A 104,263-nucleotide genomic window follows, 5' to 3' on the forward strand; every position below is an offset into this window, starting at 1 on the left:
CTAAATTTCAAAACCAACATGACTAGATCGAATGATGTTAAATGTACATACATATAATCAGATCGTGGTAACTATGCATCCCTAAATTATATAGGTTAGTGCATATTTTAACTCGTACATTCATACATCGACAAGTACGAGGCTTATGTGCATAATTGTTAGAAGGTAAGGCAACCCTTCTCTCCCAAATCACAGCCCTTCCATTACTTGAGCCCAAAACATGCATATCTCTTATAACATCTCTTAATACAGGGAAAATCTACTTCTTGATTCCAATTAAATATATGAAAGTCACAATATTATGATTTTGTAGTTTGGAAAGAGTTTACATATTTGTTGAACAATTTAAGTCACGTTTCTAGTTTCACCACCTGTGAGAAACCAATTTTCTGAATTGCTGCAGAAGAATGCTGAGAGAGAGAGAGAGAGAGAGAGAGAGAGATTATTTAAATTGCTGCAGAAGAATGCTTAGGCTGATAAGAACTGGTGACAAAAGAAGAGAATACTCTTAGGACAAAATAGAAACAGAACAACAAAAAAAGGAAAAACAGAGAGAAAATCTACTGCCAAAACTTGAAGCCCGTCATTGAAAATCGAAGAAGAAGATCCATATATAAACATGATATATATAATCTACACATGAAGCTCACAAACGTTACACAAACAGATTACATAACTAAACGAAGTAGTAAGACTAGATTAATTATAACAAAACTAATCACACCTAAAAACACATCATAATTAGCATTATTCAGTACTTTCTCATACTGTTGTTACAAGGGACACAAGTCTAGTTAGGCCACAGGAAGGCTCCTATGGCAAACTTCCTCTTCTGTTCAACGTCCCCAGCAATCGGTAGACCATACTCTTTAAGCAAACAGTCGAGCTTCCACTCCGGCATGGTCTCGTAGTCGGATTGAGTGTACCTTGGATAGTGCAGGGGCATCTGAAAGTCGCCACAGCGCTCTCTCTTCTGCTGTCCATTGGCTGCACCACTGCCGTTTGATCGCGGCCTGGCTACGGATTCCATGCCTCCTCCACTCATATTCTCAGTTTGCTTTGTGTGTTTATGTAGTGGTATTTATAGAGACTGTGAAGGCCAGAGGAAGGAATAATAATAATGTTGTGATGTGCAAGGCATTGTCGAGGCTGTAAATATATGATATAATATAGCTGAGAAAACAAAGCTGGGATACAAATTGGACAGTTAAAACCGAGTTTGATTAGGAATAGTGAGAGAGGTGTCACCACTCACAGGATATTGGTAATTTTTTTTTTTTTTTCTTTAGGGAAAGAGACACGAGATATATCATCATTTGGGTTTGAAGAGGCAGAGCAGTGTCATCAAAGAAAACAAGGAATTGCAATTTACTAATTTTTACTTTGTTTTATTGGGAGAACATTCTTGATAGGAACAAGGTTTTGTTATCTTAGAGCAAAAGAAAGTCCGGAAATGAATAAATATTACATATTAACCTCACAACATGCGCTTTGAATTCATTACAAACTTTATTAATCGGAACTCAAAATATTTTTTAATAAGGTAGAGACTGAATAGTCATTGACATATGAAAAGAAATTATAGGTGCCAGAAAGTGTTAGTGGTACAAAATAGTTACCTCACATCACACTCAAATTCCCCCTCACTTTCTCATGTAGCCTGCTTTTTGTTCCAAAAGAAAGTCATTTACTAAGTCGTTTTTGTATTCTCCTATGAAAGTCCAGTCCAAATTCGTTACGTTTTCTGGGATTAGTTTCTTCCACAAATAAAGCTTTATGTTTTGGGTAACTTTTGTGTTTTCCACAACCCACAAACTCAAAGTGGAAGGCCTGCCTTACCTGCACTCTCCTTTCCACTCATTAATGATTAATTCATAACATGGCAAAAAAGGCTCACAGTGAATTTATGCTTAGGCATTATTTTTAACCCGAGTGGTCCATTCTTTATAAATATAAACACACTCGAATTTACTTGATACGTATGAATATACATATGTAACACTTGCATTTATCTTGTATCTTTTTTTTCAGAGAAGGCTAAGCAACCAAACAAATGATGGCAACAGGTACCCAGTTATTGACGCTAAACAAGGAAAGATTTTTATGGTATAATAACTCTCCCAACTAAACCGCCCATACATTGTTATGGTATTATTACTTCTACCAAACAAACCTAAATAATTTCCAACCTACTTTCTCTCTATCTCATGGAGTAGGGCCCTCTAGATCTATAATTATGAATCTGCTTGACTTTGAAATTTGAGTATCGGAATTGCTAGAAAATGTTGGTGAAGGTAAAAGGTTTATGAGTTTATTAACTAACTTTTGGTTTAGTGGTATTTGTCTCAATTTGATTGAAGGAGGTTTCAGATTCGATTCACATGGATAGAGATAACGATATACTTTTATAATTAGTTTGATACATAGTTATAGTTGTCATTAGTCTTATTGTGGTGGTATAGCCTCCCGTTATAAAATCTTGTAATACTCTAACGTTAGTAAAAATAAAATAAAAATGATGAGCTTACGTCAATTGATTAAAATCAGGTCTTATTAAAGTTGATGGCAATGACTCATTACCACTAGGCTATGCATATTCAATGCAAAGCATTAATATGTGTTTATTTGTTATTGTCCAATGTCCACACATTCTCTGTGTGGAGTTTGAGACATGGCTAGCAAGCAACTGGCCATCAACAGAGTGATCTGAGACTGATAGCATTCAATACATAAATGCAACTGTACAATGTATAATTAGCTATAGCTATACATCCCACTATCAACATTACCCATAAATAAAAACCATTCAAGAAACAAAGACACTTGTGTAATAAGCAAGAAATATAGGCCACGGATGGTGCCATGACACTCACATAATTCTTGTCGGTGGGTGGAATCGGATGCAGATACCAGTGACACGATACTTCTTATTTTCTGATAGCTTGAAATTTTAGGCTAATGGTTGTCTTGACATGATGTTAGAGCTTTTTTTACAAGGAATCATGAGTTTGATTTTCTTTACCTGCTTCTTTGTTGGTTTGCAAAGTACAGAGCGGTGCTGCACCCCTATATGTTTATCTCTCTTGCCGTTTCGGTATGCCCCTTCAAGGTAGTTTGATGTACATTGTTGGCTCATTCCTCGATAGCTTAAGCTTTTGAGGTCAATGACCAGTGACCAGATAAGTCCAAACCAAAATTATTAAGGTCGGATTCTATCGATTCTTGTTGTCTAGGGTTCAATTACTATGTACACTGAATGCAATCAACTCTCAAACTAAACAACTTCTGCAATATTACTAGAGAAGTATACTCATAATTAATCTTCTTAAAACCCTTAAGTACCTCTATAAGTTTCACATGATTAAGTTAGTAACCACAACCATTACCACCACATGACTAAATTCAACACCACAGTACCATTGGCCTCACAACAACAGGTCAAAACCAACCACATTTACCACCAAGTTTTCCTTCAACATACAGAAACCATAAATGCTGAGTCACATATCACATTCATTCACATGGTTCCTGTATGGTCCTGAGATGAATGTGTATGAAGCTCATACGAGGTCAACAAATGGGGCACTAAGTCACATTTTCAACATACAAAATCATCTGAGATGCAGAAATATTCAACAGGTCTTGATTTTCCTTTCAATGTGAACTTGACAAAGAATTGTTAACTTTAAATAAAGATGAAATCATGGATCTGTTTGTTTGGTCACCCAGAAACTTCAACAAGACTCTCTGGATCTGATTTTATGGTAAATTGAATGCCAGATTTGCAAGTAGGTTACAGTGGCCTGGGTTCAAACCCCAGTATGGTCTTGAGAAGGCACATAATTTCCAGTACTCTAAGAAGGCACATAACTTAATTCCATTTTCATGCATTGCCCAAATGTTTTTAAGGAAATTGGTTAATGATGGTAGTTGGAATGACAGGTGGACCACAGGTAAGATAGAGAAAGGCATCATATAATGCAGAAGAGGCCAATTTCAGAGAGATGGAGACTTAGCTGCAATGTTGCCACTGATGTGGACACCACCTAAAAAAGACAACACCAATACAGCAGCACAATTTACAAATAAGGAATGACATTTAATCCCAAACGCCATATTACCATATGAATTAGCTGTTCACAATCACTATTACAGAAGACAGCTAGGGTTCACTATTTCGTAATTCAAAGTAACCAAGTGCACGGTTGAAAGCAAAATAGCCGAAACATATGCCCAAAACGACACTATTTTTAGGATATAAAATTTATTGTCTAGGGGCAAAGGACCTACTGATGTAGTGATTTGGAGCAATTGCTCTTCTAGAAAAGGTCATGGGTTGTCATAAGTACAATATCAGTACATAAAATATAAATAAAAGAGCCAAATTCATCCAAATTATAAGATTTAGATCACTATAAACTAATAATTACAATCTAGCAATGGTAACTTAATTAGTAACTGAATTAGTGTAAGTGAAAAGGAAGGTAATGGTGAAATTTGTTTTATTAATAAATTAATGGAAAGACAATAATGTAAAAGCAAAAACAAAAAGGCGGGTATGAGTATTAAAATTCGGTTAGAACGGTTAAGGCATTTTCTAAATTGAGAGTGGGAGACATCGAAGTTGGCGGGAACACTTGGAAGGAGAACCGCACAGAAACAAACCAGTGTCATCACCCAAGACATGTAAACTCCCAAATCCAACACTTTCTAACAAAAAAGATAATTAAATAAATAAAAACAGTGCCAAGAAAACTTTTTCCAGGAAGATCACATCGCATACTCATCTGCTCTGCTGGTTTTAGTTTTCGCTCTGGAGCACTTTTTTTCTGTCATTCTTTTTTCCTTTTTTCATTCATTAGACTATAAAACTTGCCTGGTGCTCTAAGCTAACTGAATTTGGCTGGGAAAACTTAGATGGGTATGTTTGATTCTGCTGTTTTATTGTCGGGTTTCGAGAGAATTTGGAAAAAAACCCAATTCGTCTCCATGATCCTAATCTCCATTTTTGTTTCTTGAAGAAGCTAAATTTGTTGGTCTTTCTTGCTCTACAAGAAAGGACAATTTGCACGTTTGGTGGTTGCCATTTCCATTCTCCACCGACCATTGTCTGTGGTTAGGCCTTATCTTTCTGCAGTAATGAATTTCTTTCAGAAACTTCATTGTTAAGAGTACTTTAATTTAGTTTTGATTTCCATTTTCAGATTTTTGTGGTCGAGTCTTAAAATGGAGCAATTTCGAAAGATTGGGGAGGATTTGGGAAGTTTAAAGGCCTTGATGGTGTTCCAAGACAACATCCAAATCAATCAGCGGCAGTGTTTTTTGCTGCTTGATATCTTCAGCTCAGCATATGAATCAATAGCAGAGGAGATGAAATATAATCTGAGATTTGAAGAGAAGCACGCTAAATGGAGGGTTCTCGAGCAGCCGTTGAGAGAGCTCCACCGGATATTCAAAGAAGGAGAAGCCTACATCAGGCACTGCTTGGAAACAAAGGATTGGTGGGCTAAAGCCATTACTCTCTATCAGAACTCCGATTGCATTGAGTTTCACATCCATAACTTACTTTCCTGCATGCCGATTGTCATTGAAGCAATTGACATTGCTGGAGAAATATCAGGGTGGGGTCAGGATGAGATACAAAGGAAGAAAACCGTGTTCGCGGATAAGTACAAAGATGACTATAGAGATTGGAAACTTTTCAAGTGGAGATTTGGGAAGCAGTATTTGATTACTCAAGATTTCTGCAATAGGTTTGACACAACATGGAAAGAAGATAGATGGACTCTTCTCCATAAAATCAGAGAAAAGAAACTCTCGGGTTCGACAAAGTACGGGAAACGCCTCATAGATCTTCTTTTCAAAAGCTTAGATGGGTCAGAGTCACAGCCTTTGAATGGAAAACTCTTACCTAGTTCAATCCTGGTGGGGTCTAAGGACTACCAGGTGAGGCGACGGCTAGGGGGTGGAAGTCAGTATAAAGAGATCCTATGGCTGGGTGAAAGCTTTGCCTCAAGACACTTCTTCGGGGATATTGAACCCCTGCTGCCAGAGATTTCTTCATTGTTATCTCTGTCCCACCCCAACATAGTGCACTTCCTTTGCGGGTTTACGGATGAGGAAAAGAAAGAGTGTTTTCTCATTATGGAACTGATGAGCAGAGACCTCTGCAGCCACATCAAAGAGATTTGTGGCCCACGAAAACGACTTCCATTTTCTCTTCCTGTTGCAGTTGATCTGATGCTTCAAATTGCAAGAGGAATGGAATATCTCCACTCGAAGAAAATCTACCACGGAGAATTGAATCCTTGTAACATACTTGTTAAAGCAAGAGGCATCTCCACAGATGGGTACTTGCAAGCCAAGGTTTCAGGTTTTGGTTTAACTTCTGCGAAAAGCCCCAGCCAAAAAAACCTTTCAAATCAAAATGGAAGCCTACCTTTCATCTGGTATGCTCCGGAAGTTCTGGAAGAGCACGAACAGACAAAAAGTAGTGAGAAAAAGTACACAGAAAAGTCTGATGTGTATAGCTTTGGCATGGTTTGCTTTGAGCTTCTGACAGGGAAAGTGCCTTTTGAGGATAGTCATCTTCAAGGGGAGAAGATGAGCCGAAACATAAGGGCAGGAGAGAGGCCGTTGTTCCCATTCTATTCTCTGAGATATGTGACCAACCTCACAAAGAAATGTTGGCACAGTGACCCTAATCTACGGCCAAGCTTCTCATCCATCTGTCGGATTCTAAGATATATTAAAAGGTTCCTTGCAATGAATCCTGATTATAACAGCCAGCTAGACCCACCAGTGCCTATGGTAGATTACTGTGAGATTGAGTCAGGGATTCTGAGAAAGATTCCTTCTTGGAAGAGTTGTGAGCAACCACCAGTATCACAAATCCCATTTCAGATGTTTGTTTATAGAATTGCGGAGAGAGAAAGAACAACTTTGAAAGATACTTCAGAATCAGGAAGCGATGGAGCTTCAATCTGCGGAGATGAAATGGTGACCACTCCAGACGAACCATTCCCGCCCGCGCCTGAGAGGAAGTGTTTAACATCGCCTGATAGCATGAAAAAGAAACTTCCATTCTTGAAGAAATCTTCAGATGTGAAAGCCAACAGACTACCAGGTTTCCCTAATCACACAACTCATTTATGCCTGATTATTTCCTGAGAAACATATATCTCAGTTAGAACCGCTAACATGTTAATACCTAAAACAGCAGAAACTAGATCTTACTGAAAAAACATTCAAACATAGAGGAAGACTAGAAGTATATTAGTACTTTGCATATAGCATACACATGTTGTGATTGATTGCACCAAGTAATATGGTATCAAAAGTTATTAATATGATTCTCCCTTCTGCCTGTTTCACTATCCTTGCACCTGTTACACATTTTCTAGCAGAGAATCGTATGCATTGGCAATGAACTCACTCTATTATTATAGCATGAAACTTCCCCTTTACTTTTATGCACAATTAGAAAAGGAGAGTAATGTGATTTTTAGACATTAGAAAACAGGATTATTTCTTTTATGCCCCGGTGCACTGACGTCTTCAGGCTTTGGTTACACAGGAACACCAAGAGGACGGTCTGTCAGACCTCCACAGATGAGCCCTTGTGGCCGTAGTATTAGTCTGAGAATGAGTTCAGAAAGCCAGCTAATGGCGATGACTCCAAGAATACGGAGAACATCATCTGGACATGCCTCAGATTCTGAGCTCTCCTAGACCTTGATACGTCATACACTGTGTCAACAAATGACTTAGCTTCACTCTAACTTTCATGCAATATGTGGATTGCTCAATCAAACATCAAGAGAAAGCACAGTTCAAGATAGGAACAGTTTAGCTTGCTCTGATGACTACATGCATCTGTATCAACAGTAGATTGTGTTTAAGAGCCACGGTTAAAATGTTTGAAGGACAGAATTCTTTGTCAACGAAAGCTCAAATGTACAGAAGGAATCTATACCAGGAGAAAGATGGAGGAAGAAAAAGGTAAGTGGGGGACAAAAGTTGCAAGACCATTGGAATTTCTTTTCAGAATCAGAACAAGATATCATGGGCAGAAACTCAGAGCAATCCTTTAGTGAGTAACTTTACAACGAGTCAGCTACAAACTTACAAGGTTGAGTCATAAAGAGCTTAACATTTGTATACAATATATAATTATGTGGCAAAACCTTCCATACCTTTAAAGTTTGTCCTCTGCGGAGGAACGATTTATTCAAGGAATCCGTTGAGCTTAACACAGGCAAGACTTCAACAGTGATGATCTCTGACAAGATATAACAACTTAAGGGCAAGAAAAAGACAACCTCAATTCATCTCAACCAGGGGCAAAAGATGAGATTGTATATCTGAGAATAATATCGTCTTATTGGGTATATGAGTCATGATAAAAAATTCCATTATTAGTTTAATACTGAGATGATCAGAAAGTGTAAAGCATTCAGAAGTGGCACAACTTTGATCAAGCCGTGCAAATAATGAATCAAAATTTACATCTTATGTTTTTTCTTTTTTCTGCATCAATAACTTCAGCAATACGCAAATAAGTTCGAATTTGGAACTTGGTATAAAAATCCCAACAGCATCACAGTGAAGTCATAAATTTCTCTTCAAATTTAGAGTTCCGAGCATTTAGATTCCTATACTAGTATCTGTTCCTAGATGTATACTTTCTTGTATAAGATATATATTCCTTGAGAAATTCTTGAAAACACAAATTGATTTCTTCATGAAGTTCACTTGCCATAATCAGCCTTTAATCGATTTCTTTTATCCGCATAATCGTAAATACATCCGGGACACATAGGGCTGGCTCTGTTAAATTTCTGCTATAATGTAGTCTTCAACCTGACTAGTTTATGCTTCAAATCATATTTTTCATTCCAAGAAGAAGAAAAAGTAAATCCAGGACAGGCAAGCTAATAAAAAATGTTTTCGGGAAAGAACAGATTCCTTGGATTATCTAGGGAACAAGCTTATACTCACACCATCTGCAATAATTTCAAAGTTCCAGTTGAGTTGGCAGCAACAACTATGTTAGACTTTTTTCTCCAACAGACACTCGAGACAAACTGCCCACTATAATCACCAACCTCACTTCCAGAAACAGGATCAATTGATCCAAATTTGTGTGAAGTGATTGGCATGGGTAGACTTCTGTAATAACTATAAACCTGAAATGGGAAAAGGAGAGAGAGAGAGAGAGAGAGAGAGAGAGAGAGGAAAAATTATAGTTAGTTAAAATCTCAATCCATATAGTCCATAATGAAATATTGGTTTAAAATAACATAGAAACTTGAGGAAGGGTTGGAAGATGTCTCATTTGTTACTCTTGAAGGAGCAAATCTTTTGAAAAGAAAGCCCATACATTAAGTAGACCCTTCACCATCACATGCCCATTTTAATACAACATGAGATGGTTAAAGGTATGACTAAAGGGTGCTTCAAAAACGAACTCAGTATTGAAAAATAATAATCATAACCGGAGGGAGAAATCTAAGGATAACAAATTTGTACCTCGTTAGTTTCTGAGCCGCATGCTATGTATCCATCCGAAACGGATAAACCAACAAAATTCTGAGCAACCAGGGCATGAAGAGTTAGAACTATTAAAACATGATAAATTCTGAGAGTCTTATATCAAGAGCAGAGGAGCCAACCTTCTGATTAGTATGACCACTAAAAGTTAAGCTGCAGGCATTGGAGGACAACCCAGTTGAGATTGCTTGGTTAAGATCCCAAAGCTTCAGAGTGTTGTCCGTGGATGCAGAAACAAGGGTTTCAGCATCTACAAATTTTACATAGCTAACAGCTTTTCCATGACCAGGTAAAGTGCACCAAGGGATTCTAGTATGGCGAAGATCATAGCCGTAGATCTTGTAATCGGCAGATCCAAAAACCAAGAGATTGGAAGAGAATGCAGAGAACTGAACGCAACAGACATTAGCAGGGCTCCAGATTGTGCCTATTGATTTTTTCTGCACAAACACCATTCAAAAACATTTCTCATAATTTTATAGTTTGGAAATTTTCATAAAGGTAAACTCCTGAACTTACAAACTATAGCTCAAGTTCAAAAAATAGTACCAGCAAGGATAAGTTGAGATCAAGAAGATAATATCTTGCATGCTAATGCCATTTTAAAACCATGTAAGAGAGCAATACCTCATTGATGCTCCACAGTTTCACAGAAAAGTCATCACTCCCACTGGAAAACTTTTTTGGGTCAGCTTGAGAAAAGTCGACAGACCAAGCCCTCCTTTGGTGCTCTACGTACTGAGAAAATCCTTGACCAGTAGATGCATCCCACATCTGAACTTCATACATGAAGATGGTATTTATAATTGGTAAAGAAACAGATTTCTGACATTATTAATAGCCTCAAATGAAAGCACTAACTTAAACCTTGCACAGGCATGCACAATTTACATGTAGTCTGGATTTACGTATTTGATTGTAGGAAACACACCTGTACAACCCCATCATAATCTGTTGATGCTAGATAGTTCTTAAAGTAGTTGTTCCAGCAAACACAGCTCAACTTAGATTTGTTTGGCATCTCAACTACAGGATAATGGATATCCAAAGAATTGTCTACAAGCGAAGCAAAATCAAAGATCTTGATTTTCTTTGATACTCCAGCTGTAGCAATATACTCCTCATCANCAGTCGAAACTTAAACAGCAAATCACATTGCTAGAGTTGAGAAGATCTCCATTTCTTAATGTCCCACGTACTTCAAACTTGCTACGGCGAGCCAACTTGCTAACACCATCAAAAAAGACTCCAAGCCGATCACCTGATTTCTGATTGAGGCTTGAATCCTGAGTATGATTTCGCACATGACACCACCTGTATCGATTGTTTAACACCTCCTTATCAGAGCATGCTACAGGAGCAATTTCTGTTTTCCCCATTTGGGATCTCATGGAGGCGTAAGCATCCTCTAGTTGACTGATATTCTTCATCAAGAGCGTCTCATTCATGTTTGACGCTGCAATTAATCGAGAAGAAACACCTGAACTTACAGGGTCTTCAAGACAGAAACCCTGTTCTCTTTCACTAGGAAATTCCCCTGATAAATGCCTCCTCCCGAACTTGTTTATATCTTCTTCTAGGCATCTTATAACTTCCACCAACTTAGAGGCATGCCCTTGCTTCTTGTCTTTTAATGGGATAAGAAAACTAAGTAATAGCTCTGATTCAGCATCAACATTATCAGCAGAATTCGAAAAATCATCACAGCAAGCCGATTCTTGGTATCCATCTATCAGTTTAGACTGCAAGATTTCTCTGATGCACGCCAGAAAATAAAAACTTCAGAATGTGGCCAGTTTAGACATACTTCATTGGATAACAAATAAAGGATATACCTTCACATCAACATGCACTAGAGCTATTGATTGTGCACATTTACATGGTAATGGAACAACAAGCTTGCAGGTTGACAATTGTCAGTGCAACATAGATAATTGAGTTTAGCGACAACAATGCTGAAAAGTGAGAAGTTTAAGGCTTTAAGTTGGATTTGGATAGGTTAACCAAGTAAAGGATGGAAGTGTAGGAACTCATAATTGGTAGCATTACAATATAGATCATATGGTACCATTGCCTTGATTTTTCATACTCCTGATGACAAGGTTAATAAATATAGCAGAAGGCAGTAAATTGAAGAAATGCAGATGGTGGTACCTTGTTGTTGGACGAGCCAAAGGTTCAGGATGGAGAAGCCAAAAACAAAAGCCAGCTTCCAGCGGATTTTGTGAAAGAAACTTTGGTGGCAGAATTCGATGGTGCAAATCCAACATCACCGCGCAATGCACCTCCCATGATTCACAACGGCACAGCAACTGACATAAACGAGCTAAACAAGTCAAATGTATAGATTTTCTACTCCAACCCCAAGGATAGAACTTTAGAACTCAAAATAAAATAAAATAAAGACAAACGAAGATTGATTACAAGGATAAAGAGCCATTCAGTGGCACTACTGAGTCCCTGTTATTTTTCCAGTTTTGAGAGCAAACTATTTCTTACATTAATTTGATAGCAGAACTTAGCACAAGGAATGTTACCTATTCATCATTTCAGAATTAACTTACAGTGTCATAACAAGCGAACAACAAGTCTTAAGTTATGTTAGTTCAAACAAAATTATATAATAAAATCATCTGCCAAGATGTACAAGTTGTTCAAGTTAACTTTCAAATAATAAGAACTTGTGGAAACACTTCAAAATAACTTCTCACCTCGAAAAGAAGAACCCCAAGGCAATAGACATTTGATGGAAGTGTGGAACCACTCTCATTGAGCTCCTCTGGACTGGTATACCACTTCTCTTCCAGCTGAACAATTACAGAAATGGATCTTTGCTGTACGGCAATCAATGCATTTTGGTAGCTCGAATTCATTTGAAACTGGAGTTCACCATAGCCAGAATTCTGTGGACCAGCTATGCAAAACTTTTCCTCATTACCCTCGCTCAGTTTTAGCTGTTTTCCACCTAAAATACGTTCAGCACATGCATCCTGCTCTAATGGCCTTTTGATAATCAAATCTCGGTTCATAAGACTATTTGATTCTCGGATGGCTGATGAACCTGTGTATTTAACCTTATTCGATGGAAATAAAATGAAGCGCGATGGTCGTAAGTCTTGCAAGACGAAACCTTGAGAGTGTGCAAAATCCACTAACTCCACGATCTGTCTAAATATGAGCAGGCTTTCAACTATATCTACTTTGTGACCCCCAGGTTTAAGCCACTCCCTCAAGCAAATCCCATTACCGGTAGATTTTGGGCCAGACCTATGAAGCACATGTGAAGAAATCTGATCACTGTTAACAATTGATTTCAACTGTGCATCACAAGCTACCTCAGAACCATAACCCAGGTTTTCTTCATTCTGGTCCGTAGCTGAACTACCAAAGCCACTGCAAGGTTCTTGAAATTTACTGGCACTCTTTCCCTTCAAGGTTTCCTTTACAAGTAATTGAGAATGGCTATTAGTAGATTGGGTCTTCAGTTGCTTTTTGGCGATACTTAGCATATTGTTTGACATGATCTTGCTGTCCTCAACCCCTAAATATGCAGACAGTTTGTCTGGTTCCTGCTCTGAATGATTGCTTAACAAAGGCTTCAGACTTCGTATGCGAGAAGGCATTTCTAAAAGCTGACCTCTTACTCTCAACTGTGTCTGATCATTGTCCTGTGACATAGTATCACCATGAAAATTTTTACTTCTAAATGCACTTGCCACCGGATCAGGATCTTGCCAGCATTCCTGACTAGGACTAAGTAAAGCCGAATTTGGTTTCCTATGATGTTTCAATGTCATATCCTCAACCACAAGCCCGGTTCCATTTATGGAACCGGAGCTCTTACAGGGTGGCTCAAATACAGATGAGGAAGTTACGCATCGACTCAAATCCTTTCCCTCCATTGTAACACTGCAATTCCTAGGCGAGCTCTCGGGCCAATTGCTCCTTCCCATTCCCAATGTGCACACTGGTGACTCCAACAAATTTGGACCCTCCAGTTTAAGAAAAGGATCACAATCCTTTTGCTTAAGTTTTTCATTCCTCACCACACCCTTTGCAGCCTTCTTATCTACCAAACTCTCAAAACCATCCATTTGCACTTCACTCAATGGATATAAATAACTTCTGGTGAAGTGGCCTGCTCATGTCAAAATGAAAAAGAATCGCTAATAAGGAAGACAGAAGAATTCATAATCAATGAGTTGGAAAATTAATTAAATCTAAAAGTATCAAAATCAGCATCAAGCAACACCAACTTCTGGTTTCGAAGACTCATCTTTTACATCAACAGAACATAAACCACATTTCCATTTACGTAAATTCGGAAAAATAAATGGAACAACTAAGTCTAGAGAAACAAAGATTACCATCTAGGAAACCCCATCCACTCAAATGTAGAAATGTAATCCAACAGGGGGGAAAAAAAAAAAAAAAAAAAAAAAGGTGAAAGTAAACAAGCACAGACAAAAGAAAAAGAAAGAAACTAGTTATCCAACATCATCATTTTCTTGCAACAGTACAACACAAATGCATCATTCTTAACAATCTACAAAATCCAATCATCATCGGAGAGCAACAAGTTATTATATCACCACCAACTAAACAAGAACACAACTTACAGAAAAACAAAAACCCATTAATCTGAATCAAATTTCAAACCCAAAAGAAAAGGCATTTACCATTGAATCAAGCACCAGGCAGAGTAACAATGGCAAGCAAGCCCACCAAATCCCCTGCAAGCTCAGAACAGAGAGCCACCAAAAAACTGGCTGAAATAGAAAGCTTCTTCTTTTTAAAAACTGACAAAAGTGGAATATTGATACATATATCTCCAACAGTGTCTAAAACTTTTTACGTGGTGATATGAACATGATTAAATTTTCTCAAGTTGACTGGTATCCTTTCTATATATGATTATAAAAACAGTTGTGGTTTATACTCTGTTTGTATATTTTCCATTTGCTGGTGCTTGTTTTCAAAATTCAGAGGCTTTTGCAAGTCTGGCAAAGAGAAGCAGCCACGATATTTTCTCTCAGAGAATTTGTGAACGAGACTGCTTGATTAGTGTAGTTGGTTGCTTTCGGTGGAGTTGTTTACACAAAAATGGGCATATGTTTTTTCTTTATTACCGATTCTGCCATGTTGAGATTTTTTGTGCTCATGGATTTAATTAGTGGATGATAATGTAAGTAAGGTTTTTAGTTTTTGGTTTTTGCTGAATGAGGTCTAAGAACATGATATCAGAATTGAAATCTGGTTGTGATTGCGCACATTTTGTAACATCTGTAGATAAAATGAATCCAAACCATACAAACTGGTCAAATAAAATCAATCTCATTGTTTGATTCAACTTTTTACGCTAAAAATATCTTAATTTTGACCATATTCAGTTTAGCATTTGGAAAATATCTTAATCGAGCTAAACCATATAATTAGTATGCTTATTTTATACGCATTTACTCACATATAAAGAATCAAAAATTATGTTCATTTCAATTTAAAATTTAAAATTAAATACCTTCAAAATTAAGAATGAGATCAACTAGGAGAGAATAGTTTATCCAATTTCAATTCTTTGATTCACCTATCGAAGTTCACCGACTCCATGACCATAATTTTAGGTGACATCAATCTAAATCGGACCGTGCTTATCATGTCCAAACATAATCAGGTCTGTGGCTCAGCCGGTTGTAAATGCAGTCACCAAGTCAGCCTGCCAAACTTCGGTAACAGCAAATATGTGGTGTGGGATCGGTTGCGATGAAATTAGTGAACCAGATTCAATCACAGTCCCCATCACATAAAGAAGAAGAAGAAGAAAAAAAAATCCAATTGAGTAGTTATTCTCTCACTGTCTTTTGGGGCATTTGATGTAATTCAATGCAACCGTGGTGGCGGTACGGAGCATGGCACGTGGTTGGTAATGATTTAATTGGAGGGGTTTAAGCGAACCACGTAGCCAATGAATGAGTGGCTCATAATGAGGCTGGCCGCACGTCGATGTTGATGCGAGCACTACCCCAATTTGTAGATCTTTCTCAGGGAATGTTCATGCCACCAGCTCAAGCGTCAATCAACAACCATTTTTCTTGAGGGTACGCTACGGATTGCCTTCCTATTTTAAGAATACTGATATACAACTGACCGTAGCACAACTCTTCACGGACATATATATTATTAACTTTCAATGTTAAATTAGGCTTTAACATGTTTTTAATTGAGTGAATTCAGTTTATGTTACATGGTGTTTAATGTTACACGATAATTTATTGTTTTTCCGAAAGAATTCTACAATTGGGTGATTGCTGTAGTTTATAGTTTATATGGTAAAAATAAATGTAGTTAATACAATTTTAGTAAAATTTATTTGTCCTTCCAATGAAAGTTTTCTGGCTCCGACTCTGTGAAGATAATGCAAGCCTAGATTGGCGGTAAGCCTTAATTTTACCATCTAATTATGTGACTGATTTACGTGTACAATCTGGTCTTTCATGAATCAATACACGAAGTCCCCTTACTCATTATGAACAAACAACATCACTATAACAATTATCAAAGCACCTGAGACCTACTTTTATGAAGAACAAAATATTACTCTTTGATCCTGGCCTTTGTCAACCACAAGTCTCGCTGTTACTATTTGGTAAGCCGCGATCGCTTTCGTTCTTGTTTTGTGCCCGAAATTTACATTTGTCTTAATTGTTTTTTCTTCTGAGAGATGTTTTTTTTTTTCTTTTATTTTGTTGTTGAAGGTTTGGATTAGTAAAATGGCAGAGCCTGCTAGAGTTCTAGACAACAAGGTTGATGATGAGGTGCAGGAAGACACAGAAATGGAGCTGAACGAAGAATCGGTAGCATCGCAAGAATTGCCGCCAAACTCAGTGTTTACAGCTGAGTTGAACCTCCTTATCGTGTTTCTCTCATTGTTTTCTTTGTCAACCGAAGAAAGTTTAAACTCCGTGGAGAGAGAACCAGAAAGAAGAAATGATGGAGCTAAAGCTATCAAGAGATTACAAAAGAAAAAACGGGAGATAGATGAGGTCAAGCCGGTCCGGCGACGAACTCAAAGGTTTCAAACGAGAATAAGGGATTCTAGGTTAGTAGTCTCCTAACAGATTTTATATGGTTTTAGGAAATTCTATTATTTTTTATCCTCAGAAGTTTGATAAAATATTGCTCCTCCTATGTATGTCCAGGCATGGCCGACGAGTATAAAGAATGATGTCGATGGAGGAAACTGCTCAGCAAGGAAAGAGATGGCAAACGATGTCATACAAAAGTTTCCAATTTCTCATAACTATATTTTATCCTATTTTCCTCTACACTTATTCCCCACAATTGGACAAAAGAAAACAAAGGAAAGGCGCATGCTTGGAATTCTTTCAAATAATATTATAATCATATTTGTCCTATCTTCATGCATCATTCTGTAACGAAATTGATTGACAAACACATTATATTGGATTATTGATATATAATGCATGTTTTTTTCTTCTTTTTTCTGCAAGAAATATATATGGAGTGCATGATATCAAATCAAAGACGTTTGTGTGTTTGAAAGAGACAAAATAAGCAAACGCACCCAACAAGTTTGATCCAGGAAGTGTAGAAAATGCTTTCTCAAAGCTTATGGAAGAAGGCATGCAAAAGCATGTTTTACATTGTCGAAACACTTATTGGCACATCATATGAATGAGAAGCTTCAAAGCTACATCGTGTTCATAAGGAAATACAAAAAGGAAAACAGGGGGGAAAAGCAATTTATGAACACAGGCTGAGACTCGCTAGAGCTTCAGAGAGAAAAGGAAGAAATTACCCCTAGTTTATCAGACCTCTATTTCCCGGCCTACAAAAATAGCACACGCAAAGATAAATATCATGGAGCTCCTGCAATTTCAGTCCGATATCCTGATCTCGACTCCTAAAACGTCCTTCACCATCTCATACGTCACAAATGCAATTGCAATGGATGGCACTACCTGAAAAATTGAAGCAAATGAAATTATACTGTTTGCAAAGACAAGTTTGCAAAAACTGATTAGAACTCAATACTAAAACTGAAAAACTGAAAAATTCCATGCACACGTCAAAAGCATACACCAAGGGAAGAAAACTGGAGGCAGTACAAGTTGAATGCAGCCCCTACAATTTTTTTTACAAAAAAAAAAAAAAATCTATGTGCAATAGTTCCATCACAAGTTGATTAATAAAGGAGTTTCAAAGTTTCCTAGGGGCCAAGTTCAAAAGAACAGTACAATACAGGAACCAACCACTGATGTTACGAGAACATAGATGATAAAACAAAGTATTGGATCCTAGCTTTCATATACTCTTCTATAACAGTGTAAAATTGGTGTTCATAGCTTTGGTTTGGGCTTTGGCCCCTATATTACCAACAACAACAAAAATGTGTGTTCATAGTTAATACTAAGGATTCAAAACCCTCTTGATATCCAGTACCCATACACCACAAGTCATGATTCATAGCTTGTAAGCCACATAAGAATTAAAACAAAGGAATTTGTGGGCTAAAGTCCTAGACCCCTCTTTTGTTAATCCTAGTGAGACTTTTTAATGATGGTCGAATTTGCCACAACCATGCAACCAGTCACCCTAAGATATTATGGCAATTCCATGTGTAAGATTCATCTCATTTAAGCCCTTTGCCCAGCCTGACAAAATTGTTTTCACAAACTAATAACTAGCCAGCCTGCAATTGTCTACAAGCAAATTAAAAAACAAACAGATGATTAGGACGGACCTTAACGGAATTGGGAACCAAACCCTTGTACAACGCTCCAAAGCCCTCATGTCGAACAGTTTTCCTGAATGCATCAATCATGCCAGTATATTCAAGTGGGGCCTTGCTTCTCCCATCGCCAGTGATAACAGAAGCAGCATTACTCCATCCCCCCATCTGCATCCTTCGACGAATGACATCAAGGGGGTAAGCAACAGTTTGCCCAACAGTTCCAGCAGCAGCCCCGCATGCCAACCTTGTTGTGACACTTAAGTCTGTATCTTCAACAAGTCCAAATGGTCTACTTTTGATTAACCAATCCTTCAGGGATTCATACACAGCAAAGTTGAGACCAACATAGGGAACCTGAAACAAAAATCAACAATATAAGGTCCACATATTTCTACTGTGGCATGCCTAAACATAAATAGGTAAAAGAAGTATAATATACAAACAGGTGACATTAATTGTCCATATGAAGAAACTTCCAATCCAACTGCACAGGAACAGCAAAAAGCAAGAGCAACAAGTTGTTTAATAAAACATATGAGCTACTCATCAACAGACTTTGTTTCTTTATACTTTGGAGCTCACATATCAAAAGGGTGGCAATAATGAATAAGTGAAAGCAGAGTTTTTAGATAACAAAAACTTACAACTCCAATTACAGAAGGAAGCCATCCCTTGTACAAAGCCCGCGGGCCCTCCTCGCGGAGCACAGTCGATAGAGCATGGAACATTCCCCTGTACTGAAAGGGAGAGTTCTCTGTCTGCAAATTTAAGACCAACAAAACATAAATCCTTCCAGTGCACATATATAGAAAATAATCATTCTCTTTCAGTTTCAACCATTGAGATTGAAGACTGAAATGGCAGGGGGAAATACAAAGGTCTTTAAAACAGCTATCCTATGAAACAAAAGGAGAACAGGGACTGAAATAATTACCTGTACAGTTAGCCTTCCTCGTACCATGTCCATCGGGTAAGTTGCAGACATGGCAATAATTCCAGCACATGCTCCAGCTCCAAGACGTAGAAGAGGAGTGAGCTGAGCATCTTCTGCAGGTATGAAAAGAAAAGGAGATTTAGATAACCTACGTTATCCATTGACTTTTACCGACCCGTCAAGGTTTGATTTACAAGGAATGATAAAGATCATGTTATTTTCCCAACAATGACATCATACTAGTCACATAGTTTCTTTTGATGGTTTATAATGTGATTATGTAGATGTTGCATGGCCTCTGTTAGACATTTTACGAGGCATAACATCATTAAACGGCAACCCAACCTGAGTCAAAATGTTAACTGCCCCAATGCAGAGAGTTAATGAAATGTCGAGACGGAATGCAAGGTCTCCAAAGAGTCTTGTCAAATTATTACAACTAAAGGCAACAAAATGATGGTACGTATGGACATACCATTGCCAGTTTGATCCCGATACAGTAACAATATTCCCCTGTCATGGAGATAACAAGGAGCATTCAGCGGAAGGGAAAGTAGGAGAATGTAATATGAAGTTACATTACAACACAATGCATTCAGAAGTTGCAAAAAAATATACAATCATACAAACAATACAAGATTGATGGTCAAATATGAATGGAACAAAAATCAAAGACGAATTTATAACATACTGGAAGCAAAAACAAAAAAATAAATTAACATTAAATCTTGTTAGAAACATACTTAGAAGCTTGCTCATAGCTGAAGAACTTGACAGCTGAGTTGGGGACAATACGAGCACAATTCGTACCATTTCCTTTAAACAATCCACGGAAACCCTCACTTCTCCAGATATATTTCAAGCCTTGTATTGTTCCATTGTATTTTATGTTATGTGGATTCTGGACCTGCAGACATGGTAACCAGTCAGGAATGTGCTATATATTTATGTGTTAGTTTGTGTACGTTGAGTGCATATAGAAACAAATGAATGACATTGTACACAATTAACTGAAAAAATGTACCTGGAGCAATATTTTCAGTCGCTCCAATGGAGCAACAGCTGTTCGTGACCTGCATGGATATTAAAATATCTCATTACTGGAAAAAGGTCAGCATGAAAAAAGCATGGAGATAGAAATAAACAATGCACAAAATGATCCTGCTAATATCAATAAGCAATGACAAGACAAGACAACAATTTCTTTTACATTACTAGAATCTAATGGACCTAATGCCATTGCACGCATAAATTTCAAATTTCAGATACCCGCATGAGAATTAGAAATTCACGCAAGACTTAAATCAAACTATGATCAATTATATACTACACATTGCAGACGCTCAAAATTATTTAATCGATTGACGAGATTTAATATTCCGATTGCTTCTCCTTCTTCATTTTCATTAACCAATTACAGAGTATTGAATCCGTTTCTTCGCCTACTTTTTCCAATTTCAGTATTCTTAGCCGTCACAGAAAAAGATTCAATTTTTTCGTGCCTAACCTCACAAAACGATCGAATTTATACAGTCATTATACCTTGGCTTCGCAAAATGACATTGATTTCTAATCAAACGAGTTTTAAAAAAACAAAATCCAATTTTTGCGGGAATTTTTTTTCTCCGAGGAACTTCATTCCAGGGCAACAAACACACGAAAACTCAAGAAATCGAGAACTCACACTCCACCAGCGACTCCGCCAGCAACCAGAGACTTGCAGACACTGAGAACCGCAAGGCTCGGAGCCTTGACCACGCCCTCTCTCGCCATCTTAGCCTCCTCAGCCAGATTGACGATCGTGGAGACCGCCGATTCGCTCGGTTTCACATCCTCCGAAGCCATTTCAACAGAAAGCAATCGACGAACGTCCTCGCCGGAATCCTAGATCGTCGGAGACGTTGATTTGAGCTATTTTCCCGGCGCCAATCGATCGGTACGGTTTTTGAAGCTCTTCGTGGTCGTTTTATGGGAAAGCGAGCCCCTGCTTCATTTTTGTGTGCGGAGTGTTGTCTTTCTCCGAGAGTGGGTCGTGACTCGTGACGGCTTTCGGGAGCTGAAAGTGAAGGGCTGGCTTTGCTATATTACGAAGGTTATGTGACGGCGTTTGTTTATTAGCTCAAATTTATATCTACGGTTAGAGAGAGAGAGAGAGAGAGAGAGAGAGAGGAGCAGAGTGATGTGTAGTGAAATGAGGAAGTTGGAGTCGCTGTGATAGGTTTCCACGTGGTAGGTGAGCGGGGTTCGGGTGGTGCATGGACCACCAAAAATAGATGAGTTTGTACTATTTAAAGAAAGGTTTTATCCAATTAGGGAAGACATAATCTAATTAGGTTTTTCATCATTAAAAAAAATGTATAGGAAATCAGACAAAGATAGGATGGGAACTTTTTTCTTGGATGAAAGTTATAGGCTTAGTTTTCCTACACGTTGTTTGTTGAATCGCAAACTTTTACTTTACATTTTATTCATATAATAATTTGATATAGTAAGATAGTTAAAATGACTTTGTCTTATTATTGTTGTTGATTCATGTAACACGAACGTTTAAATGAATAAAGTGTATTGTAAATTTTAATAAACAAAGGTTGAATTGCATTTAGATAGAGTAAAGAAAAAACAAAATTCGGGTTTCATTTAGGTATTTTGGGCAAAGAAAGATGATCAAGTGAGAGATCATGTGGATATGGTGGTATTTGAAACACTGGATCATTTGGCTAGGACCAACAGAATTTACCAAAATAAGTAATTGGAAAGGTATCATGAGTTGCAGATAAGGCAGCACCAAAGTATAGCAAATTCCGCGCATCAGAGCAGAGCAGCAGAGTATCTTTCTTCCCGTGCGTCCTTGGTTACTTAACGGAACCCTAACTATCTGACGACGTCGCTCTGGTCTGGGCTCGGTGCTGATTGACACTGGGCCCCACCTAGAATAATCTTATCACGTGCGAAAGGAGAGCATCACACTTGTTTGCACTTCTTCCAACATACCAACTTTTGATAAGGCCTAAATTCTCTTGGATCGACTACGACAAATGCTGTTGAGCCCAAAAAAGCTAGACATCAAACTGGGCCTAAAAAAAAGGCACTTGTTTTGTTGTTTTTTTATAATTCATTTAAATAATTAAGTTTTTATTATTATTAAAATTAACTAATTTTTAGCATATGTGGATTAGCCCAGTTGATCGATGGTGATCGTCCGTTGCACCTGAGTTTTAACTCCCTCCCCGTATATTAGAATAGTTTAGAATATCATAATTGTTTAAATAAAATATTTATTTGTTTAATTAAAAAAAACTCATTTATCATCTTTTATATTTTAAACAGTTCTTTTTCAAATTATAACATAATGGAATGAAACTATAATTGAATCCAGCGTTTGAAACTAACTGATGTGTCACTTATCATTTCATTAACAAGTGATTCGTTATTAGTTTATTAGTTTGATATTCACTTTCGTCATTGTTTAAGAATACACGAATATGAAAGCATCGTATAAACAACTGAGATCCCTTAAATTTATAATGAGCTGACATATAACGCTATATGCAACTTGCAAGAATACTTGGCTAGAAATGCATTTCTTGAAATATGAATGTGAAAGAAAACTGTGGCAGGGAATGTGGTTTTTATTCAACACACAAAAAAGAGGCGATCAAAGTTGAATAATTTGATGGACAATGACATGTACGGAATGAATGCTTACCAACTGTCTAAAAAGACATAACATATACCGAAGACATAACATTGAAGTATAGCTTATGATAATTGAGCGGATAAAATAGCACAATCATTCTACACATTGACATGGCCTTTTGGGACCAAAGGGGTTTGCTTTAAGTTTTCAACCCAAGTGTTTTCTTTACGTAAATCAAGATGAAACTCTTCTTTTGGGTATGATTAACTGGCCCCGCAGGTGTGTAAAGACTTCAAGAACAGAATTAAAGCTATTATTATCGTCTAATGCAAACATGATCCGACATGTTCCATAATAGTTTTCAATCCCTTACTTGAGAAAAGTACAATTGAGATATATTGGATTTAATCATTCAATTACATTGAATGACATAATTGAATTACCTATATCAAAATTCAACGTATCTTCACTGTGTATAAATTTAAAATATTATCGTCCTTGTAGTAAAGATATGTTGAATTTTGATCTGGGCCATTCAATTACCATTTATTAATATTAATTCATAACCGTTGTAAATGTGGTTTAGGTTAGTTTGCCAAAGTATTATGCCTTCCTCGAATCCGAGTTCTATTTCCCTCTCCTCTCCGTATATTAGAACAACTTAAAATATTGCAATGTCCAAAAGAAATCAAGGCAACACTAATAATTATAGCCCATGTTCCATAATCTGGCACGCAGTGAGTGATGGGTTGGGCTCTTTGGCAAAAGGGCTTGTCTGTGTGGGTGGTGATGGGCCTACTATCACCCAATGCCCTGACTCTGCTGCTACTCCAAATTCAATGGGTTCAAATTTCAATGATGCCAAAGACAAAACTGTTGGGCCCTGGCTAAGAGTGATTAACCGAAAACAAGATTAATTAACAAATGATTGTTCATTAAGATTGATGGCAAAATGGAAATTTTGTCATCTATAAGTGACAAAAAATTTCTTTTTCCATAACAGTCTATCAATCATGGCGTGCTGCTATATCATGTGAATGATATTGCAGGTGCATGCACACTTTACTAGTTAGGTCAAATGTTAATTATAGCAATGATTTATGCCTGAACTTGCATTTTAGTCTCTATGAATTTGGTTATTAAATTATGTAGTCCGCGTACTCTGTCGTGGCATTTTGGTCATTTATCATTACTTCTGTCAAATTATGGGGTAAAAAAGTTAATTGAGTGCTCTTTACACCTTCAACGGTATGACCATATTTTTCACTCCAAACATTGTTACTGTTTTCTGGCCACTGACCAATATTCCCGTATTCGAATCCAAATCACTCAATGTACTTTAATAAGTTAAATGTAAGCAACAAATCAAACCACAATCAACCAATTTTGTCAAAATGGACAGGAAGTGACCCTTTGCTTATAAAATGTGCGAAAACTTGACATAAGAGCACTTCCAGCAACAAGTCTAGTCCAGACCAAAAGCTCCCTAGACTCCCAAAACCCATTTCAACAATAAAATTCAGCCATGGCAGGAGGTGAGCTCCACCAAGCCCTGGCGAGCCCAAAGGCAAGACTTAAATGGGCAAATTGACATTAGCGGCCAATTTAAATACTAAAAAAAATTGAAAAAAAAGAAAAAAAAGATCATTTCCTACAAATCACATAATCGCATTATGATAAATACCAATCTAAACCTTAAGAAAAAAAAATAATAACAAAAAATTATGTCATGGGCAAGATGCACTTCTTCTTGAACCATGAGTACATGTCTACTTTGTTAATTGTGTTTTTATTATTATTTTAAATATCATACCACCTACCTTTTCATAAGTATTTGGTAATTGGCCTTGTGCCTAACAACCTAGGAGGGTTGCACCCAATTCAGGATTCAATGATTAGGCATAAAGAACATATATATGTTAGATGAGACCTCCAAATCATGACAATGGTACAAAGAAAACCGAAAACAATAAAAAATTAAAATGAAGCCAAGAGAGAGTCTTGGTGTTAATTTATATGTTATTCTACAAATCCAACAAAAATGATACATAGTAAGCCAAAATTAGGATAAGTAGAAATGATCAACGCACTAAAATAAGTACGCTTAAATAATATCAGATGTAAATAAAAATTATTTTTGTCGGCAGTTAGTCATTGAGATAAGCAACTGCTGCGAAGATAACTTTTCTGTAGAGGAATTATTGGTGGGAACCATGGGGGGCTCATTGGCACAAAGTGGGATACAATTCAAGATCCTTTGCGGATTTGAACCCAACCAATAAGCTTGTGGTTTAGTACTTCTAACTATGAAATAAATATGAGTTAATTAGTATTCAACTCAACCAAGAGCTTGCGTTGGTGGAGAAAAACTTGTTGCGGAAGGAGTACGTTCTCTCATAAATGAGACGAAATTCACAAAGTTCGACGAATTTCAATGTGAAGTAGATACATTGCACCCGTCCACATGCAAGTTCTTTTAGTAACCTTAGTAGATAATTAAAATATGTATCGTTAATTTAGATATGGGCATAATTGAATTAGTTAGAGTATATGTACTTTATGTTTGTGCAAATAATCTCACGGGAAAATATTCGTTTATAAATCCTTCAACATTCGATCTTCCTTCGTGGAGAAAATATGGAGAGTGGAGAGAGAGCTTCGGATATTTTTCTTGGGTATTAGGAGTAGGTTTAGATGCCCTAATAAGGTCGTCTATTTATAGGAGCCTAGAGGCTAGGGTTTCGTAGAGAATATGCTAAGTTTATTCTCTACTCAAGTTCATAGGGATCGAGTCGGACTTGATTATATCTCTTTATTGAAGATAATATCTGATTTAATGATATTATCTTCTCTTTATTAAGATAATATCTAAATTAACGATATTATCTTCTCCTTATTATGATAATATCTGAATTAATGATATTATCTTATTAAATAAAGATAATATCTTATTAATTAAGATATTTATCCTAATTAATTAATTTGCCAGATAAACTGGTTCAATTAATTAATTTAAGAGATAATCTTCTTTTCCACGTGGCGTGCCGTAATTGGAGACAGAAATATTTGCTCCCACACTTTACACTCTAAATTTGAGTTTGAATCCCTCTTTTCATAAGTAAGATTAAATTAAAATAGAATATCGTCTGTCAAAATTAAAAAAAAAAAACATGCATCGTAATTAGAGAAAGAAAAACATATTAATAAATAATTTTGGCTACTGTGTGCTTTGGCTTTTGCCTTAATAGAGGTTAGAGGGTACAACACGAAATTTATACGCTATAGACCAAAAAAGGCAATTACTTGTCTTATGCTAGGATTTAGATTAAAAAGAACAAATTTTGGCTACAAAATTGAATACAAATTGCCCCTAAATTAGGGAGAAAAAAAAAAGTCAATTATTTGGATTAATTCGTGAGCCTACCCCACTTCCTAAAGTGAGTTTAGGGTCCAAAAGCCGACCAATTAAACTTGGGTTAGTTTGATATTACATTCAAAATCAATTGCTTTCATTTTCATTTTCATTTTAGTAAAAAGGCATTCATTTCGTAGTGGGTTATCAGTTCGAGCACCCGAAATAATATCTATCCACAAACCCATACCAATTGGAATTTAGCCAGAAAAATCACCAAAACAACTTGGTATTGGCTTTCGATTCTCATTCCCATTAGTGGGACGAATTTTCCACGAAAACTCTGATTTTGAGTGAATAGGGAGAAAAAATTAAAATGCCACCACCAAATAAAAGACTCAAATTGTTCTTGCACGGGTTGTATTTTATTATTTATATGTTTGCTTTTTTGTTTGTAAGAACTCTCTTCTAAAGCAGTGTGTCTTTCCGTGTAATCTTATAATCGTCTTTCATATTAATAAATTTACTCTATTAAAAATAAAAATAAAATTCAAATTGGATTTTAGCCAAACGCTGTACACGTATAGATTCGGATTCACCTGGAGCCATTTTGGTCGGCGGTGTATTTAAGTGGCTTATTGCCAAAAAAAAAAAAAAAAAAAAACACCACACTTTTCATGTGACCATGTGAGTGAGTTTCGTAATCCGTCACTTTTCTCAAAAAAGTATTGTGCTACGGTCCAAATACACAGACCATAAAGTTTCTCCACGGGCTTAATTCATTAATAAAATTCTACGGCCTGTCCACTGTTCCTTTTCACATGGATAGAGCTCATTCTAGTCAAAGATTTTAAGTTTATTTTTTGTTGTCGGGTTCTTAAAGAAATGAAAACCAAAATAAATAAAAGATGCATAATTGGTGATGGATCTTTCACGCAATTGAATTCATTTGGGAATGAGCTTCTTGTGCTTTGGGGGAGTGAATCATGAATGTAACTGTAAATATAATGAGGTACATGAGAATATAATAATCACAAAATTTAATATGTTTTTTTAGTAAGATATTTTTATTGTAAGAATTTAAAATTTTCTAAGTGCCTAGAGTCTAGTATTTAGATTTTATATTAGAAAGAGAAATAATGAATGAGGACGATTTGATTATATTATGAATTACAGCAGGATAAATTATCTTAATGATTAGCTTGGTCCTATTTGGACCATCATTAGCGTTTCTATTTTTTTTTCCCCTTGGTGAATGCTAGCCTTATTACAAGACAACAGCTGTGAAAATAAGAAAAGGCTTCCTAACATGTTTCTTTTCTCTCTCTTTTACTTTTATATTTTTCGCGTGAAAGCTATCTTATTTTACTTTCACGTTAAAGAGTATAAAAGATACATACTGTAATCACTCACGAACCACATGTTTTCAGCACTCTTTCCTTATTGGAATATCTATTTCTTTTCATCACCTTCTTCATGTTTTTTTTATATTTATTTTAACATTCATATGGATATGTCTTAGCTGGGGATGAACTTCTTGCGCTTTGGGAATGGGAGCGAATAATGAATGTGACAATCGAATTTAATCCTTGTAATATAATGAGGCACATAAGGCGATTTGATTATATTTTGGATTACAACGGATAAATTGTCTCAATGATTAGCTTGGTCCTACTTAGACCATCATTTTAGCATTTCTATTTTTTTTCCCTTCGTGAATGCAGCCTTACAAGACAAAAGCTGTGTAAATAAGAAAAAAGCTTCGTAACATGTTTTTTTCTCTCTCTCTTTTGCTTCTACATTTTTCGGGTAAAGTAAAAATTATCTTGTCTAACTTTTATGTTAAATACAAATTTGTTGTTTTTAATAAAAGAAATGATTGAATTTTATTAGATCAATAAAAAAAAAATTGCAAAAGATACGTACTGTAATCACTCAAAGACTACATATTTTCAACATTCTTTTATCATTGGAATATCTATTTCTTTTCATCATCTTCTTCTCGTTTTTTTGTTTTTTAATAATGTTGATCTGGATACGTCTTAGCTGATATTTGAGTGTTGAATTTGGAGTTTTGATGCCTTGATGTTTTAGTGACATGGATTTCCACAAAGGAAAATAGAAAGCAGTAGGTCGCACAATCTGCGGGGCTATCCTCTTCAGCTTAAAGCTTTTTAGCAGCTGGAGATGAGACTGATAGAGATTGGGATTGGGATTGTACGCAAAAGTTTTGTTTGGCTTTTGATATTGCGGCAGGCAAGTGGGTGGGCTGTAGACTTCTTACCCTAGGCTGTCTTGTCTTGATATATCCTTATCGTCCTTCAAAAATTCCCACTTTCATCGTTTTATTTTTTAATTAAAGTTAAACTATCACTTTCAACCTAATTTAGATCCCCCCCTCTCTCTCTCTCTCGACATACTCAATTGAATTCCTGTGGGCGTGCATGGATGCGTCAAATTCATGTAAAATCTGTTGTATTTCAGAAAAAGTGGTTCCCTACTTTTGGGAAAATCACTTCAACTTTTCTATATATATATATATTAATTAAAAACTATATTTATTATAATTAGAACAAAATTTTAAATTCAAGCGAAATGCAGTTAAACAATTATGAAAATACGTAAATGACACTTTAGTATGTTTATATATTGTTGCAAAAAAAAAGGAAAAAAAAAAAAAAGAAATTGCCTCAACCTCTTGTCACACCAAATTTGTTAGTGGACAATACAACATATTCAAAGAGCATTGCGCATGGCATTTGTGGGGTTGAAGAATTACTACTTGTTTGAATTTATGTGTGTTCTTCTTCCAATCAGCATGGGCCACCCAAGAGACAACAAGGACTTTCCCTTCTTATCAGAGAGAACTAGTAGAAGACCCTCTCGTCACTTTTTAGGCCACAAAAAGAATAGTAGAAGATTCCCCCTTTTTCCTTTGATTTCTTACTAGAGTAATTAAGTAATATGGAAATTAGTATGCAATAATAATTATCAATTTGGAATTTAGAAAACCAACTTCTTTTGCGTGAAGAAACAACCACTATACTTTTAATTATAAGTTTTTTTTTTGCTAATTTATGTCCTGAAAAATATATTTTTGTTTAATTCTGATATTTTAAGGCTAAAATTATTACAAACAATGAAAAATGTATACTTTGATAATAATAATGTATAATTAAAATAATACAAAAAATCTAATTTTAGAAAAATCTAGATAATAAAATAATATTATCTTTAATTAAAAATAAATATGAAATTGAATAATATATGATGGTTTTATCATAAAATTAATATGCACTGGTGTAGCAAAATAAAATAATAAAGTGGAACCAAAAAACTGAAATTTGAAACAAGAAAAAAAGAAAAATCAGACCAACCAAAGAAAAAAGAAAGAAAAAAACAATCATGCCAATACATTGGGTCGAAAATGAAAAGGATAAATTAGTGTTTTCAATTTTTGTACATGAGTTTGAATTTGTTTTCAAAAAACAATTCTAGTGAAAATGATAACGACATACCAAACACGTTTTTGGTAAAAAATGAAAACGGGGACTTGAAAGCATTACCGATTGGCCCCTTAGTTTTCGAAAAACAAAAGTTATGTTTTGTATAACACATGACAATATCTTAATTATAGAAAGAAAAAAGAAAGGCTCATAGTGAATCTAAAGAATGAACAAACAAAATGCTACGCTATCACTTCACTTTAGATTTCAAGCTTTTAGAAATTGCTTTCATGAAAATAAACCTGCTTTTTCTGGTACATTACTGCTTCAGTATTTTTTAGATCCCAACAGATTTTAAATTTTCTATTTGATACATAAAAGAAAGGTTAAATATCTTCGAGAGTGAAGAATTTGCTTTATTTAGTCGGCAAACAAAATCACAAAGAAAAGGATCTTCCATATATGCATGATTGAGACCCTTGACAAAGGGCCTCACAATCTCCGAGTCTGAGTATAAGTTCTTAGACCTTTTAATTCAAACACGGTACTTCGAGTGTATAAGTAATTGTTTGAACTATAAATTATTTGCACGATTTTTAATTTTAAAACCGAGAAATTTGCTTTTATAATTTATTACTTTAACACAAAACTATTATAATTCAGAATTAAGACAAGCACAACCGCCTTTACAAGGCATCCTTCTGGAAACATTCTTTATATCCATGAACTTTATTTATATTTTGCAAAATATTCAGATACGATTTATTTATTTATTTATTTATACATTGTTGACATTTGAAATATACGTAACGAAGCTTATTTATTTATTTATTTATACATTGTTGACATTTGAAATATACGTAACGAAGCTTACAAAGTCTTAATGCAATGTCCAGATAGTTTACTTTTCTAGACAACCAATCAACATCAAATCGCTTAATATATATATTTCTTTTGTTTTTTGTTGGGAATCGAATCGCTTAGTTAATTGGGGAAATTTGACTTTTTCCCTTTAAAATTAGAAAAATAAATATGGATAATGGCCAAGTCGTGAATTACTACGTATGGCTTGGCTTGGTTACCAAGCTGAGTCAGATGACATATCAAAATGGCGACCTTATATGAAAGCTGCCATCCAAGCACTGCCTAATCGCAGTGGATGTGAATTGTGAACAGTCATTGTAGGCAAGATTTTCTTTTCGGGGCTTAAATAATAGGATTTGCGTGTAAACTTAATATTGGCTGAAATTATAAGAACCAATTGATTGGCTGAAATTATTACAACCAATTCACGATTTAAGATCTTGAATTTTATGATTTTCACAATATCATAATGCGGAAATTGAATAATTATAAATAGCATACAGATCTCGATGATTATTAGTCTTTTAGTATATCAAGATATTAGTATTGATAGAAGAAAATAAGTTTCTCTCTTTAATATCAAATAAATCCGGTCATATCATGTGGGCTACATATATTCTATTATAAAATATTCTTACATTGCGTTTTAGTCAATTTATTTTTATTTTATTTTAAAATCAATAAAGATAAAATATTCAAACTTAAAACCTCTTTGAATATTTTTAAAAAAAATTATAAATCTTAATTCATAGTTTAACAATATATATCATATTTCTACTGTAATTGTCCCTAAACTTATACCAAATTTCATTTTGGTTCTACAACTTTCATTTGTGTTCCAATTTAGTCATTTCGCAATATTTTTGGTTAGTTGTTAGAGGATAAGCGTAACCAAATTGATGGTTTTATCCATCAAATATACGAAAAATTTTACGGAATTCGACGAGGAGACTAAATTGAAACACGTGTAAGAGTTGGTGGACCAAAATGACTCAAAACCAAGTTGCATGACCAAAACAAAACTCGGACATAGATTCAGGAAATCATTGTGATTAAAAACCATCTTATTTATTTTAAGAAGATTTTAGATGCAAGATATCATGTTGACAAATTCTATGAAACTCGCAGGTACAGATACGTCTCACTTAATCATAAATCAGAATTCATGATTATCAATATAATATGTTAGGGTGCTAAATGGGAGAAAACTACCGTTGTATGTATAATGTATACATTCATTTGAAATGACGTGATTAAAATACGGAGCCCAACTTGAATATAACGAATTGTCATCATAACAAGAAGGTGACAGCGAGTTTTTGATTGTTTGTGTATAAGACGCCATGAATCGAATTTTGATTCTAAGTAGTACGAGAGGGACAATGCTCTACTTGTTTATATCTACTTCCACTCATTTTCACATGAATATACACAAATTTGTCATATCAATTGCTAATAGAAAAAAATTGATGTAGTTATCAACGGGATATCATTGAGGTGAGAAATTAGGGGTTACAATGACCGTCATGTTTTTTACACAATAAAAAAGCTTATAGGTATGTTTGTTTGTTTGTTTTTTTTTTTTTTTTTTTTTTTGGGCGGATTAGCCCTTACAGGTCAAATAGTACACAAGTCCATGTACTTCAAAAAAAAAATTGTTTCTAGGAGCAGCTCAAAATTTAAAACGGGTACCATATAGGATTAAGTATTGTTCATATATTATTGAAAATTTTGTATAAATACCATATGAACTTTTAGGCGTTTACAAACTACACATTTTGTGGGCATTGACAACAGGAAATTTGGTTATATTACGATGCAATTAAGAGGACAACGTTCTTTGTCAACTATGATAAAGTATTATCACTTGCGAACTTAGGACAAGTCCAACAAAACATATATGTCATGCATGGCCCGATGGCCGCTCCCAGATGCCACATTTGCGGCGATTGAGTAATATACAATAATATATAGCTAATATACACTAATCGCGGTTTGTATAAGAAAAATGTATATTGTTTTACCATTAATTACAACCGCAACTAGTTGAATTATATTGCTAATCAATTCTCTAATACAGATGAATTCCACATATATTAGTATGAGATGATCATCAATATAATCAATAAATATGACACAAATAGTATTATTGTGATTAAATTCATTTAAGTCATACGAGGCCATTAGTGACAAACGATGTGGGCATATATGCCCTAGAAAATGAATAAATGGATGATAACTAAATTGCATTCCTTAAGTGAGAGGAAGTTCATGAATTTTACCATAAGTTTTCTTAGTGTGAAGTGAATATCACATCGCCACATAGTGTTAGTGATTCAAACATTATGATATGAGTGGTGGGCAACATAGTTCATATTCCGTGAACTCAAAATATAATATTAATATATAAATACACATGTTATAAAAATAAATGAATGTAAAACACCACGTGATGATGGATCACACCGAAAAAATTCTTGCTATATATGAGTCGATAATAGTATTACAAATTTAAATAAGGGGATAATCAAATTTAAATAGGAAACCACCCAAAAGATGCAATGGATTTTCATGCATATGGCAAGCGCCAATGCAATGAACTCAACACAAGTACTGCTTATAGTCATAGACAATCATCACATCGCTCACAAATTGCGCTTGTTCTTGAATCTCTACTAGCTTTTACTTGGAAGATGTTCGTATCTCTCATCTTTCGTTGATAAAAAAATGTTTAAACCCAAATTCACACATGATCAGTTGATCAATTTCTTTTGAGGAAGACATTGACACACATTTTGCACGAAAAAAAGAAAGGAAAAAAGAAAGAAAGTATATGGTACAGCTTTATATAATCCCATGTGCCACCTAATAAGTCGACATATTTTCGTTTACATCTAAGGAATCCTTTATATTTGCATATCTTTAGTTTAAAAGTTGAGAGGTTTTTCTGTCTTTTTTGGAAAAGTTTTGGCTTTTTCCAATAGTGAAATTTTTTTTTTTGGATAGCTAAAGCCTAAATTTACTGATATTTTTCATTTTGTTATAGAAAGGTAATTTAGACATCCCACATGTCACACAGGCTTATTATACTGGAAGCTTCTTAAATAATAACTTATTGCCAAACAAAGAAAATGATGTATCAACAACAAAAAAACAGTAGAAAATGTGCCTATTCATCTCTCCGTATTTATTGTAAGTTGTAATCCATTTGCGGGTAGTGGTTTTAACCCCTTTGTGGATAGTTGTTAGGGCTGGGTTTAGACGATAAACTAAATGAGGCTCTTTCCTTAGTATATAATTGCGAAGAAAACAACAACAAAAATGATTTTACTTTGCGAGCTACATGCAAATAAAAAAGGTAGTATGCATTATAGTAGGACATATCTCCATAAAAAAAAATTCGGAGTAGATATTTAATATCATGAAGTAAATTACAAATTTACAAACCGACGTTCTAGCCCAAGGAAAGAGTTTGTCGTTTGCTTCTATAATGAGTCTCTTAGTGTTTTGTTCCTATTGGAAATTGAAAAAATAGTTTGCTGGATAGGAACAAATATAAAGAAAAATTCATAAATCTGATTATCTTTTCAAATTATCATGCTCCTCTCCTCTTGGGTCACCATCAATCTCAAAGACAACGATCAAAAAAGAAAAATTGTGAGTTTTTCAGTGATAGATCGATTCTTAGGGTTACAATATGAAAAAAGAGGGATTAAAGAAACTTGAAATAATTGATGGATTGAAGAGAGATTAGGATGGGAAAACATAGAATAATAAGGTGGTGGATTTGATTAAATAGAGAGTATGTTCTTCCATGGAGAAACTAGGAGTACGTGATGCGTGGAAAATGATGAAGCTTGTTGGGGTTTCTTATGGGAAGAGGAATTGTGTTTCCTCATTTAATTTTTCATGTGTTTTTTTTTTTTAAAAGTTGGAGGTTGGTATATAATATATAAAAAATTTGGGGCCTCCTTAAGTGGAGGCCTATGGCCATGGCCCTTCACACCCATCCCAAAGGCCGGCCATGATAGTTGTTGTAGTAGTCCTTATGGTTATTGTATTTGTATTGCCCTTGTGGTAATTTATGAATGAAATTCCCTACTGTTTGATTTTTTTTTATAAAGAAAATACTTATTCAATATGAACCGTTGGACAAATGTTTAAACAAAATAAAATAGAAAAAAAAAAACAATATACTTGTATAAGTTGTTTCACTAAAATGTTAACAATATTAAGAGTAAATATGTAAAAAGAAAACAAAAAATAATTATTGCTTTGGCCTTCTTGAAGATTAATGAACGTTTTGGATTTAAAAAAACATATCAATGAATGCTAATATTACCAACTAGTCTATATATTTGTGATGGTGGTGGTGATGACATTGGGGTGTTAGTGGTCATTGTGACCAATGTAATTCGCTTGTGTAGTGTTTTCTTATTTTGACCCATTGTGACAATGTATTAACTCAATTTTATTAACTTCAGAATGATCACATAATGTCCTAGTTAGGGGTTAAAGTTGATTTAAATATTCCTAAAAGTTCTAGGAATCCAAAGGAAAATAAACAAAAGTTTTCAAAAACTAGCAAAGGATAAAAGGTCCGTTTGGGCTGCTAAATCATCTCGAACGTCCAAAAAAGTCCATACATCATGACAAATGAGTTTTACTCATTGCACCGTTCCCTCCAAAACGGTGGGTCATAAGCCCAAATCGGAGCTCAGGGCCCACACTTGTAACTTGTTGATTTTGCCTTTTCACGCACGATGCTTCAACTCCTCTTCTATCACTTCAACTATCCATTCTGCATCATATTTGAATCTCTTTTATTTACCAAAAAGAAAATAAAAGAACGGTGATATATTAAAACAGATTACCACATTCAGTGCAATTTGAGCTCAATATTGTGATTCTTTTAGTAGTTTCCATCCTTTTTAGAAGGTCTCAAAAACCATTTTCAGAATAATTAACTAAAATCATTAATGATGTGAAATTAAAAAAAATAAAATAAAATAAAAGGAAATTACACATCCCAAAGCACACGCAAACCGTCATCCAAAAAAGAAAAAGCCAACTGGGTAATATTGCCTATATAAATATTCCACCTCCACAAAGAATCTTCACTCACTCCCAGTCTGAATTACCCAAGCCAAGCTCGACACTTCGGCCTTTGGTGTCAACCCCAAAAGCCACATTTCTCACTTTCTCTCTCTAGAAACTATCTTCTGTTTGCTTCCGCAGCAGAAAAATTGCATCAAATTCGGTGACTTTGTAACCTTTTCTTCTTCCACAGTGCTTTGGTTCCTGTGCCTGCCATCATCCTCTATCAGTTGGCTTCTAAATCCTGGTTTCTTCTGTCAACGTCAAAAACAGAGCACTCTGTTTTCCTCTATCTCTCTCAGAATTCGATTTACAGGTATTGTTCTTCCTGGCTGTTCACTGTTAGTCTTGGAATTCAGGTGGGTTTTGAGGTTTTGACATAACAAACGAGCTCAAGTCTCTTTCTTTTTGTTTTCTCTTTGGGTTTTCTAGCGAGCCAAGCAGCGTAGACTTTTGGGCAATTGAGTTTACTGTTACAAGCTGTACAAGTCTGATTTTGTCTCTCACTCTCTCTGGTTGTTGATTTTCCATTTTTTTTTCTTTGAATTTGAAAAGTCGTTTCTTTTTCCAGAAAAGGTTTTTCTGTTTTCTATTTTGGAAATTCTCTGTTTTTTTTATTTTCCCCTTGTGGACAAGGCCAACTTTTGAAGCTCGTTTTCCACATGGTTTCGATTTTAATATGTTACTGCTTTTGTTAATGATCAATTTTACTCATTTGGATTTCGAATTCCTATTGAGTACAAGCTATAGTTGGGTATTTGAAGCACTACTTGGATGAATTTCAACCCCTTGGAGCTTTAAATTTGCTTAATTTCTTTCTTTATCTTATTGAATTTTCGATCTTTTAAGCCTTTTGTCTTAGAATTAGATAAGTTTCCTGGAAAGGTGTTCAGAGTTGACTGCGTTGACTGCACTCAGTTAAAGACGAGAGCTTAGAAGCTTCGCGTTCTGGTTCTCAAGTTGGATGACTCTTCTGATAAGAGATTATTAGTCATCCTTTTGGCTCAACCGTGTGTTCAACTTCAACCTGCTTTTGGAGATTTGACTTTACCTTTTATTGCATCGATTAGCTGGTTTTGTTTTTATTTATGAGAAGATTAGCTATTTTCTTTCATTTTTCATCAATCAAGCCTTTTTTTCCTGTTTTATCCTTAAAAAATAATTGCAACCTTTTTCTGGAATGCTCGTTGAAGTCTGTTTGGTTGCTCAGAAAGCTGAGGAAAAGAAAGGAGCTCTGAGTTTTCAGAACTTTCACCGACTTTTTAAATAAAATTATCATGTATCCAACTGCCCCCCTGCCTGCTGGTTGTGGTAAGCTCTAATCTGCAACCGGTTGGAGGTGCTCTTAGTTGCTTGAAAGTCTAACAGTTTGTTACAAGGTGCCTGAGCATCTGAATGATTTTTTTATTTTGAATGGCTCATAGCTATTTGTCGCTTTCTTCCACCCTGCCAGCGTTTTTGCCCTTTTTCTATTTTTGCTGAGTGAGAATGGTGTGTATTAGAATCTCAAGTGAATTGATTGTTTCAATTAAATGATCATAGTTTCATTTGTTAGTCCTTTAAAGGTTCAATATAAAACTTGTTGTATTTTTTAATCCTTAGAGTTGTATTTGGTGCTGATTTTTGTTTCTGGTGAAGTCAGAATTTGTGAGGATGTTGGAGAAGATGGAAGAGTTCAACATGGAGAAAGTCATAGAGGACTTTGAAGCAATGACAAAGGACGCGGAGAGGGTTCAGAGACAGACCCTTAAGAAGATCTTGGAAGAAAATGCATCAGCGGAGTACTTGCAGAATCTAGGACTAGATGGAAGAACTGACCCAGAGAGTTTCAAGGCTATTATTCCCCTTGTTACTCACAAGGATTTGGACCCTTATATTCAGAGAATTGCAGATGGTGATTCCTCTCCCATTCTCACTGGGAAACCAATCACAACCATCTCATTAAGGTACTTATGAAATCTTCTATTTTACTACTTCATCACTTAGAATTTCTGTTGGAGAAGTTTTGTTTTCTGATATGTTTCACGATATGCAGTTCTGGTACTTCTCAGGGAAGGCCAAAGTTCGTACCTTTCACTGATGAGCTGATGGAGACTACCATGCAGATATTTCAAACGTCTTTTGCCTTTAGAAACAGGTACTGATGCATTTGAGTTTAGCACTCACCTATCTTTCAATTCTCCTCCTTTACTTTTTCTGATGATCTAAAATGAGGCCTATTGTTCAGGGAGTTTCCTATTGTGAATGGAAAGGCCTTGCAGTTCATCTATTCCAGCAAGCAGTTCAAAACAAAAGGTGGTTTGGCAGCTGGAACTGCCACCACCAATGTGTATAGTCGTTCACAGTTCAAGAACACGATGAAAGCAATGCAGTCCCAATGCTGCAGCCCTGATGAAGTAATATTTGGTCCTGATTTCCACCAGTCCTTATATTGCCATCTCTTGTGTGGGCTAATATTCAGGGATGAGGTTCAGTCGATATCTTCAGCATTTGCTCATAGCATAGTCCTTGCATTCAGAACCTTTGAATTACTGTGGGAAGAACTCTGTGCTAACATTCGAGACGGGGTCCTCAGCAGCAGAATCACAGCCCCATCAATCCGAGCAGCTTTGTCAAATTTGCTCAAGCCAGACCCTGAATTGGCTGAACTCATTTATGAAAAATGTTCAGGATTGAGTAACTGGTATGGATTGATACCAGCACTTTTTCCAAATGTCAAGTACATTTATGGTATTATGACAGGGTCAATGGAGCCTTATCAGAAGAAGTTGAGGCACTATGCTGCGGGCTTGCCTTTGTTGAGTGCTGATTATGGCGCTTCTGAAGGGTGGATTGGAGCAAATATCAACCCAAAAGTACCCACGGAGTTCACCTCTTATGCTGTGCTCCCTAATGTTGGATATTTTGAATTCATCCCTCTGAGGAACAACATTGGTGACCAGGAGCTCTGTGTGGAGCCCAAGCCAGTAGGTCTGACTGAAGTCAAGGTTGGTGAAGAGTATGAGGTTGTTATCACTAATGTTGCAGGTAATTCCTCTATTTATTTATTTATACAAGCGATAATTTGCTTTAATCTAATCTAAACTACGGGGAGGGGGATTCCAACTCGGGTGCAGAGTGGGGAGCACATCCGCTCTAGCCAACTTGGCCAAGCCCATGTCTGCTCTTCTATTTAAATTATAATTAGCAATAAGGTTTGCCTTCCTATGAGTCTACAATATGCAGAGTGATTTCAAATTCAATATGCCTACTATGCCAAGCCTTGTTTTCTCAAGAACTGTGCTTCTGAAAATCTATTATTAATCCATGAATTCATCCTTTAAAGTATATCAAACTTGCCTTTTTCTTGCCAGTCCCATTAAATGGGCTTCTAGAAACCCAGATTTGGCCTTAAATGCTGACCATGTGACCCTAGAGCCAGAGGGCAACTGCTTCTATCCTTGTGCCATATCCCTCCTCTCCATGCTGTACGTTGTTCTTTACAATTATTATTTTGTTTCTCTGTATTGTCCCTAATGAGATTCTGAAGTCTCACTAGTTGACGTGACTAAGCCAGCTGGCTTAGACAAATGCATCCATTATTGTTTTGATTCAATCACAGAATAATCTTTAAACACAGTGAAAAAGCATTATACAATCCTCTAGCATATGATCTTTCTATAGTTGTAGTTGGCATATTTGATGTCCCCCATAATGTATCAACATCAGAAATGCTTGATTTGAATACTGCGTTGTTAATCTCATTGGTCTGAACGTCAAGGTCTTATGCTAAGTCTGTGCGGCTTGCTCTATGCAGATACGGACACAATCTTCTGAGAGGAAACAGATTTGTTTTCTTGTTCAGCATGCGTGGCACTTTATATAATTAATCATATAGCCTTGTATTCTCTGTCAACTTGCAAGTATTTTATAGCATCCGTGTTTTTGTTCTCAAAGTTATCCAACTCTCATTTGATCTGGGTAGGCCTGTTCAAGTTTTCCATTACTATCTTTATAGTATATGATGCATGAATAATGCAGCAGCAGAAATATGTTTGGTCAGTTAGTCAAATTAATAGTAATCTAAAGTTAAAAGTACATCTTAATCAGATTAACATGATTTAAATATGCTTAAAAAGAGGTAGATTTTGTATTTTAGTTCTTGGCCATGGAATCTCGAATCCACAAGTCGTCATACAAGTCTTGCTCTTTTATATGAAATATGAGCTGCCATCTCATGTGCAAATTTATCCATACTTGTGCTTTAAAATCTTATCAAATTCAATGTGCAGGTCTCTACCGTTATAGGCTAGGAGATGTAGTGAAAGTTGTGGGCTTCCATAACTCAACCCCGGAGATTAAATTCATGTGCCGGAGCAATCTTCTCCTTAGCATCAACATTGACAAGAACACTGAGAATGATCTGCAGCTAGCTGTTGAAGAAGCTGCCAAGCTGTTAGCTGCAGAAAAATTGGAAGTTGTTGACTTCTCAAGCCATGTAGACTTGTCCACGGATCCTGGTCACTATGTCATCTTCTGGGAATTGAATGGTGAACCAAGCCAAGAGGTTCTTAGTGAATGCTGCAACTGTTTGGATAAATCTTTTGTTGATGCAGGGTACCTTAGCTCGCGCAAGGTCAATACCATAGGTCCGCTTGAGCTTCGAATTCTTCGGAAGGGAACCTTCCAGAAGATTCTAAACCATTACCTAGCACAGGGAGCTGCTGTTAGTCAGTTCAAAGCCCCAAGATGTGTAGGACCTCACAACAACACGGTTTTGCAAATCCTTTGTGGCAATGTGGTTAGGAGTTTCTTTAGTACCGCCTATAATAATTAAGTGTATACACACTGTTCAAATTGAGTGTTGATATATGAACACATTCTGTTTTAGCTTTGTCAAGGCAATATTTTGTGTCTCTCACCTTTCAAAGTTAAAATATCGCTCGCCTTAGCTCAAATGGTGCGGGAAGATGGTAGATCGAATGTTCGAATGTCTTGAAAACAAAAGCATCTCTCATGAAATCAGTTTAGGACTTCCATATATGTTCAAGTCTCTAATACTTTGTGACAGTTTGGTAACATTGGCAGAGAACATAGATCGAACTCTTAACTTATCCTAATCCATTTCATAAGCGAAAATTATTTATTGATATTAAATCCGAATAATTTCCCCACTTTTCATCTATTCATGTGCAATAAATGTAGCGTCGACGTTGAAGAAAAACAACTTTACTGGTCAAAGTATAACTTTCATGGAAGATGTTGACAATGGAAACCCCCATTCACGTGTAATGTCGTGGTATTAGGTATCTTTTGGCATTAACACACAGACTTGAGCCAAGCGCCATCTCCATTCTTTTGTTTATTTGATACGGTGAAGCAGGGCCACATGAGTCTCTTCTACCACAAAACAAAATTTAAACCTAATTTAAGTAGGTGTCTGACAATGCATTCCTCGATAAAATAATAGCATTCTTACTTGCCTAATTTGACATACATAAACAAATACTAGGTGGAGATTGTTTTTTCTTTCATGAAAAGGCCCAAAACAATCTAATATTAGATTGCTACTACTTTACCTTTACAAGTTAACATAGATTTTGCCCTACAGAAAATATTTTTAATGGAGTAAATATGTCACCTAAAAACGACTTCTGGTTTGTTATTAGATTGCTACTTGAGCTTTACAAGTTAACATATCTTTTTCCCTATAGAAAGTATTTTTAATGGAGTACATATGTCACCTAAAAACGACTTCTGTTGTGGTATTCTTATTTTCACACTAATTAATCAAACTCCACCACGACCAAATGGATTTATGAAACATTTCTTACAACAATAATTGTGGTCAACATCGAATAAAATTTCAATTATTAGCTCTATTAATTTTCAATTGCTCTCGTTGGTGTTTAGAATTAGTGAGAGTGGGTTGAAAAATGGATTAGAATTAGGTTTGATTGAGGATTCAATTCTATTTTACAGTAACAAAAAAAATACCGTTAAAAACAAAACTTCTTTAATCAAATTGGGTTGTAAGTTAAGGGATTTGTAGCTCAAGTGGTTAAGAGTATCTGCAATGGTTGCTCAACAGTTCATTTCAGTTCAGTTCAATATTTCAATTTATTAAACTTTTTTTTTTGCAGCTATTGAATTGAACTGCAGTTTCAATTGCAGTAGTGCAGTTCAATAGCTTACAAATAAAAACTATCTTTTTAAATATCTTTTAAAATTATTGAATAAAATAAAATGGATAAAGTTAATTACAATAAGAATTATATAATTAAAATAGTTTTGAAGAGATCTTTAAAAAGAGACCAATTTTGAATATATATATACAGTCCTGATCTCTTGGACCCCTGTAGTCCAAGAGATTTATGGTCACTCACCGTTGGATGTAAATTCAACGGTTGACTTGAATCGGGTAATAATCATTTATGTCATATTACATTTATATATATCATTTTGAACCATTGGATTAATATCTAACGGTGGGTGACCACAATCTCTTGGACTCCCTGTAGTCCAAGAGATTTATGGTCACTCACCGTTGGATGTAAATTCAACGGTTGACTTGAATCGGATAATAATCATTTATGTCATATTGTATTTATATATATCATTTTGAACTATTGGATTAATATCCAACGGTGGGTGACCACAATCTCTTGGACTCCTGTGGTCCAAGAGATCGGGACTGATATATATATATATATATAAAGAAATTAATAACAAAATTTTCATTGGTTGGTGACAATATTATATGAACACTTTTTTTTATGAAGAATTGGAAGTTGAGATTAAAAGAGATCACATTAGAGCACCTCTTTTTCAGGTTATTGCATAACAAATTTTATTATGAATAAGCGAAATTAAAAAGTAAAAAGTAATGTTGTCCATGTGTCAATAAAAGAGAGGCTATATAGTTATTATGGTGGGCCAGCTTATTAATATGAATTTCATTTCATAATTCATTTTATTCACCTCTAAAATGAACTATTGATCACAGATATGAAATATTGATATCTGAAATGAACTAAACTTTACAACTAGAAGTCAAAAGTTCAATTTATTGAAATAAAATTGAAATGACTATCACCATTACAGATGCTCTTAAGAGCATGTACCCTTGCACCTGAAGATTTGATTCCTCATTTTTTGATATCGCTTGTATTAAAAAATATATATAAAGAATTGTAAGTTTATTATTTAAAAAACAATCAAGTTTACGCATTTTCCTCAAACATATAACCGAGGCAAACTAAAGAAAAAAAAAATACAAAATATCAGAAACATGCATTGCGTTGTTGTATAGGTTACACATGATAAAAGACTGTCACATATTAGTCCTGCTAGCCCAAATAAGAAGAAGATTGTATGTTTATTATTCTTTTATTTCGGTCTTCTCGTTAGGTACTGTTAATTAAAGCATACTTTCTCGTCTTTAAAGGGATGTAAATTTGAACTTAAAACGTCTTTCAATATTTTGAAGAGAAATATCGCAAAATTAAGAGCTAGTTGATCTAGTATTGCATACCTTAGACTGCAAATCGTGCTTAAGCAGTACATGATTTAATGCATAGCTAATTAAGAACAAAAATTCAATGGTCCTTCCTTGGATTATATACAGAAGCTCCTCTATGAATTCATTGAATTTTTTTTTACAAGCCAGATAATATGGATTTTGTACCTCTTTGATGAAAGTTAATATGGATTTTGTTGCCTTCTATGGTAGATAGCATCACATTTGATACCCTTGTTAATTTCTTTCTTTTTCAGTAGTGTGTTCAAAACCATACAAACTTCTAAATGTAGATTGGTGAAGAGCACCTGTAATTAAAAGTTGGAGCACCACATGCATGATTTGCTTTGCTTATTGTCTTATCCCAATATGAATAATGAGCAGGATCTGTCATGCTTCTGGTAAAAGACAATGTTATCCTCATCAAATTTGCACATGATATTGATGAACAAGAAGGAAAAAAATCTCCCTATAAAGGGCACTACAGTCATTCCAAAGGTATTCAATCAGGGGTGCATCCACCAAAACATGGTGTGCCCATTATAAAATATATACAAGAGAATCTGTATGTAATTGGGACACTCAGAATATTGCATGCTTGTCACTTGTCAGCCCAACTCTCATATACTTTTAATCAGTCTATTAAAACAATCTTGGTGCCAAGAAAAATTTCAGACCAAAAAATATGCAAGAAACATTGAAACGCAGAGAAGAAGATCATCAGAAAGAAGAGGCAGAATTGGGCGTATGGGATTGTGGCAGCCCCTTATATGACTCCTATGAATTGGTCAGAGTCAGTCATCTGATCGAACGGCATCTAATGGCATTGCCCTCTCTAGGAGGATCAAGGCGGTTCATCACCAATCTCTCTCATCTTCCATCATTAGAGATGGCCTCCTTGAGTGCCACTACCATATCATCAAGGGAGGGCAAAGGGTCATCTTCTTCTTCCATGGTGGGTGGCTTGAGTGAATTTATGGGGATTAGGAAGATTTGGAAGAGGAGGGTTGTGTTTGGAGGAAGAAAAGACAAGGCCAAGAAAATGAAAACAGGGTTGTCTGGCTTTTGCAATTTGATTGATCTATGGAGGCAAAAGGATCACAGGTGAAGTTCCAGTGTTTGAAAAGCACAAGTTTATATATACATACGTATATATTTTATTTTCCTCATTCTTGCTTTCTTCATTTGCATCGATGAAAGAAGATACCAAAAGAAAAACAAAATGTATATTTCTGGTTTATTTTGCTTCTTTTGTGATTCAATTTTATTTCTGAACCAATTCAATTTTATTTCTGAACCAATTCAATTTAATCTTATTTCTAAACCATAAATCTGTCCATTCTTTTTTATTTGTCTCGCGCATTACGTCAAACTCTAATAATAACGTAAGTCCTATGCCTGCGATGTGTCACGTATATTGCAGAAAATAGGATGAAATTTTAGTTGCATGAAGTATGATGGAATTGAAGTGGCCTGAAATATGATGGAATTGAAATCTTGGGTTCAATTGGTCATACAAACAACCTTGAGCACCAAATTATCTAGTGGAGCACCAAAATTTTTTTTAAAAATACCTTGAGCAAATTACACTGCTGTAATTGGTGTTTGGCTTTTTTCTTCTCCCCACTTGAGTCTTCTTGGGCTGTCTTCTTGGGCTACTAAAATGCAAGAGAGTCAACGAAATTCGATTAAATAGCAAAAATGCATGTTTCATCACTATCATGTCGAGCTGTCAGAACTTGAACTGTTTTGCTGCAATTGTTTGTGAATTTCCAAAATGGATGGCACTCACAACTATACCCTACAAGGCAGGGACTTAGTGGGTTTGCACCACCTCTAAATAACCAAAGTGCTGAAATTTTCTCCTCCTTTTTTTGGGGCCATATATTTTTTTTGACCAGAGTGTTGAACACGGATAATAAAAGTCGGACGGCATTAAAAGTTACACCATCCCTAGTTCACAGTGGATAAGTTGATAAAAGGAAATCAAATCTTCAAGAAGAACATTTCTTTTAAGACCTCAATATATAGCACACTAGTGTTTTAGGTAGCTTCTATAATGATGATAAACGATGCACTCGTCCTTCCACAATTCACGATCATCATCGTCCACACATTTGCGATTGGGATGTAAATGCATTGTCTGCAACCCAAAAAAAGAACAAAATTGTTATAAAGAAGTAGAGAAAATTATTTTTTTTGCCCCTCAAGCCCTTCAGGGCCTCATATTGGGGAAGGTGGTCTGCCCCTCCTTCCCGCCCTCTTCCTTTCTCTATGTTTCTCCCTCCTCGATTTTGGGTTTGCCCCTCTGGTGTTTTTGTGCATTCTTTATCATGGTGGTCTATTTGTCTCTAAGGCCATTTGGCCTTATTTGTCATTGGCCCAAGAAAATAAAAATGAAAGTGAAAATGGAATGGGCTTTGAATTAAGTCCATCTGTGTGAGATTTATGATCTAATACGCAAGAATTTTATAGTGAGGGCTTTATATATTACCATTAAATGAGGCTTTATTTTTTAATCGTTGAATCAAATTGATTAACTTGATCCAATAGTTCAGCAATAAAACATCACCTAATGGTCATATATAAAGCCCTAACTATAAAATGACTCTGCTACTTGCTAGAAAGCTTGTGTGAGGCACTACATTTGTTTTAGGCCGGCCGAAACACAGCCAAAACTTTTCTCTAAGTTTTATTGGCCTTGTCGAAGCTCCAAATCTAGGAACAACAATGATAATATGAATTTTATATACTGCTTTCAAGGAAGAAGTATGAATTTGATTGTTGAGTTTATTTTCCTTGGTATACTTTTATTTTATTTCATTGATGTTTTATGTTTGGAGGCCGATGAGATGCCCCCAAAAAAAAAAAAAAATTTCTAGATATGCATGACTCCCATTACAAAACATTAAAATAATAAGATTAACCATGGTTAATTTTATTTTTAGAGCAAACTCAGACTCTTGAATCATGCGTGCACATAAATTGAGTGAATTTATTTATCATTTTCCTCCTGTGAATGTCAGTATGATTATCGACATGAAAATTATCCTTTTCAGTAACAAATTAGTGTCTAGTTTTACAATTGGGAAAAGTATTTTTCTTGACATGTCAAGAGAAAACTATAAGAATTTGATAAAGTTCCAACAGAGAAAGTCCACATATGGGTTTAATTTGATTATTTTAAACATGCAAATCATTTGAGATATTAGAGAAACTAAATTGAAAACCAAGCTATGGAACCAAGCTATGGTTTTGGAAAAGTTAATGTCATTTTGAATAAGACTAGCACTTGGAATTTTGGATATAAGACCAAAAAGATAAATTGGAGGAGATGATACGGCCTAGGGATTCTATCTGCCCAAACTCTTCTATATACCCAAACTCCTCCTCTTCAACTTGGGTGACTCAAAGTAAGCAAATCATATAGCCCGCCCAAAGTTCACCTATTGAACTATATGGATTTGTGTTTCAGTCTCCCATGGATATGGGTTATGTGTACTTGTTATCTTGGTTCAAAAAAGAAAAGAACATTTCATATGCTTGAGAGTTCTGTTGACTGCTCTAAATTTTAAAGATTACACAACTTGCTGATTTAGGACCGTTGAACGTCCACAGTGGTGTTGGATTCTCCCTCTCCTTATAGCACCCAGAATCGAACCCTAGTAGGATTTCTTTCCTCCAATGTAACAATATTAAAAAAAGAGCACGAGAAAATATTGACTTTCGTAGAAAAGTCGTATACTAGAATCTTGCTGCTTTATATTTACATAATGCAAATTATAATACAATTTTAGTTTTATTCCAACTCAAGTTGTTCCATTCTTTGCCTTCTTACCAAGTAAGCAACTGGACCAGATAACATCCTCTCTTTTTTAATTTAAAAAAAAAACAATTTGAAATAAACAATATATTTGAGAGGTGATTGGAAATTATTAGTGTTGAACGCTTTAAACTTTGTTTGCTTATAAGTAGAGAGTAGTTGTTATGCATTCAAATGCAATCAATATGGTTTGTTTTGTATCAGCAAGCAAAAAGGAGGACCAAATCAAGAAGGGGCTTTTTCCTTTAAAGCTTTTTGCTTATGTCTGAAGCATGTTTAGCCAATGAGTGTGCCATAACATTTGCCTCTCTCTTGGGTCTAGTGGCAGACTTTCAGAGCCAGCAATTTTCTTAGCAATGACTTCACATTTTCATAGCAATTGTCACTAATGAAAGGCAAACCTCCAAAGCCAGTTGTAAATCAACAATTGTGGCCAACAGTTCAACCACCTCAGCTTCCATTCAAAATTAATGATCTTGTTTATTTCTGGTACCAACACCAACCCTGTTTTTGCTTCTCCTGCTGGACACTAGGCAGTGCAACATCAACATTTACTCTCATGAGTAAATGTTGGTTCCTTCATGTCTTTACCATGCGCAATCATGGATACAATTTTATTGCCAATTTGTTACTTTCTTACATAAAATCAACTACCCATCAACCCATATAATGTTTTTGCATGCATATGTGCATTTTCAAAGGGTAGAGATAATACCACTCCAATTTTAGTTTCATCCACTTCAAACCGAGTATTTTTATAGTTTTTTCTACTCATAAGTAGAAAGTGTAGGAAGAGTGTCAACATCGCTATTATTTTTAAACGACAAAGAAAATTTCCAATTCGGGATACACTATAAAGAAAGATGTAACTTCTATATATAGTTTCATCCAACATCTTCAAATTTCCAATTCTGTAATGAATATACTACAGAAAAATATGTAACTCCCACATGTAGTTCCATCCAACGTCTTCAAATCAAATATAGAATCCCGAAGCTTGCAAAAGAGAGAGGTACAAAATATGAAACTCCCAGTCCCAAAACCAATGTGTTACAATCTTATAACTAGATAGACCATCTCATAAATGGTCCAATATCCCATAGGCAACAACATGCTCTCTCATACATGTAACATGTCCAAGCAGCAACTTTATATATTGGGACCCCTAACTTTGGTTGTGCCATTAAAATTCCAGCTTGCAAACATGATTTTCAGTTGAGCCAAAAATCATTCAAATTCATTAAAACAAACAAGACCCAATCTTTTTTCTCTTCTTCATCGTCTTTTTTTTTTTTGGTTTTTTTTTTTTTTGACTCATCTTTTCATCATCGTCTTCTCATCAAAATCTGCTTAAAAGTCAAAATCTGGCAGTGAAAGAGATGTGAATGGATAATAAGTAGCAGTTGATAGGACGACAATGCCACAATGGACAAATGGTTAGGGTTCGTAGGGCCCACTAATAGTCAGGTGTGGGGTGGGGCCAGTGGGGTTGATTTAGATTCGTATAGAGACTAGTCGTCAGACGTGTCATGAAAACGCACCTTCTTAGTTTTTTCTCTCTCTCTCTCTCTCTCTTTTTTTCTTCTTTTCACCTTTCACATCGGCCAAAACAGTGCTTTTCTCTCTCCAGTCGCAACCAAGAAAAAGCCCTTATTAGAAAAAAGAAAAAAAAAAAACCAAAATTAAAGAAAAATCGAATAAAGCAAAAGCAAAAAATATAAAGAGAGGAAAAGTGGGTTTGCTACTGCCCATATCATTTTTGCTTCTTCCACTCCTTCGTAAGGGTAAAGTTGGGGTGCGGATAGTAAAAAGAGGAAAGCGTCAGTGTTAAACGACACCAGACAAACGGCGATTCCAACGAAAGTCACTCTCATTCTGCTTGTGCACAAGAAACGACACCGTCTCAAGACCAAACGTCGTCGTTTTGGGGCATGTTGGAAATATCAATTTGCTTTAACGTTGGAAAACGGTCCAAGACTCACACAATTGGTGTGTGTCTGATAATATAAATTTAGCAGGAAACAAAACACACAAAAAAACACAAAGCAGAGCATAAATGCAGAGAGTTTCTCAGAAACACCTACTGGAAATAGAATTTCTCAAAGCACTTGTTTTTTTTTCTTTTTTCCAGCTCATAGTTTTCCGATAAATTATTTGTCCCCGCAAAAGCTCTCTTCTCTCTCACGTCTACTTCTCTAGTTCCACATCATCATCATCAACGCCATCCGTTCTCTGTTTGGTTCCTCAGAAAACTGAAAAAGAAAACCCAAAAGAAAAAGGGACTTCCTGTCTTTCTTCCCCACTCACTCGGTTTCAGCTCCTTAAAACAGCAACCCAGCTCAGCTCATTCTAGCAACAACCCAAAGCTTTCTCCTTTCACCTCATTTTCTTTACCTCGTTTTCCTTTTGGTTTTTCCGCAGGCAAACTTTGACTGGAAACAGTTGTTAATTTGTCGCTTGTTTTTTGATCGTTTTGTCTTTGGGGTTGTTTGGTGACTTGGGTTATGAGCAAATGGGGGACTCAGCTAGAGTGAGGTTGGTTCGGTGCCCAAAATGTGAGAATCTTCTCCCCGAGCTTGCTGATTACTCTCTTTATGAGTGTGGTGGTTGTGATGCTGTTCTAAGAGGTATGCTTCTTCTTCTTCTTTCTTTGCCTTTTTGTTTTTAGTTTCATTCTTTGCTTCCTGTTTTAGCACAATGTGAGGATTATTTGGTATGGTTGGTGATAAATTTGAGGAAAAAGAGAGAAACTTTACGTTTTGAATCATATGATTCATGTTGGCTGGAAACTCTTTACCTCCAAGTTTCTGATCAAAATGTCAATTTCTGTGATTTCTTGGTAACCAACGGCTACCTTACTGTTTGTTTCAAATCTTTACGGTTATAGTCGTGATTTTTATTTTATTTTTTGTAATTCTGTTGAAGTTTCTGCTTGATTCATGTATGAGAAACCTTAGAAAATTGAATGAAATCACGATTTCCAGCCTTGAAATTTTTGTGTGGTATAGTCCCAATGCAAAACCAAATTCCACACTAACACAAACACACAATATTTGTATTTGAGAGGTTAAGTTTTTTAAACCTGGAAAACCAGATATCGAACTTAATAGTAGCATTACCATCAACACATTTCCTACTCAAGGATACTAATATGAACGTCATTACATAAAGGAAATTTCTTTTGTTTGAGTTTATTTTGTCTCTCTAAAATTGAGGATCAAATATTCACATCTCTCGTTTACAGCTAACAAGAAAAGGCAAGAGGGGGATACTTTGTCCATGAAGTCGGACGAAGAAAGGGTTGGAGGAGTTTCTGCTAAATCAGATGATTCAGATGATAAAGGAATAGTTGTTTTGACTGATGCCTCTGATACTGATGTTAAGTCAAGTGATGGCTCTTTGAGGTTTGATCTCGGGGATTTAGGGAAGGAAGATGTTAAAACTGCTGAAATCTGTACGAAGCAAGCCAAAGAGACGACTGATAACGGAGCTGTCGAGGATGGCGTAGGTATGAGCGTGGAAAGAGATGAATTGAGCAATGCATTGGGAAGAGAGCATGGAGATTTGAATGTGGAATTGAGTTCCATGAGTGAAAGCCGAAGATCAGGATGGATGGCAGATTGGCAAACTTGGGAGAATGGTGAAAGGGAGCGGTATCGAAGACATCCAAGAATTGATGTTGAAGGTATGAGGTCTTCAACTTCAAATTATCCAGATGAGGGTCCATCAAATTACCATTTGGGTTCTTCTCATAGGGGTGGGGAACCATTGAGGAATACTAATGACCCAAATGGGGCAAACAGAGTTCTGTACCTCGAACAAGACCGAGCTGAGCTTCTAAAGAAGCTGGATGAGCTAAGGGATCAACTTAGCCGGTCTTGTGATTTGGTTGATAAACCGAAAGAGAAAGCTCCCCATGAAGCGGGGATGGTTCCTCCAGATCCTTATGGTAGTTCTGACGCTTCATACCCAGGAGCTTCTTCAGGGGCAAATAGGGCTTCAATGCAGTACTTTGGACCTAGTAAACATGTCACAGGACACTCTCATTTCAATCACTTTCCTGAGCCATATCCCTACACCAATGGGCGTGAAATGCCTATGCCTAGCTTTTCTCCTTCCATGCATAATTCAAACCATTTTCCTGGGTATGGGGATCCTTTTGGATCCCAAATGCTCAGTGGACCTCCTCATCCCTTTCCCAGGCAATACCAGCAACCATCTCATCCATACTTTTCTGGACAGTATGCTGAAAACAGTCCTGATCCTTATGAGCTTTACCCACATAGTGCAACATTTCACCATCCTACTTGCCCTTGTTTCTATTGCTACGACAAACACAGAAGAGCTTCAGTGCCAGTTCCATCCACTGCTTTTCACAATAAAAGATTCCCTGATTTCCCTAACAATCCCATGTTGGCCCAGCCTGAAAATCCTGGGATGATTGGTCCATATGATCACAACAAACCTAGGACTGCAATTCCTCCACCCTTTCATGTGTCACAAGCCCATACAAGACGCCCAAGTGACCAACCCCATACAAGATGGCCAAGTGACCTTAACTCCCACATGGACAGTTTTGCTCATTCCCGTCCAGAGAGGGCGGTGCTAGCCAGTGGTGGCCGCCGATGTCTTCCATTTTCTGGTGGTGCTCCATTTGTAACATGCAATAATTGCTTTGAACTTCTGCAGCTGCCCAAAAGAGTACTTATTGGGGAAAAGAATCAACAGAAAATGCGATGCGGGGCTTGTTCTACAGTAATCGATTTTTCTGTTTCCAATAAGAAACTTGTCCTTTCCCATCACGCAGAAGCACAGCAAAATCCATCAGAGGTAAATATTAGCTCGAATGAGGTGGTCAAAGATGGTACTTCACATTCCCATGGTCGTGTTACCCGGGTCTATGCTCATTTCTCTTCTGATGATTATGATAATTCTGGTTATGATTTTCATTCAATAGATAGAGAACCTGTTTTACCGTCCACAGCCCCAAGTTCAACAACAGGCAAGCCTCATGAGATGCAAAGCTTTCATTCATCATCTCCAAGTACCTCTGAGGATGACTGCAATCCGGAAGCTCCAATTGCTCCAAAAGAATTCACAAATTCTATTCAGCAGCCAACCAAAGCCACTTTTTCTCCTCCACCTCCTGGTTCACCTCTACAGGAGCATTTTGAATTCTCCTCTAACAGTCACGTGATAAACCGACTTGGGAAGGGAAACCGAAGTAGTCGCTCAGATCAAGAGAAGGTAAAACCAAATAAGGTTAACTCGCGACAAAATTCGTTGAAAGAGACATCACTAGCAACTGAGATGGAGGTATCATTTAATGAGTACTCTAACACTGGGGTTTCCCAAGATTCTTGGGACGCAAACAAAGAAGAAGATCAGCCAAGAACCAACAAAGGGAGTGAATCATTTATTACCAACTTTATTAAGAAAAGCTTTAGGGATTTTTCCAAATCAAATCAAACAAATGAGCATGGGAGAAGCAATGTTTCAGTTAATGGGCAATTAATACCGGATCGTGTGCTTAAGAAGGCTGAAAAGATGGCGGGAACAGTCCATCCTGGACAATATTGGTAAGTGTGCACTCACTAACACATAGTGCATTTCTTAGCATGTTTGCTTTCTGGAACTATGCTTTATAATCTTTTAGAACTCATAATGAGTGAAGATATGTGCTTTGTTGGAAGATAAAACATTTGTTGGCCTATATTCTAATAGCTTAAGCTTTTTGGAAAAGTGATAAACCAATACTTTCGACCAAAAAAAAGGGTGATAAACCAATACTACTAAGCATGGTAGCAGCGGAATAGATCCCTGGTTAAAATCTCTGTAATGCATGTTGAATTCCATATGTTGGGCTCACTAGAGTTGGGAGAGCCCACATGTGAGGGCTAACAGTATACTTCCAGGATAGCTTACTGTTGCTTATGTAATCTCTTTCTGTAATCTCTCTCACCTCCTCCATTGTACTTATGTCTTTGCCTTCAATTTCTTAAAACAGGTATGATTTCCGAGCTGGATTCTGGGGTGTCATGGGTGGGCCTGGTCTTGGCATGATTCCTGTAAGAGAAATTTTTACACTATTATCAATGCATAAGCTATTAGTTATATTGGTTTTCTGCTTAATGTTGATGGAGAATTCTTTTCTTTTGCAGCCATTTATTGAAGAATTCAATTATCCCATGCCTCAGAACTGTGCTGGTGGAGATACTGGTATCTTTGTGAATGGAAGAGAGCTTCACCAAAAAGATTTAGATTTGCTGTCCAGTAGAGGACTTCCCACAACCAGAGATAGATCTTACATCATAGAGATCTCGGGGAGAGTCCTAGATGAGGACACCGGTGAAGAGCTTGATTGTCTTGGCAAGCTTGCCCCAACGTAAGCACTAATTCTTTGATGGCTGTCTCTTTTAGTTCGTTCTACTTGTCAATTATTCTAGATAGTATAGTGTTGCTATTATCATGATGAGCAGATAGGCATATTTAAATCTTTATATTGTCGTTTATCGTGGAAATGTTGGTTTCTGTTATGGTTGGAACTTAGAATGAAAGACATGTTGAATATTTTGGACATAGATAATCTAGGAAGATCCTTTAACAGAAAATGCTGTGAACATTTGTTCATATATTTTACTTCACCTCACATGCGGCATGTTTTAGCCACTTGGTTGTCAGCATCTTTTTACAATTTTACTGATGCTATTATATGTTTTAGCAATCTTCTTGTTTCCTGTTTGGTTTGCCATGAATATTATTACTTGTCTAAAATCTAAACATCCCACCAGCGTCTTTGGGCATTTTGTAATGTTTCGTACTTTGACCCTTTAAACAGGGTTGAGAAGGTAAAAAGGGGATTTGGCATGAAGCTTCCAAGAGCTGCTGCATAATCAACTTGTATAAATCACTAGGTGCATCTGACATGTGGAGAACCGAAGTCTTCCATCCTGAATTTGGAAGTAAAATTATAAGGGGGAAAAAGGGGAAAGAAAACCGCTCCGAGAAAATTCTTTTAACTGTTCTGTACAACATTGCAGAACACTGAAAATGAATGATAAACTGTTGGATGGTATGTAGGCTAGTTTTATCTGAAATCTAGTATAGCTGTTTCTGGTTTGATATTTTATTGTGTATGTGATCATGCAAGCTTCTTTGAGCTGACTTCAAATATTATGTATATGGTTTTTTGTTCTCTTGCTATTATGATTTTTGTTCCATTGGTGCTTAACCATTCAAAGAATGTGCAACAGACCTGAGCAGCTACTACTAGTCAATATTTCCCTCTTTTGTGTGTGTGATAAACTACTACCTGTGAATGGGCTGAGGCAATCTTGGGACCCCAAAAAAAAAAAAAAAAAAAAAAATAACGGAGTTGTGAAATTCAGACCAAGTCAATGATTGGTTTGTCTGGTGCAAAAACTGCGCAAAGATATTCAATTTGTATGGCGGCCTCAGGACACAATGGCAACCCCCACTTGCAGTCTTGCCCTGCATAGTGTTGGGGCGTTCAGTTGGCCTCAAATTGTGGGCTCACCCCAATCTGAGACTAGTGCTCAGAGCCCACGACCTGGGCCATGCCAAAGAAAGAAGGAAAGTTATTTTTATTTTTTTACCAAAATTAGTAAAGGGGCGAATTTTCTCATACACAAAAAGATATTATGAGGATTCGAACTTGAGATTACTGTTATACAAGTTAAATTTTTTTTAACTAGACTAGACTCTGTTGACAAGAAAGAAGGAAATATTAAGAATGGCTAATTGGAATTCTTGTATAATAGACTTATTCCATTGTTGCAAATAAAATAAAAATGTGTCAAATTTGTCTTTTCTTTTGGATTTTCGTACGTGTTTTTTTTTCTTGAGAAGGGAGAATTGTGGAAGTAAGAGAAGAGAGCTGAAGACATTGCAGTCTGCAGAGAGTGCAGATGATAATAAAGTAAAGGCCGTTCATGGAAATTGACAAATGTGATTGAAATGAAAGCTCTTTAAAGCTTTCGCTTTCCCTAGGGGCCAAGCCCCAATTGGTCCCCCTGCTCCCATTAAAACTTAGAGGCTAGCAATCTTCTCTTTAATATTCTATTTTTGACTTTTTTTCTTCTTTTTATGATAAGTGTCATTTTTTTTACACTAAAACAATATCATTAATGAATCACACAAATTAATTTTTGTTTTTCAAGTTTACCCTTATTAAATGTATTAATTTATTTTAATAACAACCTTTTTTTTTTACAACTTTCTTACCACCTTGTTAAAAAATTAAATTAAAAAAAAACTGAAGTTTAAAAAAAAAAAAAAATTCCAAAGAGAATGTATGTTTTGTTAAAAACAAAATAAAGATGATAACAATATCATGTAACAAATTTTTATTTTTTTTATATTCTAAAAAATGACATTTTTCTTATGTTTTTTTTCTTATTTAATTTTTAACAATGTGCTAAGAGAAGTTGTAACAAAATTTGAATAAATTGAAGGAAATATAAAAGCCAATACATTTTAAAAAGGTAAACTTGGAAAACAAAAACTAACTTGTGTGATGCATTAATGACATTGTTTTAAGTGTAAGGAAAATGACACTTGTCATGAGGAGAAGGAAGAAGGTCCAAAAGAGAAGGTTAAAGAGAAGATTGTTAGCATTTCTCTTGCCACAAAAATGCAGACATAAATTGGGTTTTCTTCTCAAATTGGATTTTGTTTATAAAATATAATAAACATAACTATAAACGCTATGCCACTTTAAACTATTAGTTTTAGGTTAAACCATTGTATGTGTTTTTCCTTATTTCTCCGTCTCATTTCATTTCTTTCTCTCTTCCCTTCCTTAACCATGGATTTCAGGAAGCCAATGCAGAGGCTCGAAACCCTGTTAATAAAACACAAAAAATTTTATTTCTATAAAAAGATATAAAAGAAATGCATGAACCATAATGAATTCATTGGACCTAATCATTTCAAATTCATAAATTGTATCTATTAATTTGAAAACATGTGATTTTGATCCCCAAAAAAAAAAAGAACTAATCATCCAGCAAAGAAAATAAAACTATCATCAAGGTTGGGAAGCATGCAACGACTTGTGGGAAATGTCTTAACTTGTATATCAGTGGTCTCAAATTCAAACCCTAATAGCACATTGACAGTGTATGTGAGAAAACCTTCATCCTCATTTCTAATTTTGCCAAAAAAAAACATGTAACATCCCAAATACATAAAAGGCAAAAATCAAGTGATTAGTGTACAAAATCTGGGTTTGGGCTTAAGGTGATCCACCTAATAAAGTTCTCTCTTCTTCCCAATAAAATAAAAATAAAAACATAAATTAGAAAGCTGGTCCAGTGGTGATGTAAATTAGACTTTAAAGCTCCACTAGAAGCTCAAGCCAGCTGTTTTGAGATAATCCAATAATCTATCCACTATTAAAATTCAGATCAAAGGTGTGAGGTGGGTAGGGCATGTTCATTGATCGAAGTATTCAGATACAAAAATATTATATTTAGAGCATATATTAGGACATACATAATACATTGTTTTGTTTTCCCTAGTGCGCATGTTACATGCCCATGTATAAATTTATCAACCCAAAAAAAGAGAGAAAAGCCCACCCAAGTTTTATTTATTAATCAACATTATGTTGGAAAATTTGGTTGGTGGATGATGCAAAACATCACACAATATAAATATTAGTAAGTTTTAAAAAAAATCAATTAAATTACAGTGAAATACTTATCTTTTGAAATATAAAACTTAATTTTTATAGATTTTCACTCGCAATACTTGAGTTGGGTGAACAACTTGAATTTTCTTCCGAGAGATAAACTAAAAATTGAAAGCACAATGTGGGAGAGAGAGAAGTGAGAAAATTGCTCAAAATGTTCTGCTACTTCTTACTTAGTTCGAAAGGTTTGAATAGAATGTGTTTTATTTTTGGTCAATTAAATAGAATTTTTGGCACTACAATAAACGTCAATTCAATTACTACCCAACGTGAGCATAATTTAAACAACAAAACTTATTGCCAAAATAACTGTACCAATTAAATACAGAAACATACCAAAGGCTTAACACCCAAAACAACTAATAACAAATTTAAATACTATTTTGACTTCATTATTAGACAATAAATTAGTTTTATTGACCCTATTAGCTATAGCTCCTTTGTTTTGTCAACTTAAAAAAAGAAAAAAGTTTAATTGTCCATTTCATGAAACCAAAGCAAACAAAGCCTTGCAAGCTGTATATCCCAAAACCAAAACACAGAACACAAACTCACGCACGCCGGTGGCAGTGTGCAGCCGACAATAAGGCTCTGTAGACTGTGATGTTTTTCAGACATTAATAGCCACCTAAAATATAAAGACAACATATTTTTTTCATGCTAAGACCGCGTTTGGTGGTTTGTTGCCAAAAACCAGCCTCATCTTGAACACTTTTTTTTTTTTCTTCAAAAAATAAACTTAATTCTGGTTCAGAGAGTTTTCTGGTCTCCTCCTCCGACACCAAATGTTGAAGGAGATGAGGTTTGAATCAAAGCCAGTATCGTCATTTCACAAACATAACCGTCTACTTGTGAAGTTTGCTGCCTCTTTTCTTTTGTTGGGTCTCGCTTTTCGACTCTTCTATTCTGATTCTATTGGATTATCAGTTGAGCCACCTCCTCTTGCAGACCACGAAACAGAGCCCTCCTCTGTTCCATCTTTTCCTCCTCAAACTCCTCCTGGTCCTGTCGATTTTCCTGGAAACAGCAGCCAAACATCTCAAAATGGTAAGTAATTTTCTGTTCTTTCTCTGTCTGTGTCTGTGTGTTTTTGTTCATTTGTTTTTTTTCTGGGGACAGAGTGGATGAGTCTGTGTAAATGTACTAGGCTTGAGAAAGTTTCCTTTTTGACACTAATTTATTTTTCCCATCTCCTTCCCTATTGCATCCTCCATGCATGAATGATGAATTAGCAATTTCTTCATTTGAAAACTCACCAAAATTTCTCATCTGATTTCTCTCTCTACTTGATTTTTGCAATTTTGTTAGTGAATTCTGTTTTCTTTAACTGTTGATGAAAAACTCAGACAACATAAGGTCGCTGCACTGTAAAGTTAAAAAGCCTTTCTCATAATGCTTCTTTGAACCTTTGCTAGCCTCAGATTTATTCACTTTTTACAAATGTAGTGGCAGTAAAATGTGACATTTTTACTGGAGATTGGGTACCAGACTCATCAGGACCAAGATACACTAATGAAAGCTGCCATGTTATGGAATCTCATCAAAATTGTATGAAGAATGGCCGCCCTGATTCAGGCTACATTTACTGGAGGTGGAAGCCAAGAGACTGTGAGCTACGCAAGTTCAATCCACAGAGGTTTCTTGCTCTAATGAGGAACAATTCGTGGGCTTTCGTCGGCGATTCGATCTCGCGTAACCATGTGCAGTCATTGATTTGCATCCTCTCTCAGGTACATTTTAAAGCATTTCAAGATTTTGCTTAGATCAAACTAAAACTTGTTGATTTTGTTGAAAAGTGGCATTTTACTTTCAAATTGTTGAAACCTTAGCGACTTTCTCTCTTTGGAGATTGAATGGAAACCTAGTTAGATCAAACTATGTTGTGTGGGGACATGTGGTTTATGTGTATTAATCACGGGGCTTAGGTCTTACTGGCTTTGCTTCCAAAAGTCATTCAAACTTTTACTTCGCTTTTCTGGCACGTCTGTTTTAACTCTTGATCTATAATTAGTGATCCTAATTCCAACATTTAATTTTGATTTTAGTTGTGGACTACAGCTGCACTTTCATGGTGACCAATGCTTTCTAATTGGTTATAGAGTCTTTTTCATAGCAAGTTTACCTACCATGTATGTGGGATCATAATTGGTTCAGATTCAACGCCGTTTCTAGAACTTTAATGATTGCTGGTGTATGCATAGCTCCAATAGGTTTTCATAGGTAATTATCAGCATGAAAGAATATAGAATTGTTAACCGACTAGCTCTTGATTTAGTGGTACTTCTTTTTCCAATGTTGGAAAATGCCCCGAGTTCGAAAGAGTCTACAATTGTTACTTATTACCCACTAGAGTGTCAAAATTTCCCAGCTTTCCCAGCTTTGTTGGTAAGGGAGTCTTAGACAAGCCAATAGTGAAATGGCTTTTAGTTATTGAGAGTTGTGTTAAAACATGAAAAACGGAAGAACTTTTTTGGGTGTGATCATTTAGGAAATTGGAGGATGTGATATTTGAGCCAAGGACCTGCCTTGTAGTTGTAGAGAAGAGATGTGGTTATGAATTGAGTAAATTTTAGCCACAAAAAATGGGATAATTGAGGTCCTGATTTTTGAGCTAAGGACAGCTTTATATGGTATATTTTCATTTAAGCCCTATTTATAATTTTGTAACCATGCCAGTGGGGTCTAAGCTCAGTTGAAAAGGGCCTTAACTTGTAGATCAATGGTCTCAAGTTCGAACCCCTCCACGACATTTTGATAATATGTGTGAGAGAACCCCCCCTCTCACAATATCGCTTGTATAAAATAATAATATTTTTTTAACCATATAATTCCTGTATAGATACAGGACCTACCATGATCTGACATGTTGTAGATTAAACTTGCTGCCTCAACTGGTTATCTGTTTGAGCCTTGTTTTATAGCATTGCATATATTCTTTGTTGGCTTTCGATTTTTGGTCCCAAAATGTTGATCACATTTCAGTGATTATGTCCCCACAGGTGGAGCAAGCTGTTGAAGTATACCATGACAAAGAATACAGGTCTAAAAGATGGCATTTCCCATCTTACAACTTCACCCTTTCGGTAATTTGGACTCCGTTCCTCATTGGAGCAGATATTTTCGAAGACATGAATGGAGTTTCTACTTCTGAAATTCAGCTTTATCTTGACAAGATCGACAAGACATGGACCAATCAATACAACAGCTTCGATTATGTGGTGATTGGCGTTGGCAAATGGTTCCTTAAGACCGCAATTTACCATGAGAACAACACAGTCAGCGGCTGCCATTCCTGCCCCGGAAAGAACTTAACCGAGTTAGGATTTGAGTACAGCTACCGCAGTGCTCTCCGTGTGGTTTTCAATTTCATCACGCATTCGGATCATAAAGCGTCTGTATTCTTCAGAACCACCACGCCGGACCACTTTGAGAATGGAGAGTGGTTCAGTGGTGGGCATTGTAATAGATCGCTGCCATTCAAAGAAGGTGAGGTTGATTTGAAAGATGTAGATAATGTAATGCGTAACATTGAGTTGGAAGAATTTGAGAAGGCTGCTAAAGGATCTGAAGAGGGGGTGAATTTGAAGCTACTGGACACAACCCATCTCTCATTGTTGAGATCTGATGGGCACCCAGGTCCGTACAGGCAATTCCAGCCATTTGCCAAGGATAAAAATGCCACAGTTCAGAATGATTGCTTACATTGGTGCCTACCTGGGCCAATAGATACTTGGAATGATTTGGTGATGGAATTGTTGGTCAATGGTGACAAATATCGATGACCAAACCATTTTATGTACCTCGACTTATCGACCTTTCAGAATTCTTGGCCGGAATCAAAGTTTTGTTTTTCGGATTGAAGGTTCGGAAATACTTCATAAGCATTTGCAGGGGTTGTTTATCCTGTGAGCAATTCTATGCCTTAAAGAACAGGGAAGCCATGAAACGTAGAGAAGGCTTGCGAGCTCGCTAAGATGTGTGAACAAATTATTTTTTTGCTATTTCAGATTTTTTGGCCAAGCTGCAAAATCTTATACCCTTTGTATTACACACAACTTATCTATGAAATTACAAATCCTATAAAAATCCCTTCATTTCTGTAAAAGCTTAGTATACGTCTTTACAGAACAGAAAATAATGCAAAGGGACGCATATTTATATGAGATATTTAGTGATATACCCATTTCTAGCACTAATATTATAAATAAACCCTACACAATTGAATTCCTATAAACAAACCCAAAAAAAACCCAAAAAATGATAGCTAGCCTTATTGAATTTAATATTGATTATTAAATTACTTTGATGCCCTATTGAGTGCTTTGGGTATTTTTATGAGATTTTGGGGTTGGGCTTGTTTTAAGAAATTGATGGCAGTTTTGTAATTTATAAGAAGTTAAAAGCTTTTTTGTTATGTTGTAAATGGGCTTTGGGTGTGTTTCTAAAGTTCATTTTATATAGGGTATTTTTATAATTTGGGCCCCCATATTGGGTATAATAGTGAATCTCCCTATTTATATTCAAGAAGCTATTTACCAGTCGTCCTGCCACAAAACAAAACTACTAGCATTATGTAGAAATCCAAAAGTTCATCTTTAGGAAGCCATTTACCAGTCACCCTGCCTCACTAGTTCTATCTCTAAGTACTATTGCTTGGAGCCAATGAACTAATAAACCAAAGGGTAAAAACCTGATCACAACTCTTGAAATGAAAGCACTCATAACGAAAGCAAATCGAATTTCATCGATTCTTAGCTTGATTCAAAATCAAGGCAATGTTAGGACAACAGAGAACACAAATGCAGGGAATTTGCTCCACAACCTTCAAATCGGAACTCACATTTCAATTCTGGATTATTAACTAACAAGTCACATCTGAAAGTGCAACATCACCACAAGTTTGCAGAACATGTTCATGAAATATAGACAGAAAGCCAAAAAGCTTGGGTCGCACTGAAAATGCAACTCTTCACCTTCCTCCTCTTATTTGCTTGAAGTGGATGCTTCTGCCTTCCTTGGCTCCGACTTCATCCAATCCTGCGTAATTAAACAAAATGCTAAATACAATGTTCATGTCTCAAATCAAATTCAGCAAATATACAACACAACCCAGCTCTTGCTTCAAAAAATTCAAGCTGTTGTTCTAAGGAAGTGGCAGCTGTTTTATACATTTAATTGCAATTTTATCAAACAAGCAATTGAACATATTAAACCACAGTAAGCCACAATTTGGTCAGCTAAAACACTGGATTAAGTCCCATTTTGCAGGAATTTAGGCATATTAAATACAGTTCAAATTGATGGAAAATACAAAAAGAGCTAAAATCATAAAACTTGAATTAAGAAAGTGAAGCAGTGAAACCCTAGAATGTATTTTTTTTCTCGACGAAGCCAGATCTATACTCAACAATCGAAACCCAATACCCTAATTCGGACCAATTGATAGTTTAGCAGAAAATCGCGGATTTTAAACGAAGAAATATTCGAATTGCTGAATCTGAAAATAAATTAAATGAACAACGAAATGAATAAAAGGGAAAATTACGTTCTCAATAAGAAGGTAGTGGCCGACGACTACGGTGCCTACTATGCCTCCCAAGATCGCGACTGGTCCAGTTAACAGGCTCCATTTCCGGTATATCATCTTCTTCTTCTTCTTCCTCTTCTTCTTCTTCCCTCCTGTCGCTGAGGCTCAGGCGTCTGGTGCGTTTTCGCTTCCGTAATGTGGTTCCATTATACAAATAGGCCCCAGCTTTTTTGGGCTCAGCTTGGGCTTCTTAAATTCTAAAGAGGCCCCAATTTTTTGGGGCTTCGTTTCAACACAATGATCTGCTGGGTGCATTCAATTTTTTCTTTTTTCTTGTTCTTATAATGATTTCCGTACTTCTCTTTTTAAGGGCATTTCTAATCATAGTCTCTGAAAATAATGGATAGAGACCCATTTAGAGTTCTGTTGGAATATTCTAGGCTCTAAAAGTATTTAAAAGTATCTTTCCTACAACGGAGGCTCTACATCCGAGGCTCTCTATGAATTTTTTATGATGTAATTTGTTTTACATGTTAATTTTTGTTGTTATTAACGTTGTTTGTTTTATTATATGTTTATGTTATATTAGCTTTTTTTTAATGAACATTTCTACCAAAAAAATTCAAAAAGTGGGACCAGCTTGAGCTCTATCAAAATTCGCAAATTTAGAGACAGCTCTGATGAGACTTTATGATACAGGGCCTCAAATCTCTTCCATTGGGGATGCCTTTTGGCACATGAGCTCTACATTAGAGCAGCTCCAGCAAGGAGCTGAGCCCAAGGCTGGGGGGAGAAAAAAACAAAAATCTGTTTCCAGCGAGGAGCCCAGGCCCGAGCGCAAGGTGGGACCCAGCAACCTGGGTGGCCCGAGCTCTAGCCCTCGTTTTGGTGCTGACGTCATCGCTACAGTGCCACATTGCTACAGTGACGCTACAGTGTCTAGCGCTACAGTAACACTAAAAGTCCACGTGTCGCACTCTGGGCTCTCCGATCAGATTTTTTTCTCCAATCCAACGGCAGCCAATTTTTGTGCAATAAAAAAAAGAAAAAAATTGAATTTTTTTTTAAAAAAAAAAATTACCAAAAAATTACTTCCTTTTTTTTTTCTATAAATACCAAAATTTTATCCGATTGAGATATGAATTTTATAATAAATATTGATATGTACAAACCCAAAAATATTATCCGAAAATAATATCCAAATTAATTATTTTCATTAAAAAATTTGTGAAAAAAATAAATAAATAAATAGTAATTGCCCTTAGCCATGGCAATGGGTGAAAACATAAAATACTATTTGAAAGGGCAACCACTATTCACTTAAATAGTGGCTGCCCTAGCTCCCTTTGCCATGACAAGGGGCAAATGGATGGAGTTTCTCTTATAGAGCCCCATTTTTGCTTTTTATGTGCGAGTATAAAAAAGAAAAGGTAAAATATTTCATTTGGATTTCATCCTATGGCCCTTATTAAAGAGGTCCTCACAAGACTTTATTTTTAGGTTTTTAAGTGAGTGAGACTGTGACTATGAGTGGCAAAATTGAAAACCTTCTCCTCTAAAAATTCCAAATCTATCATTGATTATAGTAAACAAGAAAATAAAATAATTATAACCAGTCATAGATGACTAGTTACAATTAGTAGGGCAATGCCCTCGTATCTATTTCAAGGAAGCGTAAGTTTGATATATATCATTGGCTCATTTGCAGACATTTTAAAATTTTCAAGTTAGTGGTTGTTTAACATAGCATTAAAGTGTCTTTGCAAGTGATACTTAGTTAAATCCACTATAATCAAATTTGTCAAGTTCGATAAAAACACAGGATTGAAAAATTAAAATTCAGCTATCCAAAGTATATATTTAAAATAACTTACCCAATAGAAATAAAGGAATTGTCCTTGAGCAGGCTCTAGACGACGAAGTGGCTAGAAATTGTTAGAAAGTCAATTGATCAACTAAAAAAACATCGAAATGGTCAATCTCTCTGGAACCCTTGAGCAAATATTACCTGAGTCATTGTAATTCCAGAACTTCCCAGGACTGAAAACTTCTGTTCCAAGGTTGAATTTTGCACATCACTAAAGACTATATAATAATTCTTTCTACCTGCCCCCATCATTCTTCACAACCACAATGGAAGAAAACAAATACACAACACCTCATGTAGTCATGGTACCAAGTCCAGGCATGGGTCACCTTATCCCACTGGTTGAGCTAGCCAAGCTCTTTATCCACCACCACAACTTCACCATCACATTTATAATCCCAACAATTGGGTCTCATCCACCCAAACCCCAAATTTCCCTTCTTCAGACCCTACCTCCACAATCCACAACCTATTTCTTTCTCCCTCCAATTTCCTTTGATTACCTACCACAAGAAACCAAAGCAGAAACAAAAATAACCCTAGCTGTCACACGCTCGATTTCTTCGATTCGTGACGTGTTCCAGTCCTTAGCTGAAAATGCCAACTTGGTAGCATTGGTGGTTGATATTTTTGGCACGGACGCTTTTGATGTTGCACATCAGTTCAATGTGTCACCTTACTTATATTTTCCCTCGATGACTATGGGGTTAATTTTGTTACTTTATATGCCTAAGCTTGACAGCTTGGTCTCTTCTGAATACAGAGACTTGGCTGAACCAGTGAAGTTACCTGGGTGCACACCAATTTGTGGTAGAGATTTTCCAGAGCCATTTCAGGACCGAAAAGATGAAGCATACAAATTGTTTCTTCACCATGGGAAAAGGGTTGGTTTGGCTGAGGGAATTATACTGAATAGCTTCATGGAATTGGAGCCAGATCCTATAAAGGCTTTGCAAGATGATTCTGAGCTTTGTAGGCCACCGGTTTACCCAATTGGACCGCTTATACAGACCGGTTCATGTGGTTGGGCGGAACCGGCTGGTGGGTTAGAGTATTTAAGATGGTTGGATGATCAGCCGACTGGGTCTGTTTTGTTTGTGTCATTTGGGAGTGGAGGTACTCTCTCTTCTGAACAGCTCACTGAATTGGCATTAGGTCTTGAAATGAGTGGAACTAAATTTTTATGGGTCGTGAGAAGCCCAAATAACAAAGCTTCAAATGCATCATTTTTTAGTGTCCATAGCCAAACAGACCCTTTGGGGTGCCTACCATATGGGTTTGTGGAGAGGACCAAAAGGCAAGGTCTTTCGGTGCCATCATGGGCACCACAAACTGAGGTCCTTGGCCACTGCTCAGTTGGTGGGTTTTTAAGTCACTGTGGATGGAATTCAATCCTTGAGAGCATTGTGAATGGTGTGCCTCTGATTGCTTGGCCTTTGTATGCAGAGCAGAAAATGAATGCAATTGTGTTGACTGAGGTTTTAAAAGTGGCATTGAGGCCCAAAGCTGATGAAAATGGCATCGTGGGAAGGGAGGAGATTGCCAGGGTTGTGAAGGAACTAATGGAAGGGGAAGAAGGGTTTAGGGTTCGTGATCAAATGAATTATTGGAAGGAAGCTGCTGTGAAGGCAAAGAGTGAAGAGGGTTCTTCTACAAAGTCACTATCTGAGTTAGTGATCAAGTGGAAGAAACACAAGAAGTAATTACGGTGCAGTTGATTTTCCATTTCCATTCTCCATTTCATAATTTATATTATGGGGTGCTTGAAATGTGGTACTCATGCATGCTTAATGTAATTCGCAACCTGTTTGTATTATTCAAATATAATTACCTTAGTGTATATCAATATGTTGTATTAGCTAACTCTTGATCCAGTGATATTTCTATCAATTCTCAACATTTGAAAGATTCATACGGTCATGCCATATTATGTTTAGCATATTGTAAATAAGATATATGCTTCTTTTTCTCTTTTTTTTTTTTTCCAACAAACGATATCATATTTATAAGATATGTTAACCACAACTAGGTATCGAACTCATCATAAATATATATCATTATGTGAGTCAAATTTGAGACGTCCCTCAAACAAGTGAAGACAAATACCACTAAATTAAAAGCTAGTAGATGATATTAGATATGAGTTGAGAATATATAGATTTATTTTCATCTTTCTAATCTCTTGCTCTTCCCACTTGTAGACTCCCCTTTTCATCCATCACAATTAAGGATAAAATAATGTTTAGAAATGGAGGGGAATAGTTCTGGATTTCCCAACAAAAAAAAAAAACCAAAAGAAAAACTGACAACAATTGTTTGACACCTATGCAGTTAGTACCCATCATTCAAACTAAAAAAAAATAAAGTGATGGAGAAATTTCTTAATAAAGTAGCATTAAACAGTAAATTAGAACCTAATCGATGTATGATGATGATGACCCCACGTCTAATAACCTTAATTAATATGATAATCTTAATAATGTTTTGTTGGTGAGTAAGCAATATCTTAATCATTATCCTCAGCCTCCACACCAATGGATCCGAGGGCTGATGCAAAAGACTCCAACATCAAATTTGGAACTTCTTTTAGCGTCATACTTTCATCATCATAAGGTCATCACTGCTTTGATTATTTCAACACTATTTCATTTCTAATATTAATTAATTCAGTGTGGTCTAATTTTTTTCCTCAATTTAAAGTCTTCTTTGGTGACTTCCAAAACATCGTAGCACTTTTAGTTGTACTTGATTAGGTTCCAAGAAGTGTCTCAATATTTCTTTTTCGCCTTTTTCATTACACAAAAAGATATTTCTATTGAATTTAAAATAAATAAATAAAAAAGTATTATGTAGCTATGTGATGATCTATAACATCGTGACAAGACAATTTTGTTTACAAAGTCTCGTGGTGACTGAAGGGGAGGAGGAAGGAGAAGTACTTTTTGCTTTCCCTTTCCTCCCCTCACCTCTTTTTGCTAATTTGTCAATCCAATCATTCTTCCAAAACTCTTCTTCTAAAATTTCTTAGTTTCTCTAAATCAAGTTTACCAAACATTTGAAGGAGTTTTGCTCATCTGCCCTTTTGTTGTTGTTTCCATTATTGTTAGTTTAGGTTATTTGTTCGTTATTATGCGCAATTTGATTGCTAGAGACCAATTTTCCCAACTTCATCATATGTTCAATAATTAATGAAAAAAAAATTTATTAACGTACAATACTTGATATTATGTACTTGAATGTTCTTAGTCGTCTTTTTTTTTTTTTTGAATACCTTTCCTATTGAAAGGGACGATAGTATATTAAACTCACACATACAATACGGATGTTAGGACTCGAACTCAGGACCTTGTCTAAGAGAGTAAATACTTCAAACTACTACACTAGTGGGTCCTTTGCAGTCGTCTTATTTTTTTTAGATAAAGAGCAATAGTATTTTATTAATAAGAGGAATATAAACAAGTACAAAATCACTATAGACTATGGTGCTAATTAATTATGGATAAATCTTCTCCCATAATCAAATATAACAACAAATTTAATTAATCTAAAGAGAATCACGCATAACCCACAAACTCATTAAAATCCTATAAATGAAGAGCATAAAAGAACACCATATATCGTCATATCATGCGCACACCATATCACCTCACAAACCATCCAAAAGTAGTGTTAACAAGTAATTGAAGGTTGATGCCAACGTGAAGACGCACCCCACTGGAATTTTGACACATTAATCATGTGTTTGATAAAAGGTACGTATTATTCCATTTTCATTGGCCCAACTTTTCTCATATATGTTTGAGCTTATCCAAGTTTGATTGGCACAAAACCTTCCTCATCATATGTTTGTGAGCTTTTCTCGAAATAACTAAAGAGTCTCTCCTTAGCTTAGTGGTGCAATTATTGTACCTTTCTTTTGTCAACAAAATATCTATTAGAGGAGAAAATGAAGCGTTTTAATAACTTATGGAGATAATGGAGGGGATGATGTTTGCACGTTGTTATTATTGTGCAAACACTCGAAAGAAAAGTAAGGAGAAGTAATAAAAAATACATAGTGTCCTGACAGTAATAACGTTCAAACGTCCGCATTGAATAAAATCTATACATATTGCCTTCATAATTTGGAGGAGTGAGAAGATTTTAAGCAAGAATTTAACCCTTCTCATGGATATGGATTTTTTTTTGTTTTTTGTGAAAGAAGTATTGTTATTGTTATAATCTTTTTTATTTTTCAGACAAAAGAATCGAATTTAAAATCTCTTTCAATATTGTTAAAAACAATACGACTAAACTAATAGCTCATTAAAATGCTAAGGCCCTTCTCTTAAAACCACATGTCATAAAAATGATGGGTACACATTATTTTGGGTTGTTCAACAAAAGAAACCATTTTGGTTATTAAAAAAACATTAATTTGGCAGGGCAAACATGACCATTTATCAATACGGATGTGGTCCTTAACTCCTTTAATAATATATCAACGATGAATCAATTATCAGTCTCCCCAAAAGACCACATTTTTTATGCGGTCCTTAGATACCTCGCTTGGGTCTTTTGATACATGATAATTTCATGAAATAAAATTACAAATTATATGCTTTGTGCAGCACGGTTTTCAATTGTTGATATAGGAGTAAGGTGTGATTCCAACAATTGACACCTTCGTTAAACTTTTCTCGAAATAAAATTTCAAATCGTAAATGCCAAATTAAGTAGGAAATCAGCGTTACAAATTACATGACCATCCACAATATTTGGTAGATTGTCTATCTGGTTATATTTATCGGATAATTGTTCAAAATTTACTTGATAATATATCCGATACTATAAATTGATACGATAGGACTGAATTTAATATTCTTTTTTAAGAAAATATTGTTTGTCTCATTTCCTATAAGGAGATATTTCTCCTTTCATCGGATTCTATAAAAACTCCAACTTACATAATAATGAGAGAAGTATTTTCCGTTTCGGATATCATAGTTTCTTTTATATTATTATGCATTAAAAAGAAAAGGATATAAAGTTGATAACATAAGCCTTACGTATGAATTGACATCACTCACACATGTGTTTGAGTGCATGGCTGACCATTCCAAGAAAGAAAGCTCTACCTCTTTAGAAACAGCCGTACCCTTCTCGCACTCTCAACCCATTACACAAATATTCTCAGTATCCCCCATAATAGAATTCCACAACGACTGCCACAAACCACAACCAAACAATAACAAACCACCACTAAACTCCAGAAACCAGCCTTCCTAATAATCCCAATTAACAATTAATCCCTCTCTCTCTCTCTCTCTCTCTCTCTCTCTCTCTCGCTAAAAAGAAAATAATTAAATTGCATTAGCCTTTTCCAAAACACCTCATCCCACCTATATAAAGCAGCAGCAGCACATCATTCTTTCTCATCACACTCCCACAAAATATAGCATATACCCCCTTCCCTCCCAAAAGCGATTCACCAAAAAGCACTCTGCCAAACATGGCGCAAGCACAACCACGGCCACCTCACATCGCAATTCTTCCGAGTCCGGGCATGGGCCACCTCATCCCACTCGCCGAGTTCGCCAAGCGAGTCGTCCACCACCACAATTTCACGGTCACCTTCATCGTCCCCTGCGATGGCCCTCCGACGAAGGCCCAGAAATCCGTCCTCGACGCCCTCCCAATCGCAATTGACCACGTGTTCCTCCCGCCTGTCAGCTTCGACGATCTTCCCCAAGGCTCCAAAATCGAAACACTAATTTCCCTCACCGTCAGTCGGTCCCTGACCTCCCTCCGCGACGCGATCAAGTCCTTGATTTCCCGCGCAAACCTCGTCGGGCTCGTGGTCGATCTCTTCGGCACCGACGCCTTCGACGTCGCCAAAGAATTCAACCTCTCCAAGTACATTTTCTTCCCCTCCACGGCCATGGCGCTGTCTCTCTTCCTCTACTTGCCGAAGCTCGACGAAACGACGCCGTGCGAGTACAGGGAGCTTGCGGACCCGGTCACAATCCCCGGGTGCATCCCGATTCACGGTCGCGATTTGCTCGACCCAGTTCAGGATCGTAAGGACGAGGCCTACAAATGGGTCCTTCACCACGCGAAACGGTACCGTTTGGCCGACGGTATCATGGTGAATAGCTTCGCGGAGTTGGAGCCCGGCGCTTTGAGAGCGTTGCAAGAGAGCGAACCGGGTAAGCCGCCGGTTTACCCGGTTGGACCGCTCGTGAAAATGGAGTTCAGTAACGCTTTGGACGAGCAGTCTTCCAAGTGTCTGAAATGGCTGGATGAGCAGCCACGTGGGTCGGTGCTGTACGTCTCCTTCGGGAGTGGCGGGACCCTCTCGTATGACCAGATCAATGACTTGGCTCTTGGGTTGGAAATGAGTGAGCAGAGGTTCTTGTGGGTGGTGAGGAGCCCAAGCGACAAGGCTGCCAATGCCACTTATTTCAGCGTTCACAGCCAAAACGACCCGTTGGAATTTTTGCCGAAAGGATTTTTGGGTAGGACCCAGGGGAGGGGCCTGGTGGTCCCCAATTGGGCCCCACAGGCCCAGATTCTAGGCCACATGTCCACAGGAGGGTTCTTGACCCATTGTGGTTGGAACTCGGCATTGGAGAGCGTTGTAAATGGTGTGCCTCTTGTGGCCTGGCCGCTGTACGCCGAGCAGAAAATGAACGCTGTGATGTTCACTGAGGACATAAAAGTGGCATTGAGGCCCAAAGCCAGTGAAAATGGGCTGGTGGGTAGGGAGGAAATTGCTCTGGTGGTTCAGGCTCTCATGGAAGGAGAGGACGGTAAGCGGCTCAGAAACCGAATGAAGGACCTGAAAGATGCCGCGGCTAAAGCTCTGAGTGAGAATGGGGCTTCCACAAAGGCACTCGCTCATGTGGTGACAAAGTGGAAAACCCAATTTTCCAATTGAAAATTTAGTCTTTAATTAGTTTCTTCGTGCATCCCCCTACCCACTATGTTTTTCTTTTTCTTTCTCCTTCCTTTCATGTTAGTATAATACTTGTTGGTTGACTGTGAGATATTATGGTGCATATATAGAACAAGCTTTTCATGTTTAATCTATGGAGTTGTTGAGATGGATGGCAGCCCTAATATTATTGGTGGACAGAGTAATGTGCCAAGGGGATGACCGAATTTGGGAGAAATTTGTTACATCACAATAAAGTCATGGCACTCAAGTTGCGATGAGGGTTGGTGGTGGCTGGCTGCCATTGAAGGTAGGGCAAGTCTTTTGCAATTAATATTTGGGAGGTAAAATACACAATTAAGAGGAAAGGTACCGTATGAATCCCCACATCACATGTGGTTGTCTAGCTAGAATTCTTAGCAAAAACCGAAAACATGAGTTAAGAGTATGAGAGGCCTTTAATGTTCAAAATTTTGATTGAACAGAAAAATACATGAATTTTAATACCAACGATTTGTTTGGGGGTTTTTTATGCTAAAGGTTTTTTTATAGAGGCCCAAGCTTGCACATCATTTTGTCTTCTTTTCAGTGTATTATACTATTTGGTTATTGAATGAAATTCCTTCCACTAAATTATATATATATATATATACACACACGCAAAGGATTTGCAGGTGATTATATGAGAAATAAATGAGACATAGTAAAAGTCAATGACGATATTTAAATCTCTTCTAACTCAAAGGTGATATATTCTAGAAGATGAGCTTTTTAACTTATAACTTTCCTATTCATTATGTCACACAATGCTTAAAGGCAAGGAGAAAGAGAAAGGCAAGAGCAATGGCATTATTGTAATTTTCTAAAAAGAGGAAAATGACCTCCTAGAAATTGTTAGAATTTGGATCCTCTACTCTGATTTTCTCTGTCATAATCTATTTTACTTTTGTTTTCCATACGCCACCTCATTAAAATTTAGTCTAAGGGATTTAAAAGTTGACACATCAACCTAAAACAAAAACCCAATTTACTCTTAATTCAAAAAGAAAAAAAAAAAAAACTTAACACCCAACTAACGAGATATTTAACATCTAAAGTTGTTTTTTTCTTCTTCTTCTTCTTCGTGTTCTGTCCTGATGAAAGACAAATCTTTTTTCTTCTTCTTTTTGTTCCTCATCAACTAAACAACGAACATACACTTAATAATTATATGATTTCTCAAACTTTTGGACAACAACCAGTTCCACCTTTGTTCGAATTTGATATAATTCTTGGTCTTCTCCATCTCTCATCAGCTTTACCCCTAGTGAAAGTAAATATATATATATAATTAACTGAAAAATACGAATAATATTAAAATATTAATTAATCAATTAAAAGTTTAAAACTAAAGCATGAAAAGAAAAAAAAACTCTCATTTCTCTCAGATTGACCTGGATGCATGCAGCGCACCCACCTAGCCACTTTCTTTCTCTATCTCACCATGACCATAACCTTGCTTCAATTTGATTGGAGAGAACGCTGTTTATTGCCTTTACTTTGTGCAAAAAAATATATAAAATATATGTTATTTATTTCCACGTGCTATATTCTCTATCTTTGGATTGTTTTTTTAATGATGTGATAGCATTACAGTGAAAGTAAAACAGATCATAGCAGAGAAAATCAGAGAAGAGAATCTGGATCCAAAATATGGATGAATGGATTTGCTAAGGCATTGTATAATCAAGTAATTATGGTTGATGCAAAATAGGAAAAAGTAATTATGATTGTGCAGGCTGACGAATAAGTGATGATAATGATATATATGGTTCACCTTAGAAAAGACACATGTGATAGAAAATACGATTGTGTTATGTACAATTGCATCTCCTTTTAGTTTGTATTGCCCGGTCAATTACTACTAGAGTTGCACACGGCTGTATTTAATTGAGGTCAACTTGAATTGCATCTCCTTCACTTGTTTTGAAGAATATTAATTTGTAAAATTGTTCAAATGTTGATGTCGGCATTCAAATTTTCAACTCACGTGTATTTTTGTAATTGATATTGGTCTATTCTATCATTCTATAATGTTTATTACTTATTTGCGTACACGTGGATGATTAATTCTCGTATTTAATAATCTGTAATAGTTGTATATTTGTCAAAAAGCAGGTAGTATTTGCAAATCTAATAGTTCTTTGAAGGGTTATGATATTGACTTTTAGGTTTCTCTAAATCTTTCAAGATGCCCATCAAAGTGGAAAGTCTAGCAAATGGAATGAGTTGCTTCATTATTGAGGAGCCGTCAAAGAGAGCATAATGATTCAATAGCTGAGGCCCATTACCATGATTTCATCTAGAAGATATTTACACATCACCTTAGATTGAAACTTGGTAGGTAATTAAAGGGCCGTAATTAAAATGCCATCATGATGAAGCTTTATGGAGGGTCAAAAGTTTAGAATAATTGGATTTGATTTTTTTATTGCGAAAAAAAAAAAATTGTTTTCGAACTTTAAATTATCTCTTCGTGTACTTTACCAATTGGGTGACACATTATCCTTTCTTCTTCTTCTTTCCACTTTATCTTATTTTTCCCCACATCTCCAAGTCCACTCCAATATTAATTGTCTTTAATGGTGGTGGTGGAGGGGGGATGATTGCAATTTTAACAAATCCTTGCTAGCTAACTTAGTTTCGTATTTACAAGTCTTTTTATAGTAAGGATATTCCCGTTAAAGAAAAAAAAGTGGTGTTATTTTCACCTTTTTTTCTTATTTCCTCACTCATCTTCCCCAAGTTGCCCTTTCCTTTCAGTCCCCACCCCAAGTTGCCCTTGCCATTCCCCCTCCCCCCCTCCCCACCCCTCTCTTCTCAACCTCCTCCTCTGGTGAAAACCCAATAGTTAACACCATGACCATCACACCCACATTCACGTCTCCTTCTCCCATCCGCAGCCATCCCCACCACCAATTTGATTTTCCCATCGCAACCCTCACTCCTCCTTCGCTAGATGAAATCCAAAATGAATAGATATATATCATTCCAACACCACTGGGGCCAAAGTACAGAGCATTCAAAAGAGGATTTTTCATCTGGAGGCGCTATGCCCCAACTAAGAGAAATTCCCCACAAAACATTACAATTAAGGAAGTCCAGGAAGACCATCCGAAACCAACACCTGAACTACTGACAAAGGTTGCTGTACAGCCCCCTAAATTGATTGGAGATGGGTGTAGGTTTTGGGACAAAAAAAAAGGGTGTGGTGGGTGCATGTGAGAGAGAGTTGTAAATTTGTCCTCAGAAGTCATTTTACAATGAGGTAAATGTCATTAAATTTTTGAAGATAAAATGAGTGGAAAAATAGAAAAGGTAGGTGGAAATAGCAGTACTCAGAAAAAAAACGCACACATTCTTTCTAGAATTATTCTATAAGATAAATTAACGATCGAAACAATTTATATTTAAGGTCCTCTTTCAATTCTCTTTCAATCATCATCTCTAAAAAAAAATTATGCAACCAGCAAATCATTATTTCAGCATAGAATTTTTCCAATCCGCAAGTCACATGGAACAACTATTATTTTACATGTTGGAAAGGAATTACCCTTTTGTTCCCCTCAATCTTTGTTGGGCCAGTTGGGTTGTTCACATATTTCATTTGGTTCCAAGGTCAAACTCAAGTTTGGCCCAAAAAGGTATAGAATCCAAGATTGGGTTCAAAGATGAAAGTTCCCCCTCGCTGAGCCAATTTTCCCTTCTATTTCTGGAAACCACTTGGGAAGTGTCAACAAAACCCAAAAAGGTATGTATTTTTGATCTACTGCTGGCTGCTGTACCGGAGCTGCCAAATGAAACAAAACAAAAACACATATCTGCTCTCGTATGCATGAGCAAAAGACGTTACGCTACTGACAACTAGTTGCACCAATAAACCGACCAAAAATTAAAAATGAAAAACACATCTCATCAATGAGTTTAATAAAATATCCAACATAAATTCAGATCACAGCTTTTCGAGACACGAGTTCGAAACCACTTCTGTTTTTATGGCATGTTCACCCACTTGGAACCAGAGAAGTAAAGAATCGAGTAATTACCCCTCCTAGTTGATCCAATTTTGAGTTTTGAGGATATTGAAATAGTGATTTTAAAGTTGGACGCACATATTTCTTGATTTTTTATATTTGTAAGTATTTAACCTGCAAGAAAGTGAGACTCCTCTTTACAGGAGTCGAACGATACTTCATAAGGGTAATGAAGACAAGCGAGCAAAATAGACGTGGGGAAATCACGAGTTGAAATAATTCTTTTTTCTCTCGTACCTATTCATGATTAGTAAACATGTAATGTATAGTGGTTTAGATTATGTAGGTGTTATTAACTCATAGTATAAAGTTGGAACTTCCAAGAATATATGAGGAAAAGTTCGAGTGCAGCAGTTGAATACTGTTGCCCTAATCTAATTATATTTTATTTCAGAAAAAGAAAACTCAAATCATATCCCTAGGAAAACTTTGGGAAAAGGATTGGGGGATGATCTTCCCTGTTTCGACTTATAAAAAGCCGTTCAAAGGACCGGTCTGCATCTTCTGTTATTATAATGCTGGCAAATATTTTCAGGAACAATATTTTAAATTTTAATGGATGCGAGAGAGAGAAGGTGCATATGGATCTTGTAGTATTATTAATTCAAGTATTTATTTTCAAATGAAATGCAAATCCAATGGAAAGCTTAGTGGCTGCACACAGTATGGCTTGAGTTCAGGCATTAATTTAGGATCATGTTGCAGCATCATCAAAAATGTTTTGTAGTTTCTTTATATAAAAAAAAAAAAACACGACTCTTCTCTCGCTCTCTCAGAAAATGGTTGTATTGTAGTGTTTGAAATTTCGAAGGTCGATGGAATATATAAAGTGGAGGTCTTTTTTTGCAGTCTTTGAAAATGGCTGTATTTCAAAGGTCGATGGAATATATGTAGTTGCGGGCTTGTATTGCAGTCTTTGAAAATGGTTGTATCTCTTGGTCGCATTGACTGGTCAATTGAGGCTGCAGTTGAGAGTGCCCTTTTTTATTATTATTTTTATTTAAGTACTACGAGATGTCCTCACACTGAAGTGTGGGATTAATTTAATTTAATTAAACTATTTAAATCGTAATCTGATATATTTGCGGCCGGCGAGGGGCCTTGTATGTTATTATATAATGCGGTGTTTGATGCAGAATGAGAGAAACCAGCAATTGGTAAACTCACAGGTTTTGCCATTGGGATGAGTAGTTTTGGCTGCAAGGTATGTGTTACAGGAGGTGCAGGCTACATTGGTTCTTGGCTTGTCAAGAAGCTTTTACAGAAAGGCTACACTGTCCATGCAACACTCAGAAACTTGGGTATGTCTGTATTGCTACACAGAAAATAATAATAATAATAATAATAATAATAATAAAATAAAATTTGTCAGTTGTTGATTAAACTGATTCTACCGCGAGTATTTTAGGTTGTCAAACTGTGAATTAGAACCATTGATTAACCGCAAGCACGATGCGGTCTTGATTCACTGTTTGACAACACAGTATGTGTTTCCTCTCTATTTTCTCTCTGTTTTTCTGTTTCTCATAAAACCAAATTTCTTTGAATATATTTGTGAAATATTCACAGATGATGTGTCCAAAGTGAGCCTTCTGAAGAGCCTTCCTGATGCAGATGCAAGGCTTGTGCTGTTTGAAGCTGACATTTACAACCCAACTGAGTTTGAGCATGCAATTGAAGGCTGTGAGTTTGTTTTCCATGTAGCAACTCCCTTACAACATACTGAAAACTCCCAGGTTGGCCTCCTTCATGATCACTTATACTCTTATTTAGTTTCACACACACACACACATATATATATCTGACAAAATTACAAAGCAGTACAAGAACACAACTGAAGCTGCTATAGCTGGGGCAAAGAGCATTGCAGAGTCTTGTCTGAAATCAGGAACAGTTAAGAGGCTAATCTACACAGCTTCTGTGGTTGCTGCATCTCCACTGAAAGAGGATGGGAGTGGTTTGGGGGACTTCATGGATGAAACATGCTGGACCCCTCTCCATCTTTCATTTGCTTGTTCTAATGTTCATCTCAAGGTATACAAATCTCCTAGCCCTAAATCATATCTGTTTGCTCATTTAAATTCAAAAGTTATGCCAACTGATAATTTAATGGTTCCTTACATTGGTAAAGTTTTATGATCATTATCAGTATAATTTCCCTACTATTAGTCCCTCAATTTTTTTTTTTAAAAATTGAATCTTTGTGGTATATAATTGAAGGCCTATGTAGATTCAAAGACATTGGCAGAGAAAGAAATTCTGAGCTATGGGAACAGCAAAAATGCCGGACTTGAAGTTGTGACCCTGGCCTGTGGCCTTGTGGGAGGGGATGCACTTCTTGTTGATTATTGCCTCAAACCAATAGTCAAAAGTGATGGATATTGACAAGTTGCAATGTGAATGCATTAATTGGCTTTCACAAATGGTGGTAGGCTATTGTTGACTTGGCTAACCTTTGGCTTCTTTGAGAAGCCACTTTCCTTGGCTTCTTTGAGAAGCCACTTCCTTTGGCTTATTTGAGAAGCCACTTCCTTTGGCTTCTCTGAGAAGACACTAACCTTTGGCTTCTTTGAGAAGCCACTTCCTTTGGCTTCTTTGAGAAGCCACTTCCTTTGGCTTCTTTGAGAAGCCACTTCCTTTGGCTATAAATTGGAAGCAAATGGTTTCATTTGAAGCATCCAACCAAGTGGTGAGTAGAAGAGAAAAATAGCAAGAAAGGCATTTTGCCAAAGAGTGAAACAAATTCTCTCTAGTTGTTCTTTGCTTTGTATCATTGTTTTCTCTTCCTTTGTGAGTGTGTGAGGTTGGGTGTATTTGGGTCTTTGGGAAATTGAGTGGTAAACACTATTGTATATCTCCATTGATTATAGTGGAATACTCCATCGTCTCCAAACTGGATGTAGGCAATTGCCGAACCATTATAAATCTTGGTGTTGTTCTTGTTGATTATTTTGTTCAATTTTTCTCCTGCCTGTTGTTATTTATTTTTCACTCAAAGTTGGTTGACGCTTCCGCACAACAAGTGGTATCAGAGCTCCAGTTTTTCGACTGGGGTTTCGTGGGAGTGAAAAATCTGTCGGTGCTACAGTGACGGGTGAATAGTGCACGTGAATAGTGTCGGTGCTACAGTGCTCCCGTGAATAGTGTTGTGCTACAGTAGCAGTGAATAGTGCCGGGCAGATTTGATGGCTGGAGAAAAAGACGAAGTTTTGAAGGAGAAGGAGTCGGCATCGTCTTCGTCGGCACCTACATCCAATAGACATCCAATTGCCGGTACAAGGTTAGAGGTTGATAAATTTAATGGCTCCAATAATTTTGGTATGTGGCAATGTGAAGTTATGGATGTGTTGTATCAACAAGAGTTGGATATGGTTCTGGAGGATAAACCAGAAGATATTGATGACAAGCAGTGGACTCGAATTAATCTCCATGCTTGTGCCACTATTCGATCGTTCCTTGATAAGGAGTTGAAATACCCGTATATGAAGGAAACTTCTGCTAAGAAGTTATGGATGAAATTGGAGGAGAAGTATATGACCAAGAGCTCAGAAAATCGGCTCTTCTTGAAGAAACGACTCTTCCGATTTCAATATCGTTCAGGTATTTCTATGCATGAACACCTCAATGATTATAATAAAATACTTGCTGATTTAGCAAACCTTGATGTGATAATTCCTGGCGAGGATAAGGCACTATGTTTGTTAAATTCATTGCCTGATGATTATGATCATTTGACAACTACTTTGTTGTATGGAAAATCCGAGGTGAAACTGGATGAGGTGTCCGCGGCATTGGTGAATCATGAGTGTCGTAAAAAGGAACAGAAGACTCAAAATTCACAAACCGAGGCACTCGTTGCAAGGGGTCGAACAGAGGAAAGAAAATCTGGGAAGCGGGGAAAATCTCGTTCAAAGTCACGAGGGAAATTTCCTGCTAAAGATGAATGTGCCTTTTGGCGCCAAAAGGGTCATTGGAAGAAAGACTGCCCCAAATTGAAGAACAAGGAGAAGGAGAAAGTGGGTTCTGAAGCAAATGTTGCAAAATCTGGAGATGAAGATTTTGAGTTTGCTTTGGCTAGTTCATCTGCTGATGGTCACTCAACTGAGTGGATTTTGGATTCAGGTTGCACCTATCATATGTGTCCTATTCGGGAATGGTTTTCTAGCTTCGAGGAGCTGGATGGTGGAGTTGTTTTGATGGGCAACAATAATGCCTGCAAAACACAAGGGATAGGCAAAATCTGTTTAAAGATGCATGATGGAACAGTAAGAGAATTGAGTGATGTTCGGTATGTTCCGGATATGAAGAAGAATCTCATCTCATTAGGCGCTTTGGAATCCAAGGGTCTCAAGATCACCATGGAGGGTGGAGTTCTTAAAGCTGTGCATGGGGCACTGGTGGTGATGAAAGGTACAAGACGAAATAACTTGTATTTCTTGCAGGGTAGTACAGTTATTGGTGGAGCAGCTGTCACCGAAGCTGCTGACGCAGATAACACAGACACCACAAGGTTATGGCATATGCGTCTTGGGCATGCTGGTGAAAAAGCGTTGCAAGGATTGGTGAAGCAAGGCTTATTGAAAGGTGCAAAGGCATGCAAATTGGAATTCTGTGAACATTGTGTGCTGGGTAAGCAAACTAGAGTGAAATTTGGCACTGCTATTCACCACACTAAAGGCATTCTAGATTATGTTCACACTGATGTTTGGGGACCCTCCAATAATGCATCTTGGGGAGGTAGCCATTATTTTGTCTCCTTTGTTGATGACTTCTCTAGAAGAATATGGGTGTACACCATGAAGCGTAAAGATGAAGTCTTGAAGATATTCCTGAAGTGGAAAAAGATGATTGAAATGCAAAGCGGTCGGAAGATCAAGACTCTCATATCAGACAATGGTGGTGAATATAAGTCTGATCCTTTCTTGAAAGTTTGTCAAGATGAGGGTATTGTGAGGCACTTCACGGTTAGGGAGACAACGCAACAGAATGGGGTGGCGGAGCGCATGAACCGTACTTTGCTTGAGAAAGTTCGGTGTATGTTGTCTAATGCTGGTTTAGGCAAGGCGTTTTGGGCTGAGGCGATTACTTATGCAAGCCATCTCATTAATCGGTTGCCTGCTGCTGCGAATGAGGGCAAAACGCCCATGGAGGTATGGTCTGGTAAACCTTGTACTGATTACAAGTATTTACACATATTTGGTTGTCCTGCTTACTATCATGTCGGGGAAAGCAAGTTAGATCCAAGAGCAAAGAAGGCTCTATTTATGGGATTTAGCACTGGCGTGAAGGGATACCGACTTTGGTGTCCAGATGAGAAGAAAATTATTGTAAGCAGAGATGTGACTTTTGATGAGGCTGCTATGGTAAATCAGAACAAGCATGAAGGTGAAATTGAAGCAACTAAGACCATGAGTAGTTCAAAGCGGGTGGAGTTACTGAAAACTCCAGTTGTTCCAGTAAGGTCTGATATTACAGACACTAGTCCTACAGTTGATTCTGATGAAGAGGACGAGGATGATGAAGAGGAGGCACCTACCCAAGAGCCTCCACAGCAACAAGATTCTATTGCAATCAGAAGATCGAGAAGGGAGATTGGAAAGCCTGTTCGATTTACTGATATTGTGGCATATGCACTTCCCGTTATTGAAGATGATATTCCATCCGCCTAAAAAGAAGCTGTCAGAAGTTCAGAGAGCGTGGAGTGGAAGAAATCTATGGATGAGGAGATGAAGTCTCTTCATAAAAATGAGACTTGGGAGCTGGTTCAGTTACCAAAGGGGAAGAAAGCAATTGGTTGCAAATGGGTTTATGCCAAGAAGATGGAATCTTTGGGAAAGGACAATGTGAGATTCAAAGCCCGATTAGTAGCTAAAGGATATGCTCAGAAGGAAGGCATTGACTACAATGAGGTATTTTCTCCTGTAGTAAAACATTCCTCTATTCGTATTTTGTTGGCTTTGGTTGCACGGTTTGACCTTGAGTTGGCTCAACTTGATGTCAAGACTGCATTCTTACATGGTGATTTGGAGGAAGAAATTTATATGTCTCAGCCAGAAGGTTTTAAGGTTGCTGGAAAAGAAAATTGGGTTTGCAAATTGCAAAAATCATTGTACGGCTTGAAGCCGTCTCCAAGACAATGGTATAAGCGATTTGATCGGTTTATGATCGGGCAGAAGTACACAAGAAGTCATTATGACCATTGTGTATACTTTCGAAAGCTACAAGATGGAACCTTCATCTATCTGCTTTTATATGTTGATGATATGCTTATAGCATGTAAAAGCAAAGTGGAGATTGAAAGGTTGAAGACTCAACTGAGTAATGAATTTGAGATGAAGGACTTAGGAGAAGCTTGGAAGATACTGGGTATGGAAATTGAAAGAGATAGAGCGAAGGGCAAGATTAGTCTGTGTCAAAAGCAGTATTTGAAGAAGGTACTACAGCGTTTCGGGATGAATGAAAATTCAAAACCGGTTAGTACACCTCTTGCCCCTCATTTCAAACTTAGTGCTTCTATGTCTCCTAAAACTGGTGAAGAGAGTCATTACATGGCTCAAATTCCATATGCAAGTGTTGTTGGTAGTTTGATGTATGCTATGGTGTGTACGAGGCCTGATATTTCACAAGCTGTTAGTATTGTCAGTAGATATATGCATAATCCAGGAAAAGGGCATTGGCAAGCTGTGAAATGGATTCTACGGTATATTCTGGGTATTGTGGATGTTGGTTTATTGTTTCAGCATGATAAAGTTACTGGTCAATGTGTTGTTGGATATGTGGATTCTGATTACGCAGGTGATTTGGACAAGCGTAGGTCCACTACAGGTTTTGTATTCACTATTGCTGGAGGTCCAGTGAGTTGGAGGTCGATTCTGCAATCTGCAGTTGCTTTGTCGACTACTGAGGCAGAATACATGGCAGTAACAGAAGCTATAAAGGAAGCCATCTGGCTTCAAGGGTTGCTTGGTGACTTGGGGGTCCAACAAGACCATGTGGATGTTCATTGTGACAGTCAGAGTGCTATTTATTTAGCAAAGAATCAAGTTCATCATGCACGTACAAAACACATTGACGTAAGGTTCCATTTTGTTCGTGAGATTATTGAAGAGGGAGATATTCTTCTTCAGAAGGTTGGGACTGCTGACAATCCTGCGGATATGTTGACAAAGCCAATTTCGTTGCTCAAGTTTAAGCACTGCTTAGACTTAATTGGCATTTGTAAAATTTGTTGATTGCCCCATAGGGGATTGGGAGACGACTATTGGGAGTTCTACTTTGAGGGTTTGAGCCAAGGTGGAGATTGTTGATTATTGCCTCAAACCAATAGTCAAAAGTGATGGATATTGACAAGTTGCAATGTGAATGCATTAATTGGCTTTCACAAATGGTGGTAGGCTATTGTTGACTTGGCTAACCTTTGGCTTCTTTGAGAAGCCACTTACTTTGGCTTCTTTGAGAAGACACTAACCTTTGGCTTCTTTGAGAAGCCACTTCCTTTGGCTTCTTTGAGAAGCTACTTCCTTTGGCTTCTTTGAGAAGACACTAACCTTTGGCTTATTTGAGAAGCCACTTCCTTTGGCTTCTTTGAGAAGCCACTTCCTTTTGGCTTCTTTGAGAAGCCACTTCCTTTGGCTATAAATTGGAAGCAAATGGTTTCATTTGAAGCATCCAACCAAGTGTTGAGTAGAAGAGAAAAATAGCAAGAAAGGCATTTTGCCAAAGAGTGAAACAAATTCTCTCTAGTTGTTCTTTGCTTTGTATTATTGTTTTCTCTTCCTTTGTGAGTGTGTGAGGTTGGGTGTATTTGGGTCTTTGGGAAATTGAGTGGTAAACACTATTGTATATCTCCATTGATTATAGTGGAATACTCCATCGTCTCCAAACTGGATGTAGGCAATTGCCAAACCAGTATAAATCTTGGTGTTGTTCTTGTTGATTATTTTGTTCAATTTTTCTCCTGCCTGTTGTTATTTATTTTTCACTCGCAGTTGGTTGACGCTTCCGCACAACATCTCCTCCTTCCAAAATGTCTAGTAAAAAAGCAGACTTCCCCTCCAAAACAGATGCCCCTTCCAATCCAGCTATTCGGTTTGTTCAATTAGGAGGTCAATTTTTTTGTCAGCTTTGATTGAGGAAGAGCAATAACACTGAAGAGAGAGCGCCCCTATTATTCCTTATTTGATTTGAGGAAGAACATAGAAGTATAGCCCTCATTTTTTTGGGTTTCTCTTTCAGACGAAACAACGTGTTTGTCTATTTTATATTATCATCTTTGTGGTTCGGTCTTTCTAGTCGGAACATTCGTCAATCCTTGAGTAACGTCGAAATTGGCCTTGAGTTGGAAACTGGTGACCGCGACCGTTGTGGTTCTGTTGTCTTGGTTTTGAAATCTTTAAGCACGGTCTAAACAGGGTTTGAGGAAGATGAAAAGTATTTGGGGTTGATGTCTAGATCTAAAAAAGTGACATTGTCATATTTGTAGAAATTTTGAAGTTGGAAATGACTTACGAGATAAGTGATATACTGTATTTGTCAATTTTAGTATTGAGCATAAGCATGTGTTACGTTAGTTTGTATGTAGTTCTTTATGTTTCACTAGAGAATCATTTTCATATCATATCTTAGTTAATATATATTTTAAAGTTCTTTAAAAGCATGTGCCAATATTGGTATGATGGTGGTGAATTTAGGGTTAAATTGCAAGAACTGTGAAATGGAGTGTGAAGGACAGGTGACACCAGAAGTAAGTTTGGAGTTAAAACCAAAATTGGGACTTGAATTTTGATTGCTGTGACAATGTGTTCAATTTCTATAATATTTATGCTGCGAAAGCCGGATTCGGCATTCGGTGTTTTACAACGAGAATGTACACATTGATAGAAAGGTAACAAGGAAGGAATGTGTATGTTGTAAACAGGTCTATTCGTTGACAAGCACGTACTTGAACTGGTTGCAAGGCTAAATTTGTGATTTTGAAGTACACAACTATGAGATGACCACAGTTGATAAAATCCATCTATAGAGATCTCACCATAACTTAATCGAGTTTACAAAGGTCTACAGTGCACATATGAGCAAAGTTAATATCCCTGTACATAAACAGGCAAGCCTTCTTGAGATACAAGTAGGGGGATTGAAAAATGTTGAGTTTGTTAAGAGAGATGTCTAACTATGTAAGGAACGTGCGTGGAGAGGTGGTCGAGCATGATGCAGAGCTACTTAAAGAGCATTTTTTGGCTGAGCAAGATATCAATTTTATGGTTACAAGATGGATCAACTAATGTCGGCATATTGTAATCCATGGGATAAGTGGAATAGGGAAGACACCAATTGCAAAATTGGTTTATAATTCAAATTTTAGAAAATTCAAAGGAAGCAGCTTTATTGAAAATATCAGAGAAATTTCACAACACACCCATGGCTTAGTCAAAATACAAAGACAACTTCTTTATGGTATTCTAAATGGGATAAAAGTGAAAATACACAGCATTATTGAGGGAATATCTAAGATAGATGTCATAACCTCTAAAGGGGTTCTTCTTGTTCTAGATGATGTGGATCATGTAGACCAATTAGATGCAGTACTTAGGATGAAAAATCAATTTTACCCAGGACGTAAAATCGTTATAACAACTAGACGTTCAAGATTATTAAAGGATCATCGAGTTACTAAGGTTCTTGACGTTGAAACATTGGATTACGATGAATCCTTAGAGCTCTTCGGGTGGTATGCTTTTGGCCAAGACTACCCCATTGAAGGTTACCTGGAATATTCAGAAAAGGCAATGTACCATTGTGGAGGACTTGCATTAGCTCTTAAAGTTTTACGTTGTTCTCTATTGGGTGAAAGTATTGGTGTATGGAAAAGTGCATTTGAGAAGTTGGAAGCTATTCCAAATGTTGAAATCATGAATAAACTGAGAATAAGCTACGATTCTTTAGAAGATGACTATGACCGAAAATTATTCCTCCACATTGCCTGTTTCTTTATCCAAACGTTTTCCCATTTTCTTGTGTAGGGTACGCAAACGATTGAAGGTCTTGTCCTGGAGATGCATATGCTCCCTGCAAACAATCAAACAAGCTCAAATGGGACAGTCTTTGAAACCAATGCATTTGCGAGGATGCCCAAACTCAAACTACTCCATCTTGGTGATGTACAAATTGATGGATGTTATGCAGAATTTCCTACAGGATAAAGATGGCTGTGTTGGGTTTGAATTTCCTTTGGATTCTATACGTGCTAATTTTCCTCTGGAGCCTGATTGTTCTTGAAATGCAATATAGCAGCTTGAGGCAAGTCTGCAAAGGGGCAGAAGTACGTTACTCTTTCAATTCCTTTTCCTTGTTTTAGGCTTTCAATTTAATGACAAAGTATATATCAATAAGAATTAACGTCCCATGCTGTTTCTATCTTTACTTTTTTTTTTTTTCTTCACAGGTACTTCCATCATTGAAGATCCTTGATCTCAGCCATTCTCATGGCCTTATCAACACTGATGACTTTTCGTTTTGCCCCAATATAGAGAAATTGATTCTTGCTGATTGCACAGGGCTGATTGATCTCCATGAATCCTAAGAGCATCCTTACGCTAAAATTTCTTGACACTTATTATTTCTGGTTGCTGGAGTCTTAGGCCTTGTTTGGTTCACAGAACGGATTTGAGGGAAAATCATTTCCCATGTCATTTTCAAAGGGATGAGAAATGGAAGATTCATTTTCCACGTTTGGTAATGCCAAAAAAGTAACTAGGAGATATCACTTTATTTCCTTTCCCATGTTTGTTTTGAGTAGGAGAGGAAAACAAAGTTTGTGTAATTTTCCAATTATACCCATATTAAATCAAATAAAAAAAAGAATACATTTAATTGTAATTCTAAATTGTTAATGGGGACAAGATGGTCATGAAAAATATGCATTTAATGTTGAATCATTTTCTCAAACTTTCCCATGAGGAGATAAAACAAAAGCCAAGTTGGGAGGAGGGCTTCATTTCCCCCTTACTTTCTCATGTGTCGGCAAACCATTTCTCATACCTGGACTTACCAAATATGGGAAAACAATTGATTTCTCATCCTCAGGTCTCCTTTCCCACGAACCAAATAGGACCTTAATGAGTTATCAGTTACGATGACGAGGAACATGGAATCTCTTAAAGTTCTTGAAACAGATGGAATTCCAATAAGTGAATTATGTCCATATATATTGAGTTCTTTCCCATGCTCTTCAGCATATTTATGTCTTAAAGGGTGCAATCTTTCAGATGATGCCTTTCCAAGGGATTTTGGTTACCTTTTGTCATTGAAAAGCCTTAATCTTGGGTATAATCCAATTTGTACCCTGCCAAATTTTATCTATAATCCATGGCACTTGTAAGGATAGAGAACCCATACACTATAAATACTAGTGATCGGAGTCCCACGGTATGCGCTTGCTTCTCTCTCTCTCTCTCTCTCTCTCTCACTCATAGATTATAGGAAAGAGTCGACTAATATTGTGATTTCAATGGCATATTTACATATAGGCACTGTACGAATATGGTATATTCAGCACATTTTTAGATGGGAATGAGGTTCCAGGCCAGTTGATCAGCCATAAAAGTAGAGGGTCCCCAATATCTTTCATTGTGCCTGATCTCAGAATTCGAGGCTTGAACATCTACGCTAGCTGTCTATGAAGACACAGACAATGACATTGATTATGTCTACTTTTTTAGACCAATAATGATCAATGTGAGTAACAAGAGCAAGGGTTTGAAGTGGATCTTTAGCCCAGAGTTCTACGGTGTTCCAGATGGACATGATGTGGTTCAGTCATTGGGAGATGAACAATCAATAAATTAGAGCATAAAAGTTCTGTTTTGCGTACATAACAGGTGCGGAAGAGAACCATTATCTCGAGCTCTAATTAAAAATTTACAGTACGCAACCATATGTATATCAAACAACGTCATCAGTTCATATATCTTCATGCAGGAGCATTCAACAACCCTTTGAGGCTCCGCTGGCGTCTAAAAAAAAAAACACACATAAAAAGTGTCAATTTAAAAAAGAAGATTTAAAATCCGAGTCCCAACTACACCAAATGCTGATTCCCTCTCTGCCTCATGCATAAGCATAAGCATTCATTTTGTGTGAAATCTCTAAATATTCTCGACCAAAAAAAAAAAAATTCTCTAAATATAATTAAGCAGCAACTTGTTCCTAATGCTATGCAATTCAAAAAATAAAAGGGAGATTCACTATTATACCCAATGTAAGAGCCCAAATTAAAAAAAAAAATCATATATGAAATGGTCTTTAGAACTCACCCAAAACCTATTTACAACATAATAAAAAGGCTTTTAACTTCTTTTAAATTACAAAATTGGCAGTGATTTCTTAAAACAAACTCATCTACTAAAACATCATTAAAAAAAACTCAAAACACTCAATAGGGCATCAAAGTAATATAGGGTCAGCTGTTATTTTTTGGGTTTGTTTATAGAAATTAAATGATGTAAGATTTATCTATATTAGTAGTGCTAAGAATGAATATATAACTCCATATGTCAAAAAAAGAATAATGTACTTCAACATCTCCCTCTATAATTAGAAACTATCCATCCAATTTTGTCCAAACTGGTGTGCAAACCTATCCCTCTATATTGGTCAAAATTTTTTTTTTTTTTTTTCTCGAAAATGTCTTTCATCAAAGCCCAAAAACGGGGCCAGAGAAACCAACAAACGAGGAAACAACAGCTCAAGAGGAGCCGAAAGAGAAAAGCTATGGTTTGTTATATTAAATTGTAAAAGCAGTCCACCACTCCACGCCCCACTTGTATATACCAATTCTTATTCAATTCATTCTTTTATTTCTTTCTTATTTCTTAACTTTGTTTATGTTATAAAACTAGAAAAATTTAGAGAGAATCTAGGGGAAGAGAATAACCATAGAATTGCTCTTCTAAAGCTTCACCTATTCATCTTCATTGAGTGCCTATTTATAGGTATTTAGAATACAATATAGTGAGTTATTGAGGGGTGAGTCATATGGTAGGTATACTAAGGGCATGGTGGGCATCCATTACATATAGTTTGCAACAGTTTACAATATTTCTTTACTTTTTGGACCTTCGAATCATTGTTGTCTATAATTTTATAAATGCTATTCAAGCGCCCGCCGACTTCAAACAGCACCCACACCCTATCTCTATGTCATAACCATGATATTAACTAAAGCTGAATTTTGGTTTGAATATAGTCAGATTCAGAAGACGAACTTGTGCATCAAGTTTGCTTTTTCTTTAGTTTTTCCCAGTGGATTGTCCCGTATATGATAATCTAACTTTGATCATTAACCACACCCTCTCCCCCCTCCTCTTTCTCGCTCAACCACCCCCCATTTTTATAAAATGGATTTTCAATATATATAGTCCATGCAGCGGTGTTAATTTGGAGGACTATCATGATATAAAGAAAAAGCCTTACGACAATCTCATTGTCTTTATATCATCCATCTTTGTGATAGTAAAACAGGAATTTTTCTACCAATGGGCTAGCTAAAATAAAAGTATACATTAAATTATATAAGTTATGCTAATTCATAGCTTCATTAACTAATTTCCAATAAGTTTAAACATAAAACAAATACATATTAAATGTAATAAAAAAATACATATTATCAAAAGAGTGCTGCTAAACGAACCCTAAAATTAACTGAGTACACCCTATAATCTAAGTTAACCTTAGTATTTTAATCAAAATGTAAAATTAACTAAGTACACCCTATTTAACTACCAAAAATAGCCCTAATACAACACTCTAATACCAATCCTAAACCAAGTTTCTCTTTTTACATGAATTTGTGCCCTCTTTTCAGATTTTGGGTTTCATCAAAATCTTTAATTTTGTAATACCAATCCTAAATTAGTACTCCCTACGTTATTCGTGAGCACCAAGCAATACAAAGACTTTTCTACGTCTGATAAAGGTTGAATATAGTGGGTGAAGTGTACTTACTAAAATTTTATTTGTTTCACAATTCAATATATCCTTTTTGATCATTTTATATTAGGGTAAATTAGTAATTCAATAAATAGTTTGGTAGTAGGGTGTACTTATTTAATTTTAGGGTTCGTTTAGCAGCACTCTATCAAAATGAATATATATTTAACAACATAATTCCAAATGTATCTATTGAAGTTGTGTCGTGTGCAATCCTAAATTTGACAATTAGGGGTAAGGACTTTTCCTTTCCTATGGGTATCGATGATGAGATCGACTTTGATAGCACAGGATATAAAAAGTCAACATATATTTTTTTGAGACCACCAAGGCTAAGTTTCACATATATCATTTATATATATATATATATGTTATAAAAATAAAATAATCAGAATATGAGAAGTACCATTGAATATTAAGAGTATAATTGTATTTAGCTCTTGTGGTTTTTACACTGACATAACTTTCTTTCACTGATAGAACTCTTCTAAGATAGAGCTCTCACACTCTCAAATCCCTCACTATCTCTCTCTCTCTCTCTCTCTCTCTCTCTCTCTCTCTCTCTCATTTCTCTCTGAATTGGTTGTGTTTTTTACAATTGAAGAGGAAGCCTATGTATAGGCAATTAGATCCGTGGATGCATCTTCAACATTTTCTCCCAACATCATCATTCATCTTTTGACTATCATTTTTTTTATTTTTCCTTGTGTGGGCTCCACTACACTCTTTACAACACTCCCCCTTGGAGACCACATGTCCCTAGATTGGTTGCCTCGTTAAAACCTTGCTTAGAAAAACCCAGTGAGAAAAGACCTAAGTGAAGGCAAAAGAGTACAACTTTATTTGGGACATAAGAATAATGTTAAATGCGCTCATGTTGCCTTGTTAAAACCTTGCTAGGAAAAACTCTAGTCGAAGGAAAAAGAGTACAACGTGCATATGTCCTGTATTAGAGGACTCTTGAATGCTCCCCCTAATTTTGCATGCTCCAATTTGATTTCTTGCAGAGTTGTCGTAATCCGATGTCATGCACTAACTTTTGGAATGTATATTTTGGCAAAGATTTGGTGAAGAGATCTGCTAGGTTATCACTTGAACGGATTTGTCTGACTTTAATTTTTTGACTCTTTTGGAGCTCATGTGTGTAGAAAAACTTTGGTGATATGTGCTTGGTCCTGTCACCCTTGATATATCCTCATGTGATCTGAGCAATACAAGCAGCATTATCCTCATTTAGGATGGTTGGAGTGTCCGTTGCTGAGGATAGGGCACATGTGCTTCGGATGTGATGGATCACCGACCTTAACCAAACGCATTCACGACTGGCTTCATGAAGGGCAAGTATTTCTAAGTGAATGAAAGATGTGGCTACCAATGTCTGTTTCGTTAAGCACCATGAAATTACAGTTTCTCCACATGTAAACACATACCCAGTTTGTGAGGATTCTTGATGTGGATCAGAGAGATATCCTGCATCAACATATCTAACAATTCTCGGGGCATTGGTCGATTCACTAGAATAGAATAAGCTCATGTCTGTTGTCCCATGAAGATATCGTAGAATATTTTTGATGCCGGTCTAATGTCGACTTGTTGGAGCATAGCTGTATCTTGCTAACAAATTTATTGAAAATGCTATATCTGGTCTGGTACATTGAACCATTTCATCATCTCCTTTTGGACAATATGGATCTTTTTTTAGTGTCAAGCGACCGAATGACCATTGGAGTGCTAAGTGGATGGGCTTTATCCATGCCAAACCGTTTTAATACTTTTTAGTATAAGTTGATTGATGCACCAAAATCCCATTAGCGCTGTGCTCAATCTGTAAGCCAAGACAATATTTTATCTTTCCAAGGTCTTTCATCTCATACTCACGTTTAGGATAAACAGCAGTCTTTTGGAGTTCTTCAGAAGTTCCAATTAGATTCATGTCGTCGACATATATTGCCACTATCACAAATCCAAACTCTGATTTCTTAATAAACACACATGGCAAATAGGATCATTTGCGTATCCTTCCTTCAATAAATACTTACTGAGACGATTGTACCACATTAGCCCAGATTGTTTTAGCCCATAAAATGATATTTTCAATTTAATTGAGAACATGCCTCGTGGTTTATTCTTGGCTGCTTCATGCAGCTTAAGTCCTTCTGGGACTTTCATGTATATATATATATATATATCAAATTCTCCATACAAATATGCGGTAATGACATCCATAAGTCTCATTTCAAGTTTTTCTATAACCGCCAAGCTAATCAAGTAACGGAACGTAATTGCATCCATTACGGGAGAATATGTTTCCACATAATCAATTCCAGGCCTTTGTGAAAAATCTTGCGCAACTAGTTGCGCTTTATACCTTGCTATCTCATTTTTTCTCATTGCGTTTTCTTGTAAATACCCACTTGTAGCCTACAGGGTTCACATTGGGTGAAATTGGAACAATAGGTCCAAAAACACTCTTTTCTTTTTTCTTCCAAAGAATTCAATTCTGCCTGGATTGCATCTTTCCACTTAGGCCAATCATGTCTCTATGTGCATTCATCAATGGAACAAGGCTCAATACCATCATCTTTTATGATCTCAATAAACACTGAGAATGCAAATATATCATCGATGATCATCTCGTTTCTATTCCACAATTCATCAATGGACGTATAATTTATAGAGATTTCTTGACTTTCAGGTACAGCTAGGGCTGGCAATGGGTCGTGTCATGTCGGGTTCATATCGTGTCAGGATAATAAACGTGTCAAGAATGCTCAACCTGAACCCAACCCATTTAATAAACGTGTCGTGTCGGGTTCGGGTCGTCTTTTATCATGCGGGTTTCGAGTCGTGTAACGGGTTCATAAATAATAACATGCATGTTACAAAACTTACAACCAAAAAAATTTAAATTAAAAAAACAAAGATAGTAGAGAAATATAAGGAAAAGAAAGAAAAAAAATAGAGAGAGAGAGAGAGAGAGAGAGAGAGAGAGAGAGAGAGAGAAGATTGAAGAAAAGAAAGAAAGAAAAAAAAAAGAGATGAGAGAAAACTAAAGAGAAGGAAAAGAAAGAAAAAAAACATGACAGAAGAGGAAAGGAAAAGAGAGAAAAAGAGAGAGAGAGAGAGAGAGAGAGAGAGAGAGAGAGAGAGAGAGGAGAAAGAAGAAAGAAGGAAAAGAAAGAAAAAAAGAGCAGAGAAGAGAGACGGAAAAGAAAGGAAAACACAAAAGAAAAAGAAACATTATAAATATCAAAAGGCATATCATAAAATCACAAAATTATTTGTAGCATGGTGGATAAGATGTTTGAGAGAAATGAGGATGGTAAGGGTTCGAAACCCCTTGTGTGTGTGTTGAAGTCTCCATTTGTCTTTATTTTTTAGTGGGTTAGCGGGTTGTACACGGGTTGACACGACCCGTTTAATAAACGGGTTAGATAGCTATTATAGCGGGTCAGCGGGTTGACCTGAAACCCACTCGTTTATTAAACGGGTCAGAACGAGTTGACCCAAAATTGACCTTTTTTTTATCGTGTGGGTTGAACCCGCTAATTTCTAGTGCGGGTTTCGAGTCGTGTATCGGGTCGTGTCCGAAATTGCCACCCCTAGGTACAACTGCCACTTCACAGGTGCTTGTCTCACTGATGACGTTTTCCCTTTTAAGAAATAACTGTGCCTCCTCGTGATCATTTGAATTATGAATTGTGGGCTCTCCATTTATTTCATTCGGATTTATTTTGGCCATCGACTTCCTCTTTCGAGGGACTGAGTCCTTTGAGCCTAATGGTCTACCACACTTTAGGCGTGCAATAGATGAATCATCTGTCGGCACATTATTGTGTCCGTTTTGGACATCAATCCTTGCATGTGCATTTGCAGCTAGGATATGTGATTTTGTCACCTTTGTTGCATCATTAAATGCATCTGGCATCTGATTTGCAATACTTTCGAGGTGAACGATCCTTCTCACTTCGTTTTCGCATTGAGCGGTACGATGATCGAGATAAGACAAAGTAGGTACGTCTCATGATAATTCACGTCATTCTTCAGGAACGAGTTTACCTTGTTGTTTTTTTAGGAAGATATTTTTCTCCCCTAGTGGTGAGAAAACTGTCTCATCAAAATGACAATGGGCAAATTGTGCGGTAGAGATATCACCCGTCAGGGGCTCCAGATATCTAATGATAGATGATGAATCAAAAACCAACATAAATTCCCAATCTTAGTACATTGCGGTGGTGCAATGGGCACATATACGGTACAACCAAAAACTCTTAAATGTGAAGTGTTTGGTTGATTACCCAACACGAGTTATATTGGAGAATATTGATTGTTGGCAGCGGACCTCAACCGCACAAGTGATGCTGTATGTAAAATGACATATCCCCAAGTAGAAACTAGCAACTTTGTTTTCATTAGCAAAGTGCGTGCTATCAATTGAAGACGCTTAACTAAAGCTTCTGCCAAGACATTTTGAGTATGAACATGAGGAACAGAGTGTTCAATGTTAATGCCTGTTGACATGCAGTAGTCATCAAAAGTCTGAGATGTAAATTCACCAGTATTATTGAGTCTGATTGACTTTATAGGATAATATGAAAATTGGGCTCTTAATTTAATTATTTGATCCAAGAGCCTAGCAAATGCCATATTCTGAGTGGACAAGAGGTAAACACGTGACCATCGGGTAAATGCATCCACTAGGACCATAAAGTACCAAATGGTCTACATGGAGGATGAATAGTACCACAAATGTCCCCTTGGATTCTCTGTAAAAATGATGGGGACTCGACATCAACCTCTGGTTGTGATGGTCTGATCACCAACTTTCCTTGTGAATAGGCTTGGCAAGAGTGTTTTGTCAACAAAGGATGTCCTTTAGAGTTTGTGATGATCCTACGCATCATAGTGGATCCAGGATGGCCCAACTGATCATGCCAAAGCTTAAAAGTATTTGAGTCAATGGACTTCTGGTGCACAACACTATGTGCCTCAATTGTCCGTATGGTTGTATAGTACAACCCTAATGAGAGCACACAAAACTTCTCCAGTGTATGTATCTAGGTATCACTGAAGGTAATGCAAAGATATTCCATATTTTCCCCATTCTTTGTTTCAACATATAACCATTCAAACGTATATCTTTGAAACTCAACAAATTTCTTCTGAAGTTAGATGAATACAAGGCATCTTGAATGGACAGTATTGTTCCATTTGGTAACATGACTTGGGCCACTCTTGAGCCTTCAATTAGATTTGGAAGACCTGATATGGTTGTTACCTTTGCTTTTGTAAGCATCAAGTTTGAGAAATACATTTGATCTTGAAGGATCGTATGAGTAGTCACGATGTCTGCAAGACAAATATCTTTGCTATAGCTTTTGTTTTGAGGGCATCCATAATTTACATCCATGCATTCAAATAAATAAAATAAACTAAATCAATAAACAATTATTCAATGTAAAGAAAACATTGCCACTTTTATTGGATTGAAATGAAAATTAAAAAAATAGTGCTTCAAATGGTACATTGAGGAATTTAATCTAATTCGGACCCATAAACTTCATTCCCTCTTTTAGTAACAAGATCAGAAACATCTTGATGCGTCTTATCTAGCTGACGAAATATTTCTGATGGGCCGTCTGTGGCTGGCGAATCTGGCATAGCATGATCAATGTAATTTGTCTCCACTTTCCTGCTCTTAAGTAAAGCTTTATAGAGATCCGCCAAATGCTTTGGAGTATGACATGTACACGCCCAATGTCCCTTTGCATCACATCTGTGACAAGTGCTTTCAACATTTCTAGGCACGTGGCTTGTCTGTGCCTTCCCCTTATTCCGAGATGTATTTTTGCCATTCGTGGATGGATTGCTTCTTGGGCTCAAGCCATATGAATGAGCACCACAATCTTTTCTACTCCCTCGCCAACGGCCACGCCTGCCTCCTCGTCCACGTCTGTGTATAATGCCACGGGATAAAGTGGCATTCACTTCCTGAGATGCAGTATTTATTTAAGGAAGTGGTGCTGAGCTTGTTGGGTGAGATTGGTGGTTCTTCAATAAAAGCTCATTATTTTGCTCAGCTAACAAAAGGTAGGATAGAAGTTCCGAGTACTTTGTGAAACCACTATGCCTATATTGCTGTTATAGGAAGACATTGGAGGCATGAAATGTGTTTAGACTTTTTTCAAGCATATCCTTTTCAGAGATACTTTCACCACATAACTTCATCAATGAGGTAATTCTATTCATAGCTGAGTTGTACTTGGACACTGTCTTGAAATCTTGAAATCTCAAATGTGTCCATTCGTATCTGGCTCTTGGGAGGGTCACCATTCTGACGATTGTATCTTTCACCTAGAGCTTTCCACAAAACTAACGGCTCATCAACCACCACATATTCGCTTTTCAATGCTTCATGGATGTGGCGGTGAGGTAAAATCATGGCTTTTGCATTTTCTTTGGGCGAAGCATCACTCCCATCTACAATTGATTTTCCAAGGCCATTGGCACGTAGATGGATTTTGGCATCCAAGACTCATGATAGATAGTTGTCCCCAGAAATGTCCAAGGCAACAAATTCCAGCTTTACCAAATTTGCCATCTTTAAAATAAATTAAAAAAAAAAGATGCATTAGAATTTGCAATAATCTTCAGGCTTAATATATTTTTGAACTTCGGGCCAAAAATATCTTGCATATTTTATCCGAATCTTTAGGCTCAGGATCATGGACATTAAGCCATTTATTAATAGGAACTTCAGGCCCTATAATTGTTTGAGGAACTTCATGCCCTCGTTATTCATGTATATTAATTGATGATAAAAATAAAGTGCTACAAATTTGCTGGTATGGATGATAAAGTCACACTATACTTTAAATGAAAGTAAATGTGCGATAAAGTATATTCATAAAGTAAATTGCTTGTTGTATGACGTTAATCCTGCATCATACATTAAATAAAAGTAAATGTGCGGTAAAGTAAATTCCTTGTTGTATGGAAGTTAATTCCGCATCATACATTGCGATAAAGTAAATCCATAAAGTATGAGGGTTAATTCCACATCATGAGGGTTAATTCCACATCATACTTTAAAAAATAAATGTGCGATAAAATAAACGTGTTGGTATGGGCACTATTCTAGTCCATACTTTTAAATGAAAAGTAAATACAGTTGTGTGGACGATAAGCCTGAGCCACACTTGTAAATAAATATTGCCGTATGGGTAATAAACCTACTCCATATAATAAATTAAATAGAGGTTAAAGGCAGTTGTGTGGACAAGAAACTCGCGCCACACTTTTAAATAAATAATGTTGTATGGGTAATAAACCTACACCATACCATAAATAAAATAAATGTGGGGATAGAACCACCACCTAATATATATGAAGTATATAACATATCATATATTGTGGGCAATATAACTGCGCCACTGTTCAAGATATAATAGATGGGTTTTAAGATCACACCATCATTTTATTACGATAATTTGTGTTACAACGCGATGGGTAATGAAAATTACACCACCATAAAATAACAGGATGGGGTATAAAAACCGCACCATTCCAAATTAAATTACAAATAAATAAATAAAACAAACATGGATGAAACAACATAAAAATTGTGATAACACCCCAAAAAAAAAAAAAAAAAAAGTTTGCATGTCATTGTAGTAGTAAAGTGAGAGGAGACATATGACAGAGAGGAGAAAGAGAAATAATCACATGATGTTGAGCTAAGGAAATCTAGAAGTAAAAGGGAGAGGCTATCATGCTCATAACGTGTTATAAAAATAAAATAATCAGAGTATCGAAAATACTACTGAATATTGGGAAGTACCACTGTATATTAGGATTTCAATTCATTTTGATTGTTGCAAGACTTGGAAACTTCATTACATGGAAACCGCCAAGAAGGACACAACATGAAGAGGCCATCCACTTAAAGAGATATATATAGGGTTAATATTTATTTTTTCTTTTCCAAAAATTACATTGAGCTGCTTTATAGGTTAAATATTTTTGTTTTTGCAAGAAACTCCTAAGATAGATATTTTTTTTTAACTGCCGATAAAACTCGTGTACTTATTTGGATTAAATTAATCAACCCAATTTATTCAATCGATTTTCCATTTTACATCCTGAGAGCGACACTTTTGAGCATCTGTGTAGGGTTTGTTATGTTAAATTGTAAAAACAGTCCACCACTCCCGGCCACTTGTTGAGCACTGTTATGGTTGAATTTTTTTTTTTTTTTCCTAATTCGTATTCAAATTCATTCTCTTAACTTTGTTTATGTTATAGAATTGCTCTTCTAAAGCTTCATCTATTCATCCTCATTGAGTGCCTATTTATAGGCATTTAAAATACAATATATTGAGTTATTGGGAGAGTGAGTCATATAGTAGATATACTATTGGCATGGTGGGCATCCATTACATAAAGTTTGCGATGCAAGTTTACAATATTTCTTTACTTTTTGGAACTTCGAATCATTGATGTTTGTAATTTTTTAAAAGCTATTGAAGCTCACGCCGACTTCAGACACGACCCACACCCTATTTCTCTGTATATATTTCTCTGTCAGTAATCTAACAGATTTTTGCAAAATCAAATAGTAAGGGCCAAATTGATGTTGGGTGTTAATTTGAAGGACTATCACATGATAAAAAGAAAAAAAATCTTACGGAAATCTCATTGTCTTTATATTATCCATCTTTGTGATGGAACTAGACAAAATCAAGAATTTTTCGACAAGTGAACTACCTAAAATAAGTTACGCTATGCTGTCTCATACTTCATTAGCTGGTGAGACCAACCAGGATACTAGGTCTTCTTCACTTTAATTATAGTCAGACTTGCAAAGTCCATCACATGGAAACCGCGAAAAAGCCACACAACATATGGGCTCCAGTCACTTGATGGGCTATATATAGGTTTATTTATTTTTTTTCTTTTTCAAAAAGCTACAGTGGGCTGCTTTTCTTTATAGGCCTAATATATTTGGTTTGGCTTAATATCATAAAACGTTTTAAGGTTTACGAAACTATCAGATTATATCTTTAATATTTTTTTGTGTCATTTATGGACCTCAAGATTAGTATGTGTGATCACAAATGGTTCTTACTGTTAGTTTCCGTCGAAGACTCCGTTAGTTTGCTGACATGGTATATATATATAAACATCCCTAAGGTTTACAGACCATCACAAATGATCCTAGTGAAATTTTTTAATTTAAAATTCATAAAATTTTGGTTTTCTTTTTTAAATTGTATGAATTTTAAATTATTTAAAAAAATATAATGTATTTTAAATACACGTGGCACTATATTTTTGGAGATGTTGTCTCCACATATATGCCACATCAAGAAACTAATGAAGTTTTTTTTTTAATAATTTAAAATTCATAAAATTTTAAAAAACCAAGGGTTTATGGTTCATAAATGGTCCTCAAGGTTAAAATCTTCTATAAATGGTTTTTCATTTTTAAATTTTATGAATTTTAAATTATTTAAAAAAAACTTCATTAGTTTGTTGATGTGACATATATGTGAAGCTCGCATCTTCAAAAATATAGTGTCACATTATTTTAAATAAAATATATATTTTTAAAAAATTTAAAAACAAAAACCAAAATTTTACGAATTTTAAAATTAAAAAATAAAAAATTTTGTATGGACCATTCGTGATTGGTGCGTGAACCTCAGAGATATTTTGTGATATATATATATATATGCCACGTCAGCAAATTAACAGAGTTTTTGACGGAATCTAACAACATAAATCATTTATGATCACACATACTAATCTTGAGGACCACGAATGACACAAAAAAAATATTTAAAATACAATATGATAGTTTCATAAATCTTAAGTACGTTTTGCCACTACCAAGACTACAGCCTAATTTACGGTACAATAGTGAATGTAGACTTCACTCATGCTAGATAGAGACACCGAATTATTAACGGTTTTAAATTCTTTACTTGGGAAAACAAAGAAGGTGAACAACTTGTCCTTGAAAAATGAACATTAGTCATTAAGAAAGGACTTGTCACTGTCATTGTTTACCTTAAAACCACAGAAAAACCTCTACCCCCACCCCGCAATTACTCACTCGAAAAAAGTCATATTGATTTCATGTGCTTTGAATAAAAATAATTGATTTTTAAGTGCATGTTTGATCCTTTTATTTGGTCATTCAGACAGTTTGCTTCTTCACCACACTTCAGTCATGGCACTTGTGAGAGCAGCTCAGCAAACCTCCTTTTCTAATGCTCGTCGACATTGTCGTTATCACGTGTTCCTGAGTTTCAGAGGTGAAGACACTCGCAAGACTTTCACTGACCACCTCTACACAGCCTTGGTCAATGCCCAATTTCACACTTTCCGAGACGACGATGAGCTTGAGAGAGGAGAAGATATTAAGGCCAAACTGCAGAAAGCAATCACACAGTCTCGACACTGTCATACAACAAAGACCTATGGTAATCACCGGCCAGAAGGCTATTTTTCAATACCGTAATCCACCGGCATCTTTTCCCTCATAAACCACGACGCTAAATCACCGTCGTTGTTAAAATATACAACGTCATCAACAAATACAAAACGACGTCTTTATTCTACAAAAAGAACGAAAAAAGCAGTCGGGGATGAGAATAGACGACAAACTCTCAAAAAAAACCGTCGTTAGAAAGGAAAAATATGACACATATTAACAGAACAAGGCCGCAAAATAGACATACAACGACGCAAATTAAAATAATACGCCGTTAAATATAATTTTCACGACAACAAAAAATATGACGCCTTTAAGAAAATTAGAAGACGACGTTATTGATTCCTACTACGTCGCATATATAAAAACAGCCGTCGTATAATACATTTTCCACTTCGATTTTTCTATAAAACATGACGGGGAAATAGTTGTCAGTGTCATTGTTTACGACGTATGTATTTATATATTAGACGTTGAAAAAAACAAACAACGTCGGTTACTAATATATGAGAGTCGTATTACAAAATTTATACGTCCTATTTTCAGAAACAAACAACGACGATAAATATTAGACGTTGTTAAATAAAACAACGTCGAAAAAAAATAAAAAAAGACGTGTTTAGTCTGCATAAGTTTTAAAAAATAGTCGAGGATGAGAATAGACGACCAACACAAACAAATCACCGTCGTTAAAAAGGAAAAATATGACATATTAGAAGAAAAAGGCCGAAAGATAGGCATACAACGACGATATTTAAAACATTACGCCGTTAAATATAATTTTCACGACGTTATTGAAAACTACTCTGTCTCTTATTGAAAACTACTACGCCTTTAAATACATGAGAAGACGACGTTATTGAAAACTACTACGTCTCTTATTTACAAAAGACCGTCGTGAAATAAGTTTTCCACTTCGATTGGTCTAAAAAAGATGACGTAGATATAGCTGTCTGTGTCATTATTTACGACGTATGTATTTATGTTGTTGACGCTGAAATGCGAAACAACGTCGGTGGCATTTATATAGTCGACGTTGTATTTATATGTATTCAGTACTCACGACGTACTTATTAATGTAGACGACGTTGAACTTCTAAACAACGTCAATATTTACGACGCATTTAATAAACCACGCCGGTTCTAAATTAATGTTCAGATATTTAATCTCATTTTTAGACGTCGGTATTGTGGGATTGGAGTCGTGTTATTTTGGATTACATGGCTGTTCTTAATCCTTCCCCGACGTGATATCCTGGATAATTGCTTCACAATAGCGTCGTGGTTCTTCATTGTTACGTTGCTTTAAGACGCCGGTAAATATGCTGAATAAATGGTTAACCATAACGTCGTGTTTTATTTGAACAGACGTTGTTTTTTATGCAGAATATAATGATTTAATCTGGATCCAGTATTTTTTTGCACTGATTGTTTTGTGGCCAAAACCTGTATAATGAAAGTGAAGAAATCACATTACAATATATTATAAAATGAATGTCATACACTGCCAATTACATAAGCATCATTCAATCCATATATATATATCTTCACACCCATCTCGAATATTTTGACCACCTAACTCACCCACCAGTTCATCAAATGTGTCAACATTTGGCATCCCTCTAGTAAATGGCTCACACTCAATTATCACATCACCTAAGACTTCATCACCAATAACATCATTATATTCTCTATTAGGCATTGATAAAACTACCGACCAACCACGATGCATCGGGTCGTCAACAAAAAAATATTTGTTTGACTTGAGAAGCCAAAACAAATTGGTCATTCCTATGTCCAATTTTACTCAAATCTACAAGGGTAAATCCAAGTTCGTCGACTACAAGACCAGAACTATCTATCCAATCACACCTAAAGACTGGGATTGTAAACTTTGGTAGTCAAGGTCCCAAATTTCTTGAATGACACCATAGAAACCCATATTTGAGAGAATTGGGTTTTTATCCTTGGCACTAGCAACTTGCATGGTTTGTGCAAGTAAATAAACTCCACTATTTTGAGTTGTCCGCACATCATCTTGTGCCTTGATATTGAATTTAATACCTTTAATAAGATAGTTCCTATATAATGGCACTGCCATGTTTGGACCAGCTGCTAGCCACCTTAAATTTTCTGATACGCCATTATTGTCTTCCTCAAGTTCACTTTGAACCTGCAAATTAATCAAATCTTAATTCAATCTAACATAGAAATAAGAAGAAAATTAAAAGAGAAATATGTTATTCAACAACATATACCTTGAAGCGAAGCCATTGAATGAAAGTGCTATTGTGCTTATCCTGCAGCCACTTTGTTCTCTTTCTAAATTTTGGATAAGCAGCCTTGATGTGGATCATATGTTGCCTACATGACACGAAAAATTCAAGCATTACGGTCCCAAATATATAAGATAAACATAAGAAATAATTTAAAATGGAAACTTGAAGAATAAAAATCATACGTACTCGATATAAGGTAGGACTTCCTCTGTATTCTCCAAGACATATAGATGTGCTTGATTCAACAGGTCCTGATCAACTACGCTCACTGTGTAACCTGATAATGGCTTTGAAACTCCCATCTTTTGGCTTGAAGGCACTCCAACTGTACTAACATCAGATAAATGCTGAGTACAAAACTCTACCTACTATGGCCATCATCTTCTTCAACATTTCTACTAGCATTAGTAGTTGCTTCCCAAGGTTCTCCGTGAAATGTCCAATTCTTATAGCTTTGGTCAATTCCATTAAAGTATAAGTGATCCCTTATAATTCAAACCCCAAACAACTTCAAATTAACACATTTAACACATGGACAACGGATATGTGTTGTAGTTAGAAGATTTTCTACAGCAAATTTCAAAAATGCTTCCACCCCAAATTCATATGCCTTCGATCTTCTATCCGAGTGCATCCATGACTTATCCATCTCCCACACTATAACCTATTATCTATAATAAAGTGAAAATACAGGCAATGACCATCACTATAGCAGATTATACAAAGATTTAATAGCAAGTAATACACAACAGAGACGACGGTTTTAAACAAAAACAGACGTATTTGGCATATATAGACGACGGATTTTCAACAGACGTTGTCTATTATAAGTAATACAAACGACGGTTTATGAAAAACCGTCGTGTATAAGTAATACAACGACGGTAGTTTAAAAAAACCGTCGTGTAATCGTCGTCGTATGCCTAAAAATTCTTCGTGTCTCAGTTTATTTTCAAGAACACAAAACCCATTAAGAACACAACATATATATGAAACCAAGCAAGAAACCAACATATGCATGAAACCAAGCAAGAAACCAACATATACATGAAACCAAGCAAGAAACCAACATATACATGAAACCAAGCATGAAAACAATAAATCCATTCCCAATTTAACATAACATAGGGTGATTAAAAGATCCCACAAAATTAAATCCATTCCAAATTCAACATAACAGATAATGTAATCCATGAACCCATTAAACAGAAAATCCATGAACCCATACCTATAAGCACATTATTAACTGATCGCAAAGCATACAACCTAATATCATTCAATGAATTTACAAGGGGAAGTTAGGGTTTTTACTTACAGGTTGGACGAGCTCACAGATTCGACGGAGCCTGGAGAGTGCAACTTTTAATTAGAGCAGAAGAGAGAGAGCGAAATGTTATGTCGCGCGAAATCTGAAAATTTTAGTTTTCAGGGTTCGAAGTATAAGAATAAGAGCCAAATCTAAAAAATTTAGGTCGCGCGAAAATTTTTAGAGCGCGCGTTTTTTAAAACGTCGAAAGAAAAACCAAGGCGAAAGTTCTACAAGGACCGACGTAAATTTAATATTCCACGACGGAAACTTCATTTTTCGGATTAAGAACGTAAGGCCAATCATTTTGAAGCTTCATTTTTCGGATTAATTTTAAATTTATTTTGAATATTTTTATATAACGACGACTGAAAAACCACGTCGGGGTTAAGAAATTAATGACGTTGTAAATTATATAAACCGACTTACATACTAAAATGACGTCGCTTAAAGCCCAAACCATGTCGTATATTTTACTTCACGACGTAAAATACGTATTCCACGACCCAACCATCGCCGTTAAAAATTAATACCCTAAACCCACAAAACTAAATTATACAATTTAAAAAATTAAGTTTATAAAAGGTTTTATGGTTTTACAGCCAAACATATACCCTAGACTACCCAAAAATTTTACTTTAAAAATAAACCCCAATAAATAACAACCCTAATCTCTAAACCATATACTCTAAACCCTAAACCATAAAACTAGAAGTGTTTTTATGTCTCATCAAAACAATTTGGTTTTGGATGGTCATTTTAAATTTTTGTTATTCAAAAATGAATTTTTTCAAGGTTTATGTGGAAGAAAATATATCAATGACTTCATAGGAGTTGACTTTTCATTTTTCTGATTTATTTTAAATTTATTTTGAATATTTTGATTTAAAAATAATAAAATATTCTTATCACAACAACAAACCACGCCGGTGTTAATAAATCGAAGGCGTTGTAAATTGTAATAGACGACTAACATATTAAAATGATGTCGTTTAAAGTAGAAACCATGTCGGATATTCTAATGAACGACGAAAAATATGTATTCCACGACCCAAACACCGTCGTTAAAAATTAATATCCTAAACCCTTAAAACTAAATTATAAAATTTAAAAAATTAAGTTTATAAAAGGTTTTATGGTT

The 104,263-nt window shown here is 36.2% G+C and overlaps 9 protein-coding genes and 2 long non-coding RNA genes across 12 annotated transcripts; 8 read left to right on the plus strand and 3 right to left on the minus strand.

Annotated features, from left to right (window-relative positions):
- The first annotated feature begins 5,226 nt into the window (after window positions 1-5,226).
- Window positions 5,227-7,752, plus strand: LOC117617656 (mitogen-activated protein kinase kinase kinase 7-like). The gene is made up of 2 exons (XM_034347122.1): window positions 5,227-7,126; window positions 7,577-7,752. Exons 1-2 carry the CDS (start codon window positions 5,227-5,229, stop codon window positions 7,729-7,731), a joined length of 2,055 nt encoding a protein of 684 aa, XP_034203013.1. The 3' UTR covers window positions 7,732-7,752.
- On the minus strand, window positions 7,329-14,572 carry LOC117617655 (protein SUPPRESSOR OF PHYA-105 1-like). Its single transcript, XM_034347121.1, is given in 10 exon segments — window positions 7,329-8,281; window positions 9,001-9,188; window positions 9,532-9,591; window positions 9,675-9,992; window positions 10,180-10,326; window positions 10,484-10,681; window positions 10,683-11,307; window positions 11,707-11,864; window positions 12,264-13,690; window positions 14,232-14,572. Coding segments are annotated over 9 exon segments (3,093 nt in total). The 5' UTR covers window positions 13,647-13,690; window positions 14,232-14,572; the 3' UTR covers window positions 7,329-8,265.
- Window positions 14,573-15,470: 898 nt separating this feature from the next.
- On the plus strand, window positions 15,471-17,047 carry LOC117618916. The gene is made up of 3 exons (XR_004584514.1): window positions 15,471-16,195; window positions 16,305-16,648; window positions 16,749-17,047. It is a non-coding gene; the product is annotated as an uncharacterized LOC117618916 (long non-coding RNA).
- A 109-nt stretch (window positions 17,048-17,156) lies between these two features.
- On the minus strand, window positions 17,157-21,536 carry LOC117618915 (mitochondrial adenine nucleotide transporter ADNT1-like). Its single transcript, XM_034348684.1, has 8 exons — window positions 20,923-21,536; window positions 20,263-20,311; window positions 19,982-20,145; window positions 19,714-19,751; window positions 19,239-19,351; window positions 18,949-19,062; window positions 18,314-18,658; window positions 17,157-17,531 (listed from the first exon to the last, which is right to left on the minus strand). The coding sequence occupies exons 1-8, from the start codon at window positions 21,081-21,083 to the stop codon at window positions 17,448-17,450; spliced, it is 1,068 nt and encodes a 355-aa protein (XP_034204575.1). The 5' UTR covers window positions 21,084-21,536; the 3' UTR covers window positions 17,157-17,447.
- A 14,109-nt stretch (window positions 21,537-35,645) lies between these two features.
- LOC117618563 (jasmonoyl--L-amino acid synthetase JAR4) lies at window positions 35,646-40,534 on the plus strand. 2 transcript variants are annotated; one of them, XM_034348191.1, is made up of 5 exons: window positions 35,646-35,950; window positions 37,273-37,580; window positions 37,670-37,771; window positions 37,862-38,661; window positions 39,906-40,534. In XM_034348191.1, the coding sequence occupies exons 2-5, from the start codon at window positions 37,288-37,290 to the stop codon at window positions 40,448-40,450; spliced, it is 1,740 nt and encodes a 579-aa protein (XP_034204082.1). In that variant the 5' UTR covers window positions 35,646-35,950; window positions 37,273-37,287; the 3' UTR covers window positions 40,451-40,534. The 2 variants fall into 2 exon arrangements, with proteins under 2 accessions (XP_034204082.1, XP_034204083.1); XM_034348192.1 differs by having other exon boundaries at window positions 35,674-35,950; window positions 37,277-37,580.
- Window positions 40,535-48,967: 8,433 nt separating this feature from the next.
- On the plus strand, window positions 48,968-54,158 carry LOC117619063 (protein ENHANCED DISEASE RESISTANCE 4-like). The gene is made up of 5 exons (XM_034348886.1): window positions 48,968-49,582; window positions 50,200-52,534; window positions 52,963-53,023; window positions 53,117-53,340; window positions 53,794-54,158. Exons 1-5 carry the CDS (start codon window positions 49,468-49,470, stop codon window positions 53,846-53,848), a joined length of 2,790 nt encoding a protein of 929 aa, XP_034204777.1. The 5' UTR covers window positions 48,968-49,467; the 3' UTR covers window positions 53,849-54,158.
- Window positions 54,159-57,364: 3,206 nt separating this feature from the next.
- On the plus strand, window positions 57,365-60,831 carry LOC117619042 (protein trichome birefringence-like 25). The gene is made up of 3 exons (XM_034348861.1): window positions 57,365-57,717; window positions 58,117-58,400; window positions 59,670-60,831. Exons 1-3 carry the CDS (start codon window positions 57,456-57,458, stop codon window positions 60,450-60,452), a joined length of 1,329 nt encoding a protein of 442 aa, XP_034204752.1. The 5' UTR covers window positions 57,365-57,455; the 3' UTR covers window positions 60,453-60,831.
- A 548-nt stretch (window positions 60,832-61,379) lies between these two features.
- On the minus strand, window positions 61,380-62,474 carry LOC117618803. The gene is made up of 2 exons (XR_004584491.1): window positions 62,216-62,474; window positions 61,380-61,707 (listed from the first exon to the last, which is right to left on the minus strand). It is a non-coding gene; the product is annotated as an uncharacterized LOC117618803 (long non-coding RNA).
- A 1,856-nt stretch (window positions 62,475-64,330) lies between these two features.
- On the plus strand, window positions 64,331-65,817 carry LOC117619570 (hydroquinone glucosyltransferase-like). Its single transcript, XM_034349560.1, has one exon. The coding sequence runs from the start codon at window positions 64,331-64,333 to the stop codon at window positions 65,765-65,767; it is 1,437 nt and encodes a 478-aa protein (XP_034205451.1). The 3' UTR covers window positions 65,768-65,817.
- Window positions 65,818-69,381: 3,564 nt separating this feature from the next.
- Window positions 69,382-71,218, plus strand: LOC117618885 (hydroquinone glucosyltransferase). Its single transcript, XM_034348646.1, has one exon. It carries the CDS (start codon window positions 69,556-69,558, stop codon window positions 70,981-70,983), a length of 1,428 nt encoding a protein of 475 aa, XP_034204537.1. The 5' UTR covers window positions 69,382-69,555; the 3' UTR covers window positions 70,984-71,218.
- Window positions 71,219-76,225: 5,007 nt separating this feature from the next.
- Window positions 76,226-77,438, plus strand: LOC117618307 (protein BRI1-5 ENHANCED 1-like). The gene is made up of 4 exons (XM_034347898.1): window positions 76,226-76,354; window positions 76,623-76,789; window positions 76,875-77,087; window positions 77,274-77,438. The coding sequence occupies exons 1-4, from the start codon at window positions 76,237-76,239 to the stop codon at window positions 77,436-77,438; spliced, it is 663 nt and encodes a 220-aa protein (XP_034203789.1). The 5' UTR covers window positions 76,226-76,236.
- The last annotated feature ends 26,825 nt before the right edge of the window (window positions 77,439-104,263 follow it).

The sequence above is a fragment of the Prunus dulcis genome, chromosome 2, assembly GCF_902201215.1.
Source record: "Prunus dulcis chromosome 2, ALMONDv2, whole genome shotgun sequence".
Classification (NCBI taxonomy): Eukaryota; Viridiplantae; Streptophyta; class Magnoliopsida; order Rosales; family Rosaceae; genus Prunus; species Prunus dulcis.

What these genes read in the sequence shown, in the direction of transcription:
- LOC117617656 (XM_034347122.1), top strand. Translation starts at nt 5,227, where the DNA reads ATGGAGCAATTTCGAAAGATTGGGGAGGATTTGGGAAGTTTAAAGGCC. An exon ending in GAAAGCCAACAGACTACCAG is followed by an intron (nt 7,127 to 7,576) that starts GTTTCCCTAATC and finishes TTGGTTACACAG; the next exon opens with GAACACCAAGAGGACGGTCT.
- LOC117618885 (XM_034348646.1), top strand. Translation starts at nt 69,556, where the DNA reads ATGGCGCAAGCACAACCACGGCCACCTCACATCGCAATTCTTCCGAGT.
- LOC117618563 (XM_034348191.1), top strand. Translation starts at nt 37,288, where the DNA reads ATGTTGGAGAAGATGGAAGAGTTCAACATGGAGAAAGTCATAGAGGAC. An exon ending in ATCACAACCATCTCATTAAG is followed by an intron (nt 37,581 to 37,669) that starts GTACTTATGAAA and finishes CACGATATGCAG; the next exon opens with TTCTGGTACTTCTCAGGGAA. An exon ending in TGTTATCACTAATGTTGCAG is followed by an intron (nt 38,662 to 39,905) that starts GTAATTCCTCTA and finishes TTCAATGTGCAG; the next exon opens with GTCTCTACCGTTATAGGCTA.
- LOC117618915 (XM_034348684.1), bottom strand. Translation starts at nt 21,083, where the DNA reads ATGGCTTCGGAGGATGTGAAACCGAGCGAATCGGCGGTCTCCACGATC. An exon ending in GGCGGAGTCGCTGGTGGAGT is followed by an intron (nt 20,312 to 20,922) that starts GTGAGTTCTCGA and finishes ATATCCATGCAG; the next exon opens with GTCACGAACAGCTGTTGCTC. An exon ending in AGCTATGAGCAAGCTTCTAA is followed by an intron (nt 19,752 to 19,981) that starts GTATGTTTCTAA and finishes TCTCCATGACAG; the next exon opens with GGGAATATTGTTACTGTATC.
- LOC117618307 (XM_034347898.1), top strand. Translation starts at nt 76,237, where the DNA reads ATGAGTAGTTTTGGCTGCAAGGTATGTGTTACAGGAGGTGCAGGCTAC. An exon ending in TGCAACACTCAGAAACTTGG is followed by an intron (nt 76,355 to 76,622) that starts GTATGTCTGTAT and finishes AAATATTCACAG; the next exon opens with ATGATGTGTCCAAAGTGAGC. An exon ending in AACATACTGAAAACTCCCAG is followed by an intron (nt 76,790 to 76,874) that starts GTTGGCCTCCTT and finishes ATTACAAAGCAG; the next exon opens with TACAAGAACACAACTGAAGC.
- LOC117619570 (XM_034349560.1), top strand. Translation starts at nt 64,331, where the DNA reads ATGGAAGAAAACAAATACACAACACCTCATGTAGTCATGGTACCAAGT.
- LOC117619042 (XM_034348861.1), top strand. Translation starts at nt 57,456, where the DNA reads ATGTTGAAGGAGATGAGGTTTGAATCAAAGCCAGTATCGTCATTTCAC. An exon ending in CAGCCAAACATCTCAAAATG is followed by an intron (nt 57,718 to 58,116) that starts GTAAGTAATTTT and finishes TTACAAATGTAG; the next exon opens with TGGCAGTAAAATGTGACATT. An exon ending in TGATTTGCATCCTCTCTCAG is followed by an intron (nt 58,401 to 59,669) that starts GTACATTTTAAA and finishes ATGTCCCCACAG; the next exon opens with GTGGAGCAAGCTGTTGAAGT.
- LOC117619063 (XM_034348886.1), top strand. Translation starts at nt 49,468, where the DNA reads ATGGGGGACTCAGCTAGAGTGAGGTTGGTTCGGTGCCCAAAATGTGAG. An exon ending in TTGTGATGCTGTTCTAAGAG is followed by an intron (nt 49,583 to 50,199) that starts GTATGCTTCTTC and finishes TCTCGTTTACAG; the next exon opens with CTAACAAGAAAAGGCAAGAG. An exon ending in CTGGTCTTGGCATGATTCCT is followed by an intron (nt 53,024 to 53,116) that starts GTAAGAGAAATT and finishes TTTCTTTTGCAG; the next exon opens with CCATTTATTGAAGAATTCAA.